This window comes from Ursus arctos, unplaced genomic scaffold, assembly GCF_023065955.2.
Source record: "Ursus arctos isolate Adak ecotype North America unplaced genomic scaffold, UrsArc2.0 scaffold_1, whole genome shotgun sequence".
NCBI lineage: Eukaryota > Metazoa > Chordata > Mammalia > Carnivora > Ursidae > Ursus > Ursus arctos.
Genome location: NW_026622763.1, coordinates 5,006,648 through 5,150,826, shown reverse-complemented (window position 1 = coordinate 5,150,826; position 144,179 = coordinate 5,006,648). Strand labels below are relative to the sequence as shown.

General features: G+C 48.8%; 1 protein-coding gene and 1 long non-coding RNA gene across 18 annotated transcripts; one reads left to right on the top strand and one right to left on the bottom strand.

Annotated features, from left to right (window-relative positions):
- Positions 1-28,425: 28,425 nt before the first annotated feature.
- BIN1 (bridging integrator 1) lies at positions 28,426-84,086 on the bottom strand. 17 transcript variants are annotated; one of them, XM_044388307.3, is made up of 17 exons: positions 83,704-83,943; positions 56,633-56,713; positions 50,564-50,618; positions 50,201-50,295; positions 49,748-49,843; positions 48,693-48,800; positions 43,957-44,042; positions 43,659-43,734; positions 42,246-42,328; positions 40,725-40,769; positions 39,000-39,147; positions 37,529-37,657; positions 32,515-32,622; positions 31,487-31,576; positions 31,123-31,233; positions 30,713-30,814; positions 28,426-29,061 (listed from the first exon to the last, which is right to left on the bottom strand). In XM_044388307.3, the coding sequence occupies exons 1-17, from the start codon at positions 83,785-83,787 to the stop codon at positions 28,954-28,956; spliced, it is 1,605 nt and encodes a 534-aa protein (XP_044244242.1). In that variant the 5' UTR covers positions 83,788-83,943; the 3' UTR covers positions 28,426-28,953. The 17 variants fall into 17 exon arrangements, with proteins under 17 accessions (XP_044244242.1, XP_044244244.1, XP_044244243.1 ...); XM_044388309.3 differs by lacking the exon at positions 37,529-37,657 and having other exon boundaries at positions 83,704-83,953; XM_044388308.3 differs by lacking the exon at positions 31,487-31,576.
- On the top strand, positions 83,505-128,658 carry LOC130544613 (uncharacterized). Its single transcript, XR_008961025.1, has 3 exons — positions 83,505-83,617; positions 94,201-94,362; positions 127,412-128,658. It is a non-coding gene; the product is annotated as an uncharacterized LOC130544613 (long non-coding RNA).
- Positions 128,659-144,179: the final 15,521 nt, after the last annotated feature.

The window sequence follows — 144,179 nt, the reverse complement described above, 5'->3', positions numbered from 1 at the left end:
CCTGAAACTAATACAACATTGTATGTCAATTATACTTCAATAATAAAAAAGAAAAGATCCAATCAAGAAGCACTCATTGTATGCAGCTGCTACAATTTCTAGGTATCTTTTACCCTAAATATTGCACTGTCCAAAACAGTGGACACTGGCCACATGTAGCTATCTAAATTAATTGAAAATAAATAAATAATAAAAATGAAGTGATACTGGGGGAAAGAGGCAAGATGGGGAAAGAGTAGGAGACCTTGTTTCATCTGGTCCCTTGAAATTAGCTCAATAACTATCAAACCATTCTGAATACCCATGAATTCAGCCTCAGAGGTAAGAAAAAAATATCTGGAACTCTACAAGTAGAAAAGCGACTGCTTTTTATAAGGTAGAAGGTGCAGAGATGTAACTCTGAGGGGAGATATCAGAAGATAGCCTCCATAATCCAGCTACCAGAAAATGATATAGCCCCAGAGGGCAAAATCAGAACCCTTAGAAATCTGCTCCAGTGAGAGACATCCCTGTCTGAAAGAGGTTCAGGGGATGAAAAGATCAGAATTCTAGGTTGGTCAGTGTGGTCTCAGGATCCCAGGAGTCACAGAACTAATGGGGTTGCCTGAGCCAGTAGAGCACCCAAGCAGTGGAGTGGGGAAACTGGTTATAATCAGCAAGCCCAGGAGGGGACTGTCAGCTCCGGTCACCATAAACAGCAAGCCCTCCAGATAGGCTGACCACTCTTCACCTGAGCACCCTGAAAAGTACTGGGACATGAGGACCATCTGCCATTCCCCAGAAAGTGTGAAATGGGTGTGTCCATGACCGGGCAACAGTTCTCAGGGTGGTAGCCCCAGAAAGGACAGTAGGACGACACTCAGAAGTCCCCCAGGAGTGGCAGAGCAGGTACATGCATGAGCCAGCGACTGCTTTTAGCCCCAGAGCACTACAAAGGACGGTAACACCAGACTCTTGGACTCCCCCCGGGAGTATTGCTGTGGACACGCACCATAGGAGTCTGTGGAGTTTAGAGCAGACAAATGTGAAGACTGTTTGTCCCAAAGGGTTTAGTGCAGAGGGGGGACCTCAATCTTTCAGTTGTGGGGCTGGAGAACAGGACATGGCTATTTTTATTCTGATCTTCTAAAGAGGCACAGAAAGCCTTCAGGGAAAAAAAGCCAGACAGAGGACCACCTTACACTGAGCCCAGCCCCCTGGCAAGGGGTGGTGCAACTCCACCCAGACAAAGACACCTGAGAAGCAGCACAGCAGGCCCCTCCTCCAGAAGACAATCTAGAAGAATAGGTGCAAACTAAGTTACAGATCCCACAAGACCGTAAAACTCCAGCCTAGAGGAAAACAGTATGTAGAACTCAAGGATTTTTCTCATGATTCATTTATCTTTCAGCTAAAATTTTCCATTTCCTTTTTTCTTTTTTCCTATTTCAACTAGTTTCTTATTTTATCAACTCTTTGTTTTTAAGTCACTTTTTAACTTTTATTTTTTACATCTACATTTTATAAATATATGCTTCATTTTTGGCCTTTCTTCACTCTATTCAATTTTATTTTTGTACATATATATAACTTTTGCATTCTTTGCAATTTTGGGACTTAGTGTCTTCTAACACAGAGACCAAAATTCACTCAGAAACAAGTGGATCACCCTGCTTTGTCCACCCTGTGAGATTATATCCCCCCCGCCCAGCTTTTGTTTTGTTTTGGTTTGGTTTGGTTTGGTTTGCTTTTCTCTTTTGGTTTCTGACTGCTTCGGATTTGTCTAGTGTGCATTTTACTTAGGTCCTGGTGGATATTTTTGATTCTGCTCACTCACTCACTCATTCTTCTCTGGGCAAAATGACAAGAAGGAGGAATTCACAACAAAAGAAAGAATCAAAGTTAATGTTTTCTGCCACAGAGCTAATCGATATGGATATAAGTAAGATGTCAGAGGTGGAATTCAGGATAACAATAAAGTTAATAGCTGGGCTTGAAAAAAAGCATAAAAGACTCTAGGGAATTTCTTAGAACAGAAATGATATGTAATCATGCCAAACTTAAAAATGCTGTCACTGAGATGCAGTCTAAATTGGATGCTCTAACAGCTAGGGTGAATGAGCCTAGAGTAAGTGATCTAGAAGACAGACTGATGGAAAGGAAAGAAATCAAGGAAAGGAGAGAAAAACTAATAGCCCATGAAGAAAGAGTTTGAGAAATTAATGATGCCATGAAATGTACCAATGTCAGAGTTATTGGGGTGTTTGAGGGTGAAGGGGGGGCACAAGGTATATTTGAGCAAATTGTAGCTGAGAATTTCCCTAATCTGGGAAAGGAAATAAGCATTCCAAGTCCAAGAGGCAAAGAGGACCCCTCCCAAGATAAATAAAAATAGATGTGAAGCTTGCAAATTTTAGAGAAAAAGAGAATTCTGAGAGCAGCTGGAGACAAAAGGCTCCTTACCTACAGAGGAAGGAACATCAGACTAACATCAGACCTATCCACAGAAACCTGGCAGGCCAGAAAGGGATGGCATGATATATTCAGGGTACTAAATGAGAAGAACATGCAGCCAAGAATACTTTATCCTGCAAGGCTGTCATTCAGAATGGAAGGAGAGATAAAGAGCTTCCAGTACAGATAGAAACTGAAAGAATATGTAAACAACAAGCCAACCCTGCAAGAAATATTATGGGGAATCCTATAAATGAAGAGAGAGCCCAAGAGTAACATAGACCACGAAGAAATAGAGACAATCTACTGAAACAGTAGTACAATACAATGGCACTAAATTGGCACTAAATACAATGGCACTAAATTCATATCTTTCAATAGTTACTCTGAATGAAAATGGACTGAATGTTCCAATCAAAAGACACAGGGTATCAGATTAGATTAAAAAAGCAAGACCCGTCCATATGCTGTCTACAAGAAACTAATTTTAGACCTAAAGACACCTCCAGATTGAAAGTGAGGAGATGGAGAACAATTTACCATGCTAATGGACCTCAAAAGAAAGCTGGGATAGCAATCCTCATATCAGACAAATTAGATTTTAAACCAAAGACTGTAGGAAGAGATGAAGGACACTATATCATACTTAAAGGGTCTATCCAACAAGAGCTAACAATTGTAAATATTTATGCCCTCAATATGGGAACAGCCAGTTATATAAACCAAATAATAACCAAAGTAAAGAAAGACATTGATAATAATTCATTAATAGTAGGGGACTTCAACATCCCACTCACAGCAATGGGCAGATCATCTAAGCAGAATATCAACAAAGAAGCAAGGGACTTTGAATGACACGTTGGACTGGATGGACTTCACAGATATATACAGAACATTCCACCCTAAAACAACAGAATACTCATTCTTCTTGAGTGTACATGGAACTTTCTCTAGAATAAATCACATACTGGGTCACAAATAAGGTCTCAACTGATACCAAAAGATTGGAATTATTCCCTGCATATTTTCAGACTACAATGCTTTGAAACTGGAACTTAATTACAAGAGGAAACTTGGAAGGAAATCAAACACTTGGAGGCTAAAGAGAATCCTACTAAAGAATGAATGCATCAAACAGGAATTAGAGAAGAATTTTAAAAATTCATGGAAACTAATGAGAATGAAAGCACAACTGTTCAAAACCTTTGGGATACAGCAAAGGTGGTCCTAAGAGAGAAGTCAATTGCAATACAAGCCTTTTTCAAAAAATTAGAAAAATCTCAAATACACAAGCTAACCTTACACCTAAAGGCAATGGAGAAAAAACAGCAAATAAAGCCTAAACCAAGCAGGAGAAGAGTGATAATAAAGATTAGAGCAGAAATCAATGAAATAGAAACCAGAAGAACAGTAGAACAGATTAAAAAAAAAAAAAACCAGAAGCTGGTTCTTTGAAAGAATAAGATCGATAAACCTCTTACCAGACTTATCCAAAAGAAAAGAGAAAGGACCCAAATTAATAAAATCATGAATGAAAGAGTAGAGACCACGACCAACACCAAGGAAATACAGACAATTTTAAGAACATATTATGAGAAACTATATGCCAACAAATTAGGTAATCTGTAAGAAATGGGATGCATTCCTAGAAACTTATAAACTGCCAAAACTGAAACAGAAAGAAATAGAAAATCTGAACAGACCAATAACCAGCAAGTATATTGAAGCAGTAATCAAAACCTCACAAAAAACAGGAGTCCAGAGCCAGATGGCCTCCTAGGGGAATTCTACCATTTAAAAAAGAAATAATACATATTCTACTTAAGCTGTTTCAAAAAATAGAAATGGAAGGAAAACTTCCAAACTCGTTCTTATGAGGCCAGCATTACCCTGATCCCAAAACCAAACAAAGACCCCATCAAAAAGGAGAATTACAGAGCAATATCCCTGATGAACATGGATGCCAAAATACTCACCAAGATACTAGCCAATAGGATCCAACAGTACATTAAAAGGATTATTCACCATGACCAAGTGGGATTTATTCCTAGGATGCAAGGGTGGTTCAACATTCACAAATCAATCAACATGATAGATCACATTAATAAAAGGAAAGACAAGAACCATATGATCCTCTCACTTGATGCAGAAAAAGCATTTGACAATATATAGCATCCTACTCTTGAAAGTGTAGGAATAGAGGGAATATACTCAATATCACAAAACCCATCTATGAAAAGTCCATAGCAAATATCCTTCTCAATGAGGAAAAACTGAGAGGCTTTCCCCTAAGGTCAGGAACACGACAGGGATGCCTGGTCTCACCACTGTTGTTCAACATAGTACTAAAAGTCCTAGCATCAGCAGTCAGAAAACAAAAAGAAATAAAAGGCATTCAAGTTGGCAAAGAAGAAGTCAAACTCTCTCTTTTCCTAGATGACATGATACTTTATGTGGAAAACCCAAAGACTCCAAAGCAAAATTTCTAGAACTCATACAGGAATTCATCAGTGTGGCAGGATACAAGAACAAAACACAGAAATCAGTTGCATTTCTGTACGCTAACAATGTGACTGAAGAAAGAGAAATTAAGGAATCAATCCCATTTACAACTGCACCAAAAACCATAAGATACCTAGGAATAAACCTAACCAAAGAGGCAAAGGATCTGTACTCTAAAACTACAGAACACTTATGAAAGAAATTGAAGACAACACAAAGAGATGGAAAAACATTCCATGCTCATGGATTAGAAGAACAAATGTTAAAATGTCTATGCTACACAGAGCAATCTACACATTCAATGCAATCCCTATCAAAATAACATCAACATTTTTCACAGAGCTGGAACAAACAATCCTAAAATTTGTATGGAACCAGAAAAGACCCTGAATAGCCAGGGGAATGTTGAAAAAGAAAACTAAAGCTGGGGGGATCACAATGCCTGACTTCAAGCTATATTACAAAGCTGTGATCAAAAAGGCAGCATGGTACTGACACAAAAACAGACACATAGATCAATGGAACAGGGTAGAGAGCCCAGAAATGGACCCTCAAGTCTATGATCAACTAATCTTCAAAAAAGCAGGAAAGACTATCCAATGGAAAAAAGACAGTCTCTTCAATAAATGGTGCTGGGAAAATTGGACAGCCACATGCAAATGAATGAAACTGGACCATTCTCTTACACCATACACAAAGTTAAATTCAAAATGGATGAAAGACCTCCATGTGAGGCAGGAATCCATTAAAATCCTAGAGGAGAACACAGGCAGCAACCTCTTTGACCTCAACCGCGACAATTACTTGCAAGACACGTCTCCAAAGGCAAGGGAAACAAAAGCAAAAATGAACTATTGGTATTTCATCAAGATAAAAAGCTTCTGCACAGCAAAGAAAAGAGTCAACAGAACTAAAAGGCAACCTATGGAATGGGAGAAAACATTTACAAATGACATATCACATAAAGGGCTAGTCTCCAAGATCTATACAGAATTTATCAAACTCAACACCCAAAAAACAAATAATCCAATCAAAAAATGGGCAGAAGACACGAACAAATGGCCAGCAAACACATGAAAAAATACTCCAAATCCCGTGCCACCAGGGAAATACAAATCAAAACCACAATGACATACCACCTTACACCAGTCAGAATGGCTAAAATAAACAAGACAGGAAACAACAAAAGTTGATGAGGATGCGGAGAAAGGAGAACTTTCTTACACTCTTGGTGGGAACGCAAGCTAGTGCAGCAACTCTGGAAAACAGTATGGACGTTCCTCAAGAAGTTAAAAATAGAGCTACCCTATGACCCAGCAATTGCACTACTAGGTATTTACCCCAAAGATACAGATGTAGTAAAAAGAAGGGGCACATGCGCTCCAGTGTTTATAGCAACAATGTCCACAATAGCCAAACTGTGGAAGGAGCCAAGATGCTGTTCAACAGATGAATGGACAGAGAAGATGTGGTTTATATATACAATGGACTATTACTCAGCCATCAGAAAGGATGAATACCTACAATTTACATTGATGTGGATGGAACTGGAGGGTATTATGCTAAGTGAAATAAGTCAATCAGAGAAAGACAATTATCATATGGTTTCACTCATATGTGGAATATAAGAAACAGCACAGAGGATCATAGGGGAAGGGACAGAAGACGGAATGGGAAGTCATCAGAGACAGAGACAACCATGAGAGACTCTTAACTGAGGGTTACTGGAGGGGAGGTAGGTGGGGGGATAGGGTAACTGAGTGATGGGCATTAAGGAGGGCATGTGATGTGATGAGCACTGGGTGTTATACACAACTGATGAATCATTGGACTCTACATCTGAAACTAATGATGTTCTATATGTTGGCTAATTGAATTTAAATTTTAAAAAATGAAGTGATATTAAAAATGCATCTCCTCAGTCTCACTAGCCACACTTCTAGTGCTTAACAATCACACCTATATGATAGAACATTTCCTTCATCACAGAAAATTCTACTTCACAGTGCTTACCTAGAACATTCCCCTTGCTCTGAGCACCCTCACTCTGTCTTCTCTTCATATTTAACATTGACCTGTTGAAGAGATCTGGCCAGTTGTTATGTAGAATGCCCCACCTTCTGGACTCATCTGACTGTTTCTTTGTGGTGTCATTTAATTCATTTCTTTATCCCCCATATTGCTTATAAACTCTAAGTTAGAGCTAAAGTCTTGATTCAATTTAATTATTAGAGCAAGAGAAAGCAGCAAGTGTTGTTTGGGGTGGAGGCATGGTTTTTCCTTTAAATGCATGCTAGCAAAATTGTGGGATAGTCAGGAGTTCTTGCCTTCACACTGAACTTGTCCAGTCCAATCATACACTATCCTGGCTTTATGGTTTTAACATTCAAGTTGTTTATTCTGTTGCACATAGTATTTTGACTGTTTCATAAAATTTTGTACCTTCTATAAGATCCTAATTTGGCTCAGCAGTATGTTTGCACTGTATCCATCCATCAGTGGAAGGCTGGGCAGTAAGAGACCCCACCGCCAGGGGACAGGGTCCCCACAGCAGTGAGAGATGCTTGCATGAGGGCTTAGGGTCACAGGTGACAAGCCCAGCAGTGAGCGTTCTCATGTGATGGCAACTTGAAGTGCCCAGGGCATCCTCAGATTTTTTTAAATACCTCATTTAAGGAACTCTGACAAACAAAAATCAAAAATTTGAAGATACTCATTTCTTTGGTTTCTTAAATTCCACATATGAGTGAAATCATATGGTATTTGTCTTTCTCTGACTTATTTCATTTAGCATTATACTCTCTAGCTCCATCTGTGTTGTTGCAAATGGCAAGATTTCATTCTTTTTTATGGCTGAGTAATATTCCACTGTATATATACCACATCTTTACCCGTTCATCAGTCAGTGGACATTTGGGCTTTTTCCATAATTTGGCTCTTTTCCATAATGCTGCTATAAACATCAGGTGCATGTATCCTTTTGCATTAGTATTTTGTATTCTTTGGGTAAATACCTAGTAAGGCAATTGCTGGATCGTAGGGTAGCAAACAAACAAAACAAATGAGTATAGAGAAAAAAGAGGGACAGGCAAACCAAAAAACAGACTCTTAACTGTAGAGAACAAACTGATGGTTACCAGAGGGGAGGTGGGAAGGGCTATGGGTGAAATGGGTGATGGGGATTAAGGACAGCACTTGTTGTGCTGAGCACCAGGTGTTTCTACACCTGAAACTAATATTACACTGTATGTTAACTAATTAGAATTTAAGTGAAAACTTTAAAACTTTTTAAGATAAACCATGGGGGAGGATTTTTTTATTTATTTGAATTCTTCATTTTAAAAATTCATTAAAATGACTTGAAAGGTAGAAATCATAAGAGAAAAGTCACAATAAGGCCTAAACCAGTGCAGGGGACTGACTGAATAAACTATGTTTCAGCCACACAAGGGAGTACTGAGGAGCTATAACTAGAAATGGGCAATATCTCTATATACTGATAGAAGAAATAAGGCAAAAGAAGTAAGCAAGCAGAGCAGTGGTTATAATACGGCACCTTTTACGTAAGAAAAGGGGGGGATTAGATAGATACATAGGTAGATCATTTACTTATAGTATCATAAGACACAATGGAAGGATAAACCAAAACCAATATTTTTAAATGGTTATTGAGGGGGAAAAAAGAGTGAAGAGGATAGCTATAAAGACAAGACTCCTGTGGATGTAATTTGTTAAATGCTTTTTATTTTGGACTGTAAATGTCTTACATAATTTTTTAAAGTTTAGTCACAAAAGAAAAACAAACAATCCCTTAAAATCTGAAAGTGCACCTAACTGAAGGACCGTAACTGCATATAAAGTATGTGGCATAATCACATAAAGAAAACAATTACTTGAAGTGGCTTTAAAACACGGCATTTTGACTATGCATCCCAAGTAGGAGATTTTCTGTGGATAACAAAAAAAGGAAAGAAATTATAAACTGCATTCAGCAGTCGTGTGATTAGTATTGATATTTGTATTAAATGACTGTGTTGCCATCACTAGGTACCATAATTTTCAGCATAAAAATGATACAGTATAAAATCAAGGAAGTTAAGTAAAAATCCTGCAATCTTAAACATCAATCAGAAATAGCATTATGAACTCATGTTGTATTTTTCTCTTTAAAAATACATGCATTCTAGCTCTGTTCATTGAAAGGCCTAGAAGCAATGACCACGAAATAACAATGAGTAACACTTATAGCCCGGCTGTGCTCTCTAGATACCCTTTACCAGGGAAATGGGCTAATTCTAGATCTAGGGTGAAAAGTGTACAAAATGAGACTGAGTCATCTTGTACCAGAAAGCCAGAGAGCTATCAAAGACTGATGAGGTCATATTGAAGTGATGCAGGACAGCACCGGCAGCCTGGAGCATCTGCTCAGTAATGGAGGGACTGATGAATCCATGGCTGCAAGCCTCATCTGAGACAAGGGTGAGGACTGCAGGGTGGAGGGGAGACAATGAGGAGTCCAGCACCACTAGGGTAGACCTGGGTGGGCACAGCAGGGAGGGTGGGATGGAAATCCAGCCCTAACGGGCGCAAGCTCTGAACAAGGAACAGAATAAGAATGAGGACACAAGAACCTTAGTATCTCAGGGGACCCCACCAACCCCAGACTGGGCAAGGAATAGCAGCGGGGACTGGAGAAAACATTTGAAAAAGAGAGCTCCCTCCACCCAGGAGGAGCTGGGGTAAGAGGTAGAGGGATCCTGGAACACTAAGAGCAGGTTTGGTTCAAGAACTGCGGGACTCAGGGCACCTGGGTGACTCAGTTGGCTAAAGGTTTGTCTTCAGCTCAGGTTCTGATCCCGGGGTCCTCAGATGGAGCCTTGCCTGTGGCTTCGGGCTCAGTGGGGAGACTGGTTCTCCCTCTCCCCTTTCCCCTCCCACCCTGTGCTCTCTCTCTCCCAAATAAATAAATAAAATCTTAAAAAAAAAAAAAAAAGAACCATAGGACCAAATGTTCTTAAAAGCAGGGGCCACCAGGGCAGCCAGGCCAGTGGAAGCCGCTCCTGCACACATATTGTCTGAGTCCCTGTCTCTGCAGACCCATATTCCCCAGGGTCCTAGGTGTCTGTAGCACCTCTCTCCTACCCCTCCTTCAACCCCAGGGCCTGTTACTCAGCAGCAGAACCCACTGCCTCCATCCCCAGCCTGGGCTCAGGACCCTTCTGCTTGGGATCCATGCCAGAGCCAGTGTCATTCCTTGACCTGGCAGGGTTCCTCCCAACCAAGACCTCTTGGGGGATCCTCCTTGTCCCCCAGGACATCTGGATATTATGGGGAAGCTGGCCTAGTGGATGGAAGGACTCCCCCAGCAGGATGTTTACTGAATTTCTGGGGGGGTCTCCTTGCATTGCCCTGCAGATGCCCCGGGAGCCCCAGTGGACCAGGTACACTCCCCCTGAGAGCTATGCCCACAAGTGCCTGAGGCTGTGGTTGGTGGTCTTCCCCATTCTTTACTCATCCACAGCGTGAAAGCCCCTGCCTTGATCCATCCAACCTGAGGGAGGTGAGCATTGCTTGTTTTTACTACGCAGCTAGAACTGGTGCTGCTAGGAGTGTCCCACCTCATCATCTGGGGTCTTTTGGATCCTGCTTGAGCATTTGTGTTGGCACCCAGGGCTAGCATGCAGCTGCTGCTCCGGGGGTGCAGATATTTAGATGGAGGAGATGCTGCAGAGCTCTCAGGAGAGCTTTACAACCTCACTCTCCTATCGGCCGGGTTTCAGAGGGTGCGTGACGCTCAGCCTCCTCACTAACACCTTTATGGGGCTTTTCACCTTTTGTTGATCTGCTGACTGTGCCTTCCTGGTGGCTTTAGCGTTCACATCCGCGAAGACAGAGAGGCTGACCAGTTCTCATGTGTTGATCCTGCATTAGAAATCCTCATGTAGTGCGTGTTCACAGTTTTCTGCCCATCTTTCTTGATTTTTTTAATTGATTCTTACAGCCTCTTGGCACCTAATATGTTGTAAAACTTTTTCCATTTATGGGGTTTTCTCATTAGTGGAATTTCTTGACTTTTGTGTTATCTATTTCAGCGCTTTCAAAACTATCTGTGATGACAGATCAGTTGCTTTTTCTTTTTTTCATTTCCAACAGTGGCAGACCAATAGTTAATACAAATTTTAAAATGACAATTAACCATCTAAGATAGATAGAGTGGGCTTCTAAGTCAATAAAATGAGACAAAATAGAATCATCAAAAATATGATGGCAGGAAAAGATTTGTAATGAGAGAAAATAGAAATAAATGTTTAATTACAGATGAAGCAGATATAAATTATACTGTCAGAACGACATTGGTGTTTCTGAAAGCTGACTTCCAATGTGTCTACTTGCCCAGTCACAAACTAGAACCAGAGTTTGCAGATGGCAGCCGTCTGAGGTTTTCCACCTACCACACTGAAAATAACACAGTTCATCTTGTGTTTCCCCTCTAGCATTAATGCTTCTTTCTTGTTTAAGAACACTTTCAGGGACGCCAGGGTGGCTCAGTTGGTTAAGGGTCTGCCTTCGGCTCAGGTCATGAACTTAGGGTTCTGGTATTGACCCCATATAGAACCCCATATTGGGCTCCTTGCTCAGCAGGGAGCCTCCTTCCCCCTCTCACTGCCCCTCTCCCCTGCTTGGGTTCTCTCTCTCTCTCTCTCAGACAAATAAATAAATAAAATCTTTTTTTAAAAAGTAATCTTTCACTATCTCAAGGTCATGAAGATATTATATTTTAGTTTCTAAAATTTTTATAGTTTTACCCTCCATATTTAGGTATTTAAGACATCTAGAAGAGATTCCATTTCATTTTTTTTTCTCATGGATTTCCACTTGTCACTTTATTGAGAAGTTTATAATTCGTATTACCATAAATCAAAGGTCTATTAATGTATGGGTCTGTATCTAAACTATATTTTGGGTCAATAGTCTATATGTCTATTCTTGCACCAATAACATGCTACCTCAATTACTATAGCTTTACAATAGGTCTTGGAATCTAACAGCTGAAGTCCTCCTACGCTGTTCTTTTTAAATAGTGTCTTTGTTTGGCCTTTCTATTTCCATATCCATATAAATTTTTAAGTGAATTTGACCAGTTCTCCCAAGAAGTTTGTCAAAATTTTAATTAAAATTGCATTAAATCTATAAATGTGTTTGGAGAAAATGACACATTTAACATTAGTCAGTCTTCCAATCCATGAACGTAGTTTATCTCTTCATTCATTTAGGTCTTTTTTTTTTTTTTTTTTTTTTTTTTAGGTAGGCTCCACACCCAGTGTGGGGTCCAACATGGGACTTGAACTCACTCACAATCCTGGGGAGATCAAGACCTGAGCTGAGATCAAGAGTCAGACACTTAAACCAATGGAGCCAAATGTTATAATTTGAAAAGAAAAAAGAGATACAGGAGTCAATTTGAAAAGGCTACACTGACTTAAGTTGGGACCATTTGAGCACCAAAAAGTAAAGCGATTGACATGGAATGAAATACAACAAATATAGAAAGGTTCATGAGTTCATAAAACATTTTTTAAAACTCTTCGGTCAGGGAGCCTGGGTGGCTTAGTCTGTTAAGCATCTGCCTTCGGCGCAGGTCATGATCCCAGAGTCCTGTGATCGAGCCCTGAATCGGGCTCCCTGCTCAGCAGGGAGTATGCTTCTCCCTCTGCCTCTCCACACCTGCCCCCCACTTGTGCACTCTCTCTCACTCACTCTCTCTCTCAAATAAATAAATAAAATCTTTATAAAACATAAAATAAAAAATAATAATAACTCTTCAGTCATTATGGGAAATTGTTAGGACATCAACTCATTTCTCTGAAAATTGATAAATTGATAAAGGGACGAAATCAAGCATTCATTCCACCTTTCCCTTATGAACTATATTTTAGAGGAACCAAAGAATCTATTAGGTGAAATTTGGTAGGAGAACTTTATAACAGAAGGAACAGGTTGACCCCACCTGAACCTATGATCAATCTTATCATCACTAAAAGGATAAGAGACAATGAGCCTCCCACCATACCACCACAGTGGGTTGCAGTAGAAAGCCACAGCACCATCTATAAGGGGTTTTTACCTTAAAAAGGAAACCTGAACTTAATCAAGTCTCTGGATCCAACCACCACTTTATAAGAAATACAGGAGACAGAGGAAGAAGTTTAAGAGGACTTCTATGTAACAATCAGTGAAATTTAGGGTGCATTCTAGAAGTCCAATGAGAGAATGGGGGACAACTGTTCCTTCCTGCAGGAAACCAGCAAGCCCATGTCATTAGCTGACGTTTTCCTCCCCTCTCGCACCCTCCTTGACCCCACCCTCACCAGCACTTCTCTTTCCCAGGAAAAAAGAAGTCAACTCAGAGAAGCCAGGGTATGAGCCAAGTCTGGACGATGCTCTGGAGTATAGCTCCTTCCTGCCTGAAAAAAACTGTGGAGCACCTGATGACTCCTAGTCACTGGACTTGACCAGCAGTTGGCATTTACCTGGCCTCTCCTCTGTGACAGGTGCACTTCTGCATCCTTCTGTCAGGAAACATACTGGAAGGGAAAAAAAGATTTCAGGGTATCCTTTCAATGGAATCCTGGCTAGCAGACCCTCCAGGAACTGTCTGATTCTATGAGGTTGTGTGCCTTTGGTTGTTTTTAGTTGGGCTGTTTGGCAAGCCTGTAGAGAAATTAACTTTCGGAGGACTGATAGTGATGAAGATTTTTTTGTCCATAGCAATGCAAATGGATTGAATCCAGTGGAGAATATAATCGCTATAAATCCGATTATCATTCGAACTGGCTCCCTTGCTCACTAGTAAAAAAATCTTCAATGTGTTTATATTTGTATGAGAGTCATAATTTCACCTCTTTGAAAATTATCCTGTAGTAGTTTCAGAGGTCCCATGAGATACCCAGTGGACTCACTGGACAGAGGTAAACTACATGCTGGAGAGGACATTTCTCGGACTGCTGAGCTCTGACATAGCCCTTCTAGACCCCCAGAGTGAGTCCCAACCAGCAACAGAGCTTTGGCTTTGCTCACCCTCTGCTTCTCTGGGTCTGTTTTAATCTTTACTGAATTTGTGTTTGTGTTTTTAGTTCTGGTTCTTGCATGACTGCTAAGTTATTCTCCATTCTTGGCAATGGTGACTGAAAATTTGGTTTTACAATTTGACAATTTGGTGATCTCTGTAGACAGATGATAGAGATCTTCCCCCTTTTGCATGAGAAACAACAGAAAATACAGTTTGTTAGTTTTTGTTTGTATATTTGGGGCTCAAGTCCATTAAGAATTTAGTGCCCCCTGGGAAGAATATCTCTTTGAGATCTAGGATTGGTCCAATTTTGTGTTTATTTTTGGTCTATGGCTGAAACTGTGGAACCGAAGTCAAAATCTCTATCCATTCCTGTGTCTATGAGCCTACTGTGAGAAAGGCCTTGACCTCTTGGTGTACAAGTGTACAATACATTAGGTTATTACGTCTCTTAAATCAAAGGAGCCCTGTTCTGATTAGTTTATAGAAAAAAAATAAGCACTTATTAAATCTAATATTCCTAACCTGTAATATTTGCAAGTGTTAGGCTTTGAAAAGATATCCATCATAAAGAAACTGCTAACTTAAAAAAATGTTTCCTAAATCCACATACAGTAAATCACATTAGCTTAATAATTTTCATTTTAAAGAAAGAGGTATGTCTTTTCTTCGGTTTGTCATTATTAAGTATAACACAAGTACACATTTCTTTTGGTTTGCTTTATCATGAAGAAAATATTTCATTTGAACTTCCCAAATAGTTTACTGATCAAAGATCAAAAAGCTATCCTTACTCTTACATGGTACAATGAAAACCGTAAATTGACGTTCTTCTAAATTGAATGGTTATTCAGAAAAACTTATCGTGTGCTTTGTAATGTATACGATTGAGAAAATTTCCAATATTTTCAGATAACTTAAAAACCTAAACTAATCTTGAATGGAGCTAACCAATGGATAATCATGGCTACCTAGGTAATTTCTAAGATATGATACTAAAATATAATTACTAAGCATAACTTTGTTTATGTTATTTTGTTCTTATTTGTATATGCCACAGAAACACTATGTAGTTAGGTCATGTTGATAAACCTGTTAACGTTTGCCACTTTAAGAGGAGGTAAAGTGCATGGCCGTGGCTGCGGAAATGTGGGCGTGCGTACTCACACACACTGCTCTTCTGCATGCAGGCTGGCCACAGATGGTTCTCAGTTTTCCACCCACCTCCCGGATTTTCTCTGTATAATAGAAATTGGTCACTTTGGATAAAAGTTATCTTTAATATGGGTAGTTGATGCTATACACGATGGAATGTAACAAAGAAATACAACTGTGTATGTGCTTTTGTTCTGTGAGGCAGTAAAGAGCAGTTTCCTTCCTGAATGTAAGAGAGAACAGTGAAGGACAAAACTGAAAAAGTACATTTTATTTGTCTTGGTTTATTAAACCTGAGTCTGAAATGAAACCATGAAATATGTTAAAGATTTGGCAAAACTCATTCATTGTTGATGGGTTTGCTGCCTTGGTTCACGGATAAGTGCCTTTGTTTACCATGAAAAAGCGTTCTTCACTTGTGCGTTATCTGCCCCCATAGCGGATAGTTTGTGTCCTACCATAAAAATTGCTGTGCTTTATGTTGACTTTATTACATCCCAAATTATTAAAAAACAAAATACACACAAAACCTCACTTGTGAAAGAGATGCCGGTCTTCAAAATTATATCACCTTCTATGCTCACTTTACAATTTTCCTTTTTCTCTTTTTATTTATTTTTTTAAGTTTTTAATTTAATTCCAGTTAGCGAACATACAGTGTTATATGAGTTTCAGGTGTGCAATATAGATTCAACATTTGCATACACCAGCCAGTGCTCATTACAGCAACTGCCCTCTTTAATCCCCATCACCTATTTCATCCATCCCCCACCCACCCACCTCCCCTCTGGTAACCATCAATGTGTTTTCTTTCTTTTTCTTAAGATTTTATTTATTTATTTGAGAGAGAGAGAGAGTACAAGTTGGGGGAAGGGCAGAGGAAGAGGGAGAAGCAGGCCCCCCCACTGATCAGGGAGCCCAACACAGGGCTCTTTCCCAGGACCCCAGGATCATGACCTGAGCCAAAGGATGACACTTAACTGACTGAGCCACCCGGGTGCCTCCATCAATGTGTTTTCTATAGTTAAGAGTCTGTATCTTGGTTTTTCTCTCTCTCTCTCTTATTTTTTCTGTCTGGTTGTTTGTTTTGTTTCTTAAATTCCACATATGAGTGAAATCATACAGTATTTGTCTTCCTCTGACTACCTTATTTTGCTTAGTGATATACTTTCTAGCTCCATTCATGTCATTGCAAATGGCAACGATTTCATTCTTTTTTTATGACTAAGTAATATTCTATTGTATGTATGTACTACATCTTCTTTATCTGTTCATCAGTTGATGGACACTTGGGCTGCTTTCATATTGTGACTATTGTAAATAATGCTGCTATAAACATAGGGGTGCATTTATCCCTTTGAATTAATGCTCTTCTATTCTTTGGGTAAATACCCAGTAGTATGCTAGATCATAAGGCAGTTCTATTTTTAACTTTTTGAGGAAACTCCATCCTGTTTTCCAGAGTGGTTGCACCAGTTTGCATTCCCACCAACACTGCACAAGTGTTGCTTTTATTCCACATCCTCGCAACAGTTATCACTTCTTGTGTTTTTTATTTTAGCCATTCCGACAGGTGTGAGGTGATATCTCATTGTAGTTTTGATTTGTATTTCCCTGATGAGAAGATGATGAGCATCATTTCATGTGTCTGTTGGCCATCTCTGTGTCTTCTTTAGATAAATGTCTGTTCATATCTTCTGTGATTTTTAAGTGCATTATTTGTTTTGGGGGTGTTGAGTTTGGTAAGTTGTTTATGTATTTTGGATGCTAACCCTTTGTCAGATATGTCATTTGCAAATACCTTCTCCCATTCCATACATTGTGCTTCAGTTCTGTTGACTGTTTTCTTTGCTGTGCAGAATCTTTTTATCTTGATGAAGTCCCAATAGTTCATTTTTGCTTTTGTTTCCCTTGCCTTTGGAGACGTGTCTTGCAAGAAGTTGCTGTGGTTGAGGTCAAAGAGGTTGCTGCCTGTGTTCTCCTCTAGGATTTTGATGGATTCTTGCCTCACATTTAGATCTTTCATCCATTTTGAATTTATCATTGTGTGTTGTGTAAGAGAATGGACTAGTTTCATTCTTTTGCATGTAGCTGTCCAATTTTCCCAGCACCATTTATTGAAGAGACTATCTTTTTTCCATTGGATATTCTTTCCTGCTTTGGCAAAGATTAGTTGATGATATAATTGTGGGTCCACTGCTGGGTTTTCTATTATGCTCCATTAATCTATGTGTCTGTTTTTGTGCCAATACCATACTGTTTTGATGACTACCGCTTTGTAATCTAACTTGAAGTCTGGAATCACGATGCCTTCAGCTTTGCTTTTCTTTTTCAAGATTGCTTTGGCTATTCAGAGTCTTTGAGGTTCCACAAAAAATTTTAAAATTGTTCTAGTTCTGTGAAAAATGCTGTTGGCATTTTTCTTTTTTTGCCAACAAAGATTGCTTTGGGTGGTATAGACATTGTAATAATACTTTTCTTCCAATCCATGAGCATGAAATGTCTTTTCACTTCTTTGTGTTGTCTTCAATTTCTTTCATCAATGTTTTATAGTTTTCAGAGTACAAGACTTTCACCTCTTTAGTTACATTTATTCCTAAGTATCTTATGTTTTTGGTGTGACTGTAAATGAGATTGTTTTCTTAATTTCTCTTTCTGCTGCTTCATTATTGGTGTATAGAAATGCAACAGATTTCTGAACATTGATTTTGTATCCTGCAACTTTACTGAATTCATATATCAGTTCTAGTAGTTTTTTGGTGGATTCTTCCAGGTTTTCTAAGATAGCATCATGTCCTTTGCAAACAATGAAAGTTTTACTTCTTCCTTGCTGAGTTGGATGCCTTCCATTTCTTCTTGTCATCTGACTGCTGTGGCTAGGACTTCCAGTATGATGTTTAATAAAAGTGGTGAGAGTGGGCATCCTCATCTTGTTCCTGATCTTAGGGGAAAAGCTCTCAGTTTTTCCCCATTGAGGATGATGTTTGCTGTGGGGTTTTCATGTATGGTCTTTGTCATGTTGAGGTATGTTCCCTCCAGACCTACTTTACTGAGGGCTTTTATCTTGAATGGGTGTTGTACTTTGTCAAATGCTTTTTCTGCATCTACTGAGAGGATCATATAGTTCTTATCCTTTCTTTTATTAATGTGATGTATCACAATGATTGATTCACAAATACCGAACCAACCCTGCAACCCTACAATTTCCTTTAGTACTAAATAGGTGAGCAAGGATTTTTTCTGGGGACCCCTGATACTTTCTTAATCAAGCACCCAAATATTCTCTGACAACTCTTTTGATTTCTCCTTAAGACCAGATCCTAAATACAGAAACAGTAAAAACAAAACTTTCAGATATCTTCAGCTAAAATGTTCTTTGAAACCTCCCAGAAAACCCCAGAAACTCACAAAGATTTGTTCCTTCACCTTATAAAACAAGGATGAGTGATGCTAAGTCATTATGTTTGTTTAATGGGTTCCATCTTCCTTCATCAGAGCTGATTGGAAGCGTTGTCACATCAGAAGAGTCCCTCAGCCTTTCCTAGGTTAAGTTAATCTCTGTAATGTCATCAGTATGACTATTACAGACACTGTATGCTTTATGGGAAGGCCCTAAAGGTTTGTCAGTGCCCTCATGGTGAAGTAGAGTATTTTACTCTCTTCTGTCTTTGTGTTACTGGCTGCTGTAAAAAATTAGCCAGAGTTTTGTTGCAGGTTGTTTTAGTTAACTCTGTGTGGAAACTCTGCTATCGGCTACAGGCCAGGCACTGTGTCCAGCACAGAAGGGCAGCCTGAGGTCCTCATGAAGAGACTGTACCAGCGGCTCCAACCACCAACACTTGAGTGAGTCAACTCTAGGGACACACTGCTTAGCTAACCTCGCCTGGACAAACTTCAGACCACAACAACAGATGGATCAGGATTTCTAGGACACAGTTCAGACCAGAAGTTTCTGAAAGCCAACAACGAATGAGAATTAACTCAGATTGAATGAGGTTATTTTACTGTGATTATTTTTTGGAACGTTGTTGATGTTGCTTTAGTTATCTTTCATTTACAGATCTATGAGGGAGTCCTTTCTCTTCCTTCTTAACCTGCAATTTAATAAACTTCACTTTTGTATATTGAAAAGAAACATTTTTTTTCACAGAAATGAAAGTCCCTGGGTGTCTTTTCTCCCATGTACCTCTCTCCACAGAGATGGCTGCTCTATCTGAATTTAATACATATTATTCCCATGCATTTTTGAACACTTTGTTGTATGTAGATATCCATTAGTAATATATGGCATAGTTTTCAAGTTTTTAATCTTCACAGAATTGGAAGCATGTTGTAACTCTCCCTCTGCAGTTTTCCCTTCTGGGAAGAAGGTGGTGAACATTGTTTCTGAGATTTGTGCATATTGATATATGTAGTTCTCACTTGTTTATTTTCCCATAACATGGCTATACTCTATCCATTTCCTGTTGGTGGACATTTAGGTCTTTGCCATTGTCTATACAACTGGGGCTGCACTAAACATTTTGTACAGGTCTGATGACCTATTTACTGAGTAGAAGAACCTCCAGTGGAAAACTGGCACTGGTTTTAGCTGTTAAACAGTTATAGCTGGACATGAAAAGAAACCTTTTCATCTGATTCCCACTGACCCACCAGAATTCGGAAACTCTTACTTAGTTCTTTCAACTTTTTGTGGAAGTGTAGCTATTGTCATAGGTTCAATGAGAAACTGTCCTCCTTTTTACTGAAATATAATTGGATTGTGCATTTGGGATGCCATACCTAGGGATAATTCTCATTTAACCAGGTATGATGAGTCACTTTATGTACAGAATCAATGCCACAAAGCCCTCCCCAGAGAGCATACCGGGTGCCAGCCTCACAGGTGGGAAATAAGGTGGCTTCCTGCAGGCCAGGAACATTCCCCCGTCTCAGGAACTTTGAAAAGAAAGGAAATCATCCAGTCACCTGGTGTTGACAGTTTCATGGGCTCCGTTTCCCAGCAAATAATAGAAACTTTTAAAAATCCCGGCTGAGGGCCCTTATGAAAACTTCCAGACAGACACTAATTCCAGGGCCTTTGCAGTCGCTCGATGCTTCATGGATCCCTAGATTTGAAATCAAATGTAAGTAGACCTATGTAAATAATTATTTGCTGCACCTATGTAAATAATCAGGCCAAGCCTGATCAGACCCATTGGCTGGGGATCAAAAATAATTTGGGGGGATTATTATGACCTTGGGGGGGTGGAGACTGTTTTTAGAAAATGTGGAAGACTTTAAATAGGCAAAAGAATTACTGTGTGGCTCTCTGCTGGAAATCTGGACATGACCTAGTGGACCTTGGGGTTGTCTGATTCTATGGGGTCCATGCCTTTGACTGTTTGGGGCTGGGCTGCTTTGTAGCTCTGTAGAGACTGAGCTAGCTAATGTAGGCTGACAGAGATGCACATAAGTATCATCCAGGAGAAACTATAAATCTCTGTAAATCCAGTTCTCATGTGTACTGCCTGTTGCAGCTCACTGGCTCCTCATTAATGAGTTAAATAAAATGTGTTGCATTTCTATTTGCATGAGACATATATGGATACGTATGAATGGTTTTACTTTTTTAAAATATTCTGTAATACTTCGGGATGCCTAGGTGGCTCAGTCAGTTAAGCCTCTGACTTCAGCTCAGGTCATGATCTCAGGGTCCTGGGATTGAGCCCTGCTCCACGCACAGCAGAAAGTCTGCTTCTCCTTCTCCCTCTTGTCCGTCTCCTCCCCCTGCTCATGCTCACTTTCTCAAATACATAATTTTTTTAATTAAATAAATAAATTAAATATTCTGTAATACCTCTTAATTCCCACAACCATTCTGTAAATTAAGTGTTGTCACTACAAACTGAGACCCAAGGCTGGGGAACAGAGACTCAAGGCTGGATCGCACCATCAAGGTGCCTCCAGGACCAGAGCCCAGGTCTCAAGCACCCCCACACCTGCTTGCAGGTGCCTGGATACAATCCAGACATCCATCTTATCAGTGCCCTGCACTCTTATTCCCTCTGGAATCACCCTTTCCTCTGCTCCCGAGTTATACAGCTCACCGTCCCTTCCCTACATATTTGAAAATTTCAGTTCCTGCCCCACTATCTCCTAGGGCTTCCTTTGGGTAGAGGGCTGGGAGGGAAGTGGCTTTTCTTCCATGCACAGCTCTATCTGTCCTCTGCTCCCAAAGCATGCTCTGTGCCTGGTGGCTCCTCTCTCGGCCCTGGGTCTGTTCTTACATGCAACTCAGCCTTGCTCTTTGGTTTCCTCAAAGCAATAGTGACACAACTAAAGGTATAGGATTAAAGGTGGGATTTTCAGCCCAGCACAGAATTAGAAACATCTTAAATTGAGTATTAGTCTTTAGTGTCTTACGAACATCACCCTTTGTCCATCCTCAGGCCTGGCTCACTGCCACCTCCTCAGGCCCCTGTCTTCTTCCAGACTCTTCCATCTCTCCCCACCCTTCCCCTGGTGGGGTCCTCACACCCACCTCCCTCACCCCCCTCCCCCCGCCCCACAGGCAGAGGCAAAATTACTTTAGCATGAAGAACAACTCACCTCTTTGGCTTCTCCTATCCAGGCCATGTGAGAGAAGAAGAATCCTGTTTCAGAAGCAAACATGATCTTAGGGTTGTTTTTTCACCCCAACAAATGACCTTTTGACTCTGTTAGAGGAATTTTTTGTTTCCTGCTGGCCCGATCCTTTCCAACTTCAAACTACAGGCAACTTTTCTAATAGAAATTGTTTTCTCCCTATTACACAAAAATCAAATTCCCCAACAGAAGGTGATAATCTGTCAGCATGGAATGCACCCAAACAACGTGGCCACCAGCCTGAAGATGCTTCCCAGAGAGGAAGACTGCAACTGCAGTCTTTTGTTTGAATAAGGTTACATACACACAGCACACTATTTTGAAAGATCTTAAATGTAAATCTTGCCTATGGTATCTCAGAAAAATTCTTGTGAACAAAATAGAAAAAGATTTGCAGCTCACAGGACAGTGGAGCAGGGGGCAGGTGTCAAACTGGGGAAACCAACATTTCAAAAGAGAATATCTGAGCAAGCATGAGTCTATGGTGGTATGCCTCAGGGCTCTGCAGGAGGTGGCTCTGTAGAGTTCAGTGACCTTATTACAAGTGATCATATCATTGTTCTACTGTCCACCACCAGTCTGCCACCCTGAGTGCTTGGCTTCAGCCAAGTTAGGACACAGGCTGAGATGGAAGTTGGCTGTGACAGACTCAGAGCCCACAGGTTACTGACAAGGCTCAGTCATCAGGTCAAATTAACCAGGTAAAATGCAACCAGGAGAAGTGCTGGTCTGCCTTTGAGTATTTAAAAACCACAGTCCCAAACAGGCAAAAATGAAACAGGTTACTGGGTTGGGGTGATAGGATTGGCATTCCTTTGTTCCAGTTTCTAGCAAACAATGGCAATTAGCTGTGGTGGCCACAGGGCAGGGTCCGAGCAGAGCATGGAACACCATACTCTGAGCACCCCTACCAGGACCCTGACCTGGGTGGAGCCAGGGCTCCTGCTGGAAGAGCAGCTAAGCTCAGCCCACTACATGCAGCATGACAAATGCCAGGACAGACAGATGGACTGATGGGGGTGAGCTCAGAGGAGGTGGCCAACTCCTGGGGCTGGGCACTCTGGTCTAAAGGGGAGTGGGTGTCAGTAGGAAAGGAGAGGGCCAGTCTCTGAGGGCACTTAGCCACAGCATGGCAGAGAAAAGTGGGACAGCAGGAAGAGGCCAGCGGCTCAGCTATGTCATCGAGACAGTAGACAGGGCCAGCTGCTGAAGGGTCTGGAGGACGGATTTGGGCTTACGTGGGAAAACACAGGAGCCATGTGGTCAGGAATGAGTCCCTGAAAAATTGCCTTGGCAGCCATGGTACACTGCAGGGATGGACTGGAGGGAGACCACAGAGTGGCAGCGAGACCCACCAGAACACCGTCACATGAGTGCAGGAGGAGGTGGTGGGACCTGAACCAGGAGGAAGGGGAGACAGGCAGGAAGAAACCGATTCAGAACTTTTTAGAAAGCCAATCAGAGGACTCGTGGTGGACATGGGAGCATGGAGCAATCAAGAACAGTTCAAGTAATGAAAAGTCCTGCAAATGTGATGGGTTTGTTTGTCTCACATGCCAAGTCAGGAGATGGCAGGCAGTTTGGAAGGAACACAGCTCTGGGATGATATCCTTCCACCTTTCCACTCTTTTTTTTTTAATGATTTTTTATTATATTATGTTATTCACCATACAGTACATCCCCGGTTTCCGATGTAAAGCTCGATGATTCATTAGTTGCGTATAACACCCAGTGCACCATGCAATACGTGCCCTCCTTACTACCCATCACCGGTCTATCGCATTCCCCCACCCCCCTCCCCTCTGAGGCCTTCAGTTTGTTTCTCAGAGTCCATAGTCTCTCATGTTTCATTCCCCCTTCTGATTACCCCCCCTTTCTTTATCCCTTTCTTCCCCTACTGATCATCCTAGTTCTTATGTTCCATAGATGAGAGAAATCATAGGATAGTTGTCTTTCTCTGCTTGACTTATTTCACTTAGCATTATCTCCTCCAGTGCCGTCCATGTTGTAGCAAATGTTGAGAACTCGTTCTTTCTGATAGCTGAGTAATATTCCATTGTATATATGGACCACAACTTCTTAATCCAGTCATCTGTTGAAGGGCATCTCGGCTCCTTCCACGATTTAGCTATTGTGGACATTACTGCTATGAACATTGGGGTGCATATGGCCCTTCTCTTCACTACGTCTGTATCTTTGGGGTAAACACCCAGTAGTGCAATGGCTGGATCATAGGGTAGCTCAATTTTTAACTTTTTAAGGGACTTCCACACTGTTTTCCAGAGTGGCTGTACCAACTTGCATTCCCACCAACAATGTAGGAGGGATCCCTTTCTCCACATCCTCTCCAACAATTGTTGTTTCTTGCCTTGTCTATTTTTGCCATTCTAACTGGCGTAAGGTGGTATCTCAGTCCACCTTTCCATTCTGCCATTCTCAGTGAGTGGTTCTTTCTTTATGCATGTGGCCTCAGGGTCACAAGATAGTTGCTGTACCTGCAGCCTTCCTTCCTTTTCTGTTGAAAAACCTTTGACTTTTTATTTGGGAGGGGATGCCCTCCTTCATCTCATTGGCCAGGACTGTGTCATAAAGCCACCTGTAGCTGTAAGGAAGGCTGAGTGACTTTCGTGGAGTTCGTCGGTACCCTGAAAAAAATCAGAGTTTGGTTAAGGAGGAGAAACAGAGGCATATAGGCTGGGTACCTAGCAGTGTCTGCCCCTGGGGGAGGTGGGAGGTGGGGGATGTCTAGGGGTTACCGCACATTTGACAAGCCCAGCTCAGAGCCATAAACAGTTTGAGGTGCCCGTTGGCCCCCAGAGAAGATGGGCAATTAGATACACCCACCTGAAGCTTCAGTGAGGACACTCACCTGAAGCCATAGATTTGGAGTGGCCAGCTCATAATGAAGGAGGACCTTCCAGAAGTTCCCAGCCCATTCCACGACTCTGCTCTATAGAAACCACGCACCCTCCAGAACTACCACAGTAAGAATGGCAGTGCTGTACCAGGCTTCCAGAGGAGGGAATCCCATCACCTCAGCTCTGGGTGGTTTCTGTGTATGAAACTTGGCCTGCCTGTGAGCTTGTCATCTCCTTGGGAAGAACTGCGCCTCCTTCCTGCTTGCGTCCAGCGGTTCACACAGAGCAGGGCCCATTGAGGACATGAGATAAACGCTGGGGGTTCACAGGCTGGGGGCCAGGACCTCTGCCACCCTGGGACCCAAACAAAGCATTTCCTTGATCAAGACTCAATGTCCCTTTTTGTCACTGTGTGTTGACCTTGGCTGGCTGGGACAGAGGATCTTCCCCCTTCTCCCACCACAGTCGGGGTCCTCATCTGTAATCAGGGCTGTCAAGAAGCCACTTCCTTGCTTGTGAATAATCATCTCTAATTATGCTGAGAAGGGCCCTTCCTCAGTGATTTGCTCTTCCTCAGCCAGCGCTGGGCCTGGGATGCCACTGTTGGCAGCCTGCCCTGTCTGCCAACAGACCCACAGGGGCTCCTCCCAGGAGCCCCAGCCTGGGAGCCAGCCAGGCGGGCTGTCTTGACTGCCTTCTCCCTCTCTGGCCTCATGGAATGGCTTCTGAAGGAGCTTTTCTTAAAGGAAGGTGTTTCTCACCTCCTCAGCAGTCCTGCCTCGAAACCTCTGACATTGGGGGTCAGGCCGCCCTGACGCCTTCCTCCTGCCTCCTCTACAAACTCTCCCAGGTACCCTCATCACTTCCCTGGCCCATCTCCACCTCAGTGCCCCTCAGCCTTGACCTCTCTCCTGAGCTCCAGGCTCCTCAGCGAGAGCCTGAACCCCCACAGGCCTCCAGGTGCTAGCTCTTTTTCGTCTCCAGAACCTTGAACGCACAACCAAGATAGCCCCTGCTGTGGTCTTTTCTTGCCCGCTTTCCCCCAGACTGTGAGTGCATTGGGGTAGGAACCACACACGAATCTTCTCTGTAATTTCAGGGACTGAGTGGGAGATGGCTGGTGAGTGAATGAATGAACAAGTGAATGAATGCTCAGGAGACTAGATCTGTATAGACTCAGGTGTGTGCTCAACCACACAGGCTAAGGAAGACATCACACTGTCTATACCATCTCCCGTGGTGGGACATGTTCTGGGGTAAGGGGGTCAGACGACTATTCCTCTTGGAACATGGAGAAACAGCCCCACATGGGTTATGTCCGGAACCCTGGTCACACAATGACCCTCTTGAGGTGAGTAAAGTAAGGGTGTCCTAAGTCTCACACACGCTCACACTCACAAACACACGCACACAAACACCTACTTGTAGCCTCCATCCAGTCACATTCCCTGGTCTCATGGGCTCTTCTGGAAGACACCACGCAGTGGCATGCTCACTGGCTTGAGGTCCTAGAACCCACCCCCCATCTCCTTGGAAGCCATGCCCAAATTTGCGTTCATGTGTCCACCCTCCCCCATTTGGCCCAGCCCTACCTCCGGCTCAAGGCCTTGTAACTTTGGGGCCAATCAGAGGCCCCACCCCCAGCTGTAGACTCAGCACTGGAGACTCAGGCCAATGAGACAAAGGAGATTTGCTGAGGGGCTTCTGGGAAGGAAAACTCATGTCCCTCTGCAGAGGTCTCTTCTGCACAGGGCAGTGCACAGACATCAAACCTGAACCCTGTCCAAAGATGAAGCCAACACCCAGGGAACAGGGGGCCCAAGAGCATCATGGAAAGCCTGAGCTGGCCTGAGTGCCCATCTACTTTAGATGCCACGAATGCCCAGCCAAGGCTTGCTGAGCAAATGAACCCAAGGTTTGTTCACAGTGTCCCAGTTCAGACCTGGTGTTTGGGAGGGGGTGACACTAGGGGTGTGAATATTTAAATTCCCAGAGGCAGAACCAAGGGTGAACGGGCCAGTGAGACCAAGAGAAGCAATGCCAGTGTGGTTTCCAAATGCATGAGGATGAGGAACAAGAAGCCAGCCAGAGCTGGCCAGTGTCTGAGTGCTGTGGAAGGTCTTGGGAGCGGGCAGGAGGGAGGCGAGACGGGGAGGAGTTCCCAGAGCTGGGCTGGGGCCTTCTGAAATAGTCTGATCACTGCTTGTGCAGAGTCTGTGGCCTTGGGCAAGGAGAGGGAGGGACCATTAGCACTGACGAGATATGTGCTGCTTGCCTCTGAATTTCAAATTTCTCTCAAATGGACACAAATCTGGTAGTGTCCCAGCTCTCAGACACTCGTCCCAGCTCAGGCTTCAGGCCAGCTGCCTATCCACTTGGGTGGGGATACTGCATTTAGGCTCCCTACCTCTGGAAGCTATCTGTGCAGGGTCAGCTCCCTCCCACAGCCTGCATGGAGCTCCCTGCAGGCCCCACTCTGTGAAATGGAGCAGGGCTTTTCCTGCCGAATATAGCCCCACTGCAAGGGGCAGGACCTCCTTGGGGGTCAGGGGGTGAAGCCCAAAGCCACCATTTGATATATCCATGAACCTCATATTGTGATAAACCTAAAGCAAATGTTTTGTCCTCCATCGTGTGTTTAAACTTTCCATCATGAAATAAAAGTGAAGATTCTCATGGCACACCTCATACCCCAGGGCACACACCCCAGGTTCTCAAGCAGTGGAGCTGACCAAGCCTGGACTTCAAGCCCAGCTCCACCAGCAAGTAGCTGTCAATGTGGGAGGAATGAATGAATGAATGAATGAATGAATGAATGAATGAATGAAAAGCTAACGCTTCCAAAGGAGAGGTAACTGGAAATGAGCCCCGTGTGCCTGTGCTCATGAAAACCATGGCTGGCAAAGCCAACATTGTCAGCCACAGATAAGGCAGGGCCGTGGTAGTGATGATTCTGCCACCTAAAGCAAAGCTCAGGGATTTTACCCAAAAATAAAGCTAAGTTTCTGACATCATCTCCTTCACCAGCTTTTTACCACTATCCAGAGTTATGTAGAGAGAAGTCCCTTCCACCTGGAAGTCCAGCTGGTCCCTAGGCCCACAAGCACACCGGACCCAGCCATCACTGTGTGTGCCACAGGCTTGCTCACAGCAGGCCGAGCTCACTGAGGAGCTGAAGATCTGGGCTGCATGCAGTGGGGACCTTCCTGCTGGAAAGGGAAGCAGGCAGCGTGAAGAGGAAAAAGCTGGGCCAGCTGAGCTTGTCCTTCCTGGCACCAGGCTCAGGCCTTCCCCATGCACCTGAGGCCAACTGTGCAGGTTCAGAACCCTGTCCCACTACTCACCAGCAAGTCACTGAGCCTCCTTGGGCCTCAGTTTCCTCCTCGGGGAGATGGAGTCCTGGCACCTGACCCCGGAGTTCTCACACATATTAAATAATGCCACTTAGGGCGGCACCTAGCTGGCTCTTCAGGCGCCTTCCCTTCCCGTCTCTCAGCCCCCATCACCTGCACCCCAACCAACCACTAGTTAAAATGCCAGGGGGCAGGGGTTGAAGCTTTCAGCGGGGCCTGGAGGAACTCAAAAGGAGGTGGTGAGCACACCGCAGCTGGTGGGGGAACTGCAAGAATGAAGCCCCTTGATCAGCAGCACTTGCCCTGGCAGAGGGTTGGGCGGGGGGGGTGGGGGGGGGACGACTGTCTCAGTAGAAAAGCCACCGATAATCACGGTTTCATCACACTGCAGACAGAAATGGAGTGAGGACAAATAAATGAACACAGGTTTTCTGAGTGTTTTTGTCAGTTTGTTTCATTTTGTCTGGAACACTAAGATTTATTTTCAAACAGCACACGGATGGTCTGCGGGGCAAGGCCAGGCCAGGCTGATGTCTGGGCCTTGAGGTCTCCGGAGAGACCTGACCCCACCCACAGCAGCTGTCAGGAAAAAGAGGACCCTTGCCCAGGCTGCTCTGCCAAAGCTTCAGGCAAGTGTGGCGGCTCAGCAGCCCCCAGCACCCCCCCTGCGGCCAGGCACACAGCAGGCGCAGGGGTGGGGGGGGCGGGGGCAAGGAACCTAACTAGGGGACACAGCAGCTTCAGGAACACTGGTGATTCCACTGGACTTGCCGAAAACAGGCTCTTTGGAAAACAACCTAATCTTTGGGAGAACACCTCTTGGCTTAGGTTTCTCCTCTCCCTTTGCTTTTCAAAAGTTTAAAAACAAAATCAAAAAAAAAAAAAAAAAAAAACCACACATTTTTCGGGAAAAGGTGTTCTTCACACGCCCAGAGAGCTGCACCGGCCGCTGCCCTCACTGAACCCGCTCGGTGAAGTTCTCGGGAAAGACGCCCCGGCATTTCTCCAGCTCCTTGTGCTGGTTCCAGTCACTCTCCTTCACACCCATGAGCCAGCCTTCATCCTGAGAGTGAAGCAGAGCACCCAGGTCACACAGGGATGGGGACAGAGGGCACTCAAATCCTGAGGGCATGGGTCTCCCTTGAGATTTGCTGGGAGGATGTCCCCTCCTTCCTCTTGACCATTTCCTCCAGCCTATCACACCCACCTGAAAGAATGCCTCCTCCAGGCAGCATTCCCCGCTACCCCCGACCCAAACCTGCCCAAGCTAGGAGCCATCTGCCCTTCAGCAGGTGATTTAACTCTGGCATTTGGGCAAGTCCTCCTCTCTCTAGAAAGGCAGTCTAACTGCTGCACTGGTCTGAATGTGTCTAAACGCCCTCAATCCCAGGCCAAGGAACTTCCCACCATCTGGTGCCTACAGAGCACATCAGCTATCCTTCCAGACTTCTACAAACAATACCAGAAATTTCTGTTTCAAGTTTCTCAAGTGACTCAAGGCCACCCCATCAAGACCTCCACCTCAAACCTGGCCTTTGCTTTCATACTGACCCCTCACAGGGCCTACCTACCCAAGCCCTGACAAGGTCCCTAGCCCCAGACCCTGACCCCTGGGCCTGCAGGGACCACACATCCCTGCCCATGGTGGAGGCCATCACTGACCTGCTAAGCCTGGCATCTCCCTAGATCTTTGTTCTGCCATTGCCTGCCTGTCACAGAGCCTATGTATGTCCTCTCTGACCTATGTCCACCCACCTACGTGACTCCCACCATGGGCCAGGGGCCAGGATTCTGCTTCTTAAAATCCCACCTGGTCCAGGGCTGGCCCAAGGAGGACATGAGTGGAGACCCGGGGGTTGAGTGGAACTGGCAGAGTTAGCACTGGGACCAGGAAATCCTTGTTACTTGAACCTCCCAGCCCTTGTGGCCTCAGTCAGTACCTGCTGCCCTCAAGTCCCAGCTCACTCAACACCCACAGTGAGGCTCCTGCTGAAAAGCCAAAGCGCCCTGAACCAAGCAGCCTGTCGGAACTTAGGAAGGCAGTCTCCGCTCTGTGCCAGCCCCCAGACTCCACTGGGAGCTTACTCTGAGATTGACTAATAAGGAGAAGCCACAGCAGAGGAAAGGTCTGGGAGGTATCTGGCCTGGGAAACAGCTGCGGACACAGCTGGGGCTGTTCGGGGGTCCTGCAGGAAGCCACACATTGTCCCTGTGGGCAGGGGGCAAGGCCAGCCTGGAGGAGGCAGCCCAACATGAGGCTGCCGAGCAGGCACCTCACCAGCTCACTGCTGGGCAGGAGGGCTCACGGAGAGGTGGCCGGGGATCCTGTCCTAGGAGGGGAAGGAGACCTTAAGGGGCAGGGAAGGGAGAACGGGAGAAAGACACTTAGATGCGAAAAACTGAGAGAAAGTCAGAGCCAAGGAAAGGAGGAAACAGGAAGAATTTGGAAAGGGGACAGTCCCAGGAAATGGACAAAGGGGACGCGGAGAAAGGGAGAGAGACCCAGGGAAATGTGATAGCACGGGAGAAGGGGCCAAAGGGAAGGGAGAGAGATGGGGGAGAGGCGAAGGGAGGGGAAAATGAGTGAGGGGAGAAGAGAAAAGGAAAGAGGAGGAGGAGGGGTAGCAGCGGCGGGCCAGGCCTGTAGGTCTGCAGTGGTGGGTGTCTGCTGCCCCCTGCTGGCCACTCCCACCACCGCCGGCCGGAGCCCTCACCTGCTCCTCGGGGTTCTGGAAGGGGATCACCAGCACCACATCACCAGCCTTAAGCTGCAGCTCATCCGTGTCAGTGGCCACGTAGTCGTGCTGGGCCTGCACCTGCAGCGGTTGGGGGAGAGCTCAACACCCCTTCCTCCGAGCCCTTTGGTCCCACCTGCAACCTAGCACAGTGCACCAGGCCTTGTGGTGGCTTCAGTGTACCCTGGAAACATGGTGACCAGGAGCACGTGAAAGCAGCAGGACCAGGGCTCAAGACGCCACCTCGCCGACTGGGTAGCAGGGGTAGTGGAGGCAGGGGGACTTTGGGCAAACCCACATAGCCTCCCAGCTCATTGTCCTCATCTGTAAAAGGGCACTGTCGGGTCAAATGGCAGCAGAGGCTGTGGGGTCAGCAAGCCAGGGCTTACCTTGAACATGAACCCTGGGGGCAGGTCCAAGCGTCCTGCCCCACTGCCACCCTCCACGGTGCCATTCACAGTTGCTGAGAAGGTCTCTACCACCACCGCAGGGAGAGAGCTCTGGGGGAGGAAGCACAGTCAGTATGGGCGGGGAGCTGGTCCCGGGAGGGCAGGGGCCACAGGGGCAAGGGAAGGGGAGGGTCTCTGTGACTGATGCCAGACTGGTCTGCCTCCGGGTTCCTCGACAGGAACTGTGACCTGGACCAGCACAGAGCAAGGAGCACAGGCAGGACACGGGACTGGGGAGCCACGAGCGGGAGGGCAGGTGGACAGCAGGAAAGAAAAGACAGGGCCTTGGTCCCTGTCGTCTTACGGAGGCCGCTTCACTTGCTGCTGTCTCCCCGGGCTCCTGGGCTCCAGCCGCAGGTTGGGTCCCACCCGCCACCTCCGAGGCCTCCGCCGGCTGCAACATAAATTCCGGCATGGGGTCAGACACAGGACAGATGCTGTAACCAGGACAGGGAAAGGGGCCATGGAGGGTAGCACCCCAAGTGGCTCACTAGTGCCTCTGTGTGGTACAGGGAGCCCCTGGAGGAAAGGCCAGGTCCCTGCCATGGGAAGCAGCTGGAGAAGCAGCTGGAGAAGGTGCTGGCAGCACAGAGATGCCAAGTGACGTGCTGCACAAGCCCCTGGATGCCACCAAGACCCTCCCTCACAGGCCCTGCCCTCTATGCCCAAGACCTGGCCAAGCCTCAGCTTCTTCCCACCTGCCTGGCCTGGTGGCTAAGCCAGTAGACCCCCACGCTCAGGGAGAGCAGCAAGCACCTGTCCCAGCCCAAACAACTCAGGGCAGGCCAAGCAGCCCTTGCCTGGCCCTGGACACCTGCTCCCCGAGGAGGGGGCAGGGCAGCACCGTGCTGGGCACCATGGCGGGGGCCTGGCCAAGGCAGAGTGGACACTGCCCAGCCTCAGTCAGGCTGACCTGGGCCAACACTCACACTCAGCCACTTCCGAGCTCTGGGAGCAATCACTCAAGCTTCCTAGCCCCCACTTCCTCATCTGTAAAAGGAGGAAATGTCTAGGTTAGGGTGAAAATTAAATGAGAAAATTCTGGAAAGTGCCTGCCATAAATCAGTAGATGCTCTGACCGGTCCTCCCTCCCTCTGCGGGATGCCTGAGCTGGGAGGCTGGAGTTGGCGAGGAGGAGAAGGACCCGTCTGGCCTGAATTACAGTAAGCAGGAATGACAAGCCCCATCCTGGGGCCTCTTGGCTCATGGCCCTGGCCTCACCCTCAGGCCCACAGCAGCCTTGTCCATCCTGTGCCCCCTCCTCCGGGCTCTTCCTCGCTGCTACACCCCCAGAGACTGGGGACAGGTGGGGGCTGGCAGGTGGACACTTACTTGGGCAGGCCCCGGCTCGGCCGTCTGGCTGGGCCAGGCCACAGCAAAGGTGCCCTCGGCAGCGCTGGGCTCCCTGGAAGGCAGGCTGCCAGCTGGACTCTCTGTGGGCTAGTGACGGGCCACCAGGGAGAACAGGGCGGGAGGGGTGGGAGACCAGGAAGGAGAGGGTGTTGGGCAAGGGCATGAGACAAGAAAAGAGAGTTGTGAGCAGCCCAGTGTTGGCAGAAGGGAGACTGGGTACCTGCAGCAGGCAGCGTGGCCCAGTGGGGGACAGACATGGAACCCGTAAAGGGAAAACCACTCCCACGTCCTTGCTCCTAGCACTGCCAAGGGGATGAGCAGGTGCAAATGAACCGCACACAGCTCAGCACCCACCAAAATCCTCTCATCACGACGGCTGCCCGCACCAGGCTTTCTTTGGCCTCCTTCAGAGTAAGGGTATCTGGAGCCTTTGAGCTCGCGGGAGAGTGTGCCAGCAGCACTTCCACACCAGCTCTCCTGCTGCTGCGGAAGCTGCACTGTGGTTGTTGATGAAGTCGCATGCCCTCCCTGAGCCTCGTGCCCGAGCCACCCAGTGACAAGGACACCTGCCCAGCAGGCCTGCTCACAGAAGGACACCTGGCCTCGCCCTGCTTCTCCTGCATCTCAAGCCACCCTCCCTCTCTCCCTGTCCCAACAGCTCCCTGATGCCACTGCCCTGTAGCACCCCCACAGACAGAAAACTCCTCAAGGACAAAGACCCTCCACCCCACGGCCCCCCTCGCAGGCCTCAGACCAGCACAAGGACAGCACATCCATCCCAGGTGACCACTCACAGACCCTGACTACGGAGCCGAACCACAGAAGACCCTCTTCTCTGGCTTAACTGAGGAGCCCCTTCCCCATAGGGCCTGGCTGAGGGGCAGTTTCTCCACGGACGGAAAGCAGTGGGACAGCTGGAGACAAGCAGTGACGGCCAGCTCCCTGTGCACATGAGCACCGGCCCATGCGTGCATGTGCACGCACCTGTGAACAGGCTAGGTGCAGGACCAGGCAGGATGGGCCAGGCACACACGGAGGAGCAGCTCCCCCCGGGGGTGGGCACAGAGCAAACACGGCTTACCTCCCAGAGGTCCCACGGAATTGACTAAGCGCAGCAGAGAGGGAGAAGGACAGAGTTAGTACAGAGGTTAGTGATGGGGGTGGGCAAGCAGTCCCCAGTGACCCCCACCCCAGGTCCCTAGAGTCCAGCAGGCACAGGGCAGCATGGAGCCAAGCTCTGAGGTCTCCAGAGGGCCAAGTCCTGGATACCTGCCAAGGGGCTGAGACCCCAAGCCACGGAGTGCCCAGACATGGGGCTGTTGCCAGGAGAGGGGCAAGATGTTGACAGGGGCCATAAGTTACCAAGTGAGTGTTTAGCTGACCCTCCTCCTGACAGTCCTCTTTCTGACCTGTGTCTGCTCTTCCCCTCCTCATGTTCAGGGCTGGAGGAGGTGACAAGAGCTGGGGCCAGGGGAAGGGCAGTGAGTGGGAGGAGAGCCTGTTGACCCCAGGACCCCAAGGGCCTGGCTCAGATGGGCACACATGGCCTGACATGAGCCCAGGACCCAGTGCCTCAGAGACCCATGGGCCCACAGGTGCTGGTGGACTCAGACCAACCTGACCAGAGGGCGTGGGTGCCTTCACAGGGCTGGCCACAGGCGGGAGGGGGTCAAAGTCCAGGTCCAGCAGACTGGCCTGCTCCGAGAAAGGCCCCGGGGCCTCAAACTTGGCAGCAGTAGCAGAGGAGGAAGGCAGTTAGTCACAGGCTCGAGCATCCCACGGCGTGCACACAGGAGGCACACACGCTCACAGACACGTCTGCCTCACACACACAGGAGACTGCCCCTGCACAACCCTGGCATAAGCTCCACGCACAGAGACAACACCCGCCACCCACCTCAGACACCAGCAACAGACCCACTTGGGGCAATGACCCACCAGCCCAACATCAGGCCCAACTCTGCCGTCTGTCCCTGTCCTGCAAGCTGAGACGGTCTACCAGTGCCTGTTTCTCCTCTCTGCTCCCCGCACCCACGGGTTCTCCCAGCCCTCCCCCCGCCCTCCCCCCAAAGAAGCTTCACAGTCCACCACCCAGGCTGGATAAGACCACACACACGCCCTCTAACTGAGAGGGCCCCTAGGACAGGCACTGGCCTCCCCTCGCTGCCCAGACGGACAGGTCACCTGTGGTGACACCCACACACCAGCCAGCCCCACAGAGTGAGGACAGGGCTGAGCCAGCACACACTGCCTAGGAGCCCAATCTTAAGTGTGGGCTCCCCAACACTGGGGGTACCTGTGCTCACACTGCCGGTCCTACCCCCAGCCACCCCCAGAGATTCCCATTCAGTGGCCCGAGTGCAGCCCCAGAATATGCTTGTAACAGGCATGGCCCCCAAAGACTGTGTTCCCTGTGAGAAGCCAGCCCCATGGCAAGCTGGGCCAGACAAGTGAGAGAGAGCTGCCTTGGGGAGGATGGGCTGGGTCAGCACCAGCGCTCAGAGGACACGCTGCCCTCTGAGGAGGTGGGGCCTGCTCAGTGGCACCTCCAGCTCCTACACAGGGTTTCCCTTTGGGGCCAGGGAACACTATGCCTGAGAGAAAAGGGCCCTGGTTTGGCCCTGGGTCCTCCTGCCCTACTTCACGAGATGCTAGGAGGGCCATAGCCCCAGCAGCCCAGGCCAGCCCAGGTTCCCATGTTTACTTGCTCTTGATGGCGCCCAGTGCTGCCAGGAGCACCCTCTCCACCTGTGTCCCCCTGAGGTCTTCCATCAGGAAGGACCCAAGGCTTGGGTCCTGGGGAGACAGTCTTCCCAGAAAGGCCTTTACAGCTGAGCTGCGGCCTATCAGGAGAGACCCAAGATTCCCATATCTGAGAATACAAGATGCCAGCTATCCCACAGCTCGGAGGACAAGGCATCCACTCTGGGCCAAGCCACAGCCCTCAGAGCCCGGGCCATGTGGTCTCACTTCTTGGACATGGGTCCCGATCCCCAAGCCGCTGCCCTAGGCTCACCCCCAGCCACTAACTTTCCTTAGGTTGGTCCCTGTCTAATGAGCCAGGGACAGGGCGGGGGGGTAGGTCACAGCTCTGTCCCCATAACCCTGCCCTGTCTAAGTGAGGAAGTGAGTGCTCAAGACACCATGAGGGCATGGCTTTTAGGTGCCCTGCCACCAGCTGGCAGCAGCATTTCCCTCCCCCAGGCAGCCCCACCACCAGCCCTTTGTCAGAAGTCCATCAAGCCCAGACTGCTGCCTTCTCATGCTCCAAGGGGACAGGGTCACCAGGCCAAAGGGCAGACCACGCCCTCCCGCCCTGCCTCCCAGCAGGCCAGCCACCCCACCATGCAGGATCAGAACTGTCCTTCGGTGCAGGGACGCAGGCTACTCACCTGAGCCCTGCAAAGCAGCCCTGTTAGCACAGCATCACGGACAGCCCACCCCAGCCCTGGGCAACAGCTCCCATGGTGTACGCTTCCCACCCTTGGGGCAGAGACCCGGCTCCCTGGAAGTGGGCAGACGGGGTAGCAAGGAAGGCATGCAGCGAGTGTGAGCACGGAGAGGCCGACACACTAGGTGCAGACAGTCTAGCTGCAGGGCAGGCCCCGCGGGTTCCTCACCTGTTAAATGGGGGCAACAACCCCATCCCGGAGCGTAGTTGAAAACCCAACAAGGTCGCGTAGATAAGTGGCTGGCACCAATCCCTACTCAGTGTTCACTAGCGCTCTGCGTCACCCTGTCTCCCTCGTGTGCGCCGCCAGCATGGAGACATACTCCAGCTGGCTAGCATTCTAGCAGCATGCCATCCCAAATGTCATGCTGCCCAGTTTCCTCACCACTCAGGTCCTCCTGGACCAGCCTTGGCCATCTTCTACAGACAGGAGCTCCCCTGCCTCCCAGGGCCCTGAGCCAGGGGGTAACCCACCTGCCCACTAGCCACCCTATATTGGAAGTTCCTAGTTCTAACTTACGGTCCTCCTGTTGGGGCTTGAGGCCCACTCGCCCCAGGCCCCTCTTAGCAGAGACCACTGTCCTCAGTTCCCAACTGCCTCTCGCTCCACATTTATACCCTCTGGCCCTGCCCCTCCCCTCCAGGCCTCTGAGATTGGGGAAGGAGCATTCAGGGAGCAGAGCCCAGAGGCCCTGGGCAGAGCAACTCTCTGGCAGTGCTCCAGAGCACGGGGGCCTGCAGCGCAAGTGAGGCCCCTACTGGGAAGCGCCCTGGAAGCAAGGCCTGGAGACGAGGATCAGAGGGGTGAGCACAGTGTGGTCTCTGCAAGCTGTAGCCCACTCCCATGCCACCACAGTGACCTTCCTGCTCAGCCCTCCTTCTGCCCATCTGTGGACAAGCATGACCTACCTTCTTGGGGCACTGACGAGCAGCAGCCCTGCTCTGTGACCCAAGCACTGTCCCACCTCCAAAGCCAGGCAGTAGCTCTGGGGGCTAAAGTCTAGATGCCTTGGCCAGACATTCCAGGGTCTTCCCAATTATGCTCCTACTGCTTCCTCTTACTGCCTCACTGCAGCACTCTGCAGAGACACTGAACTCCCAGAAATTCCTGAGCCCAGGTCTTACCCTTCCTGGTCTATACATATGCTGCTATCTCTGGCTAAAGCAATGCATCAGCTTACAGCCGCCTGGAAAATGTCACCTGCTCTAGGAAGCCTTCCCTGACTGGCCCAAGTCCTCCCCCACTTCCCACTCTCCCCTTCGGCCATTGCATCAGTGGAGGTATGAGACCACTACTGAGCTGACCCGCTCCACTAGAACCACCCACACGTGTCCCTGCATCTGGCCACAGTACATGCTTAGAGATGGATGAGGGAGAATGAATGGAGGGATGGATGAATGAGCAAGGGGGAGGCTCTGGGCCAACCTCTAGGGCCAGATTCTGGCTCTCGAGGCAGAGGCGCAGGGCATGGGATGAAGGAAGAAGGCCATGCACACCCCGAGAGAGCAAGAGAGAGCTGGGCCGCGGTGGCCGCGGCTGACCTGGGAGGGGGTGGTCACGCTGATCTCAGGGACAAACGTGTCATCAAACAGGCTGAGGATCTGCTCCTGCTTGACCTCCTTGGACGGGGTGTGTTTGGGAGGCGGAGGGACTGGTGGCCCTTTCCGGAGCTGTGGGTCGGCGGGTGAGGGGCCGCACAGGGAGGCACAGCGGAGCGTGGGGGGCGGGACAGGGCAGACAGACAGACAGAAACGAAGCCACGGTTAGTCACACCACAGGCCGTGGCCCCATCCAGGCAAAGAAGATGAAGCAAGAGGAAGCACTGCTGCCCAAGGCACAGACACCAGGACCGCAGGACCACAGGACCACCCCCAGAGGGAGACTGAGGCAGAAGGTCCAGAAACGCTGTGCAGAGAGAGAGGATGAGGGGAGGGGATGGGAAGGGGAGGAAGTGAAAAGAGAAAGACAGGGAGAGGACAGAAAAGAGGAGAAAAAAGGGAGAACATGCCGGCTGCCCAGGGGCTGCTGGAGGAGGTCTGGGCTGACCGCCAGCTGGGTGAGACACTGGAGAGAAACCATAGCTGAGAAACAGCCTCCTTCCCAGCCTGGGCTCTCCGTCCTCCCGGGACCCTGCCCGCACCTCACGCCAAAGGAACTCTGGCTCGCCTGCCACCTGTGGAGGCCAGTGCAGCGCCGGAGCCAGTGCCCTGCTGAGGGTCAGGCAGGATGGCCACACACCTGCCCACCTGGGGGCCTCAAGCAGGTCAGGAAACCCCCCAAGCCTGGGTTTCCTCAGATGTTGGGCTGGGGTGGGCCTCACAGAGTGGTTGTGAGGATCTAATGTATGAAAATGTAGAAAGTGCTGGCATGGTGTCGGGCCCAGAACAAGTGCTATTCAAGTGTGGGCTCTTGTCACACTCTTAACATCGTTACCCTAATCAGCCGCAGGACAGGCGGTGGCCCACCACCAAGAGGGCTGCTGCCAGGAATGGATAGCTGGGGAAAGCTAACAGCTCAAACAGAGCCGCAGGCCAGCTCCTGGGGACGTGGCAGAAAGCTAGAGAAACCGGTGGGGGTGGGGACCAGGCTTGGGGGGGGGGGGGCTTCTGGAAGCTCAGGGCCTGTTCCCTTGGCTACGTCACACACCCCTCACTGAGCCCTTCCTCTTGCTGACCCTGTAAAGGTCCTGCATGGCCCCATGCCAAGAGAGAAGGGGAGGGGGAAGGAAAGCAGCCACCTTCGCAGATCTGGATGCCCTGGGGCTGAGGGCCCCAGAGTCTGTACCAAAAGGAAAGGAAGAGGGAGGAAGTCAACAGCCCCAAGGGCTAGGGAGAAAGGGACGGAGAGGGTTCTGTGGAGGGTAGAGGGAGAGACACAGTCACAGGTGCCCCCAAGAGAAGGCAGGGTTGCTGAGGGGAACCCAGGCCGGTATTGGGGATGGAAGACTGGGAAGGAAGGGGACACGGGTAATGCAGGAGGAAGCAGAGGGCGGGGAGGGGACATGGTGCCTACCTGAGATGGGGACTTGGGGAGGGAGGCCCCGGCTGTGGCCGAGCTAGGCGGCTCAGGCTCGTGGTTGACTCTGATCTCTGGGGTGGCAGCAGGGGAGCCATCTGGCGGAGGCGAAGGGCTCTTGTTCCCTTTTGCAGGGGCGTTGTCACTGTGGAGGTAAGACCAGAGAGGAAGCCCGATGGAGGAACGTCGCCCCTTACAAGAGGGAATGTACGAATCCATAGGTGAACGTGGGATGGGATGTTTGCCCCAGGAATCTCTGTGTGAAAATGTGTGTCCATGTGTGTATGAGTGTGTGTCCATCAACGTGTGAAAAGGAGAGGGTGTGTGTGTCCACACAGATGTGCTGTGAAAATGTGATGGCCATGTGTGCACGAGTGTATGTCCCCGTGCTCGCATGTGAGAAATGCACGTGCACATGTCTCAGAATCGGGGAAATGACGGGGCGTGGGCACAGGGCCTGCCTTGGAGACAGCGTCAGCCCCAGGCAGAACTCCAAGCTGGAGGTCTTGGATCCCCAGGGAAGCCACCCCACAGGCTGCTGCCAGGCTCTACCAGGGAGCCCAGCTCCACCGCACAAGAAAGCCAAACATCCTAGAGGCAAATGAGTCTCATCCCACACGTCACACACCAGCCCCTGTGCCCAGGCTGGGCCCCCCTCCTCAGCCAGCCCCCAGATGCCTCGGCAAGCCTCCCTGCCTGTCCACCCGCTCACACCAGGACGCCAACCCCTGCCCCACCCCCATGGTCCACACTCCCCACCCACACCGCCGTCACCGTCTCCACACCTTTGCTCCCACAGGCCCTTTAGGGGACGACAAAAGAAGTCCACTAGAGGCCACAGGCAGAGTGGCTGCTGGGGAGGGGGAGGTCTCCCAGCCATATGGTTCCGTGCAGAATAGAGAACGAGGGCAAACGGTGTGCGTAAAGCAGCCACTTGGGTGTGAGGGGGTGGAAGATAAAAATGTGCATTTGTTCTTGCATCAGGAAACTCTAGAATGGCGTGGACGAAGACTAGCCGCTGGCCACAGGCGGCTGTTCCAATTCATATTAAAATAAGTGGAATTAAAAGTTGAGCTGTTCAGTCACACCGGCCACATTTCAAGTGCTCACGAGTGTCAGAAAGGGCAGCTCTGGAAGGCTACAAAGAAGCTAGCGACCACATCCCCCAGGGGGCGGGGGGGGGGGTTAGATGATAGGACAGGCGACAGGCCTGTGAGATCGTGGTCCCTCCACATCTCTACTGACTTTGGGTTTCAGGGGAATGTATTTGCCTCTTTAAAGCATATACAGAAATACAGTATACACACACACACAATTTTTAAAAACCACCACTGTGCTACCAGAGCCCTTCCCCCGAGCCTCGCCAGGCCTCCTTTCTGGCTACATTCTCCCTGTTAACCTCCTGGTCTGGGCCACAGCCAGGCGGACACGCTGTGGTCCAGAGAGGAACACACTCAGCTGAGCTCAGGCCATCTGTCCCCCTCCTTCCCCCCCCCCCCCACAGCCCCGAGCCCTCTGCCCCCACAACACACAGGCCACAGAGCAGCCCCGCAGCCCTGCCGGCCCCTCCCACCAGCGGCCCTGTCTGCAGCACCACACACGGGAAGACAGGTTAGGGGTTAGTGGCACCCTGAGAGCAGGGCGCTAGGTGCATGCACAGGGGCCGGCCGGCCGGGGTGCTGGCCTTAGACACCCCCACAAGGCAGCACTCGGCGCTGGTACCTGTTCTTCTTTCTGAGCAGCCGGGAGAGCAGTTTAGTTTTCTTTCTGTGGGAAGGGACGGGACGCGGAGGCCTTCATTTTGGGCATGAGTCATACCTGATTCGAGGCTGGCCTGTTCCCTTCTCTCATCAGCAGCCCCTCTGCTCAGAGGAATGCCACAGGGCAAAGCCTCCCCTAATACTCAAAGGCCATGAAGAGAGCCTGACCCTGCCCTCAGAACCCCATCGTCCAGGCCTGGGGACCCCACTGGCCTTGCTGCCAGGTGCCCTGGGATGGAGCTGAGAAAATGAGCAAAAGGAGCAGACCCGAAACAGGGCCTGATGAGCTGGGGGACACTGCCGGCCACCCACCCTGCCTGTGGTTCAGCACACAGGGGTTCTGGGGACCCACAGCGCCAGGAGGGACCGGGGTGGGGGGCCAGCTAGCCAGTGTGGGGCCTGTGAGAGGAGGCAACCGGGCAGCAAAATGGGCCACCGTGGTGCAACGGAGGTTGGCAAAGTTCCACTGCCCTCCCTGCCGGCTCAGAGCAGCCTTCTCCCACAGGAAGCGTGAATCCAGCAGCTGCACTGCCCAGGCCGGCGGCTGCTCGCCACCCTCCTCACCCATCCTGACCCTCCCACCATTACCCGGAGGCCAGGCAGGGGCAGCGCAGGGGGAGGCCTTTCCTCCCTGCAGGGACCTGGGAAATGGCCTTCTGCCCCCTACACACTCCTTGGCCTCAGGGCCCCCTGTGGGCCCCTTCCTCTCTATCACACAAATTTGGCCTTATGTTCAGGGAGAGGAGAAGCAGCAACATTCGCTGAATACCCTCTTGGTCCTAGGTGATACCCCAGGCACCCCGGGTCACAGATACATTCCACACTGTGCTGGCCCAGGTGCAAGCCAAAAAGGAAGGGAAATCCCAGACTCGCTATTGTTTCCCCTGAGCGGCAGCCAGAGGGCAAGGCACTTCTCCCCTCCCTCGCAAATCGCCTTCCCCTCAGGAAGCAGGAATCTCCTTGCAGCTGGAGGGGCCCTGAGAGGCCAGGCCAGGCCAAAGACAGGAACAAGGATGCTTTTGTGGGTATGCAGAATGCCACGCTCTGGGGATTCAGGCTTTCCCAGGAGCAGGAGCCAGAAAAGATGGCACTAGCTCCCTGCTCTCGGAGGAGGCTCAGCTCCCAGGTGGCTCAGCAGCAGTCCGGAATCATTTAGCTCCTGGGCCCCACCTCCACAGCTGCACAGGGACCCTGCCTGCTCCGACTCCACTGGTGGGGAAGGCAGGCCCAGGCCTGATCAGGCAAGGCGCAGCCTGCCCAGAAGTGCACCTTCCCTGATGGGACACACCAGAGGAACATGGGGTGCCCTACCCTATCCCCCTGAGCACAGAGAAGCCAAGCCACAAAGGCCAAACCCCCAACCCCCGGGGGCAGGGAATGCGAGCCTCGCCCTGGCCTGGCAGGAATGAGAGCCCCAGGATCCTGCCCCAGACCACACCTCTCCCCAGCCACCTAGAGCCAGAGGGCAGCGGGTGTCACACACCTGGGCTGGGCCTTGACTGTGAAGGTGTTGCTCCCGTGCTGCTTCTCCAGGCTGACCAGCACATCGTTCAGGTTCTGGTTGAGCTGCGGGAGGAACGGCAAGGAGGTGGGGAAGGCCTCGGAGGCCACCAAACAGCCCCCTTCTCCCCAGTAACATCCCTGCTTCTCCCCATACCCTAGCCCCTTCCTTGCACCCCTGCCAGGAATAAGCTTTCCTTACCACATGAGTGGGAACTGGGCACTGCACACCAAGCCCAGAAAAACCAAGGGGAAAAACGGAGGAAATGGGCTCCATTGCTAATCGTTACTGTGTCAGAGGACTTCTTTCTACTTGTAGAAACTTCCTAAAATGCCTCACACAGCTTGTACTGTTTTTAAATTTTTTTACTTGTTTTTGAAAACTAACTAGAATTCTAATTGTTAAAGTCATTTTGCCAAGATGTTTTCAGGCCACATTACAACTGCCAGAGATTTCACCAAAAGCACAGGCAAGACAAGAGGTTTATCCCATGTACCTAGGACATTACCACTACTGAGAATATTTCCCTCTTTTGCCATGGCCACCAGGAAGCTCAGAACTGAATTTTCTTCCTACTTTACATAAATGTTTCTTTCCCCCAAACACCTTTCTGTTTGTTTGTGTTTTTTTCTTTAATTTTTCATAAGTTTCTCAAATCTTTAAAGGGAGGAAGGAAAAGAAAGGGAAGACCTAAAAGGCAAGAAACCATAGTCAGGGTGATGACTAAAGAGAGGCCCCAAGCTGCTTTTCCTCCTCCCGCCCTGGGCCTAGAATCCACTACCATCACTTTGTTCCTCTGGGGCCAAGAGGCAGAGTCAGACCAACCAACGGCACAGAGGGAGAGGCTGCCAACACTGGGCTTCTCCAACTCTGCTTTGCAGTTTAACTGCCAGTTAAGTTAAAATGAAAATAACACAACATAGGAACTTAAGCTAATCAGTCCCCTTCTTACACCGGATCCTGGCAGATAAAGCAGACATTTTTCAATGTCTTAAGAAACACGAGAGAAAAATTGAGAAAATTCTGGTATTTTATTGATTATTTGCCTACGAACTAGGAAAGGTGCCACCATTCTCTGACCCAGAGCTCCCTGGGCCAACATGGACAGCTTGAGAGGGGCTGGCTCTGTCCAGGCAGGAGGATTGGACTGGGGGCAGGAAGGGGGCAGGGGCTGCGCCTATGGGTCCTGCTCACAGCCTCCCCAGCACTTCCACTGGGGCTGGACACTCTAGAATGGAGAGCTCCTGGAGGGCAAAACTAGGTAGCTCCTCCCCACAGTCCAGAGGTGGCTCTGTGGTCACTAGTGTGCACCAAACCCCAGCCGGAAAGCGGGAGCTTGGCCGGCCCCTTCCATGCCTCCAAGGCCTGAGGCCCACAGGGGTCTCCAGGCCCTACCTTACTCATCTCCTTGTGGAAGTTCTCCTCCAGGCCCGCAATGCTCTGAAACGTGTTGACATAGAAACCTACACGGCTGCGGGAGGGAAGGAGGGAAGGAAAAGGGCAAAGTGAACACACAGGTCAGTGCAGGCAGCCAGGAGAGCCACACACACACTGATACACCTCCACCCGCCCCAGAGACACAAACCGTGGGAGGGCATGGGGCCCAGCGGACAGACACAGGAGGATACCTCAGGCAGCCTCAGGAGGGAGGCCAGGGAGGGCTCAGCCCCGCGACCTCCCGACCTAGGCTCACCTGTTCCACAAGGACGGCAGCTCTTCCTGCAGATCCACGTTCATCTCCTCAAATACTTTCTGGGCTTTGATGAGCTCCTCCTCTGCCTGAGGGGCGGGACTGGTCATTCCCCTCTGCTGGGCCTCAGTCCCAGCCAGCCCAGGCCAGGTCAAGCCCACCCCCAAGACCTGCTCCTCCTAACCTCCCACCCAGTGCACTGGGACCAAGGCTCTGGGCAAGATGGGGGTGAACCAGATGAGGACACTCGGGGGGACTGCCCCATGCAGCTCCTTGGGCACCTGCAACCAGGCCTGTAGGGTCTGCTCCAGGAAGGGGAAAGCAGAGCAGCCGTAGCCAAAGGGAGAACCCCCCCATCAGGCCCAGGGGGGCCAGGAGGGAGATGAGGGGTGAGCAGGGCACAACAAGAAGGCTCTCGAGACAAGGGGCCGAGGAGCTGGGGCCTAGGAAGGAGGCAAAGGCAGACCTGAGACCCAGCCCAGCAGGGACTCTGCCCACTTATATGTGAACCCCTCTCAGGCTAAGCATCAGCCTGCTCCCCAGCTCCCTTGGCCTTGCCCTTGATGTCCCTGCCTGAAGATCTCTTTCTCAAAGCAGGTCCTACTCAGCCTCGGCCTCCTCCCTGTAGGATGTGGCATCAGAATTTCCTATCCCTACCCCTCTGTCCTCTGTGACCTGTCTCCACCAGCCGGAGGCCAGAGGCAGCAGCTCAGGCACCTCCAGAAAAGACAGGGGAAAGATGGGGGAGAGCAGGGCCAGGGGAGGAGGGAGCTAAGCTGCTGGGCAGGATGCCTGTGCTCACCTCCAAAGCCCTCACCCTACCCTACCCAGGCAGGCCCAGGGCCCTCCGGGCCTGCTCATACCCACCAGCAGGTGGCGCTAAGGCCCCATCCCACAACCAAAGACTGTAGGGAACAAGGCTCCAGGCGGAGGCCAAGGCAAGGGTAGGGGTGAGTCACAGACCCTGGGCAGAGAAGGGGATCTGCTAGCTCATTTGGAGGGCGCTGCTGGAAAGAGTGACTCAGGGGGGTGACTTGGATTCAAGGTCTGAGTCACAACCCAGGAACGTGGCAGGCCCCTCCCCGGAGAACACTTCCCGCCAGCAGCCTTACATTCTCAGGCCTTCTGGCAAAGACAGCCAACTGGCCAGAAGGCCAAACTGCCACAAAGCGCACGATTTCCCCAGCCCACCCAGCTGTCCCATCCAGCTTCAGGCACCAGGTCAGCGCCCGTCAGCCCATATCCCTGCTGTGCCAGGCCTCCCCAGCCTCGGTGATGGGGATGGGGCTGGAGGAGAGAGGGGCCACCCTGCTGCCAACTACAATTACCTTCAGGTTGTCAGAACTCGCTAGAATGAACATAAGCCCTATGCCTAATTTTTTAAATCTAATTTAAAAATTAAAGGTAGAGTAGGGGAAAAAAAGAAAGAAAGAAAAGAAATGTCTGTTTGAGCACGCATGCCTTGGGCAGCTCCTGGAGAGGGTCAGATCCAGCAGGTCTTCCCCGCCTTACCCCACTGGGCATCCCAATACCTGAGTGGAGGCCAACAACGTGAGTCTATACAACCCACAGAATGAATGACTCACAGGTCTAACCACGAGTGCTGGCACTATCACACATCCCTCTGACCTAACTGCCAAGGGCCTGGCTCAAGGTTCCCCAGGAACCTGCCTTGGTCCAGCTCCCATGCCCCCAGAGACCACCTCATCATGGCGATTCAGCCACCACCCCACGATGCTGGTCCTAACTCCTCAAATGAACATCTGTGACAATGATGGCGACAATGGCACAGCAGCTCATTGCCACAGGCCAAGCCCCAGTCACATGCCCAGCAACGCTGCAAAGAACAGGGTGGCCCTATTTTAGTGTTCCTGGAACTCAGGGTCTGTGTCTGTTATTCCCTTTGGGTCACATTCCTCATATTCTGGCTGTTTCAGAAGCACTTGGGGTGGCAGGAAGTCTGGGGAGAGCTGTCCATTGTTGGGCAGGCTTTGCAGCCCCCGTGGCTCAATTAGATGCTGATGGATACATACAGCAGGCCAAAACAGGCCCGCTTACCATGCTGCAGGGCACCAGGGTCCTGCAGGCAGGTCTTAGGGGACCATGGCCAGTGCGGAGAGCAGCTCAGAACGAGCCCACAGGATATGTGGTGCTGGTCCGCTGGAGGGAGCACAGCTTCACCAGGTCACACTCCCCCCCAAAGTCAAGTTAGCCAGCAGGGCAGTCCCAGGACCCCAGTGCCCCAGCTCACAGTCAGACAGCTGCCCATGGGAACTCAGAAGGCTCCCCTGCTTCCAGCCAGGCATGAGGCAGGGTGGGGGCAGAAAGAGGATACATTCAAATAAAAATTGGGTCCAAATGGGAAAGCCAATTTGGCCGAAAGGCCAAACATCTGCAGTCCAACATCCAAAAATGAGATCATGTGCCTTAGCCTCCCTAGTGGCTCCCCTGAGGTAGGGGTGTGTGGCCCTCCCAGCAGGGTCCCCCACCCACACCCATCTCAGGAGCCCAAAAACAGCCATGGGCACTACCCGCAAGCCCCATAGTCTCTCAGGGGGGAAAGAAATTTCTCTCAGGGGCGCCAGAAATTTTCACCTGGTCTCCTGCCAAACCCATTTCAGGGACAATTATGCAGAAACCCTGGCTCTGGGTCAGTGGCCCCATCCCCCTCCATCCAGAAGTCCCGAACTCTACAGAGAGGGCTGGTGCTCTGGCCTGTAGCCCCTCCTCCACCTCCCTCGGACAATCTCCCCCAGACTTTGGAGATCCAGCATCACCCCAGCCTCAGGGTGGGGCTGTCCCCAACTCCAAAGTCAGCCCATAACTTTGGCCTAAAAGAAATCAGGCAGTAAGTCAGGTAAGAAATTGGGCCACAAGCCCGTGCTGAGCCCAGAGCTCTCCACATCACAAGCATTCAACACATGTGGGCTGAAGATGATGAAATCAGGAGATGGCCCAGAAAAAATGGGGCAGCTGCCCAAAGAGAAACCCAACCTTGTGGGTCAGGGCTTCGTCACCTGCCCCCACCTCAGGACCATGAAGGGGCGCTGGAGTCCTGTCCGTTTCACTGGAGAGAAAATCATGAGGCCACCTCTCCCAGGGTATATCTAGTGGTCCCTGGCCACGCTGTGCTCACCCAGAACCCAGCCCATCCCAAGGGCAGAGGGCTGAGAAGAGTGAAGTATTGTCAGGGTATTAGGATTGGTCAGGAGTTTTGTACAAAGAGCCCCCTCCGAGAAGCCCTCCAGAACCACTGTGGTGTATAGTTTGCCCTTCATGAAACTCCCAAAAAGCAGACCTTTTAGGCCCCACGTCTCAGCATCCCAGCCACACTTGAAGAGCCCTGCCAGGGCTCCCCGTCCATGAGCATCATGAGGACCCACAGCAAGGGTCCCTGTGCATTGGGAATTTTGCCTCTCTGGGCAGGTCTGTCTCTTCAAATTCTAGATAGCCTCTCAGCTTTTATGAGGCTTGAAGGACAACACATGTCAGGACAGGAGCCCTCAGAGAGGACAAGTGGCTCAGAGGCTTTCCTGCGTTCCCAGAGGCTAGGATTTCATACAGTCTCAGGACTACCAGAGACTCGGGCACGAAGCAACAGACTGGGGCCCACCCCAGCTTGACCAGAGCCCCAAGCCTCTCTCAGCCCCCCACATTTGACCTCAGGTCTCATCTGAAGCAGGAGCTCTCTCAGCAGAGGCATTTGAAACCGGCCCTGCCCCCCAACCCAGGAAAGGGACTGAGCCCTCCCCCGCCCGGGCACTGCAAGACAGGCGCCCAGCGCGCCAAGGACAGGACAACAGACCAGAAGGCGCCAGCACGTGCAAGGTTAGAAGCCAGTGTCACCTGATTTCGGAGCAGGTTAGTTTGAGCTACGAGATGAGCCTGCAGTTTGCCTTGGCACCACTGGGGGGCAGCTTTCTCAAGCAGCGAGACAGGCTGGGGGTAGGGAGCGGAGGTCAAGGCAAAGGAGAGTGGAGAAACAGGAGGGAGACGGGGAGAGAGAAACAGAGACACAGATATTAAACACCAAGTCCAAACGTTCCAAATGCAGTGACAGACAAGCTGGCCAACCCTCCAGGGGGCCAGCCCCCCAGCAGGGAAAGGCCTCTTGAGACTAAGAGAATTAAAAGGAACCCTGGGCAAGGGGCAGAGAAAGGGGTGAACTCCAACTGCAAAGCAAAATGTGAGAATCGTTAGCAGGGGCAGAGGGGCTCAGCAAGCTTGGTCCGGCCCGGGGTGGGTGGGGAGGGGGGGATCCACCCTCAGCCCCTCACTTGTGGACAGTGTGACCAGCTCAAGTCCTGTGCCCTCAGGCTTGTTCCAGCGGAGACAGGGTCACATCGGATCCCATGACAGAATTCCACTCAGAGCATGCCAGGTCGGGCGGGGCCGCTCCAGTGAAACCCAAGCCAGGCCTGTTCTCATCCTGGAAAGTGGCCTCAGAGCAGGGCGGAGGGCCCAGGGCCCAGGGCAAGCACCAGAGGATGGGCAGGAAGTGGGCAATCACCCAGGCGCCCACAAGGGCCTTCCCCTCACCTGCCGTGCGCCCTGAAGCATCCCCCACCCCACTCACTCTCTGGGACTGGTCACCAGCTGTAAACCCACCCCGCCCCAGGGGAGCAGTAATAACAAACAGTGCAGAGGGGTGCAGTGAGCACAGCACAAAAAGAAGGCCCCTCCAGGTGACTTGGGACCCCCCTTTAGACTCTCCCCTAGCCCCACCCTCCAGCCCTTACCTTGGCAATTTTGGCTTCATCCTTCTTTTTGGCGGTTTGGAGGGACTCGTAATGGTGCCGGGCGCTGTCATAGTCCACCAGCTTCCGCCCTCGCTTGGCAATGCGTGACTGGAGGACAGAAGGAGGTGAGAGGATTGCTGAACAGGCCCTGGCACCCATGCTGGGATGCTGATCCAGGCTGGGCCCAGAGAAACTGGGCTGTGGGCACTGGGAACTGGATGAAGCCGAAGGGCCCAGGGCAGTGGACCCCAGGCTCAAGAAGTGCATCTAATGCATGCTCGAAACACTTGCTCCAACATTTCTGGGGGCAAAGAGCTCACCCCTTCAAGGCAGCCCATGCCCTCGGGGGTCCTTTCTTATACAGAGGTCAAACCATTGCCTTCAATATTCAGCCATTTTTGCCAGTACCCACCAGCCAGCACTGTGTGCGACACGCCTCTGCCCTCCTGGACCCCGGGCTTCTCTACTCACAGACTACCACCATCGGCCCCCCTTGCACACTCCCCATAAGGCATCTTGAGAAGTCCAAGGTATCTGCATTGGGTGGCCATGGGGGCCAGCATGGAGCCCAACCCCCAAGGGATCAGGTCAAGCACAACAGTCACCGCCTGGCCTCAACACCTCTGCTTCCATGTCTGCGGCACCTGGGGCTCACTGGCCGCAGTGGAGGGCACCTATTAGGCACACGTGCTCAGGCCTTACATCCCCTTATCATCCCTTATACAACCCTATAGTCACTCCACAGTGACATGGCCACACACACATACATGCACCATGGGGTCTCCTCCCAAAGTCCGGAGACCCAAAAGCACGGGGCCCCAAAGCTCTCAGCTCAGAAAGCCTAGGTCTGGTGGCTGGGGGGCTTGCCTCAGAGGGAGCAGCCCTGGAGGGATGAACTGCCCAGTGAGGGAGATGCCTGCCTTCAGGGCAGAGTCACCTCAGGGCCTGAGCCAGCTCTAGGCTGACCCCTTCCCCCATCCTTCTATCCCCCCTTCAACTCCCCCGCACAGGCTACCAGGCCAGAGCAGGACAGATCTACAAAGAGCGCCCCTCACCTTGATGTCAGGGAACTGGCCCAGGTACGTGTCCATGGTCAGCAGTGCCTGGTCCACCAGCTTCTGATGGTAATCCAGCCAGAGGAGGTCATTGTTCTGGAGGAAGTGAGCACTCATGAGTACACAGCCCAGTGTTGGCGGGGTGGGGGGGCCTGGGCCACACCCAGTCCCCAGCTCTCTCCTCCCAGAGACCTGGGGTTCGCAGCTCAGAGGCTTCGCGGAACCTCAGGTCCCCTGGCTGTAAAATGGGGGTAGTAACTCCTGCCCTATGGCCTCTCCCAGGGCAACTATAAGGGAACAGATAAGCCCAGGGTCAAGGAGGGAAGGTGACTTGCCCAAGGGCACACAGCATGTGAATGCCCGGAAACCAGAAGGGCTTGTCCCAGAGGGCAAGACAGGGCTGAGACCAGAGGGCCCTCTGGGAATGACCGAGGTCACCTGCCTCACACTTACCTCAGCTATCTTGTTTGCTTCATCCCTGCCAGGCCAGTCGGGCTCGTACATCTCCTGCAGACATTCATTCAGTTTCTTGGAGGCCTCGTGCATGGCTGTGGGGCAGAAGGGCCATGCTGCAGCCAGGGCCACGGGGAAACAAAGACGAAGGCAGGGGAGGGACAGGGAGGGTCACCCTTGCTCCCACCTCGAAGGCCCAGGAGGTATGTGGGTCCCCACTGCCAGTACTTACTCCTCCACCACAAACCCTGGTCCCCACCCCAGCTCTGCCCCCATTAGCTTCATGTGGCAAAGACCCCTTAATGTCCCATGAAGCCCACCTACCCAGACCAGGTCTGCCCCAGGAGCCCCCCTGCCCCTTACCCTTGACTGAGGCCAGGTAGGTCCGGAGATCCTTCTGCAGTCGTGTGCCCTCAGTCTGCAAAGAGAAAGACAAGGCCAGGGTGAGGGCCTGGGGCACACACTGTACCTGACCCTGTCCTTCCTACACTCCGTGTGGACAACCGCAGGCTGCTCCTGATGGCCGCCCCAGAGCAGCTGTCCTCCTCAGGGCAGGACTGGAGAAGACAAGACCCGTGCAACAGCTCCCGGGCACAGCCTGGCCCAGAGCACCCCTCGGAGCACAGGGCAGCTACCGCCTCTTGGGCCACAAATGCGAGCTGAGTATCCAGGGCTTCTCAGCACCGCCCCTGCCTCAGGAACCTGTGTGCCAAGCGATATTCCTCCTGGTTCGTCAGCACCTATCTCTTCTGGGCACTCTTCTCAGCCCTGTAAGGAAGGCAGGAAAGTAGAGACCCTTCCACCCTAAACAAGGCACTGGGGGCACAGACTGAATGACACACGTGACACAGCACACACGTACAATGGGACTGGAGTACACCAGGCGTGCCCTCAGACAACCACGGACCAGGGGACCAATGAGCATAGAATGCAGGAGTGAAACACCCAGCACCTTGCCCCCAAAGCTTAGGCCAGCAGCCTCCCACTGCATCGTGCCAGGGACAGAGGATGGCCCTGGAGGGGCTGGGGTGGGCAGGCTGTGGAAGGTGGAAGGGAATGGCTTAGCCAGGCTGCAGAGAAGCGGGGGCTCGTGCCCACGACTCTCAGGACACTGCCCCAGCCAAGAGGGAGGATATAGGATGTAGAAGGAAAAGACTGGCCAGGGGACTGGGCCAGACAGTGAAGGCTCTGAGCTGGGGAGGCAGCCCCAGGGACTTGCTGAGATAGTAGGACCAGCAGAGAGGATGGACCCGTCCCTCTGGATTGTTAATACCACATACGGCAGGAGCAGGAAAACTGAGCCCCGGGTGAGAGAGGGGGTGAACAGGCTGAGGCAACAGGTGGAGTACAAGAGCACCAACAGTGAGATGCTGGAGTTTCCAGAAGCCATGTGCAAAGGGAGAGAGAGCACACACAGGCTTTGGGGTTATGGAGACCCATCCAACTCTGGCCCTCACTAGACATGTAGCCCTAAGCAAGCGACCAAACCTCTCTGAGCCTCGGTCTCTTCATCTGTCAGGTGGGATGAATGACCCCTGCCTGGCAGACCACATGCTAATGTGTGCTCAGAAGACCAGCATAAGTGGCTAGGCCAGGCCCCTAGCCTTGAAGGCCAGCTGCACGAGATGGGCTTCATGCTGAGGATGGTGATGTGGGGCAGCGGGGGGACATGAGGAGAGAGGGCTTGTGGAGGGCCAAGGATGGCAGTGTCAGAAGCTGGCTTCTGTGGGGGAAGAGCACCTTCCTGGCATCTCCCTGCCTGATGCTGCTCACATCTCAGCAATACCCTTGTTCTGGATCCCCTTGTCTCTGTGGAGGGCTAGACAGACACAGACCCAGAAAGAAGCCACAGTCCCTCTCCTGGCCTGCCTGGTGCCTCTGCAGGAGATGAAAGGTGGTCTCCACTCCAGCTGAGGGCAAGCAGGGACACAACCAGCCTTCTAGGCACACCCCAGGCACCCTCAAACCTCTCCTGTCCCCCCTGGAAACAGGCTCTCCCTCCTCATAGCCAGGGCCTGCTCTCCCGGTGTCCTCAGAGCATCACACACAGGATGCCCAGTGGGGCTGGCTCTTTCCCTACACCCATCACCGTAGCATCATGGTCCCCACCTGACAAATGAGGGCGCTGAGAGGTTCGGTGACTTGCCCGGTGCTGCACAGACTGGTAGAACCAGTAAGAACCCCCACAGCCTGGGCACTCAGGCCCCATAGGCAGCTGCCTATTCAATATGATGAATGCTTCCAGAAGACAGTAGAGGTTTCGTGCAGGGAGGGTTCCAGGGCAGTGCATAAGATGTACAATTAGGGGAAAAAAAAAAACCCTCTCTAATATTCCTTCAATCCCCACAGACCACAGAGTAGCCTATAGAACCCTGGCCACACGGAATTCTGAGGAACTTCAAAGTTTGAGGCCTGCTATCAAAGATTAAAGGAAGAAACAAAGGCCAATCCACAGCATCCAAACCTCTCTGGAATTCCATCAGGGGTCAGATGTGGGCCGTGTGGGACTGGGAATGGGGAAGGGCCCGTCCCACTCTTGACGCTTTGGTGATGGAGATGAGGATTCAAACATGTGCGTGATGCGATGCTGTTGCACTCATCTGATGCCACAGAATCTTCCAGACTCGGTTTCTCTTCCTGCCAAGCCTCCATCATCTCACTCCCCTCCCCCACCATCCTGCGAGCGCCTGTCCACGCTGCACCCCGAGGAAGGGGTCTCCCGAGGGGCGGGTTGCTATGCATGCCTAGGGCCTCAGGCCGTACCAGGGCCCCTTGTGCTTCCCAAACAAGGCCACACTGTGAGCAGCCACACTGGGTACAGATGTGCAAGGGGCCGCCCAGAGCACTGCCTCGCGTGTGCCAACTGCAGCTGGGCCGCTAAGCCACACTCCCAGTCAGTCCGCGGGATCAGGCACAGCCCTCCCCATGCAGCTGCCTCCTGCAGGGCAGTGCCAGGCAGGCCAATGCAGAACCTGTGTGTCTGCTCCCACACCGGCTCCCGTGGCCCCCCAGTAGGGCACCTGAGGAACAACTCTCTGGAGGTTCCTAGGGCTTTAACATACTCCTTGCAGAGCAGCTGAGGGAAGAATAAAGTTCTGGAGCACAGTCCCTTCAGTCTGCTCTCCTGGCTCTGGACTCAGGAGTCTGGAAGGACACCAAAACCCGGTACCAACACCCAGTGTAACTCCACAGGGGTGGCTTGGCCAGCACCCCACATCCCTGCTATACCTCCCCTGACAACAGCCCCCCACCAGTGGTCTGAAGATCCAAGCCCTCATCTTCCCAGTGGGTTTGGGGGGCAGGGACATCCCTCCCATATGGACTCCCTCTGGCCCCAGCTGACTCATGCCCCGCTGCAGTCAGTTCCAGAGGGTCTTCACTCTATAGCCAGGGATGCCCTCTCTGAGCAGAGCAGGCCCTAAGAACAAGAAGGAATCCGACCTGTCCCACCTCAGCAACAGACAAGCCAACAGCAATAATGAGCCCTGGGGTGCAAGCTACAGGTGGTCCCAGGAGGAAGAGCCTGGCCCACTCACCTCCCCACCACTAACCCCCAGCTCAGGTCCAACGCAGGCCTTCCTGGGAGCCATCCTGGGTCCTCTGAGTGGGCCAAGCTCGGTTTCTCAGTGCAGGGACAGAAGGCAGCAGTGCCAAGACTGTGCCGAGTAGGCCCAGGAAGAGCCATGAAACCTGCCCCCGGTGAGAGCAGGGGACGGCAAACTGACCTATGCCCTTACCTAGGGCACCTACAGGGGTAGAAGATTTGCTTCCTTGAAGGTCATATTCCCTGCCATTCTAGTCCCTGAATAGTACTGAGCCCACTGTGCTTGGTGTTCACAGATAAAGAGCAGGAGAACACTCAGCTTCCAGACTTCCCACGTTCAACCTCCACCCCACCTTTTCCAGGATCGCCCAAGCCCAGGGCCCCAGCCACACCCACACACCCATCAATTCCAGAACGACGTGGCTGCCTTAACCCCCAAGAGGGTTACCCCAAGTCTCAAATGGGAGCTCTACCCCCTTATTTGGTCCCTGAAAAGCCAGCTACCCCACCCAAGCTGAAGGCAGACAGAGCCCCAGCTCAAGCGACCACTCCACGTCCACCTCCAGGGGCCACCAGCACTGACTACCTTCAGCGCGGGCCCCACTGCCTGGCCCTCTGCCCGGGATCACTGAGTGACTCCTTGTCCAGAGCCAGGGCCCAGGGAGGATGACTCTGAGGGACGAAAGTGGACAGTAATGCTCTGGTCCCAGCACTGGGGCCAGGCCACAGGGAACCCCCAGACGTGTACTTTGTTCGCCTTCCGCCAAACAGCCCTGCTGATGAGGCAGGCCCATCACCCCTGCTCAGCTCAGCAGCTGCCCTAATCTTTCTCCCCAGCCCAGCCAGTCATCCTCAGGACTGGGGCTCTGCCCCAGAGAGGGAACCTGAGAGTGGACAGATCTGGACGCCACACCCTGTGTGTCCTTGGAAGAGTCGCTTAACCCCACGGAGCTTCAAGTCCCTCATCTATAAAACGAAGGGAATGTCAGCTTCCGCCTCAAGAACGCAAGGTCCAAGCCTGTAAACACAAACAGTACGTAGTCTAGAGTAGGGACTCTAGAAACAGTGATTCCCTAGAAGACTTTCAGAGCATCCCACAGCCTGAGGAAGCCAGCCGAGTAGGGGACATACCCAGGGGCTTTCATCAGAAAGAGTCAGAAGCAAAGACTTTAGGCTTCTTGTCCAAGACTCCATTTTGCAAGTGAAAAAACTGAAGCCAAAGGAGCAGGGGCTCACCCAGGACCATAGGGGCAGTAGACAGCTCTGACATGGCACATACCTGGGCCTTGAAACACCTCCCATTCATGGCCAGGGGACAAGTGGCCATGAGGGCGCCCATCCCTGCCCTAAGGAGCCTCTCCACTGAGCTCCACTGGCAGGCGAGGGGGGTGGACTTGGCCCTGGAGACTTTCCCAGCTGCTCTCCGCACCCCTCTTCCATCATGCCTCTGCCCAACCCTGGCCCTCTCCCATCATGCCCCCTACCCCCTGGCCCTCTCCAGAATGCTCCCTGGGCACTCTCTTAGCATGCCCCCCACTCTCACCCAGTTTGCCCCCTACTCTCTCCCAGCATGCCCCCCAGGCCTCTCCTAGCATACCCCCCCCCCCAGTGTCACCCAGCATGCTCCTCAGCCCTCTCCCAGCATGCTCCCCAGCTCCCAGCTCCTGGCCAGCACTGCCAAAGTTCTCCAAAGAAAGCCCCCTCCCCCAGGTTCCATTCCAGCTGCAGAAGCATCCGTGGGCACCTTCAATGCTTTCAGGGGCCTCAGACATGAACAGGGAGTACAGAGAGGCCTGGGCCTTCCCAGCCCCAAGTCTGGGCCTATTTGGTCCCTTTCCTAGCACAGCTTAGACCATGACACCACCCCACAAGCCCATTCCCATTCCTTGTGGCCCCTCCTGGCCTCTATCCCCATCTGTTACTGGGGCCATGGCCCAGCTCTCCCCCACTTCCTGCCACCATGCCCTACAGAGAGGGGAGAATTACCAGGGTCATCTCATTCCCCACTTCTGTATCTTCAGATACAGTCACAGAAGTGGCTAATTCTGGGGGCACCTGAGTGGCCCAGTTGGTTAAGCATCTGACTCTTGATCTCAGCTCAGTTGTTGATCTCAGGGTCATAGGGAAAAAAAAAAGTGGCTAATTTTAGACTTAGAAGATTTATGTAAGGGAAAAGGTTTCAGGGACAACCCAGTTAAGGTATTCAGGGTCCTTCAGTCAGGAAATCCTCCCTTGTATTTAACCACTGCCCCCAGGCTGCCAACCTGATGAAGCTCCTTCTGTCACTGGTCTCTGAACTATCTAAAGGAACTTGGTAAGGGTGCCACTGCAGTCTTTGGAACCAAACAAGTATGGATCTAAATCCACCCCCAAAGCAGGATGGCCTTGGGCAAATTACCCAACTTCCTTCATCTATAAAAGGGGAACGACGATACTTGGTACCTTACAGGGCTGTTGGGAGGCATCCACAGGCCATGCTCAGCAGGTGCTCAAATCAGATCCTGTCTGCTCTGCTCTCACAGTAAACTCTGCAAATGCCACTCTCTCATAAGAAGCTTCTTTAGCTCCCACTCGCCTTGACATTTGAGGTTTTCCAGAGTCTGGCCAAAATCTATTGCCCACTCCCACCCAACCCCTACCACCCCCGCCCCACCCCAGAGCTTTCTATGCCTTATCAAAGACCTTAAGTATACCCCCCAGCCCTCTCTCCTATTTCCCTTGGTCCATGCCCAGAGCCAGTGCTCTCTCTTCCAGGAAGTTTTCCATGACCTTGCCAGCCCACCTGGCCCCTTCTCCTAGCTCTCTAACTCCACAAACTCAGCTTTTGACATTTTTGACCTGGCAGCCTCACTTCCACTTTGCACAAGCTCCCTAAGGCCCACACTCACCAGCTGCTTGTTGAAATTCTGGACACACTGTTCAAACTGCTCATCCTTTGTCTCATCCGCCTTTCCCAGTTTCTGCAGGACCTGCCAAGGCAGCGGGAGAAGGGAAGTGTTACCATGAGAAAGAGGGTAGCCAAACCAAGGGTGCCCAATCACCAATACCACAGACGGCTTCCCACCCAGCCAGCGTCCTGGAGGCCCACGGACAGTATCACGCAGCCCAGGGCACTGGGCTGGACCATCAGAAGGTCTCGTGGCTGCTGTGATCCCCAAGAGCAGCCCTGAGTCCATCAAGTCTTGAGACCTCCACATACACTATTGGCCAAGTGGAGGAGCTTAAGTCAGCCTTGCTGGAATGACTGAAACCAGGAGGAGGGGGACACCCTCAAACACAGCTTGAGGGGCCAGGCACCCCTCCTTGCTGATCTCACACTGTACCCCTGGGGGCTCCACCCCAACCCTGGAGGCTAAAAAATGAGCTGAGCACAAGAGGGGCCAGGTAAGGGCAGCGCCACATGACTCCATGTCCTGGGCCCAAGACTTATGAATACCAGAGGGAGAAGCAGAGCAGCCCTGAGCCGGGAGGTAACCACCCCAGGACACGCAGGGCAGCAAGGGGTGGCCAGGGGTCAGTCTCTTCATGTCGCTAGGAGTCTGCTTATAATCTGACTAGATTTTCAGATGTGACCTGCTCCAGCCACCCTGCTCCCTTCTCTACAGCCCAGCGGGCCATTCTGGGCCCACTCCTGGCACTCACACTCACACTAACACACATACATTCACACACACACGCGCACGCACACACACACACACACACAAGGGCTCACAGCCACCCACTCTACTCCCAACTAGACATCTCAGAGGCAGACTCTCCCCGTGATGAGTCACAGCTGTGCTTTCTCAGCTGTGTGGGGAGAGCAGGATGGGAGGGCAGAGGTGGGGAGATGGTGGGACAGAGGCAGAAAGACCCAAGGCCAGAAGAGGGGGAAAGACCTAGAAAAAGAAGGAGTTGGATCAGGAGCCTGAGAGGAAGTATTATGAGAGAAAGAGGGGGGTGGAGGGAAGGAGGGATAAGGGCAACAGGGGAAGGGAGGGCAGGGAAAGAGAAAGAGGAGAGAGATAGGGTGCAGAAAGGGGAAGCTGAAGCAGAGATGGGGCGGGTTTGCAGGAAGAGAAGGCAGCAGAGACCCCCAGTTACAGCAGCTCCATAGGAAGCAGAAGGACAACACTGAGATGTTCGGCAAATGCAGTGGCCAAAGCCCAACAAGAATGAGAAGGAAAGAGCACCCGTGTGGCTCAGTTGGTTAAACATCTGCCTTCGGCTCAGATCATGATCCCAGGGTCCTGGGATCAAGTCCCACAATGGGCTTCCTGCTCAGCAGGGAATCTGCTTCTCTCTCTCCCTCCACCCTTCCTCCGTACTCGTGCTCACGCTCTCACGCTCTCTCTCTCACTCTCAAATAAATATATAAAATCTTAAAAAAAAAAAAGAAAAGAAAAGAATGAGGAGGAAATGTGGCAGTGGGTGGGAGTGGCAGGCAGAGGGAAAAACGGCATCCCGGACTGAGGGATGTCCTGTCCCAGAACAGAGCCCAGACTCTTCCCAGGCCTGACTGGCCCTAGCGGGCTCAGGGGCCACGGCCAGGCCTGCCAGCTCTCAGACCTTCTCTCGGCGTGTACATTTAGGCACCTCACCACGTGCCTGCTCTGTGCACAGCCATGGGCACCTCTGCTGTAGGAGCAGACATCAATCTGACAGAGATCCAGCCAGACAGAAGGAAGCACATGGCAATGCGGGAGCCTGAGGCAGAGAGCCCATGCAGACTGGGCAATCAGGGAAGACTTTCTGGGGGAAGTGGCAGCTCAGAGGACAGGGAGAGCATGCAGCGAAGGCGGGGAGACCAGAGAGATGAGGTATGTTACCAGGGAATTTCGAATAGCTCCAGGTGACCGTAAGTCACAGAGGATGGTGAGGGAGGATATGGGCAGCAGGAGGAGCAGGGGTAGGCATGGGAGAGCAGCCCACCAACAACTTTGTGCTGTAACGGTCACAACACAATTTATCGGGCAAGTGCAGCTGCAGGCCAAGAGCTGACGCTGAGGTGAGAGGCAAAAAGCAAAACAAAACCACCATGAGTAAGAAAATCAACACTTTCCGCCAGCCATGGGCTCCCCCTCACCTCCCCCTTGGCAACCATACCCAGCTGGTCCCATGGAAACGGGGTGGAGCTGTGGAGGCGCCTGGCCCACTCTGCACGGAGCTTGAGTGGGTGACTCACCCCCCTATCAGATGCCGGCCCCTTGGCCCCACCACCTCCAAAGACAGAAATGGAACACCAGGTGGGAAAGAACTTCCAGAAGTCAACAGAGGCCACCGGAGTGAGCCAGAGGCTCCCCGGAAGCAGGGTCAAGGCCTGGTCGGCCCTCAAGACAGGAGGACTGGGAAGGTGGCCTGTTCACCCCTTCCTCTCTTCTCCCTGAGGAGATGTACTCAATCGGCAAAAGGCCCCTAATCCCAGTCCCGCCACCAGAGCCCCGACGGCTCCAAGCCCCCAGATATGCACACAGATACACACAACCGGCCCCAGTCCCCCAGGTGGGCTAGCGCTCCACCAGGGAAATCTTCAGGCCAGCCACAGCAAGCCAGGCCAGGCAGTGAGAAGACCATTGAGAAAAGGGACTTTATCTCTGAGCCTCAAGTGCATTGTCTGGAAAATAAAGGAAACATTAGCACCCACCTTAAAGGGTAGCTTCACGAGGGGTCATCTGAACCAAGTTTTGAAGGATGACAGGAGTTTATAAGGCACACACAATAAACTCCTATCCATCCTTCAAAACTTGGTTCAGATGACCCCTCGTGAAGCTGCCCCTGCCCTCTCTCTCCCACACACACCCTGCACCACTGAGGGCCGGGGACCTACTCTCCTCACTGCTACACAATGTGGCCAAGCATCTGCCTCTGGCTCTGCCCCAGCCATATGAACAGTCTGAGGTCAGAGACGGTGTCCAGCCTTTTGCATGTCCCCAGCTCCTGCCGAGGGCTGGGGATAGGGCAGACACAACTTGCTCTTAGTGGCTGCTGACTAATCTAAGCCATGAGCTTTGAGAACAGAGTCAAGACTTTGAACAAAACATCCCATCTCTCGGGCGAAGTATCCTCTTATGCAAAACGGAAAGGCTGTGTACAGAAAGTACTCAGCCTGACACACGGACAGAAAGCTCACCATGATAGGTCACCCTGAGAACTAGGGTTAGAGCTGGCACTCACATTAATCTGAGATCTGATCCAGGGTGACATGGGTCGGCTCCAGTGGGCCTCAGGCCTGAAGAAGCAGTATGCAGAGGAGTGACCAGTACAGGAAAGTGGGCCAGCTCCCAGCCCCACATGACCTCAGGCTACTGCTTAACCTCTCCATACCTCAAAGGGTAACCACGGTGTGGCCAAGGCTTGAGAAAATGCCCAGTGAGTGTGTGCTGGCCTTGGCCTCGTCAATTCTCACTGTACCCACCCCCATTTTACAGATGACAGAAGGAGGGCACACAGCCTGGGTCCCCGACCTCAAGGCACTCTAGAATGGCTACTAGAGGGAAAAACAAGTTGGGCATGCCTGCGTCAGAACAGGGACCAGGACACAATTTGGTCCAGTAAAATCCCACAGCCTCCTGCTACCCACTTCCTTTTTTCCACTCTCTGTAACTGGAACTCCTGCCATGGCCCAGCCACTGGGTAAGAGGCCTTTCTGACCAGCTGCTGGGGAGCCACAGACCATGACCAATCCCCCCCTCCCACCTAAAAGCTATTCAGCCATGCTGCCATCTGTCCCCATCCCCAGGAGAGGCCCCAAGTCTGTGCTCTCCAGCCCCCTCCAGCCTTCACCTAGGACACACACACACACACTCAGCCCTCCACTCGGCAAGAGGGAAGTCGTGGCCACGGCCATGGGCCTCAGCGGCACAGGTATTCCACCCATTCAATACACGGTTAGTGGGGCCTCCTTGTGCCAAGTGCACACACAGACCACTGAGAGCAGCAGGGGGACTCTGGCTGTCCAGAGGGGCTCGCAGGACAACCGAGGTGGTTTCAAAGGATGAGCAGGAGTCAGGTGAGCGGGAGGGCCTGGTGGCAAAGAGGCGGGACTCCCATTGTCTGTCCAAGGGCCCCAGACACTCTGGTGTCACACTTGCACACTGGTCCCTTTGTAATGAACCCAGGGAGCCTTTCTTTTTTTTTTTTTTTTTAAAGATTTTATTTATTTATTTGACAGATAGAGACAGCCAGCGAGAGAGGGAACACAGGCAGCGGGAGTGGGAGAGGAAGAAGCAGGCTCATAGCAGAGGAGCCTGATGTGGGGCTCGATCCCATAACGCCGGGATCACGCCCTGAGCTGAAGGCAGACGCTTAACCGCTGTGCCACCCAGGCGCCCCCCAGGGAGCCTTTCTGACAACGGGACAGAGGACAGGTGCACAGACCCTGCCACACTTTGGTATCAGCCCGGGATTGGGGAGAGGGGAATGGGAAGTGGTCAGAAGCCCAAGGGCCAGCAGTCCAGAAAGCCTCATCAATGCCCCTTCTTCTCAACATGTCCTCAGCCCAGCCCGAGAGCAGTGGAGCCCACCTGCCTCAGAAGGGACAGTCCAGGGGGGGCAGAGACAAGCAGGTCGCGGCAGAAACAAACCTCCTTCTGACAGCATCCACAGTTCAGCTCTCTGAGCCTGGGCCGTGACCCGGGACCAGCAGCCCCTCCCTGAGCAGGTAGGAGGCTCACTAGGGCTCAGGGAGGGCTTTGGAGGAGGGAGGTGCCTCTTCCCCAGCCTCTCTACTGTGACCTTTCTCACAGCCCAGAGCACCCCACTTCCACCGCCAGTTTGGAAAGTCCTGCCAAACCCTCCCCTCTTCTCCTCCCAGCCAGCAAATGGCCCCTGGGACAAGGCACATGTGCCTCTGCACAGCCATGTTTGCATGACCACCAACCCCAGAAGAACAGGAAGGCCCCTGGGGGCCAGTCTTGTTTGAAGTAGGAGCAGCTGATCACTTACTTCTCACCAAGCACTGAACAAAGCACTTTACAGTCACCAAGTGCTCCCTCCTACAGGTGAGTGTCTTCACCTCCATGTGACAGACGGCAGGTGAGTACAGACAAGTCAGGACACATAGCCCAGTCAGGAGTAAGCTCTGAGCTTCTCTGCTGCTCCCAGCCTCCAGAACTGGAGGAAGGGTACCCAGTAGGCCTCACCGGGCACAAGCCACTCCAGCAGATACTGTGTGGATAAGCATGTGTGCGGGCACTCACCCACTGGGCTGACAGTGGGTGGCCCCATTTGGAACCCTGAACTCAGGGCAATTCCCTCCTGGGGGCTCTAACCCCTCCGTCCTCCAGAGAGGGACTGGGTTCTCCTGCATTGCAGAGACGCACACGCACATCTGAACGGCGTGGCACAGGGCAGGAATAAGAACCCAAGGCTGGGGAGAAGAGCCAAGTCCAGGGGCCTAGGAGGGAAGCCCAAGGGAGGCAGGGCCCATGTTCCCAAACAGCCCTGGCCCCCAGGCTCTGGGCCAGAAAGGAAACCTGGGGGCTCCTCCAGCAGCAACAGCACCCCTTGTCACAGCTGCTGCAGAGCAATCTCACACAGCCAGCCAAGATGGGGACCCACTCACACCTCACCCCAAGCGTCCCCAGAACCCCAACCCACACACACATGAGCGGTGGGGAGGGCCCTCATCCAGCTCCCCTCCAAGGACCCACCACCCAGCTGCTGAGACCCCATCAGACCTTCACCTTTCTCATCATCTCTTCCCGGCACCTGCCCGGTCACTGCCTCTGTCAGGATTGGTGGCGAAGTGAGCTGTACCCGGGGGGCTGGGCGTTGCCACCTCACTGCTTCCTCCCAGGAGAGCTTGCGGTCCTGGGGACCACAGCAACAGGATGCACGCCCTCGCACCTCACACAGAGGCTCCCAGACAGGCAGAACAGGCAGACAGACAGACAGATGGGCGGGCAGGTGTAAGATGCTCAGCACACACAGCTGGGCCCTAATATGAGGGAGACACCCCAAGAGGGGAAAGGCCAGAGCTGTCCCCTCCCCCAGAAAGACATGCCAGTTTGGCATATTCTGCTCACTCTGCCCACAGGCCCCTGGGTTTCTGGCTCACTCCCTGTCACCCTGGGGCTTTCTCTCTATAATCAGCTCTGGCTGCCTCCTTCTCTACCATCTCTGCCACACACAGCGGGGGTGGGCCATGCTAGGGAGCTCTGTGGGCACTGCTGAGCGTGGCCCCTGTTCCTCCTGCTGCAGGGCCCTTTGACCCATGTGATGGGCTCTAACACTAGTGGCCTGAGACTATTCCCATGCTCCTCTGAGACCCTCTGGCAACCCAGGATCTGGGCAGAACCCCAGCAGCACCCACAAGAGAGCACAGGAGAGGAGAGGGGTAGACCCCCTAGCCCACCACTCACTGACACACTGCATATGCCCCTAGAATCGGCCAGTTCTCCAAGGAGCTCTGGTTGTCTCTAGGGGGAGGTGTGTTCATTGCTATTGGGTATCCCTGCTCCTGAGTATCTCATTTAATCCTGAGGCCATGTCCTGAGCTACATATTCTTACCCCCACTTCAGAGATAAGAAAAGTAAGGCTGAGACATTAAGTAATAAGGCCACATGGCAAAAAAGGAGCAAAGCCAGGACTCTGTGGCTTTGCGGTGGCCGTGAACAAGTGTGGCTCAGATCTCATCTACTGTGGCAAATAAGCTAGACCTCTGGGTCCATCACTGTGTCCCAGCTGAGGCCACACCGCCCATGGGCTGCTCTGGCCAGGGAGTGAGTGTGGGGTGGGGACAGAGGCAGGGGGCTCCAACAGGTGCATCTGCCCTGGGGATACCCCACCAGCCTCACTGTACCCTGCTGTGCTGCAGGCTGAGCCCCTTCCCAGGACCCTCCTTCCCCGGTCCCTTCCGTCTGAAGTGGCCGTCCGGCACTCTCACTTAATGAGAAAGAAGAAGGAGACAAAGAGTGCTGAGGTAGCCTGTTGCCTGGCCAAGGCTAGACTCACGGCTCCCCACTCCTGGGTCCTTCCTACTGGGTGCCCCTTCAGGGGTGTGGCTCTTGCCCCCGGGCACAAGGAAGGAGCTGCATCTTCTCATCTAGCATCCAGCCCCAGCAAAGTCTGCCCCTCCTTCTGGATAGCCTGGTGAACTCACTCACAGAGCAGTCAGGCAGCTCTGCCTTCAGAGCAAGCAGCCGTGCTTCCCCCAAAGGTTGGGGGTCTCCCAGTGACCAGCTTGCCAGGGTGAGCAGCCCCAGAGCCTTTGGGTTGTGCCGGGGGGAGGAGGGGAGAATGATGGGCCTGACCTCTCTGGGAAGGAGTTTGGCCCCACTCCAGCCCCGCTGCGGTCGGCAGTAGGGAGAAACCCCTGAGGCTCCTGCCTGGGAGCAGAGCCCAGGGTCCCAGAAAGCAAGTCCAGAACACACGGCAAAGTGGCCCTGGCCACTAAAACTCCTTAGCCCTCCAGCACTGCCAGGCTGGCCACACATCAGGCTTTCCCTTACAACTTCCCAAAGGTTCAAAGACTTTTGAAGAAAGATAAATGTTGAAACACGAGCCTTGGGCAAGAGCCAGGAACAGCATTCCATCCCCGGGAGGCAAGAATGCTCCCCAGCACCGAGGCCCCCCACGAGGCAACCGTTTGCACACTCCCAGGCTCCCATGCACAGGCAGCAGGCGCACCCAATACAATACCCTCGTGTTCACGTGCTGATGCTCTCCCACGTGTCTGTGCACACACACTCACACACACTTCCTGATGGGGTCCTGCCCACAGCCCTTCAGTCGGGAACCACAAGGAGGCCAAAGAGCCAGGCAAGAAGCAGAGCAGAGACCAGGAGACGCTGTGCAAGGAGAAGCCAGAAGGAGGAAGGGGAAATGGAGAGAAAACCAGAGAAAAGGAAACCAACAGTAGCCCAGAGCACACCCAAGCTGGGCTCCAGGCCAAGGAAGGCCCAGCAGTCCAGGCAAGTGGGTCTGAGGGAGGAGAGAGAGCCTCCAGACTCCAGCTCCCTCTCCCCACCCCCAACACATACACACACACACACAAACACACATACACACGCACACACACACACACACACACACACGCACACAAGTTTCTGCCCCCAAAAGACAAGCCTGGCCAAGGGGCCCTAGTCCCTTCTCTTGGTCTCACTACACCCTCATCCTGGGACCTCCATTTCCCCAGGCTGGCTGCAAGGTGGTGGCAGAAGAGGCTGGCTCTGAGGATTGGCGCCTGACATCCTGCCTTCCCCCAGGGGAAAAGGGCTGCCAGCTCACCTCCCACTCTGGAGGGGTCCCGTCACCATCAGATCCCAGCCCAGCTAGGCTCCTGGCAGGCTCTAGCTGAGGGCCTTGCAACTGCCCCTGGTCCTGAGCTCCACAAAGAGCACACTGTAAGGTATGACCCCAGGGAGCCGAGTCCAAGGACCCACCTGCAGGGAGGCCCACTACCTCTGACACCCCCTTTCGGGTGGGTTCACATCAGCAGGACATCCTGAGGTGGGGACTGTCATCTCATTTTCCAGATGAAGGAACTGAGGCTCAGAGAGGTCATTCAGAGGATGAGTGGCAGAGCCAGGCCCCCAAACCTGATGGACTCTGTAGTTCTCAAGGGAGGGGCACACAGAGGCCCGCAGTCACAGGAGGCATGTTTAGAGTTTACTACAGAAGATTCATCTTGCTGCTACTCCATCTTGCTGCATTCCAAAGATTTAACTGGTAAAGAAAGCATTTTGAAGGGGCGCCTGGGTGGCTCAGTCGGTTAAGCATCTGACTCCTGACTTCAGCTTAGATCCTGATCTCAGGGTTGTGAGATCAAGCTCTGCACTGCGCATGGAGCCTGCTTAGGATTCTCTTTCCCTTTCCCTCTGTCCCCAACTCTCTCTCTCCCTCTCAAAAAAAAAAAAAAAAAAAGGCACTTTTGTGACATAACCAACACAGATTGTGTAGCAGAATGCAAAGTTTGCGAAGACTTTTTTGCCATGAAATACAAAACTAGAAAAACATTAAAACATTTCCAGGTTCCTGCTGGCCAACTCCTCCCCCTCCCCCAACCCAGGAAGCTCCTCCCCTCACCCCACTTGGTAATCTGTTTCTTTAACAAGTCCTCCTGTTCTGGAAGTCACTGTTCCCTGACACCAGTCCACAAAGACTCATCATCATTCTCTGTGGGCCCTTGGTAGGGACGGCTGACTGGCTGAGGAAACCAACTGGCCTTGCTTGGGAGCCGGTCACTCTAAAATTACCTCCTTCCTCTTTTAGCGATTTTCCCTTTCCTTTACGAAACACTGGTGAGAGTGAAGAGTGATGTTTGGTTTTCTTTCTTACATCCTTAACTGGATATATAAAAACTTGGCCGCCACCAATATCAGCCACACCACAATGCCTTGAAATGTTGCTGGTTTGTCAAAAGCCAGTCAGTCTGTCAGTCCCCTAGTCCTTCAGTCCCAGAGCTGGAAGCCTAACCCTGGGACAGGTGGGGAGCCAGGGTCTGCTCCTCCTCCATACTCATCTCTCCAGGTGGCAGAGAAGGCTCCCTCCCCAGGTGACTGCAGGCTAAAAGCCCTTCCCTTTTTCCCTTCTCCCCCCCCTCCCAGGGGGCCTGAAATTCAAGCCTGCCTGTTCCTCAGACAAGCCCGTGGCCAGCAGCCAGGGTAGGGCCACCTAGAGCCCAGGGGAAGCTAGGGTCGACTGGGGTAGGGAGGCAAGAGCAGCCTGGAACAGAGTACAGGGGAGCAGAGGCAGCTGGGGCCAATGTCAGGATGGGGAAGGGGTTAGGGAGAGCCCAGAAGGGCCCAGCTGAGCGGGGTGGGTGAAGTAGAAGCCACCAAACAGCAGCAGCCACTCATCCAAAGGCATCCAAAAGGCTTGCAAGTGTTCTCCGAATCTGTGAGTAGAGGGAGGTGTTCCACAGATGAGGAGACTGAGGCCCAAAGCCTGTGATCTCAGGGCAAAGTCAGCCAAAAAGAGGTTTCGGCTAAAAGAAGCACTGGAGCCCCAAGGGACCGCTGGAGAGGCCCAGGCTGGGGGCAGGCTCCCTCCCCTCAGGGACCACCCACCAGGCTGAGCCCATCCCTAGTCAATAGCAGAACTAGGCTTCCACGTGAGTAGGAGGTCTTCTGGAAGGGCCAGAACCACCCAGACGGAGGCAGGCCACCCCTTTCCACAATCAGAAACGACCCAACTGTCCAGACCTCCTCAAAGAGCCCTCTACTCCTCCCATCTACACTCCAGGGGGAGAAAGGAACTTTTTACCAAATTTCCAGGAGGACCCAAGCTGCTCCCTCCTCGGGAGCTCCCACTTGATTTTGCCCCTGACATACTGTCCACGGTGAGGAGTCCTACCCCTGGACTCCGGGATGTGGCCCCCTGGGCTGGGAGAGCTGTGGCAGAGGTTCGTCTTGGACACCCTCCCCCAGCCTGCCTGGCTCTGTTCTTCAGGGAACAAAGCAAGATTTCTGAGCCAACACTCCAAAGAGGAGGCAAGACTGGTGGTAATACAAGTCTCTAAACAAAAATACAGCAGTACACAGAAAGAGTGAGACAAGGGAGGTGCTGTCCTTAGGAAGTAGCTCAGGGAAGTGACAGCTGAGACCTGATGAAGGAGAGAGAGCTTGCCAAATGGAGGACAAGCAAGTGCAAAGGCCCCGAGGCGGGAAGAGCAAGGTCAGTGCAAAGGGAAAGCAAGAGGGTGGGTGAAGGAGGAAGAAGTCCTAAAACACCAGGTGCTGAGTACTTCACATGATTCATCTATCAATCTCCCCAAATCCTCAAGAAGGAATACTAGTATTATCCCCACTTTGCAGATGAAGAAACTGAGGCACTGCTTTAAAATCTCCCCAGGGTCACACAGCCAGCCAGGAGGGTGGCTGGAATCCAAACCCCAAGCCTGGTTCCAGAGGCCATGTGCTCTCACCATTGCACAAACTGCCCTAGCGGCCAGGGCCAGACCACAGGGCCTTAGCTGGAGGCCCCTGGAAGCCTCTAGCTTTGAAGCTCTGCACAGAATAGGAAGCCCTGAGGAACTCTGATCTGACTCACAGTGTTAGAACACCCAGGCTGCTGTGTGGGGACAGACTCAAGAACAGCGTAAAGCAGGGAGCCCATTTAAAAGGTGTCTGCAATGACCCAGGTGAAGCCAAGGTGGTTTGGCAAAGGCAGGAAATGGTGAGAAGTGACTGAATATGGGGTGACAGAGAGAAGCAAAGGAGATTCCAGGGTTTGAGCGACAAGAGGGAAGGAGCAGTCATCACCCAAGATAGGGACAGCTGAGGGTCATGGTAAGTCTGAGGTGCCCAGAGATGTCGGGGAGGGAGATGGGGACACAACAGCCAGGACCCCAGCGCGGCCAGGGCAGACCCCACCATTGGGCTCCTGAACTCCCCATTTCCTGTCCACTTCCCCTCTCAGTCACTCCTGTTCTGGGACGTCCAGCTCAGAGTGTCTATTCCGCTAAGGGAAGGGGAGAGAGGGAAGAGCATCTCCCGCCCAAGACTTCTTCTGGTGTGAGAGGCCCCACAGCAGAAGATTCAGGGAGCAGGCCCAGGCTGCACAACCCTGGGCACAGAGCACCCCTTTCTGAGCCTTGAGCCTCATCAGTAAAATGGAGCCAAGACCTCTCCCTCAAGGGAGGATTAAGGATGAAGAATGGTTGAGTAGGTAAGAGGGCCCAGCACAAAGTGGTGGCTGATTTCCTATCTATTCCTTTACCCCTATCTTGACCTGGGATTCCTTATACCCAAGCCAGAAAGCTCAGGCAAGCCTCTCCCCACTATTCCCCACCCTGCCCCACCCTCCCATCCCCAGCCCACACATGCCTTCCCTGGTGCCTGCCACCGAGCGCACCTGCTCCCTGTGACTCACTCAGGCTTACGCACAACACTCCTGGTGGACAGCAAACACCAGTCGACCCCACCTCCCCTCAGCAGCCTCCTCTACCCCACAGCTCTGCAGGGACCCTGCAAGCCACCCCCTTACCCTGGCCCCCTTTGGTAGTAAGAGGGTAAAATGGTAGATCCCGTGGAAACCAAATAGCAACTGTGACCAGCAGCAGCCACCATTAGTAGCCCTGATGCGCCTTGACATTCCTGGCGTGGAGACTGGGATACAGCCCACTCGACGAAGAGGTCCAGAGAAGGCTCACAACCACAGCATAGGAGTGACACAGAGCTTCCTGTCATGCTGGATGGGGCCTGCAGAGGGCAGGAATGACCCCACCCTTGGCCCAACACCCCACACCACCTGTTCAGAGATGTCAGCACAATTACCCCCAGAGCCACCACCCACCCCATTTGTCCCCTCCATGCAAGTGTGGGTGCTATTCTCAGCCCCAGGCTCCAGGACTTGGGCCATCCACAGAGGGGTGGAATGTGCCCCTCCAGTGCACCGCCTCCCACAGACCCCTCATCAGCTGCTTCCTTAGCTCAGTGGGGGAGCAGCCTGGGTGGCAACAAAGCATGGACCCAGCCCACAGCTCAGCAGAGTACAAAGCCAGGGCTGGGTGAAGTGAGGGTGAAGCGCCCACCTGCATGGGGACCAAGAAACTTCAGCCCTGGGCACCCAAAGCTCCACAGGGAGACCCTGCTTCCTTAATGATGCCAGCCCATACTGGCCTTTCATATCACCTCTTCCAGGCAGCCTTCCCTGACTCCACCCCAGCGACAGGGACTCACTTGCCACTCCGGATGCCCTTAGCCCTTTGCATACATCTGTTTCTATCAGAGAAGTTCGACCTAAATATGCAAGCAGGTCATTCATTTATTTCACCGATTGGAATCCTCCATGTCCACATCTGTGAAATTGTAGCTATTAAAGAGTACTTAAAGGAGAGAAGATATGTGGTATTTTTTCCAAACGCATTATTGCTACTATTTTGGTTATTGTTGTTATTTTTGTTATTCAAAGGAGCAATGCCCACAATCACCATTAAATAGCTCCCACCCAGTCCGGCCCACTAAAGTGCAGACAACCCACACATGGCCCAGTAGTCAGGGTGAGGGGGGCCTCATCCCGGCCCCTGTCCTCACTCCCAGGCCCTTATCTGCCCAAGAGCTGTACTCGAGACTTCCCTGCCTCAGGCCTGGCCTGCGCACAAGTTCCCAGGACCTGTGAGGGCACCACAGGGACCCCCAACTTCACAGATGGGGAATCAATGGGTAAGGACTGGCTAGTTCAGTGCTCCCCAGCAGACAAGGACTAGTTCCACTGCATTTAACTAGTGGAGGCAGGGGGAGATTTGGGAAGGGACTAGAGGGGAAGGGGTGTTTGACCACCTGGTAATCTGTAATCTGGTCAAGAGTGAAGACTGGGGTGGGGGAAGAAAGTGGGACTACCAACAGACTGGGGACATCACATGGCTGCCCCTGCCCCTGGGAGATGGAATGAATATTCAGGGGCCAGGACAGGGTTTTTCAGGCTTCCTTCTACTAATCCTGCATCCTGTTTTTCTGTGCTTCTGGGGGGAGGTCAGAGAAATGGGGTGGCCAAGGGGCAGGCTGAAGGGGAAGGCCTGGCAGACACCGGAGATCAGTGCACAGGAGCAGAGGCCTGGAGGCGTCACTGGTGCCAGGGGACAGCTCAGGGGGATGCTGTGGGGCCCACCAGAGGCCTGGGCACATCATCACTTTTCAGGACTCAGAGTCCTATCTTTATAATCAAAGGAGGGAAGTGAGGACCAGGTGAGCATGAAAGGCCTGAAAGGCATCTCGGCTTCCCAGGGCTCATGCAGACCATCAGCCCTGGAGCCCCTGTCTCACCAACTAAGGAGGGACCCCAGGGATCTTGCCCACATCCCTCCACTCAACACATCCAGGCTCCCACCAAGGCTCCAGAAGGGCTGAGACAGTGAGGACAGGGAGGGGTGGCAGAGACCCCCCCCCCCAAAAAAAAATCATAGCAAACTCCAAAACACCCTCTAAGCCTGCTGGGGCGGGGTTCATGCCCACCTGCCCCTTCCTCCCCTGGGGCCCTCCTTACCAGGAGAACGCAATTCAACACAAAGGGGAAGTTGAACAGCCAGACAGTTACCAATCTTTTAAAAAAAAAAAATTTTTTTTTTAATCATGGGAATGTGCCAAAGGAGGCACACAGGAAAGATCAGAGTGGGGCAAGGCCTGGGGATGGACACCCGATCCCAGATTCTGAAGGTCGGCACCCAGACATCATCCCGGGCTACAGCTCTGGACACTTCTGGGTCATCTGAAAGCTGGAAGGGATTCTGTTGCCTACAGGGAGAGGAAATCAGAGTGGGAGAGCTGAAAGAGTGGGAAGAAAAGGGGGGGGGGTCCATGTTGTCACCCGGTGCCCCACCCCCGCTCCCACGAGGCCCTCTCCAGGCAATGCCTCCTTCCATCCTCCTCGGAGGCCTCAGGCCCACCATCTAGAGTCCAAGCTGGGCCTGGACTCCTGCACCACTGGTGGGCCAAGGTTGGCCTAGACTTGGCCAGGTTGGCCCAACAGGACACACACAGGACCCCACGCCCACCTAAAGCACCTCAGCCACCCCCACCCCAGAGTAGAGCTGTTTCCGTGAGCTGGCACCCCAACTTTCTGTCCTTGGTGTGAAAAGGAGACACCATTCTCCCATTTAATCCTCACAAATAGGAAAACTGAAACTCAGAGGGGATAAGTAACTTGCCCAAGGTCAAGGGCTTGAGAGGAGCAGAGCTAGGATTTGAACCTGGGCCTTCCACCATTGCTTCTGCGCTGGAGCCCCACACTCCCACTCACTTAGCTTTAAGTGTCTACTCTGTGAAGGGGCCAGGGGCACAGACTCACTGTGGGACCAGCCTCCGCCCTCAAAGACTCTGGGTCTAGCAGGGAGGATGTCTACCCCATTCTACAGAGGAGCAAACCAAAGCAGGAAGGGTTAAGCAGCTGGCCCAAGTCCCAGATAAACGAGAAGGAGAGCAGGAACTGGAATCCCGGGCCTCAGGGTATGCTGAGAGCATTTGACGGCCTGGAGGCTTCCCTCTCTACCGCATTGCTCAGGAGTGGCACCCACACTGGCTGCAGAATGTGGTGGCGGCCTCCCCAGCTCTCTTGGAGTGCACAACGGGCAGGGTGACCTGTGAGTGCAGTGGCACAGAGCAAGGATGCAGGCACCGGGTTCTGGCCGGCTGCTGACTCAGCTCTCCCTCAAGGTAGTTTCTGCAGTGCCCTGGGCCAGCAGTGCCAGGTTCAGACATGAGGATGCGGCCCCCACCGGTCCACCAGATCCAGGGCAGGGCCTCCCCCAGTGTCCTCAGGAAGGGCCCGGGGCCCCCTTGGTCATGGCCTCCTCCCACAGTCCACTCAACCAAGAGGGCTAGATGGTCAACTTAGGGAAGGTGGTGACATTCCAGCTCAGCCAAGTCCATTACCAGAACAGACTGCTAGACTGTCCTTGTGGGGTGGGGAGGGGATGCAAATAAATCACCCCGTGGCTTAGTTTATATTTCAGAAAAACAACAGTATTTGGGTCCTGTCCCAGGTTCAGCAAATGCATCCAATTAATTGTGGATTTTGTTTCTCATTTTAGATTAAGACTCAGCTCACACCGCCAGCCATTAGCTCATCCTTAAGTGTCCCCTCCCCCAGGAACCTCCAACTCTTTTTTCATGGGAGCTGGGAGCTATAGTGCCTGCATCTCCTTCTCTACTTTCTGGTTCCCCAAGGAGTGCAGATCAGGCCAGCTCTGCCCAAATCTGATCCTCTAGGGTCCCTTAATTCCTGGGGGCAGTCAGGTGCCCACCCCCCTCGTGCAGTTGGTTGGTGGACGCCAGGCTATGAGGAGACCCCCAGCTCAGTGAAGGGCCAGTTCTATAGCTTCATCTTCTCCTCTGCTGTGCCAGCCTCCCGGGGCAACCAAGGGTCAGCTTCCCCACCACACACACACACACACACACACACACACACACACACACAGAGGCATGCACGTTTGCACTGCAGCAGTCTCTCCCTAGGGGAGCCTGGCTGGCCAGGCTGGCTCAGTCCATACAGCAAGGGACTCTTGACCTCAGGGTCATGAGTCCGAGCCCCAGGAGCCCCACATTGGGTGTGGAGATTACTTAAAAAAAAAAAAAAAAAGTCTCTCCCCAGTCCTGGATTCAGATATGGGGGTGGCAGCACCTGGGAAAGGTCAACCTAGAGCCAAGTCTGATGGCTGGAAGGGAGGAAATTCCAGGTTTCCCTGAGCCTCAGTGCTCTCGTCTGCCAAATGGAACCATAATCCAGTCCTGCCTACCTCACAGGTCAGCGAGACAATGAATCAAATGAAAAAAGGTAGTTGTGAGAGTTCTTCATAAATTACACAATACTGCAGATATAAGAAGACTGTGCTCCCCCCCGAACCCTCTAGAGCCAGCTGGACCCAGCAGGGACACAGCTCTGCCACGAGCCGAGTTCACCTTATCTCACTGAGAAGAGGATCTCGTGCTTCTCGAGTTCCCAGATGGGCACGCTGAGGTTTGGAGGCCAAGCCAGGGTTCAAGCCAGGTCTCTCAAGCCTGTGCTCTTCTGCTGCACATGAGGCTCCCCCAATGAATGAATGATGGGCGACCCCTCACCTCTGACCCTTGCTCCATGCCCCTCATCTGGTCCCTGAAAGCACAGCCCACTTGGAACCATGTGTCCTTCCCCGACCTCATTCAATTGGGCTCTGGCTCAGGGGGCTCTGACTTCCCTCCTGGAGGAGATGATACCACCCCCCTCTCAATTTAGCTTTTTCAGCCAGTACAGGAATAAAGAGGGATAAAATGTACACCACAGTTCAATTTTAAGAATCCTGTCATAAGCAAAACGAACAGCTCAAAACACAAAAGCCAGAATGGCCCATACCTGTGGGTTCTCGGGGGCTACCCCAAGATGCTCCCTGGGAAAAAACCCACGTGTCAGTGCCCACCAGGGACCAGGCACTGATCACGTCACTTCCTCCTGCGCCCTCTCCACAAGCCCGTGGGGGCAGGTACTCTTGTTCCCATGTACGGAGGAGGAAATGGGGACACAGTTTGCCCCAGACCACAGAGTAGGCAAGTGGTCACTGGGACCACACTCCATCCTCTCAGTTAGGGTCTGTCTTCCTCCCACACACACCTCTTAACACCGGTTCAATTTATCCTCTGCCCTTGCCCAGCTGCCAGTGTTCTGTGGCCCCAGGTCAGCACCTGCAACCACCCACCACCTATATCTGACCCCGAGATAGTTATCATGTCCTGGCAGAGTGGTTGGCATCCCAGAGCAGAGAAATAGGGGCGCCATGGTGGATGGGGGTAGGGAGCGGGGGCCCCCTTGAGGGGCCTCTCCCGGCCCGGGTCTCCTGTGCCAGGTCTGTCCCTGGTGCCCAATGGCGGGCCCAGGCTCGCCGAAGGCTCAGGCATGTTGGCGACGGTCCTGGGGAGAGGCTGAGCTGACCAAAGGGTCCAAAGAAAGTAGCAGCAGCTGTTGGAAAAAGGGCCAGTCTGACAAAGGCTCTACCGTCACCCGATCCCCCTTCCGGCCCCATGGCCTCTGATGGCTCCTCCAGCCACAGGCCTGAGTGGAAACCCCAACAAGCCTCACCAGCCAGCGCTGCCCTCTGAGACTCCATCTGTACATTACCGACATTACTGTTCCTAGTGTCCACTCCTCTCCCAGCAGTCTGCCCTTACAGCCAGAGGCCCCCACCCGCTGACATGACCCCTCCTCCCCTGAGGACCCTCCTCTCCTGAGGACCCTCCCCTGCTCTGACCCAGGAGCTTGGGGACTCCCCCATGGCCATCTGACCAGTGGCCCGGCCACGAAGGGCAGAGCACACAGGGGTGCCTGGAAGAGGGGTGAACTGATGCACTGACGGCCCCCCTCCAGCTGTTAGGCTCTCCATGCCTAGCAGTGTCATCCCCCCCCAAGTGTCACCTTGGGGCCCCAAAACAAAGAAGCAGGTACACATGTGAGGTGGGAAGTATAGGATGTTGTGCCTTTCTAGCAAGCCTGGGGAACAGACATCACCCAGCCAGCCCTTGTGATCCTGGCCCTGACAGGGTAGACTCCAGGATGGCAGCCCAACCCCAGACCCCCTTGTGCCTTCCTGGATGCTAACCTGGTCAAGCTTGAGGTCATTTCCTCAGGGAAAAGGGGACTCAGAGGACTCAGGACTCACCCCCTCACCCCAGGTCTCCTCCTTTTCCTCAGAAAGCCAGGGGCTCCCTCAGCCCAGGACAGTGAGACACCAGGCTCTTGGCTAAGCCCAGACTGGAAGACAGACAAACAGACAAATGGCTCAGGCAACATGTGAGGAAGAAAGGTGAGTAAGAAATGTCAGTGGGCTGAGGCACATAGGGGTCTGGGGTCCCTTCCAATCCTCCAGGTCCCAGTCCTTTCAGTCTTGGGCCTCACCCTGACCACCCTCACTCACACGCATCCCAGCCACCCTGGACAGGCTGCCAGAAACATGCCTGCCCATCCCACAACCCACCTCCTCTGCCTTTCAAACTCAGCTCAGGTGCCTCCTCCGAGGAGACTTCCTTGATTGCCCAGGCTGGATGAGAAGCTCTTCACGCACCGGCACCCTTGCCTCAATTTCTGCCCAGTGCCATCATGGGCACTGGGAGCTCCTTGAGGGCAGGGGCAGGTTCTCTCTCAGTACCCTCAGCACCTCAGCATCCCGGCCCACAGTGTGCAAGCCACAAACAAGGGAATGACAGCCAGAAGAAATAAGGTCATCACAACCTGAGGGAACTAACTCAATGTAAGTTGAGGCATCTAAAACAAGACGCCAGCAGGGACGTCCCTGTGAAGGTGCCCTGGGAGCTCCAGGACAGGTTGGCCTGCCGAGGCCTAGAAGACCTCGGAGCCCCGCACCAGCCGGTAGGAGTCCCTCCCTGCAGGCCTGTGGTGACTGTCGCTAGCAAACGCCCACTCACTCCCCAGCTGTTGCGGCCCCCGCACTGCAGAGGCGGACATGTCTGCAGCTCACCACCCTTCTGCAGAGGCTGGCCCATGGCCCCAGGCTTGGGCACAGCATGGGAGGCAGGAATGCCCACCCCCAGGGCACCATGGCTCTCTGTGCCCTGACGCGACTGTCTGCAGCCAGGCTCCGACTCCCATTGGTGGCCCACACTGGGGCCCCAATCCCACCCCATCTGCTGGGCAGTGGGGTTGAAGGTGAGGTCCAGGAAGCAGAGAGAAGAAGCCCTGCAGGGCAGCTCACTGGCCCTAACAGTGAAGTCATGGGTCCAGCAAACCACACAGCCCCCCAGATCATCGATCCCTGGCATTTCTGTCACCTAAAAGCTGTTTCAGGTTGGAAGAAGACTCTGGAAGACGGCTCAGGCCAAGCCCTCTCTGGCATCTGGCCTAAAGCCAGGCCGGGCTCCCCAGCAGGGCCCCAGCCCACTCCTGAGAACCTCAGTTTCTGGGCCCAAGCACTGCAGCCCCTGGCTCAAGTAAGCTCCACCACAGTCCTGGGCCATTTTACTGTGGGAGATGGTACTCTGCAGTGATGCCTGAGTCCCTCAGAGTGGCCTGTGGCCGGGGGGAAGTGCCCCCTCCATCCGACTCCAAGCACTGAGCTCTAACTGTGGCTTCCTCTGCTCCCTGAAAGCCTGAAATCCTACAGCCCCAGCTGCCCTACCCTACCCACCCTGCACCCTGAAAACCCAGGGGATCTCCCGGGCCTCTGCCGGCCCTGCCTGAAAAATTCATGCATCCCTGTGAGCACATACTGTGCACTGCACTGGGAGAAGCCATGCCACTGCAGGAGGCAGGACCCACCCTCAGGGAGCAGATCTTCTAGGGGGCTGGCCCCATGCTACCGTAGGCCAGACTCAAGCCTGGACCCAGGAAAGCTGCCTTCCCACTGCACACAGCCAGTCCACAGGGGTGGGCAGCAAGCTCCCCTGAGGCAGTGAGTCCCAGACTTTTAGATTCCACTCCAGGAAAAGACTTCTGTGTGCGTGAGTGCGTGCGTGCGAATCTGTATGTGTGGTCAGCTGCATGACTATTTCCTCCCCAAGAACATTAAAAAATAACTAGTATTAACATCATTTCATAAAAGAAACACTGTTGCAACAACATAAACAAAAGTAGACAGACTCTCAGAATAAAGAGGGTTTCTTTATACTGAATGAACTTGCAGTTTTTATATTTAGGAAAACACATACACACATATACACACCACATTGCCTCCTTTGTCCACATTTTCTTGCAGAAACTCTTGCGTTAGACTGTATCAAGAAACCTCAGGCCGTCCTCTCACCCCAGAGCCCACCACACATCCTAAAAGGGTAAAGGTCACACTCAGGTGAGAATCCAGTGGGGGATAAGGGCCCTCAAATCTCCTTTAATGGGGGAGGAAGAAGGTTTTGGGGACCCAAATCTGTCAAATGATCCCCCTAATAGACAAGGCCTTCTTGCTCAGGAGGGGTCAGGAAGGGTCCTCTCTAGAGAATCTCATCTCATTTGCATGGCTCCACCAGAGGGTGGTAAGCCAGACAGTTGACCGGGAGAGCCCATGGGCAAGTCACACCACTGCTCAGCCTCAGTTTCTTCAACTGCTCAGCGGGAATCATCATGACCTCACCTGGTTGCGGTGGGGATGATAAGTTTTACCGAGTACCTGGCACTCAGCAGGTACACAATAAAGCACGGCTGTTATGATTGAGTTAATATTTGACAAAGGCTTCCCGTGGAACACGATGGGCCTGCCTTTCCCTTTTCAACTGCCCAGCCCTGACCCCTGTCAGCCCTCAGCACGGAGCCTGCTTTGCTGCCCAGTCCACAAGTGGGTGGCCTCTTTGGAAGGTGGCAGCCTCTTTGGGGAGGCCCCAGGAGCCCCAGGGCCAGCCAGTTCCCATGAGAGGGCCCCTTCCACAGCACAAGAGCAGCTCCTCTGGGGAAGGACGAGCCCTGCCCTTCGCTTGTGTCCAGTTAATCTGCACAGCACGCTGTGTGGCACACGGTACCTCTATCAGGTGAGGAAATAGGCTCAGAGAGGTGAACGAGACTTGCCGAAGGCAGTAATGCCCGGGGAGCCATGCAAACTCAGCTTTCTAAAGTCTTACAAGTGCCTGCCCCCAAGTCTGGGCCATCTTCGGTGCTTCCCTCTTCCTCTTTCAGGGCCCAGTCTGCCCCCACCCTGTCCTCCCATCCTACATCCAGAGACCCAGCCCAGCCTCCAAAGCTGCCCAGGCCTGTCCTGTCAGTGCCCTGCTGAGTGGTTTTAGCATTGGCATCCTTTCCTTTGTACCTTTAATCCCAAAAGAAACCTTGCCAAAGAGGCTTTAGAAAAACACAACATACCCAGGTGACATCCCACAGAAAGCCTTCCTCCCCCAGGTGCCCTCTTACCTGCAGACCAGAAGCTTCCACTCAGCCTCTCCCCAGCCAATCCCACGAACTGTGTGAGCACCCACGTTCACATCCACACCTGAGTCCTCAGCAGGGGTACTAGGGATGCTCAGGAAAGGTGGAGCCCATTAATCAGATTCCACTGAGGAAAGTGAAAGGCCCCCTCCTGCTTCACTATCTGCCAGCGCCGGTTGTTTCCCTCTCTACCATCTCCCCCCACTAGAATGTCAGCTCCCTGAGGGCAGGGCTTGGTTTTGTGCAGCCCTGTACTCCCTGTCCCTAGAGGAGTGCCCAGCACCTAGTGGATGCCCGATGTTCATTTCATGAGTAGAAGAATGAATAAGCAAACCCGCATCACTTTACTGATGGCCAAAGTAAAGCAGCCCGGAGAGAGGGGAGAAACTTACCCAGAGCCACTAAGTTTCTGTGTAAGGTGAGTTAAGATTCACTCCAGAACTGTCTGATTCCCTCCCCTGCTGTAGGCTGGCCGTCTACACACACACACACACACACACACACACACATACACACTACCAGCACCACCACCACCCCAGCACTGGGGCATCATAAGCCCTGACCAGCTAAGGGCTCAGCAGGGATTAGCTATCTATAGAGGCCTGAAATGGACACTCGCAGGGAGAGGGTTGGGAAGCAGGCCTAGGCAGGGACAGTGGGCTCCTGGGTATCTTCATGTACTGCCCTGCCCCACAGAGCTGGCACTGAGCACTTGCCATGTGCTGGGCCCTGTCCAAGGCTTTATTCTCCCAAATGAATATGTGCAGAGGAACCATTATTGCCCCATTTTATACACGAAGGTCCTACAAATTGCCCAAGGTCCTAGATAGACAGGGAAACTGAGGACTGCCTCCCTGCCGAGCCCACACATGTTGTCTCTCTGACGTATCCTTGTAGGCTCTTTTCCTGCGGTGAGAAAGAGGCCTACTGCTGAGGGTAGGACCCAGGGATTCTAGAACCTGATCGAAACAGAACCACCAAGGCCTGGCCTTGAGTTAAATCAGGAGGGAAGGACAGAAGCATCTCTTCACGTTGTCCAAGTCACACAGTCGTAAGGGATAAGCTGGATAAGCTGGATAAGGGATAAGATTGCCTAGTCCAGGGGCAGGGACTGGCTGCCAAAACAAGGGGGCCCCTGACAGGGTCATCTGTGAAGAAGGGAGGAGAAGAGTTCAAACCTTGGCTTCTCTGAGAATCCAAGAGATACACAGATTTCCCTGCAAGACTTGATCAAATCTGTCCCAAATCTACCACCCAGCCACCCCTTACCACTCCCAACACACCGTGCCCCTTTTCTTCAAGTGAACTAGTGGCCTCCTGTGCTCACTCTCACCCCGTACCTCGACCCACATGGACCCTCCTGGAACACCTTCTCCATGCCCCATGCAGCCCAGGAAGCACACCCTTCTCCACACACCCCTGGGCAAAACAGCCTTTGCCTCACTCTGAGTCCCGCGTGAGCCAGCAGACTCTCCTGAGTGGGGACTCAGCTCCCCCTGGGGCCTAGCCCAGCAAGGACACACTGGAGCTCGGGGAAGTCTGGAGGCCATGTTTCCAACCTCTCCATGCCCACATTCCCTAGCCAAATGTCCTCCGAGTCCCCACAGACACCCTACCAGAGATGATGGCTGGCTCAGAAGACTTCCTTCCAGCAGGCAAGGTGAACCACCTACACCAATAATTCGGGCTCAGGGAGAAGCTGCTCTAAGGGTAGAAAGGTGCAAGAGCCATGTGCCAGCTCAGCGGAAAGAGACACAGAGCAGGGAGATAGAGAGAGGCTAAGGAAAAGGTGCCATTGGGTGGGGTGTGGGCACAGACAAGAGAGAGGGGCAGGAAGAGTCCTCAGATACCCAGGAACAGAGAGAGGGACATCAAGATGAGGACAGAGAAATGCAGAATATGGGGGGAGAGGAGCAACTTCTGGCTGGGGCCTGGGGAAGCGGGAAGGCGAGAGGCGCCCATTGTCTCACAGGCCCTCCCGCAGCCCCCCTCCCAGGGCTCCTGCTCTTCTGTGCAGCATGGCTCCTCTTAAGGCTGTCGTGAGGACAAGGATTGGTTGTACAGGCCGGGCTCCAGCTGAGGCCCTACAGCTACTTTGTTAGGAGACCTTGACCACCAGACAAGCATGGTGCCACCATGGCCATGTGTCAGGGTCCTATAAATAACTGCCATTGCACCTTCCCTCTGGTGAGCACCTACTCCGACTTGCCAGCCCTGGGCCCTGCCCCCTCCCAGCTGGGCCTCCCCACTCCCAGCAGGCTCAGGCCCTGCCACAGGGGACAGGAAGAGTACACACCCCCACCCCCCGCCAGAGCCTTCTTCCTTGTGCTCGTCATCAGCCCAGCTCTGGCCTCCCTCCATGAGGACTCCTAAGCATTGGGCCTCAGAGGCAGGGGCCAGAGGGCCAGATTCCACCCCCACCCCAGCTGTCTCTTCTCCCCCACCTGCCCCTCCCCCAAGGGGCCCAGCCGGCCAACCTCTAATCCTCTGTCATCTGACCCAGGCTCCACCCTATGTGGGCTCTGCCCAGCCACCCTACTGAGGCCCAAAAATGGACAAAGTCATTCACAGAGGGTCCAACAAGCCAAATGCAATAAGAAGATGACCTCATGACGCCCCCAAGCACGAGCTCCAGGCACACACTCTGCACCGCAGCACTCTGGGGGCAGCCAGGGGCTAGGAGGAGAGCAGTGCAGTGCCATGCTCAGGCCTTGGTGACCCTTCCAATCCACTCTTATGCCTCCTCATGGCCAGAGGCCGCGGGACCTTACAACAACAGTAAGCGCCACAGCAGTCAGAGCCATGCACACCCCGCTCCCCACTGCACCCCGGGCCCGGCCCAGGACCAGGCACGCAGCACATGTCCAAGGCAGAATTTGCTGAACGAGGGAAAGCAGAGGAGCACACAGCCCAAATCAGCCCACCCACAGGCCTGCATCAGGGCTCCCAAGCCAAGTCCCCAAATGCCCTTGTTTGTCCATAAACAGTCACTCTGCACCTGCTGGGGCCAGGTAAATGCCTGGGTACACACACAGATCTGCCCTCCCTTCATGGGGAGCACCCATACCAGTGATGCAGGGGTCAGGGGAAGATGAGATGGGTAATGCCAAGCCAAGACCCATAGAGAGATGCACTAAGCTGGGGGCACAGGAGAGCTGGCTCCACAGGCACCAGAGGGCAAGCTTCCCTGACCACACTGTCACCCTCTGAGTCCTGGTGGATATTTGGGCTGAGAGGGGATGTAGGGAAACTGGGAAAGAAGGAAAGGAGAGATGAGGCCCTTCTACCTATGGGGATAGTATCCTGGCCCTGCACCAAAGCTACCACTTGTCCCTGGTCAGGAAATGCCCTCCTATGGCAACACAACTGGGACTGCCCCCATTACTCATTGATTTGGCCCAGGCGAGGCAGGGGCAGGGGTGCCTGTGAGACCACTGGCAATGTGAATTAGACGGGGTCCTGAACACCACCAGAAGATGCTGGGGAGGCAGCAGTTGACCCATGCGGCAACAGACTCTGAACCACAAGAGGGCAAAGGGGAGAGGCTGGTGTGGGTTGAAGCATTGGGCTTCCCCAGAAGGGGGTACTGCAGCAGGGCCAACAAGGGAGGGGACTGAAGGAAGGCTGCTCTCTGACTTCCCATGGGGGAGGGTCTCCTAACCAGTGCCAGTGCCGGAGGGGAAGAGAGCAGCAGTACCACTAGACAACGCCAGCCCCCTTCAGCCCAGGCTTGGGAAGAGCCAGCCCTTGGCCAAGGCCAGCATCCATGGCCGACCAGCTGTCAGCCAACTGCCCATGCCATAGAACAGGAGCTGAAGAGGGAGGGGTGGCAACTCATCGGGGTCAGTGATGACATACTGCCACTTACAAGAAGGGGACACAGATCATGCCTACTGCCCCTGAAATTAGTGAGGGATGCTGCGGCAGAGACAAGGCAACGGGGCAAAGGGGACACCGAAAGAGCAAAGGGGAGCCAGAGAAGAGTAGGTCATCAGTGGAGTGGGGGCAGGGAACTTGTTTCAGCTAACCTTCTGCTTCCCATTCATCTCCTCAGCCCCTGAGGAGCAGGAAGTCGGCTTAGCCCGGAGCTGCCGGCTCCAGGCACCTAGATGGATTACCCAGTCCTGGGAGGGAGGAGGTTGGGGGGAGGAAGCAAGGGCAGCAGCATCTGCCCCTCTCCACCACCGCCAACGCTTTCAGAAGTCTTCCCAGCCCCCAGCCAGCTATCCGTGGTGCTCTAATCCCTCCTCCCGCCAGGGGCAGGAAGGGGGTGGGGGCGGTGGGAAGGGTGTACAGCTGCTGGGGCAGGCCAGATCTGGAGCTTGGCTAAGGGCCCTAGAACTCCAAGCACACCCACCCATCTCCTTAGCCTGGGACTACAAGGATGAGCAGCCGGACTTTCGGGGAGGCGCTGAGGAAGCGCTAGCCCCTGCCCCCCCCCCAATCACGTGGCTACATCCTTAGGGAGCCCGCAGGTCTCAGCTGCAAAAGTCATTGTTTATAAACAGCCACAGACTGGCTGGAGGAGGCCGGCCTGTCGCCGGGTTCCCACTCTTGGCTGAGCGTCGGGTGGGAGAGACGGCAGACTCCGCTGGGGGGCACTGGGGGACCACCCTGGCTGGAGCACAGATTCTGCAATCCTAGATTTCAGAGTCCGAGTCGGCAGGGGAAGTGGCGTCAGCAGCTGGCGTGATCCAATTCAATGAACCAGAGGTGGCTCGGAATAGAAAGCTGAACGGGTGCGGACCCCTGCCCCCCAATACTGCATTTCCTGCACTGTCAGGGTGCCACGGGAGGCCCTGGCTCCATCCCCTTCGCCTGCTGCCAGTTGCTCTGGGCACTGAAGGGTCGGGTTTCCTGCGGCACCCTCCACGCCCCCGGTGTGGCCCCAGCTCTTTCGGGCCAGCTCCCCACCCAGGTGGTGGGCTCCCAAAGCCGGAGCCACCACCCACTCCCCAGCCGCCGGAAACGCGAAGCCGGGGCTCGGACGAGGGCACCTCCCCGAGGGGCGCGCAGTGCTGTGCTCCCCGGGGGGCGGGCCGGAGCGTCCAGGCCTTGGGCACCTCTCAGGAAAGGAAACCCGATCCCTCCTTCGGCCGGCGGTGACAGAAGGTGGAGAAGCGGGTGGGGAGGAGGGAACGGCGGACGCAGGAAGCGCCCAGAGGCCTGGAGCTAGCGCGCTGGCACCCGAGGGCTGAGGGGCAGCCTCGGGATTCCCGGAGCAGAGCGGCCCTGGGACACAAGGGGCAGGACCCTCTTCCCCCCCCCCCACTGCCGGCCCCGCCCGCGTGGCCCGCGTGGGGCTGGGGGACTAGAGGCGCCACCTCGCCTCCCAGCCTCCCGGCCCTCGGCCTCCAGGGCGGGATTTACTGGACCTCGCGCCCGGAGAAGAGCGTGGGCCGCCTCTTCTCTGCAGACAGGCGGAGAAGATACAAAGCTGGGGGTGGGGGGAGCGGGGGGAGCGGGGGGGGTTGAGGGGACAGCTGCGCCCTCTTCTGCCCCCGCTGGGGGTGGGGAGAGAGAAGACGCGGACCCGAGAGGCTCCCAAAACGCTGGGGGCCGCAGCCTATGGAACCCCGAAGGCCCTCGGCAGCGGTCGTTCGGAGGTGACAGCGCCCGATCCCCGGTGAGGACCAACCCCTGGGTGGAGGGGGGGGCCAAGGGGGACAGGTGGCCCGGACCGCGCGGAGGCCGGGGATCGGGCTCGCTCACCTTCTCCTGCGCGCGCGTGAGCTTCTTCTGCACGTTGCTGGCGATCTTCCCTGCCGTCACCCCCTTGCTGCCCATCTCGGCCATCGCGGCTCAGGCCTCGCCCAGTGGCGGGCGCCGATCTCCCAGCCCCCAGCCCCTAGCCGCGCGTCCGGCCCCGGCTCCGGCTCCACGCCGCGCACTAGACAGCCGAGCCGACTGACGGAGGCGGAGCGTGCGCCCGGCGAACGAGCGAGCCGGCGAGCGACGCGGGGACCCAGGGAGGGACGGACCGAGGGAGGGGCAGGGAGGAGGGGCCGGGCTTTGGGCGGCGGTCAGCGCCCCCCGCCCGCCCCCTCTGGACTAGACTCTGCCTTTTAAAGGGCCATTGCGGGCGCGGGAACACTTGGCTAAGAAGGAGGGAGCGGTGCGCGCGGGTGCCGGGAGCTGCGGCCCACTGGGACTCCTGGGACGCTCCTATGATACCGCCCCGGGGCGGAGACTAAGATGCCAGTCCTCCCGGGAGAGGAGGCTGGTTTGAGACGGGTGCGTTCAAACACGGGGTTTAAGTGCTGATAGTGGTGCGTGCCCCTGGAATCGGAGAGCCCCGGCTGCGAGCCTGCGGCAAGAGGCCACTTTCCTGCCTGGGGCTGGGCTCTGGCCTCACCCTAGACGTTCCGCCTCCTCCTGGCCTATAGACTCACCGGTTTCCACCTGGGTTCTCTGGGGGCCTCTGGGACAACTTCACATCTCTGTCCCTGGCACCTAGTTCCATGACAACCAGGCGCTCCATCTTCCCATTTGCTGATTATTATTATTATTATTATTATTATTATTATTACAACAATTTAACATTACTGAGCTCTTACTGTGTGCCTGGCACTCTGCTAAATCCCTCCATGACAGTCCTAGGAGGTGGGTGCTATTATCATTCCCATTTTACAAAGGAGGCACAGACCTGAAACCAAATCTCTTGATTCTGCATTCCAGGGTCTCAACCACTACACTGTGGGCTGTCTTCTCTTCTGTGCTGAGAAAAAAAAAAAAAAAAAGACTGACAAATCAATGACACTTATTAGAAATTTATAAATATGTATTGAATCTACTGATCCCACTCACACCCCTCCCCCAAATCACGTCAGAGGCTATGAAGGATGCCACAGCCCTTTGCTGTCCTGGAGGCCAGGAACAGCCCTGGAAGATTTCTCAGGGACTGTTGGTGGAGCTGAGTAGAGAAAGGAGTCCTGGAGGCTCTGTTGAGGAGAGTGGACAGAAGCCAGGGCAGGGGTCCCTGGGAGGAGCAGGAAAGGTTTTGCAGACCATACACCAAGCCCCCCCCCCAATACAAATAGAGAAACCGAGGCCCGGGAATAAAAGGTACTGGCTTCCCTCTGCCTCGGAGGCCCCCTGAACTCTGGCTACTCCTCCTGGTTCTTCCCATTACTGCTCTGTGCCCAGAGGGGATGCTCTTAACCAGTCCTCCCTCCTGGCCTATTATTACTCCAATTTTGCAGAAAGATAGATGGAGGTTTGCTGAAGGTCACAAGAGATAAGCAGATATGCAAACACAGGTCTTCCTGCCCTAAAGCCCTCAGCTGAGACACTGAACTGCTTCCCAGAAAAAACACCAAGCATTGCACGAGGAAAGCATTTTGTCAAAATTACTATTATATTGTAAACTCATGACCGATTCTTGAGTTACAAAAACAAAACCTAAACAGCACAGCCTGAGTTGCTAAAGCAACTTTCTTCTAAAAGCTCACGTGCTTTCACTTCATGGTCTCTTTTCCTAATTTTATGATTGTCGTTTTCCTAACCATTCCCTAAAAGCAATTTCTCCCAACACTCCTCTGAAGAAAGGAGGAAATGAGCAGAAGTCAAACTGTATTCTGGTTGGCCCCCAGGGAGCAGTGGGAGATTCTGCTTTGCGGGACTTTGGTGTTTCAAAATATTACTGGACAAAAAAATTAGAAGCAACTTAGATGGTTATCAGCAGGATAGAGTCAGCTGGCTTGCACAGCGACCGAAGGGGCCATGGGTAGATCATTCTAAACAACCATTGCAGGGGCGCCTGGGTGGTGCAGTCGTTAAGCGTCTGCCTTCGGCTCAGGGCGTGATCCCGGCGTTCTGGGATCGAGTCCCACATCAGGCTCCTCCGCTATGAACCTGCTTCTTCCTCTCCCACTCCCCCTGCTTGTGTTCCCTCTCCCGCTGGCTGTCTCTATCTCTGTCAAATTAATAAATAAAATCTTTAAAAAAATAAAAAATAAATATAAGTAAATAAACAACGATTGCAGAGATGTAGCAACATGAAAATAATGCTTACAGTATAATCGTGAGTGAAAGGGAGAAGACCAAAAACTGTGTGTGCACTATCCTTGCAACCACTAAAAATAAATACAAGTGCTCATGATCCAAGACTCAAAAGGACCATGCACAAAAGAAATAGACATGTTTAAGTTTAAAGCATTATGGTTGATTTTTTCCTCTTAATTTCCTAAATATTCCATAATATGCTGTATGGCCTTCATAACTAAACACACACATGAAGCTATATCTTTAAACATGGTAATTCTTAATATGATCTCTAGAGTAGAAAGGTTTTTTTAAACACAAAAGCACTGGAAGATATTTTGAAATAAACAATGCTAGCTTGAGGGTACATAAAAATTTAAATTTTTTAAACTTCAGAAAATACCGTTAACACATAATGTTAAGTTTGGAAGGACATGGTCCAAAAATGTTAGTTACAATCCAAGGGGTAGGAATGTAGGAGATTTTTACTTTCTTCTTTATGATTTCCTATAACGTCTGATTTTTTTTACCATGATAGCTTATTGTTTTCACTATCACACATACACACAAAAATAAAGGTATTTCCATTTTGAAAAGAAATTTGACATAAAAAAAGTAAAGTGTTAGAAACGAGGGAATTATTTTTGAAAATAAAATAGAGCTCTCATAGTTCACAAGAAAAACACTAAGATCCCAATATAACTGGGCAAATGGCACAAATGGACCATTCACAAAATTGGAGATTCATATGATCAATAAGCAGGTTTTAAAAGTTCAGTCTTGGGACACCTGGGTGGTTCAGGGCTTGATAATGGGGTCCTGGGATGGAGCCCCTGCATCAGCCTCCCTGCTTCTCCCTCTCCCTCTACTGCTCCCCCTGCTTGTGCTCAGGCTCCCTCCCTCTCTCTCATAAATAGATAAAATCTTTTAAAAAATTTTGTTTTTTTCAGTCTTGGGGGTGCCTGGCTGGATCAGTGAGAGGAGCATGTGACGCTTGAGCTCAGGGTCATGAGTTCGAGCCCCACACTGGGTATAGAGATTACTTTAAAAAAAAAAAAACTTCAAAAGTCCAGTCTTACCAGAAAATTTAAAAAGCATTCATTAAATCAATGAAATATATCATTCTTGCCTCTACTTTCATCAAATCAGTGCACAGATTTTAAATTACATTACTTACAACCAGAGAGACAGACACTCACATTCACTGCTTCTGAGAGTATAACAGAAAATGGAATTGCTGAAAAGTGGTCTTGCAATATGTGTTAAGACTCATCGAAATGCCTACTTTCTTCAATCCTAGAATTTCAAGTCTAGGAAATAATTTAAAATTTTAGTAAGGCTTTAATCACACAGATTTCTGTCACCTTAATTATAATAATGCAAAACTGAGAACAGGAGTGTTAGCTATTTATTGCCTTTGTTTGCTGTTATTGTTCCTGTTTGCTCAGTCCCTCAGGCTCCAAACATTTCTGAACACCTGCTAAGTACTGGTCCTGAGCTAGGCTCTGCAGAAACAGCAGTGGGTTCTGTGGGGGGCCCCTTTCCCAGGAGCACACCACATCTGGGACAGGATGGGGCCTGAGAAGGGTCAGGGAGGCTCTTTGAGGGAGGGATGTTGAAGACCTGACGTGGGCATTGGCAGAAGAACAGGAAGGGAACCTGGTGCCTAGTGGAGCCTCAAATAGCAAGACAAGAATAAATGAACAGACAAGCAAATATGTAACGTGTTCTGGGCCTGCCTTTCCTTCTGCCCCTTCAGGCCCCAGGTCTCCAGCTCCTGTGTCCCTTCAGCTCTGCACAGAAGACCCTGAGGGCCCAGCTGTCCAGCCCACTCCCAGACCTCTGCACAAAGGCCTATTGCCCTGTGCAATTAACTATAGTATAGCAATGCATGAAATGTTTGCCAAAACAATGCTTACGAAGTCTTTTGTGATGGGGAAAGGCCACTAATGTGTTGTTAACAGAATAATGCAGGATATTAACTTGTATATTATTATAGCGTCAGCTGCTATCCAAATGTGGTTTATATCTCTGGATGGAGCAATTCGGGGTGAGTTTCTTTCCCCTCACTTTTTTATTTTCCAAACTTTGTGCAAATACTATTTTTGTGATCAGAAAGAAATGCTATTAAAAGTACGAATTGAAATGAGGAAGCTCTCCCCTGGGGTGCTGGCTGGGAAACCACAGTATGGCAGGAGTGCAGAAACCATAAGCACAAAGGCAGCTTGGGCGTGCTGTTCCTGCCGACCTGCATGGCTGAACTGTGAGGTCTGAGAAAATGATTTTCCAAATCACGAAGAACTCATACAAGCAAAGGGCAGTCATCCTTTCTCTTGGAGAGAAAATAACACTGCCTCCCTGTTTCCCTTCTGTCCTTCAAGAATTGAATAAGAAGTTCTCACGGTCATGATCACCACCACCATTCCATCCTATGAAGCAAGATTTTTTATTTATACCCTTGTGACTGTCAGAAGAATCCTGTGTTCAATAGCAGTCAGATTTTTGCCATAATTATATAACAGTGGAGACTCAGAGAAGACCGGTGGGTTTACGCAAAGGTACAGGGCACAGTGTAGGTCCTAGGCTGAGATCAGTCAGCACCTGGCCATCTCCAATGACTGGAATAGCCCAGCTATTCCTCCTGGGACAGCAGGCTTCATCTCTTAGAAAGATGGAAAATCCAGGAGAATCTGCAGGCAGAACCAGAAGGGGATTTGTCTTTCCAGAAGCATTATTTCAGGGCAGCCTATGTGTGATGTATGTCCAAGAAGGGCCCCCTGACAGATTATCCTCACTCCCTCTCACTTGTAGAAGGCCACCAGGATATTGTAGGAGGAGCAGACAGATCTTGAGTCAGAAGTCAGGTCCTCCATTGACCACTTTTCCATCCTTGGCTATATTATTTAAACAGTTCAAGCCTCATCTGTAATATGGGGGTGAATCTCTTTACATAATTGTGAAAATGATGAACTTTACACATAAAGCCCCTGGAATATCAGAAGGGACCATGTAAATGATGGCTGTATACAGAGGATAGTCGATGCAGCCGATGTGGTCTGCTCAGCTAATGGACCTACTTTCTTTATGGACTCGTTCCTCGTTTGGTGTGGTTTGGTGCAGCCATGTCCCTGTGCCATTATGTGTAGGTACCCCAGGCAAGCCATTCACCCAAGCTGTAACAACTGGCTCAGGGATGAGCACATGACCCAAGCAGAGCCAATCCCTCTGCATGAAGGGATATATGCCTATAAGAAAGGAAAGTTCCTTTTTTCAGGAGAGTTGCTAAGATGGGAGGATGTGAGTCTAGAGTCCCCGGGGGCCAGCTTGCCCACCATGTGGACGATCGTGCCTGGAAGATGAAATCAACAAGAGTTGGAGAGATAGGGACAGAGAGAGAAACAGAGACAAAGGGACAGATATAACAATATTGTTTGAGAACTTGGCTCCAGTCAGGCTCGAGTCCTGCCCACCCCTCACCAACAGTCTAGCTATGACAACCAATACATCTTTTTCTTGCTGAGGCCAATTGGAAGTCACTTACAATCAAAAGAGTCATGGCCGATGTATGTTCTCATCACAATGCCCTTCTGAGAGGCAACCCTAATGACTCCCTGATGTATCGTCAAGTGAGAGTTTCTCTCCTTGATCCATCTGAATTAAGATAAAACAAACGGGCTTGGGGGAGTGGATTACAACTAATAGTAGACATAAACCAGGAGTGTTCTGGGCAAATCAGGACCTATGAGCACCTAGTGCCAGGATAGGAGTCAAGACTAAAGGTGGAAAAGAAGGCTGAAGACATGCAGTTCACAATCCCTGCTCAAGCCAGTGCTGAGCACTGACATCTATGCACTTGCCCAGGCCTGTGCAGCCAGAATTTAGGATATCCTTGCAGAAATGGGAGGGCAACCGTCCGGAGGACCTTCTGACGGGAGACTTGTCCCAGGCTTTGCCTCCTGGTTTTCAAAACTACCACCCCAGATTTTTAGTTCCAGCCATGATCCAATTTAACCAGGTGCTGCAGGAAGAGTCTGGGGAGTAGGCTGGTCACTGGGCCACCAGCTGGCCCCGGGATATTTCCAAGGCCTCTGGGAAACAAGGTTTCCAGCAGGAACCAGTCACTCCCTTTTGCCACCAGCAAATGAAGTCTCCAAGATCAAAGCAAAATTTTTAAGATAATCAACTGGCTTGTGTTTCTCCTCCGTATCTTTAAACTTTTGCTGTCATGTGTGGTCTACCTTGCATCTGAAATGCAGTAGAGCAAGAAAATGACAGCATCATAAGCTTCAGAGCCACAGGGCCCAGGCTCTGTTCCTGTTAGTCCTGGGACCTTGGGCCAGTCCCCGCCTGTAGCTTCTAAGTGAAGCAATAATACACACCAGGCGAGGGTGCTGTTGAGAATTAGAGGCGACATAGGCCCCCTGGCCCTGGGAGTCGTGGCCTCGATAAATGGTAGCTACTGTTCTGACACACTGTCCTAAAGGTCAAGAGCAGCGTCTCTCAGTTAATCTGTCCTGTGGCCCTCTTTGTGGTGAAACACAGCAGGCTGACCTTTGCCAGCTTTACCGACGGGCAAATAGAGACGCAAAAAAGCAAACAGCCCTTTGCCCAGCACACCTTCAATAAATCACTGCTGACTTCCTTTGGAAATAAGATTCCAGCCTTTGGAAAGGCTCTCTGGAAATTTACCAGCATTCCCTTTGTATCATCTATGAAAAAAATGGTTTCCCAAACAGAGAGCAGGGACGAAATGGCACGTGTGTTTTTCAGGCATTCCTAGAGTTTCATTTAATTATGAACAAACTAACAAGCTATGGAACTCTTAAGATGACTAGATGATCCCTTGAAACTGAGCTTCACGTACAAGTTACCAGGAGCCCTCTAGGAAAGCCATTTCAAGGTGTGTAACAAAAGCCTTGCAGGCATTGGCATCCTGAGAACACAGAGCCCGGGTTTAAGTACGGTAACGTTCCTCACAACAAGTAAAACCGTAAAAAGTGGGAAGCTGTCTAAATGTCTAGGCATGGGCTGGTTAAGTAAGTAAATTTTGGCATATCTGTATTTTGAATATTAAACTCCCACTTAAAATGATAAATGGGACTTCTTCAGCATTTAAAAAGTCTGCTCTTCCAAAGAGACCATTATGAGGTCATCCAGTTGAGTGAAAACTACTCACGGTGCATACAAGCAAAGGATTTGTATTGAGAATATATTAACAACGGTCGTAGTTCAGGAACAAGAAGGTGAACAACCTGTTTTAACCAACAACAACAAAAAGGCAGGCAAATGATTTGAAGAGACCCTTCATCAAAGATGGCAAAACGCACATAAGAAGACGCTAAACATCATTAGTCTTTAGGGAAATGCAGATTAAAACCACAGTGAGCTAACACTACACACACACACACAAATGGCTAAAATTTAAGATTGACAACATCAAATGTTGGTGAGGATGTGGGGCACCTAAAACTCCATCCAGAACCACTTCTCCCCTTATGCCAGATTCCTCCTTCTTTCTTGTGATGAATTTTTCTCTTCCCGTCTTTGTCTCCTCCCTATTCTGCTCAAGTTCATGACATATACCTGAAACATAACTGTGGTCCAGCTGAGTGTTTTGCTCTCTGAGCACCCTTGCGGCTGCAAGTAAACTCCTGGGTGGAGTGGGGCTGCCTGATTCATGTCACCCTAGTCCAGACAGCCCCCAGGTGTGCTGGGGCTTTGAGTGTACCCTTCCTGAAGACTTGTATGCACCTGCTGCCATGCTCAGACCTGACCCGTGTGTCTTCGCCTGGCTACCTAGCCACCCCTCCTCACCCTTCACACCCAGCTCACATCTCGTCTTGCGAGCCTTCCTTTACCAATCTAACTCGGGCAGGGCTGAGTGACCCTCCTGCAGTTCTCTGTGCCTGCCTTTCTCACACACCTGGCAGCTCCCAAAAGTCAATCTGTGATTGTGGGGGGAAAACACTTTAGGACACAATTCTTAATTCTGACAGTGAGTGGAGATGCATCCATTGTGTTCCTTCCGGCATGGTAGTGAACAGAGTAGAGGTGGAGGTCATGCTTCTTTGTGAGGAAGAATCATTTCTTTCTCAGGCAATGAGTTGAGAAATGACAGCCTCCTACACAGAACTGTGATTGCCTTTGAGTGGAGGTCATGCTTCATTTGAGAACACGGCCCCCAACTAACACTCTTGGCAGGGCAGGGACTGGGTCTGGTTAGCTCTGACTCCCAATGCTCTCCATGAAGCCCAGATCAGACACTCAGTAAATCCGTGCCAGAATGTTCCCACTGCACCTGGTTGTGGGCATGGTCCACCCAAGGTCAGCAAAGGCGCTCAGTACCAAAGGAGGGAGACTACCTGGAGCTGGTGTCTCCTAAGTGGGCAAGCTGCACTCAATCAAAGTCGCCTGCCTTTTTGTCTTCACACATGTCCCACCCTTGTCACTTCCTCTCTCTCTTTAACTGACTCTTGCTGCATTCAGCATGTTGCATTTGCTTACAGTTTTATAAGGCACTGGCCATGCTTCATTCACTTACTTCCTGCTGATCCGCATTCGAAAGCCAGGTTCTACCAGCCCAGCCTAGTTGCTGGCTCCCAGGAACTGGTGGAAGCAGCGAGGGTGTGGCTGAGCTCAGACTGCTGGGCCTGCTGGTGTCGCTGTGGCAGGCGGACAGCAATGCATTCACAGAGAGCAGGTGGCCAGCATCGCTCTTGCCATGAAGTCATGTTTCTCGCATTTTATATTTTACCGAGTGGGACACAGAACATAATAATAGTTTTTGTTCATTCTAAGTAAACATCTGACAATGTCCAATTCAATGGCTTCTGCCTCCAAAACACAATGCTTCCTTAAATAAAAACAGCTGAATCTATGCACATTCATAGGTAGTAGGGACAGAGCCCAATCCGCAGTCCAGGCTGTGCAAGAACTCACTGACTTCCTTTACTCTTCTCTCTCAGAGCCTTATTTCACCAGGTCATTCCTGCCTCCGTTCTCATTTCTGCAGACTTAGGAAGCTCTGGTCCTCCCATTTGTCTTCTGGTCACTTCGACACCATAGTGTGCCTTTCCCTTCTCTCTCCAGACTGGGTCCACTGTGTCACTGACATGGCTTCATCCCAGGTCTGGTCCGGGGCTGGAGGGAAACACCCTACATCCCTCATGACTGAGGTTTTAGGATACGTAACACTGGGGGGCCTATCAGCAGGGGGCAGACGTAGGGATCTTTTTGCTTGTCACTCCACGTTGGGGCCATAGGTAGCCTTGTGGGGCTTCCTTAGCCCTCTGCCCAGACAGGACAGCAGAGTTTCCCCTGCCCTGTGCATGACTGCAGGGGGCGACTCTGGGCAAAGTGTACTCTGCTCTCAGATTCTTCCAGACCTGGCTGGGATTTCTGTCACCCTCCCTGCCCCCGGGGATTGGTTTGGGCAGCAGGGCAGGGTCTCTCTCAGAACCTAGCGCATCTAATTTGTGTTCACTTTCCCTCTGACTCTCCACAATCCCACCTACAAATAGCTTTCTGATCAGAGAGGAGGAAGACTTGCTCTAGGCTAACTCATAAGGCTCTGCCCCCAGGACACTGGTTTATGAATAGGTCCCGGCTTTCAAATATCAGAAGCCAAAAATTTGACCCATCCCTTGAAGTGAGGAAAGCAGAGAACTCAACTGTCTGAACCAGGAAAGGTTGGGGGCAACAGAAATGCCAAGGGGCAAAGCAGTGGTTAACATTCCCAATACTATCCTGTGTATATCACACATAGTTCATGTATATATATAGTTTATGCAAACTGTGTGTGTGTGTGTGTGTGTGTGTGTGTGTGTGTGTGTATAAAGTTTATGTAAACCCCACCATAAACATGAAGCAGGGAGGTGTTTTTCACAGCCTAATTAGACCCCAACACAGCCTGCCTTAAGTACAGAAATGAAGGCTGTTGGCAGAGATGTCTGCCCCCAGGCAGTGAAATCCCCAGACCAGTGATCAGTAAAGCACGGTGCTGGCTGGCCCCAGACACTGGGGACACACACAGGAGAGAATAAAACAGGTCCCTGCCTGCAAGGAGTCCTTAGTCTGGAAGGGTACAGGCAATACTCTACGAACTACCCATAGTAGATGACAATCTATAGCATAATAAAGTATTGCCTGTTGCCCAAAATTCTACAAGTGGGGAGAGAAAAAAAAGCGTGAACACAGTAGACATTTTTAATTGATTGACTTTTACAGACACACAAATATAGACACCTTTGGAGGAAAGCAACTGCCTTGTGTGGGACCTACCTATGCCTGAGGTCTTCACCTGCGCCTGGAGAGGGGGAGCTCCCTGCAGTGAACGCCTTCACATACCCGTTCTAAAATTCTGACGCTGGTGCAAGTCATCTACAGAAAGTAAGACATTCCCAAGCCGTGACCAGGCTCGTGGCTCAGCATCTCTGAGAATGCTATGAGGTAGCCCGGGGCTGGACCCACCCTGCCCCAGGGTCCAGGCGGGGACAATTTGGCAGCCAGGAGGAAGCTGTGTTCCAGAGATTCTTGGAGGGGGCCTGGCTTGGGCTCTGAAACCATTATAGCCACATTGTGTCTACACAGCCCTGGGTAACTCTGCCCCTCCAGACTGCCTCCCTCTGAATCCTCTTCCCTGTGCCCATAGCCTGTCCTCCTTCAGGCCTCCCACCGCTCACCTGCCTTGCCCTCCTGACTGGACCCTGGCCTTTCCCCTCCCATCCACCCTCTCCACTGCCTGGGGAGATTTTTCTAAAATATTATTCTGACAATGCCACTCTCCTGCCCTTCACTGCCTCCTGAGATTCTAGAATAAATTCCAGATACTTTATATTAATGCTCAGGCTCTTGGTGGCCCAGCTCCCATCTCCCTCTGCACCTTCCTCTCCTTGCACTCCTAGGCTCAAAGCCAGCCCCAACCCTTACCTGCCAACCCTGCCCTACAGGCCTCACAGGCACAAGCTGTTCCCTGTGTCTGACCTCCATCCTCCCCTTTGCCTCACTGTTTCCAGCTCAATGCTAGACTCGGCTCAAGAATCCCACCATCCAAGAAGCCTCTGGTGGGCCAGGTAGCCCAGCGCCTTTGCTCTGAGATCCCACAGCACTTATTCTGTCTTATCGTCTGTCTCCCCAAGGAGAGGTCAGTGCCTACAGCATCTGATGCAGAATGCACGCAAATGCATGGGAGAAGCTGAGAAAGAGAATGAGAGAGAGAGCAAGGGCTGTTTTATTCCTCGTACCTTTTCGACTAGATGGAGACCTCCTCTGGGATAACCTCGGCCAACCATCAGGGTCCCCTCAGGGCAAGCAGGCAGCATCTGCACACAGGAGAACTCAAACCCAGCCCCTCCACCTCTGTGATTCTCAAACTGGGGTTGTGGGCTCTGGAGGGGAGCAAAGCATACTGAGGTGCACAAGGCAGTCCATATCCTTTATCATAATTTTTTTCTGGAGAAGTCTTTATTTTGCTTCCATTTTTTCTTTACTTTTAACCTTGAAATAATGGCAAATTCATAGGAAGTTGCAAGATAGTAGAGAGAGAGCCCTTGTACCCTTCACCCAGTTTCCCCCAGCGCTAGCATCTCACATAACTATAATACAATATAAAGCCAGACCCTGACATTGGTACAACGTATGTGTGTAACTCTTTGTCACTTTATCACATGTGTAGATTAATGTAAACCACTGCCATGGCCACACTTGTGGGTCTAGTTCTGGGTTCTTTATTTTGTTCCATTGATCTGTGTGTCTATCTCTTCACCAATACCACATAGTCTTAGTAACAGCAGCTATAAAAGAAGTCTTGAAAACACATAAAGTGGTTCCTCCGCCTTCATTCTTCTTTTTCAAAATTGTTTTAGCCATTACTATAGAATATATATAAATAAATTTACACTATAATATATCACATAATATACTATAATACATAGTATAATATTAGCTATTATCATATAATAACATATATAAATAAATTTATAATATCATATGCCATACTATACGCTATATAATATACTATAATATAGCGTATAATATACTAAAGAATTTGGCATCTGTCCCTTGTTTCTAGAAGACAGTAAATCCTTGGAATTTCCAACGTAATAGGACTGTCTGTTATTGAGCCCCTTGGATCTCATCTGAGTTTACACTAAGAGATAAAATGACTCTGGATAAAGGCTGGTCACCAAAAAGACTAATCATGTGATCATTGGCCTGGGGCTTTGGGCCAAATGATATCAGCCCAAACTCTGCCCTCAGGGGAAGCAGGGGGAACCAGAGATTGAGTTCATTCACGAGGCCAGTCATTCAATAGATCATGACACCCAAAAAAAACTGTGGGTACTGAAGCTCAATGGAGCTTCCGGAATGGTGAGCACATGTTTGTGCCAAGAGAGTGAAGTGCCTGATTCCACCGGGAGACAGCACGGAGGCTCTGCATTCCCTCCCAGACACTGTCCTACATGTCTGTTCATTTGCCTGTCCCTAATATGTATAATAAAACTATAATCGTAAGTATAGTTCTATGAGTCGTTCCAGTGCATCAGTGAACCCGAGGAGGCAATGGGAACCCCCCTAATTTGTAGCCAGTTGATCAGAAGTACAAGTGTCCTAGGACCCCACTTGTGGCCAGCATCTGAAGTGGGAGCATCTTGTTGAGGACCCTGACCTTTAATTTGTGGGGTCCAACTCTGCATAGCTAGTGTCAGAATTGTATTGTAGTACATTCACTGGTGTGGAGTAGATGGAAAGAAATGGAATAGCAATTCTAGTTCCTTTGTCTTTCCTCATAAATTTTAGGATAATCTTGTTTATATCTACAACATTTCTTGCTGTGATTTTGATAGGAATTGTACAGTATGTCAGCTTGTACAGTATGACATCTTTTCAATGTTGAGTCTCCCAACCCATGACCACTGCAATGTCTCTCCATTTATTTAGATTTCTTTGACTTCTTTCATCAGGATTGTCTCTGTAGAAAATCATGTCAGTTGTAAATAGGACTCGTTTCATTTCTACCTTTCTCATCTGTATGCCTTTAACTTCCTTTTCTTGATTTTATTTCCCTGGTTAGATCTTCCGGTACTGTGTTGAACAGCAGTAGTGAGAGTGGAGATCCTTGCCTTGTTCCCAGGGTTAGGGGAAAAACATTCAGTCTTTCACTATTAGGTATGATGTTGCTTGTAAGTTTTTTTAAGATGTTCTTTATCAAATTGAGAAAGCTCCCTCTATTCCTAGTTATCTGAATTTTTATCATAACAAGTATTAAATTTTGTGAAATGATTTTTCTGCATCAATTGATATTATATAATTTTTCTTCTTTAGACTGTTAATGTGATAGATTACATTGACTGATTTTTTAATATTGAGCCAGACTTGCATCCCTGGAATAAATCCCACTTGGTCATGGTGTATAATTCTTTTTATATATTGCTAAATTCTATTTGGTAATATTTTTGTTAGGAATTTTTACACCTACATTCATGCCACATATGATAATCTAAGCATCTAACATTAGTATATGCAGAATGAATTATTCAGGGGTGTATTTATTTGCAAGTTAAGACAATAAACACTGGCTGAAACACATGAGAGTATATTTCCTATGTAATAAGAAGTCTAGAGAAAGGCAGTCTAGAGCAAATGCAACTGTTCAAGGATGTTGTCAAGGACATAAGTTCCCTCCATCTTCTTTTCTTTTTTTTTTTTTCCTTCCATCTTCTGACTAAGGTACTCTAGTTAGTTTATGGGACATGTATGCTCACAGCAGCAAGATGGCTACTGCTTTTCCAGTTTTAGTCAGGGAGAAATGAAGGAGCAAAGAGTAAACGACTGAAGCCACATGCCTCCAAGTGTGTCCCTCGTACAGAGGTTATCCGGGAGCCTCACCCCATGAATGACTTACTTCACCCCATTGGCCAGAACTGGGTCACCTGCCGTGCTTTGCAACAAGAGAATTTGGGAATGTGAGCATTAAAGTTGGCACTGTGGGGCACCTGGGTGGCTCAGTTGGTTAAGCATCTGCCTTCAGCTCAGGTCATGATCCCGAAGTCCCGGGATTGAGTCCCACGTCAGGCTCTCTGCTCAGCAGGAGCCTGCTTCTCCCTCTGCCTGCGGTTCTCCCTGCTTGTACTCTCTCTCTCTCTGTGTCACATAAATAAGTAAGATCTTAAAAAAAGAAAAAAAAAGCTGGCACTGTGCTAGCAGCACCTGGGTGGCTCAGTTGGTTAAGCATCCGACTCTTAATTTCAGCTTAGGTCATGATCTCAGGGTCACAAAATCAAGCCCCACCTCAGGCTCCACGCGCCACATGAGGTCTGCTGGAGATTCTCTCTCTCCCTCTCCCTCTGCCCCTAACCTCACTTATGCCAAATAAATAAAATTTTTTTTAAAAGCTGGCACTGTGCTGTAATCAGTGTGCCGACAGAAGGGAGGCAGAACAGGCAAACACCAGTGTTGGCACCTGGATTATCTGCATGACCATCTGATAACTGAGTGCTGTCAGCCACAGCAGGCTATAATCTCTGGACTCTGTTTCCATTTAGAATCATACTGGCACCAAGTAAATGACTGTGTCTTACAAAAAATAGAAGGAAAAAAACCCCAGCGTATTTCATATGTCAATGTTGGTATCAAGTTAAGAGAAGGCCAAACAATGTCATACTGCCCCATGACAAGTTTGACAATGGTTTGAGGGGAGAAAGTGGTTGGAGAACTGAGTCTTCTCACAGCACTACATTCTATGGGCGTGCTGCACACGAAAACTGAAACAGCAGCAAGAACTGGCATCCAACTGGTCACTCTGGAAAGCATGACTTATTTTTCATAAGGCAAGACCCTTTATTATGTTAAATTTATTCCGTTATTTTGATTTTTTTTTGGTTTTACAGGGTTTTTTTTTCCCCAACTTTCCTTAATGGAAAATTTCAAACATAAAGAAATATAGAAAGAATAACATGACAATCCCAGATTTCAAGCTATAGTACAAAACTACAGTTATCAAAAGAGTATGGTACTTGCCCAAAAATAGACAGATCAATAGAATGAGATTGAGAGCCTAAAAATAAATCCTTGCTTCTGTGGAGGCAAGAATATACAAAGGGGAAAAGACAGTCTCTTCAACAAATGGTACTGGGAAAACTGGTCAGCTATGTGTAAAAGAATGGAATTGGACCATTTTCTTACACCACACACAAAAGTAAACTAAAAATGGATTAAAGACCTAAATGTGAGGTAGGAAACCGTAGAACTAAAAGAAAACATAAGCAATAATCTCTTAGACAACCACCTTAGCAACTTTTTTCTGGATGTGTCTCCTCAGGCAAGGGAAACAAAAGCAAAAATAAGCTATTAGAACTACATTAAACTAAAAAGCCTTTGCACACTGGGGTGCCTGGGTGGTTCAGTTGGTTAAGTGTCTGCCTTTCTCTCAGGTCATGATCCCAGGGTCCCACATGGGGCTTCTTGCTCAGTGGGGAGTCTGCTTCTCCCTCTGCCTGCTGCTCCCCCTGCTTGTACGCTCTCTCTCTGTCTCTAACAAATAAATAAAATCTTAAAAACAAAACACAAACAAAAAACAAAAAACCCCACAAATAATTCTATTTAAAACGGGAGAGGACCTGAGTAGACATTTTTCCAAAGAAGACATCAGGATAGTTGATGGACACATGAAAAGGTGTGCGACATCATTTACCATCAGAGAAATGCAAATCACAACCACACTGAGATATAAATTCACACTTCTCACAATGGCTAGCATCAAAAAGACAAGAAATAACAAGTGCTGATGAGGATGGGGAGAAAGAACCCAGTGTAGCATTGGTGGAAATGTAAATTGGTGCAGCCACTGTGGAAAACAGTATAAGGTTCCTCAAAAAACTAAAAATAGTTAATTCCACTGCTGGATGCTTACCCAAAGGAAATGAAAACACTAATTTGAAAAGATTAAAAAGATGTACTCCTATGTTTATTGTAGCTGTATTTATAAAAATCAAGATATGGAAGGAACCTAAGTGTCCATGATAGATGAATGGATACAGACTTGGAATACATATGCAATGGAATATTACTCAAGTATAACAAATAATAGACTCTTGTCATTCAAGACAACATGGACGGACCCTGAGAGTATTATGCTAAGTGTAGTAAGTCAGACAGAGAAAGACAGACACCATATGGTTTACTTACAAGTGGAGTCTAAAATATAAATCAAGCACACACACACATAGTATGATAAATACCGAGAACAAACTGGTGGTTGCCAGAGGATGGGAATAGAGGGATGGGCAAAATAGGTAAAGGAGATTAAGAGGTACAAACGTCCAGCTGTAAAATAAAGAAGTCACAGGGATAAAAAATACAGCATAGGGAATTAGTCAATAATATTGTAATAACTTTGTATGGTGCCAGATGGTAACTACTCTTATTGCAGTGAGCACTGCATAATGTATACAGTTGCCTAATCACTATGTTGTACACATGAAATTAATATAATGTATCTTAACTATACTTTGATTTTTTTTAGTGTGTTTCATTAGCGTTAATCTTATATTTATCAATAAATACTAGAATTTCTTTTGAAAAAAATAACACAATACTCATATACCCATCACCTCAATGCAACAGTTGTGAACACTTGGCCACATATTATATATGTAGTAAAATATTACATATACAGGGTATACATACAGCATATATATAATATATATATATAACTTACATATAATATATGTATAGTATACATAATTTCTATATTATATATAATGTATATACAATTTATATATTATATATAATTTAAATAAATATATAATATATATATGACCCATTTAAAGTATAGCTGCAGGTATCATGACACTTCACTTGTTGAGGCTTCGGTGTGCTTCTCATAAATTATGCAACCATTATCATACCTAAGAAATTTAATAATAATATGTCTATAGCATCTTATATCCAATCCATATTAAATTTAATTTAATTCTACCAGTTTTACCAATTTAATTTTACACTTACTGGGGTTTTTTTTCTTTTCTTCCTTTCTTTTGAAACAGAAGTCAGTTAATGTTCACATGTTGCATTTTTCCTGGGACATTTTAGTCCATCTCAAACAGTCCTCCCTTTTGGCCGCGGTGGGGGAGTATGATATTACGTGTTTGAAGAAACCAGGTCAGCTGTCCCATAGACTTTCCCATGTTCTGAACTGTGTTTCCTCGAGGTCTGTTTGACTTGCTCCCCTGGACTTACTATCGACCGGAAGTTCGGTCTAACCACTCGTCAGCAAGCTCACTTGAGCCCTGAGGCTGTGTACCTCACACCACATGAGCACAGGAAGTGCCTGATGTCGGCTCATGCCATTGTTAATGGTACTTCATTCACTCACTTGGCCAAGGTGGTGACAGCCTACGCTTTCCACTGTGGAGCTACACTTTTGCTTTGCCATCATATGAGCTGAGAAATGTCAGTGTGGCACCGTACAAGTATCCTGATAACACACTTTCAACTAAATTGTTTTCACATCTATTGATGAGCCATCCCAAAGTCAGTTATTTCACTGGGGATAGCAAAATAATTGTTCATTCTAGCATTCCTTCTACACTTTCTACTAAAAGGATAGTCTGAATGTTTAATTCTTTCTCTTTATTTTCAGGTTAGGAATTGGTATAATAGCCATCTAGGGTAGCAAGTGAGGTGGGGTTTTCCTCTTCTCCTCTCTTGCTCTTTCTTTTAAAACATTACTATGGACTCACAGGTTTTTACTTATTGAGTGTTTTCAATCACTTCAGTCCTTTTTTTTTTTTTTTGATACTCAAATGTCCCAAATTTGGCCAGTGGGAGGCCCATCTAACTGGCCCCTGGTTCTTTTGCTATGTCCCTATTAGTCTTTTTTTTTAAGATTTTATTTATTTATTTGAGAGAGAGAGAGCACGAGCAGAGGGGAAGAGGCAGAGGGAGAGGGAGAAGCAGACTCCCTGCTGAGCAGGGAGCTTAATGTGATGTGGGGCTCCATCCCAGGACCCTGGGATCATGACCTGGGTGAAAGCAGATACTTAACCGACTGAGCCACCCAGGTGCCCCTTTCCCTGTTAGTCTTTAAAGGGGTGCCAGTCAGGGTTCTCCAGGGAAAAGGAACCAATGATTTATAATATTACTATAATTATTTATATATTTATATTTATTTAAATATATGAACATATTTAATGTGTTGATTTATATTATTATGCATTAATTTAATATGTAATTGTATATTTGTATATAAATATATAAATATATTTTAAGTATTATATATTTGTTATATAATTATGATATAATTCACACAATTGGACAAACGAGTTTGAAATCTGTAGGGTAGGCCCACAGGCTGGAAACTCAGGCAGGATTTTTATGTTACAGTCAGGCAGAATGTCTTCTGCCCCAGGAAACCTCCATTTTTGCTCATAAGGCTTTCAACTGGTGGGACGAGCCTCACTCACATTATCAAGGGTGCACGCCTCACTTAAAGTCAGCCGATGGTACATGTTAACCACATCCACAAAACACCTTCACAACAACAGCCAGATTCACGTTGGACCAAACAATTGGACACCACACCCTGCCTAAGCTGACACATAAAATTTACCATTCTGACATAAGTGTTGAAAGTTTACCTTGTATTTTCTCTCTTCATTGCTAGAATCAGCCATTTCTCCAAAAGTTCTAATTTCTTTCAGTGGAAAATGGCAGCAAAAACCAAAATCTGGGTGCTAAGTTTGCCCATTGCTCCTGAGATATGATTGCTCATCGGACGTTTTCATGGATGGAGCTAGAAATTTCACATTTTAAAAAATCATACATTCATACTGATATTTCAAATTCAAATTTAATATTGCAAATATTACATATCCCCCTCAACTTCTTTGATTTTATATTTATATCTCTTTTCTCTTAAGTTGAACATCTTCGTTTTAATTAGTACAGTCACAGGAGAGGTAGAAGTTAGAGTGACACCACAGGAATCAAGAAGAGCTCCGGGGTGCTCAGCCCCAGAGCAGAGCTGCTGGAGACCCACAGTGAACCCCTCCTTAGTCTATAAGACTGTGGGTGAGTCACTGCTCCCTGGAAGCAAAACCACTCCTCCTGAGATTCAAATAACAGAAACTAACAGAGGTTAACTCAAGCAACCAGGGAGATGTTTGACATGGACAGAGATGGAAATCAAGATCCTTGCTGTCGCTGTGCTATGAAGTGGATGACCGCCCCTGCCTCCCTGTTGCAGCCCCCCTTCCCCACAACACTCACTGAGCAGATACTTGGAGGAGGAAAGGCTTCTGAGAATCGGGGTTCTCAGTACCCTAGGCTCTGACCCCCCATAAAGACAAGCTCTTTTATTTCCTGCATTTACCCCATGATCTATGCTGACTTCTCTGGAAACCGGGATTTTAAATAAGCTTAAAAAGCAAACAAGAAATAAAACCAAAACCTCTGTTCTGCTTTTTAAAAGTTCCTTTTTCCCCTTTTCATTTTCAGCAGAAGGAACCAAAAAAGACTAGGGGCGGATGCCAAGGGAAGGTGGAAGGAGAGAAGGGGAAGTCTAGGTACTGATTGGGAGGCCCCTCATCCTTGTCCTCATCCTTGAAGCTTGCTGGGGCCAGCCCCACTGAAGTCAGCACCGCCACGCCTGTGAGGCTCCTTGCCTGCCACTGTGCCAGGCCCAGAGCTAATAGTAACTACCAAAACAGTAACAACGGCCATCCATTTGAGCATGTGTTCTAAGTAGGCACTGTGTGCAGAGCTTTTCATGCATTATCCACGCCAGCCCTCACATGAACCCTGTAGGTCTTACCCATTTTACAGATGAGGAAACTGAGGTTCAAAGTGGCTGAATGACTTGCCCCAAATCTCTCAGATAGCCAGTGCTAGAGCAGGCTCTAAATCTAACTCCAAAGCCTGTGTTTTGGATCCCAAGCCAGAGGGGGTCCCAAGGCTGATTCCAGCCCATACATGTTTTGCTTGACTTGCACAATTGGAGCCTGCCCAGTGTTTTTTTAATTTGATTAGTTGTTGACATTTAACAATTGGGAGAGTTTACATAAAAGCTCACATTTCTGGATTCTCTAGAAAAATCAGGATATCAGGTCCCATTGGGCCCACATTTCCTCTTGACAATAATCGGCTAAGTTGACCCCTTTATATCAGAATCTGCTCCCTACTTTTCCCCAGGCCTCACTGCTCCCTATTGCACCTCTAGCACGAAAGGCAAGTGTCAAAGGCTAGCTATCATCCTCTTCCTGGTCTGCTCCACTCAATCATGGTACCCACATGGTCCTGTACACAACAGAGTTTGGAAGCCTGCACTAAGTTACACTGTTTTATGGATGGATGGATGGATGGATGGATGGATGGATGGATGGATGGATGGACGGACAGATGGGAGGATAAGAAGGGCTCAGACGATCTCAGCTGTCTGTCCAGGAAGTATCTATGGACAATGGCCCAGCATCCTGTCAGCCAACTTACCAACTCCAGGATATCTGTCCTAACAAGTCAGCCTGGCTACTTATCCTCTTTCCCCTGAAGCCCAAGCACTGAGTCCCTAGTACAATGAGATGATTCAGCCCTACTCTCAGAGCATCACTCTATCAAAGCCCTGGACAGGCAGGCCCTGGAGAAGCCCTCACCTATAAGAAGGACAGGCATTCACATGTTCATTCTCACTGTGCAGGCCCACAAATGGTGCCTCAACATGGGTCTGTTGTGAGAATGCAGTGAGGTGAGGTGGGCAAGGCCTGGCCCCTACCCGTGCCCAGTATAATCTGGCCATAATAAGAAGTGGGGAGTCAGGGAATGGTGAGGCTGGTTAGACAGGCCATGGAGCAGATGCCCCATTAGCCCTGATGCTGGCAGGTGTTGAAATAGGAGAAGCAGAGCTTCAATGAACAGAGAGGGCTCAGGGTTGGGGAACAGGGAAAGATGAAGAGAGGATGGAATGTGCAGTGGAGAAATAGATATGTGAGGAATAAGTGAGGAAGGAAAAGCGAAGGCCTGAAAATGGCCACGAGAGAAGCTGACCGTTTGCTGGCGCTGTCTCCCTCCCAAGATGGAATGGGACAAAGGAAAGAAAGAGTGACCAAGTGAATCATATGATCTAGTGACCGTTCCCATCCATTATGAGAAGGGAAGGATGGACATTTACACAAAGGTTTATGATATAGGCATGTCTTGGTTATGGAGCAGGAACTGCAGGTGGCGGGAGAGAGAAGGAATGGGGTAGGGAGGATGGGCAGAGAGGTGCCTTGCAGGGTTAGACATTGCTCAGGCAGTATGGATGGGGAATGGGAGGCAGAGGGTTGAGAGGAGAACTCTCCTGCAAGGGGGTGGGCATAACTAACTCCAAGGATGAGCCTGAAAGCACTTCTTGTCCAACAGCCATGACACTGTTGGCGGTGTCACAGCCTCAAGCCTGCATCTCCCAAATGCCAAGTCACCCATGAGGTCTAATTTAGAGTGGAAGTTTGTCATGAGGCTCATGGCAATTTTCCCTTCAGTCTTTGAAGTCAGTGACACACTAATAATCTCTTCCTGGAGAATCCAACTGAAGCTGCTCCCCATCTAGAAAGACAGGAGGCAGTTTGGGGAGGGACTTGCCCCTCCAATCAACGGCCAAAGCATGATATTCTCTCAGAGCTCCTGCAGAACTGAGGTCTGGCGCCCACAGTGTCACTGCCCAGGAGAGCTAGAAGAGACAGAGTGGCCTCGGGGAGCTGGTGGACATTCCGTGCAGAGGTGGCCTCAGTCAGCAGGCTCAGAGGCCACCTGATGTCACCCAGTGTCAAGGACTAGAGGAGGAAATCTAAAACATTTTATATCAAACCCTGACCCAAACAGCCTGAAACCGTAAGGGCATTTATCATCAACTATAACAAGATGCCTGGAAGTACCGCAGACCCCAGGGTGTGCTGATTCAGCAGCCCAACCCTGTCATATGTGACCAGGTTTGCCCCATTTTTCTGCTCTGCGTTTCTTACTATTGGCTTCTTCCTTAGGCTGCTCTTCTCACTGTGACACAAAGGAGAGGTGCCATCTTCTTTGGTAAAACACAGGTAATGAAATTTACCATTAGCAGCATTAATATACTCACAGTGTTGTGCAACTACCACCCCTGTCTAGTTCTAGAACATTTTCATCACCCAGGATGGAGCGCTCTTAACCAGTGAGCAGTAACTCACCATGCTGTGCATTCATGCTGTAGCATGCATCAGTAGTTCATTCCTTTTCATGACTGAATAATCTTCCAGAACTGCTAGATTTTCAGAAGCCTCACCCCCAAGACCTCTCAAGTCTCATTGGGCAGAATCGAGTCACATGCCCATTTCTGAGCCCATTACTGGCAAGGGCAATAGAGTCAGCCTTAAATAATGGCTGTCTTCGCTACGCATTGGATCACCTGGGGACCTTCAAAAAACCACAAGCTTGGGGAACTACCCCAAGAGACTTGTATTGAATTGGTCTGGGGCACTGGCATGGGCATCAGAATTTTTTTTAATTGGTTGTTGCCATCAGTAATGGTGGAGATGAAGAGGAGATGATGAAAAAATGACTAAGTCAGGAGACAGGTGAAGAGAGCAGATGATGGGGCCCCAGGAGTGAGGAGATGTCAAAGACAGGACAAACCACACGCTTCCTAGTTTCCAACTCAAGCAGCTGGACCTGCTCTGGGCCGCTGTGACAGGAGAGCTCCCCACCCCTGCTTATGCCTGAGTTTGGGGGCTGGGTTTCCCTGCTTTGCTGCATACCAGACCCCTCAGGACTGCTCAAGGAGGACTCCTGAGGGTGGGGTGCCCTGGCATCTGCGTTCTGCTGCACCTCCTCACTCAGTGGTTCTGGGGTTACAGAAGGTTGAGACGCACTGGCTTAGGCATTAACCCTTCTGCTGGAACACAGCCTCTATTTCTTGGACTTTGCCCCGCACTCGGAGGCTCCTGATGAGTTCCAGCCAGGGAAGACAGAGGCCTGGAGGAGGGCCCGTTCCCACTGGAGAGCCCGTCCAGTGAGACCCTGGCTGCAGTCCCATTGGAGATTACTTAACCTCCTCTCTCTCCCTGCGTGGCCTCCCCGCCTCTCGCCGCTGGCAGAATCCTCCTCCATGCCACCAGCTTCCATCCTGCCTAAACCAGCAACTCTTCCAGGGTAAGCAAGATTTGAGGGAGGACCACAGTCATCCCCTTGCTGCCTGCACCCTGGGGCCCCACATGTCCTCCCTGTGTCCACCTGGGCGGGCCTCTTCCCAGCTGCTCCGCCCACTCTGGAGAAGAGCCATCCAACCTGGGATGTTACGGGATTAAAGATGGCTATTCTGGAGCTGAACTTTAGAGGGCAGTCTGGAAGAAAACGAACCACCAATGGTGGATTGTTGTTGCAGCATTTTCAACCTGATTGTCGCTGGGACCAAAGGAAGGGCTGCATTCGCCTCATACTATAACCTGACCAGCTTGCTGAGTTCTCTTCTTCACTTTAACCATTGCCAAAATAACACTCCTGGTTAGCCAGGTAGTGTTCTCTGTTCTGCCAACAAGAACAGTTTTGTCTCTTCCTTTCCAGTACTTTTGCATTTGATTTCCTCTTTGGGTCACAGGAACATGTATTACAAGAGGTGCAAAAGTGGAAGAGTAGTGTCTCTCCTTCCCGTCTCCTTATCACCAGGTCCCCTCCCTGGGAAGTAGCCAGTGTGGCCAGTTTCTTGTGGACCCTTCAGAGATAGTTCATGCGTGCAATACACCTACGTGTGTTCTTCCCCTCCTCCCCACAAAAGGAGACTTCCAGGTATTTATAGCCAGGTAACAAAATGCTCCAAACTTAGCGGCATAAAATAACAGCCATTGTATAAAGCCACAGAGTCTGGGTGAGGAGTTTTGCGGGGTTCTGGGGGAATGGTTTTCCTCTGCTCCAACGGTGTCTAGGATCTCAACTGGAAAGCCCCAATGGCTGCGAGCTGGAATTGCTTAGAAGTTTTTTCCCTCACACATACGGTGACTGTGCGCAGTCGGACTGTTGACCATGTGTCCCATACGTGGTCTCTCTGGGTGACTTGGGCTTCCTCACGACATAAAGGCCCCAGTCTCCAAAAGCCAATGCTAGATTGAGGAAGGCAGAAGTTGCACAACCCTTTATATGATAGAAATCACACAGAATCACTATGGTCAAAATGGTCACAAAGCTCTGTTGTATTTCACAAAGTGGAGCATAGACTTTACCTTTTTATGGGAGGAATGTCAAAGAATCTGTGGCTATGTGTTTAAACCACCAGAGGTATAATACTATCACATTATTATTCATGTCATTTTGTGTTTGTTTTGGTTTTTGTTTTTGTTTGCTTAATATATCTTGGTGAGCTTTATATACACATTTATCAGAAGCTCACATAAGGCTTCCTTATTCTTTTTTATAGCTACACAGTAGTCCATTATAAGAATGTAACGTACTTTGTTCTAACCAATATGGTAGGTGAGAAAGTTCTTCATTCTGGTTTATTTTTTTTATTTTTAGTTGTAAGAAGATACACATGACATAAAATTTACCATCTTAAGCATCTTTAATTGTACAGTTCCGTAAATGTTAAGTACATTCACACTGTTGTACAACAGATCCCCAGAACTCTTTTTGTTTTGCAAAACCAAAACTCCGTACCCATAAAGAACTACTCCCCATTCCCTCCTCCCCCAGCCCCTGGCAACCACTCTTCTACTTTCTGTCTCTGTGAATTTGTCTAGTCTAGGTACTTCATAGAAGTGAAATTGTATGCTATTTGTCTTTTTGTAACTGGCTATTTCACTTAGTATAATGTACTCGGTGTACAGCATCCATGTTGCAGATTGTATCAGAATTTCTGTTCTTTTTAATGCTGAAGAATGTTCTACTGTGTGTATATACCACATTTTGTTTATCCATTCATCCATGGACAACCGAATTGCTGCCAACTTTTGGCTATTGTGAATAATACTACTATAAAGATGGGTGTACAAATATCTCTTTGAGACTTGCTTTCAGTTCTTTTGGATATATATCCAAACATGGAAATGCTGGATGAAACGGTAAGTCTACTTTTCAAAGTTTTGGGGAAACCACCCTACCATGGTTTCAGCTGCTGTATCGTCTTACAGTCCCACCAACAGTGCACAAGGGCTCCAATTTCACATCCTCACCAACACTTGCTATTCACTGTTGGCTTTTTTATACAGTAGCCACCTAATAGGTATGAGATGGTATCTCACCGTGGTTTTGATCTGCGTTTCTCTCATGATTTAGTGATGTTGAACATTTTTTGTGTGCTTATTAGCCATTTGTATATCTTCTTTGGAGAAGTGTCTATGCAAGTCATTTACCCAATTTTTTAAAAGATTTATTTATTTTAGAGAAAGAGAGAGAGAAAGCACAGGAGGGGCAGAAAGACAGGGAAGGAAAGTCTCAAGCAGACTCCACGTTGAGCACAGGGCTTGACTCAAGGCTTGATCTCATTACCCTGAGATCACTATCTGAGCCGAAACCCAGAGTCAGATTCTTAACTGACCGCGCCACCCAGGCACCCCAAACATGACTGATTTTTTTTTAAGATTTATTTATTTATTTGAGGGGGGCAGGGCAGAGCAAGAGAGAGAATCTCAAGCAGACTCCCTGCTGAGTGCAGTCTGACTGCGGTGGGGGGACTCAATCTCAAGGCCACGAGATCATAACTTGAGCTGAAATCAAAGGTAGGACACAACTGACTGAGGCACCCAGGACCTCCCCCCACCTTGCCCATTTTTTAAATCAGGTTGTTTTGTTTTTGTTGAGTTGTAGGAGTTAAATATATATATTCTGGGTGTTTTATATGTATATATATATTCTGGATGTTAACCCTTTATCAGATATATGATTTGCAAATATTTCCCCTGTTCTGTAGGTCACCTTTTCACTCTGTTGATTGTGTCCTTTGATTCACAAAAGTTTTTAAGGTTGATGTAATCCAATTCATCTGTTTTTACTTTTGTTGACTGTGTTCTTGGTGTCACACTAAGATATCATTGCCAAATCCATTGTCAAGAGGCTTTTTCCCCTATGCTTTCTTCTAAATTTTAGCTCTTACATTTAGGTTTTTATTGATTTTGAGTTAATTTTGGTGTGTAGTATAAGATAAGAGTGCAGCATCATTCTTTTGCATGTGGATATCCAGTTTTCTCAACACCTTTATTTAAAAGATTATTTTTCCCCTATTCAATAATCTTGGCACCATATATGCAAGAGTTTATTTCTAGGCTTTCTATTCTATTCTGTTGTTCCGTATGTCTGTCTTTGTGCCAGTACCACACTGTTTTGATTACTGTATTTTTATAGTAAGTTTTGAAATCAAGACATGTGAGTCTTCTAACTTAGTTCTTTTTCAAGATTGTTTTGGCTACTCAGGGTCCCTTGAGATTCCATGTGAATTTTAGTATGGATTTTTCTATTTCTGCAAAAACCATTGTTAGGATGTTGATAGGGACTGCATTAAATCTATAGATCGCTTTGGGTAATAGTGATATCTTAATAATATTAAGCTTTCCCATCCATGACCAAGGGATTTTAATTTATGTGTTTGTTTATCTGTGTCTTCTTTATTCTTTCAGCAATTTTTTGTAGCTTTCAGGGTACAAGTATATTTTTTTGATGCTATTGTAAGTGAAATTGTTTTCTTAATTTCCTTTTTAGATTATTCATTAATGTATAGAAATGCAAGTGGGTTTTGTGGGTTGATTTTTGTATCCTGCAACTTTGCTGAATTTATTAGTTCCAACTAGGGCTTTTAATGGAATATTTTAAGGTTTTCTACCTTAAAAACAAAACAAAACAAAACAAAAAAAAACTTTATTTCTCCTGTGTGTCTCTTCTACTCTCAATTTGCTACTACCACACTACCTCACTTCTGACACCAGATATGTGTTTTCCACACACCAAACAATCTTGCAACACCAGCTGTGTGTCTCTCCACAATTTAACTCAATTCTCACACCATCTACCTTAGCATTTCATCTCTTTTATTGCTATTGTAAGTCAAGTCATTTCTTCCGTTGTAACTTTTGATTGTTGTTTATATACATGTAGTTTATTGTGTGTCTGCATATTAATTTTGTACATACCAAATTTATTGAATTCTCTATCATGTATTATAATTTTCCAATAAATTATCTTGAGTTTCCCCAGTAATCAACAATAATGTTTACAAGTAAAAATAATATTACTTTTTTCCCATTTTTAGAGCTCTTATTTCATTCTCCAGTTCAATTATGTTAGCTGATATATCCAGAACAATGTTAAATAATATTACTGATAAGGAGCAGCCTCTCTTCTTCCTAACCATTGCAGAAACATTTCTAGTGCTTCCCCTTCTTAGTGGCAGTATATACATATTTTATCATGTTAAGTAGGAGTCCATCTACTCTTAGTTCATTAAATTATTCTATTAATAACATTGAATTTTATCAAATACCCTTCCAGCATCTACAGGAAATATCTTATAGTCTTCTGAACTTTGGACTTATTAATACACATTAAATTTATTATATTTATTAAACAAACCCCATTTGGTTATGGCTTCCATTTTTTTAAGTATGCTTTCTTTTCTATGTATTCATGTTAGGTAGTTAGGTGAATAAAAGTTCATAATTGTTATATCATTATAAACTTTTCTATTCCTTGTAACATTTGTTTTGCCTTATCTTCCATTTTTTTTCTGATGTTAATATCATTAGACATTCTTCCATTTTTGTCAGCATATATTCACCATATCTTCTACCCCTTCATTTTCAATGTCTCTGTCATTTTGTTTCAGCTATCTCCCTTAGAAACAGTAGGAAGCTACATTTGGGAGACTTCTTTTCCTCCTGATTTGCTGGGTTTTTTTCATAAGTCAGTTTAACTTATTGGGTTAATTTAACTGGACTGGGTCTTCTTGATTTAATTTCTGATGTTCAAGTGCTTACCTTTAAATTTTAGCTCCAATATATGATCATTATTGTCTTTCCTTTCTTGGCCCATATATGTATAGTGCCTCTCATGAGCACCCACTACACACCTCGGGGACCTTGCTCCATTCATACTTCCTTCCTCCCCCTCTCTCCCCACCTACAATGATACATTTTAGGATTTCAATTCCAGATGGCAAAGCTGTTGTTGTTTTTTTTTTCAGTTAACACTTATTTAGACATCAACAATTTCTACTGATTTCTTTACTCATCACTGTTACTTGAATCCTATACCTTCCTCTTGGATTTATTTTCATTGTGTTGGAGTACATCCTCTTGCAGAAAAAACTGAAGGTAATTTATTTAATTATCCTTGGATGCCTGAAATTGTCTTTATATATTTTACCCTCACACTTGAATGATAGCTAGGCTGGTTCAAATCATTTTTTTCTTGGATCTTTGAAGATATTCCAGCACGCAGTGTTGTAGTTGAATCTGACATTTATCTGCTTTCCTTCATGAGTAATCTGTTTTCCTTTTCTCTATCCTTCATGTTCCAAATTTCACCATGGCATATCTATTCGTCATATTAAGATTTCTGGTCTGCTTATCATGTGGTGGACCCTTTCAGGATGAAGACTTTTGTTTTTCATCAACTTGAGAAACTTCCTTCTGTACTTATTTCAGTCTTCCTCACTTCTCTTCTCTATTTTTCTTTCTGGAACCTCTATTTGATGGATAGTAAAACTTCTGAATCTACTTTTCATATATCCTAACTTGTATTTCATGCTTTCTCTTTTTTTGCAGTATATTTTAAAGAATTTCTCTATTTGATCTTCCAGCTCATTTACATGCTATTGTTCACCTATGCCCAACCTGTTCATAGCCCATTTATTGAGGATGCCTTTGAGAATTTTATTATTTTTTTATTTCTGAGATCTCAGACTTTCTCTAATAATTCTCTGAGAATATTTATGCTCATTCTAAATGTTTAATCTGTCTGCGCTTCTAGTTCTGTTTCTTTGGGAGCCTGTATTTCTGTTTATTGTACTCTGTGCCTATGTCATTATAGTGGTTTGTCTCAGTGTCCAGTGGCTCTTGGTTGTACACTCATCTTGGATTTGAGATTCTTTGTTATCCGTTATAGGATGATGTCTCCAGTCATTGTATGGGAGAGATGATAGAGGGTAAGAAACAAACTGATAAACAAACTGATGTCTGTTCTTCCTAGGTGTTGCCTTGCCTCTCCAGCTTAAGTACCCACATTTGCATGATGGAGGCAGATATCTCTGATGCTGCTGTTTGGCTAAAGGGAGAAGATGGGGTGGGAGGAGTAAGTAACTGGTTGACTTGATTGTTCCTACTGCAACCTCTCAGCCCATTACCCTGTCAGTTACCACCACCCCCACATTCACTGTCTTCAAGCTTGAAGCACCTTCAAAGCCCCTCCCACCTTTCATGGTGGTCTCTCCCTCACATGTTTCAGACACTGCTTTCATTCTTCCAACTTCACCATCTTTTTTGCTTTCATCAATTCCTCACAATTTCAGTTCCACTGAGGTTGCCCCTTCTTGTTTGTCAGAACATTTATGGATTATATAAATTTCTTTTTTCTGGTGTTTCTTAAGATTTGGGATAGGAAAAAGTGGCCGGAGTTTTTAGTCTACCATTTTGAACTAATTTCTAAACAGAGTGTTTAAATACTCAGAGCAACCCTGAGCTAAGAGTTAATTATTACTCTCATTTTACAGATGAGAAAACAAGCTCAGAAAAAGATATATAATTTCCTCAAGATTTCACAGCTGGCAAAGAGCAGTATAGGGACTGGAACTCAAGTCCATTCTACATTAGGCCCAGAGCTGAACCAACTTCCCAAGCTGATGAATTGAATGTAACAGAGACCAGTCTCGTGATTTTTTCATGGTGTGGACAAAAAGTCCCACAACCTCTAGGTATTCTGCCTCTGGATCGCATTTGAAGACCACTGCTGTATGCCATGTCTCTGTAACTCTCCTACCCACCACACATTATTTATTCATTAATTGACTATTTACTGAGTACAGCATCTGTTACAAACACTTCTAGGACAAAATAGACATGGTCTTTACTCTCGTGGCTTTCCTGTCTACTAAGCAATCACTCATGTTACAGATGAAGATGCCAAAACCCATAAGGAAAAGGACTTGCTCAAAATAAGTCAGAGGCAGAACTGGCATTAGAATACAGAATTTCCTTAATTCCAGACTGATATTCCCTTTTCCACTGTCTTTTTTTTTTATGTTCAATTAGCCAGAATATAGTATATCACTAGTTTTTGATGTAGTGTTCAACGATTCGTTAGTTGCATATAACACCCAGTGCTCATCACCTCTGTCTTTTTATAATAAGTAACACAAGGATACTTAGGAAAACCAGAAAACAGAAGCGAATAATGAAGGAGGAAGTAAAAGTCACCCACAATCCCCCTTTGCAAAGGTCTTCTAAGACTAACATTTTGGCATTTATACTTCTAGACATCTTTCTTTGCATACATGACTTTTTTTTTTTTGCCTAGCAATATTTGTAAGGTCTTAGAACATTTGTTTTATCTTTCAAAAATAGAATCATACTATATATTTCTCTTTGAAAATATACTGTGAAAATATCCCCATGCCAATAAATACCACACTGTCAATCTTACTCACTGTACAATACTCCATTGTATGGATGTTATTACACATTATGTAATCAATACCCTATTGTTGGAAATTAAGTCTGTTTTCCAATTTTTTGTGATTATACATCAACCCTTCAAATAATATTCTCAGATCTCATAATACTAATCTTCAAGACAGACAAACTGTGATCAATAATAGTTTTGCCATCTGTGTGAACTTGGGACAAATTTTAACCTCTTTGATTCTCAGTTTCCTCACCTGCAAAATGAGATAAATGACATATATTGCACATGGTATTTATTATTATTAAATGAGATAAGTTATGTAAAAGATATCACTCTTGGTTCATTGTAGGTGCTAAATTAACAGCTGTTGTATCATGGTGATGATTAGATTTGCCACTTTATCTCCTGAGAGTCCTGCCTAGTGTAAATGGGAACGCAAGGTCCACCTCAAGCATTCCCCCGGAGGAATTAGCTTATTTGAGCCTCATGCCCAAGGGATGTTACAAATTGAGCCAGCTTAAGGCTAAGGAGAGTCCACTGTCACTAGCTTTCCTCTGCCACCATCCCCTGGCTGGTCCCACCTCCAAGGAGCAGCTGGACTGGTGGATTTCCAGGAGTGGGCAGTATGGGCACTGCAGGAAGTGGGCAGTCAGACCCTTCCATTACAGAATGAGTCAGTCACGCCAGGACCAGGATCTTACAAGAGCTAGTTCAAGCCTTAAGCATACTCTCCAGGGAATTCTACACAGAACACATAGGAAGCCCTGTTGGCTGCCCTCGAAGAGCCCATATCCAAGATCAGCCCACTCAATCAGGAGACATCCTTATCCTACAAGAAAAGGTCCTTTTCCTTTTTGTTTTTCATTACCCTCACTTCCTATTCCTCTTTGGTGTGAAAAGCAGAATGGTGGGAGAGAATGTAAAGAGGGAGACGGGGAGGAGAAGAAGAGGAACCAAGGGAACGGTGAGGAGTCTGCCCACCTGGGGGCGAGACAGGGGTGGGAGGCTCCTGAGACAGCCCCGAGCTCAGAATGTACCCACGGGCGCCCTCTCTCATTCCTCCTGTGAACTACATGTTCGAAACATGGTTCTAAGTGATTAGCCACTAATATTAATTGCTAATATTTATGGAGTGCTAATCAAATGCCAGGATGCTGTCAAACTCATTTAATTCTCACTAGAGAATAAATATCATCATTATTCCTGTTTGGCTGATGATTTAACTGAACCAGTGAGAGAGAATCTGAAATTGTGTTGACTTCTAAGTTGTTAGGACATAAATACTTAAGTTGTTTGGACATAACTACTTAATAAATGGAACTATTACATACTTCTTTTGGCCTAGGAAGAGCTGTGAAAAAATTTCTGAGACACTGAAGGCACCAAGAACCAAGAAAGTTTGGGAAGCTCTGCTCTAGCTTAAATTCCTAAAATGCATTTGCTGCCTCAAGGGGTAAGCATGACTGTTTTTTTCAATACATAACTCCAAACTGCCTTCCAGAAGGTTCTCACTTATAATTTAGCCAACAGACTATGAAAGTGAAAGACAGTTTAAGAGTAACATTGATGTACAGACTCTAAATATCTGATTTCTTCCCTCCAGGAGAATGTCTTGGACAAAGAATCCAAAGACTTTCTTGGGCTTACCATTTATGCAAATTATGCATTTTTATTTTTTTAATTGGTCAAATTTAAGGATTTGTTTAAAAAAAAAAACATTAGGAGGACATGCACAAACACGCCAGCAATTATTTATCTCTGGATGATAAATTTCCAATAATTACTATTTTCTTCTTTAGAACTTTCTGTATAATCTTGATTTTTTTACAATGATTATATACAACTATTTTAATTTTTAAAAAAAAACTTAAAAAAACTCTGAATATTTTGGATTAAGTTTGTACCTTAATTCCATTAATAAGAACTAAGGACATGGTACTAAAATATCTACTGCCTGTCATCCTCCTTTTGAGAAATGAAACCCCTGGCCATAAAAATAGCCTTTGCTTGCAATTGGAAGGGAAAGAATTTTAAAAGAAAAAGAAAAGAAAAAGCAGAAGGAAAACTGTCTGCTAGCAAATCTAAATTCAGACAAATGTCTGAGGGGCTGAAAGATGGAGATGGTCCAGTCCCTGCTCCCCCAGGTTCCCAAACCCTCCATGGGGCAAGGAGGGAGCTGGTGACTTTGTGCAAGGTGCTGATTTTAGATGTGGTTGCAGATTAATTTTAGAAGGTCCTGACATTCAAACTGAGTCATCCTGGCCTGATTGGAACTAACCCGGCAAGCCCATTTCAAGCTGACTGTCTTCTCAAGTGTCCCAGACCTCTGGGGCTCTGCCAGCTCCTGGAATTGGGAGGCCTTGTTCACATCAGCAAGTGTCATGTCTCCAAAAAGGAGGACCTGGATCACCAACTGAAAGTAGCAGGACCACCTCAAAACACACAAAGGGAGTCCTGGCAGTTCTATTCCCATGAGCAACTCAAAGACAGCTAGCATGATCACACCTGGAAAACTGACCCAAGCTTTCCAGTATACCAGCAGCCACAAAGCACCTACTGTGTGCAAACATGGTGAAGCAATGACACCCAAACCCAATCATCCCTATTCACAAGGGAGCTTATGAAAAATATAAATGCCCAGAAAAAAAGATGATAGATGATAGATAGATAGATAGATAGATAGATAGATAGATAGATAATAGACAGATAGATGACAGATAGATAGATAGACAGATAAATGATAGATAACTGCCAACGACCAGCCCCACATTTACAGATCCAGTACGTCTGAGGAGGGGCCCCAAGGTGTTTGCGAGGTCATCCAGGTCTGGGAAGCACTGCTGTGGGAGACCCAGAACTGAGTGACACACAGCTTCAGCCCTCAAGGCACTCATAGGAACCATAAGGGTGGCCACAGGGTATGGTCTGTGCTAACTGACCAGTCTGGGTCATGTGTCCCACTCCTCACTGGGCTGGGGTCTCATATCAACACATGGGCTGGGAATAGGAGTAGAGTACTTCCCCAGAGGAAACTGGGGTGGTTGTTATGGAAAAGGTGAATGAGCATTGTGTAGGCAAAAAATAGTAAATATCACTCTTGGTCTGCTATACCAGGAGTTTATCAACCCGACCAGCTTCAGCGTCAAAGAATCCAGGCAGCATCATGTAACAGACGTCAGTTGTTTTTCCGCTTCTACCGCTCCCATTCCTCTAAAAACGGCCCCTCTTTCCTTGGAGGACTTTCCCCTCCCCGTATCAGTGTAGTCTGACCCACCTCCCAGCCACAGTAATGAGTTCACAGGTGAGCAGTGGGCCCAGGCTGGGCTAATCAGAGCCCTTCCCAGGGATTTTCTGTACTGGGAGTCAGAAGGAAAGCCCACTCCTCTCAGGTAGCAAATACATGAGGAGGCAATCCTGGAAGTTTCTAGGACCATGCTCTAGAAGAAAGCCAGTATGCCAGAGAAGAGAATGAAGGCAATGTTAAAAGAGATCAGAAGCCACAAAAGAGAGGATGTTATTTAGCACCACATCCCTAGATCCATCAGCCCAGGTACTACTCAAGTTTGTGTTGGGTTTTTGTCACTTACAAGCAAAGAGTTATAACTAATATTCATGTCATATGTTATTTTATCCAAAAAGGGGATAATAACTAGGCTAAGAAATGTTGGGGCCAGAGTCCTCCCACATATAGCCCAGCAGACGTACTTTTCAAGCAGCACTGACCTACTCATAAGCCAAAGTCAGGTTTCATCATTCCAGAAATTCAATTTGAGGGCTGTGGTGAAATCATGATATGCTTCCTGGAGGAGAGGAATTTAAGGCTGGATTTTGAAGAGAGAGACCACAGGGCATTCTCAAAGAACTACTGCAGGCTGAGGATCTCTTTATTCCAGGAAAGGTTGTAAATACTCATGACTCCATGGGAAGATGTTCAGAGGCACATATACTGTACTCTCACTATTCTTAGCAGCATGCCATGGCTCAGGAAGGGATCAGGATCTCTGTGGCTGCACGTCCTGGGGGAAAGATGAACTGGCCCCTCAGCTGTGCTACCCTGCTTAGCTCATGAGCTTAGCAGAATGAATTTGACTCACATTGCTGCTGGGAATTAAAGCTGAGGGGCTCCAGGAGGCCTCTCTCGAGCATGCTTGAGTTGGAAGTGTGCCCAATTGACATGCCTCTTAAAGCCTGAAGGATGGAGCTGATGCGTCCTGACAACTTAGAAGGAAACATGCCCCCATGGTCTATACAACACTAACAAGTTAATCTTCATCACAGTAACTTTGCCTGGGATCCTGGACTCACCTCACTTCCAACGTGGGTTATAGGATTCTTCGCCCATTTATAATTGGGTTATTTGTCTTTTTATTACTGAGTTGTAAGAGTTCTTTTTATATTCTAGATACAAGTTTCTTGTTAAATATACGACTTACAAATATTTCTTCTCATTCTGTGGGTTGGCTTTTTTTTTTTTTTAAAGCATTCTCTACACTTAACATGGGTCTCAAACTCACAACCTTGAGATCAAGAGTTGCATGCTCTACCAACTGAGCCAGACAGGTGCCCCAGCTTTTACTTTCTCGATGGTGCTCTTTGAAGCACAGAAGTGTTTAATTTTGATGAAGTTTAATTTATTTACTTTTTATTTTGTTTTGTGTGCTTTTGATGTCATATTTAAGAAACCATTACCAAATCCAAAGTTATAAATGTTACCTTATGCTTTCTTCTAAAATTTTCATAGCTTTCACTTTTACATTAGGTCTTTAAACAATTTTGAGTTAACTTTTACATGTGGTATGAGGTTGGGGTCCAATTTCTTTCATTTGTGTGTGGATATCCAGTTGTCTTAGCATATTTGTGGAAAGGACTCGTTTTTGCCCATTGAATTAGTTTGATACCTTTGTCAATAATCAACAACTGTAAATGTGAGAGTTAATTTCCAGACTCTCATCTATTCCATTGATCTATATGTTTTTCCTTATGCCCATACCACACTGTCTTGATCACTGTAGCTTTGTCATAAGTTTTGAAATTATTGGGAGATGTGAGTTGTCTGACATTGTTCCCCTTTAAAGATTATTTTGGCTATTCTAGGTACCTTGGGCTTCGCACATGAGTTTTAGGATCAGCTTGGTAATTACTGTGAAAAATCCAGCTCAAACTCTGATAAGGACTGTGTTGAATCTGTAGATCTATTTGGAGGGTATTGCTTTCTGATCCGTGAATGTGGGTTGTGTTTCCATTTAAGTTTTATGTAATTTCTTTCAATGGTATTTTGTGGTTTTCCATGTGCAAGGCTTACACTCCTTTTGTTAAATTTATTCCAGAGTATTTTATTCCTCTTAATGCTGCTATAAGTAGAATTGTTTTCTTACTTTGTGTTGTATTTTTCTTTCCTAATGTATGGAAATATACCTGGTTTGGTTTTTTTATATTATGCTGGTATCCTGCAACCTTGATGAACTCATATATTAGCTCTAACAATTTTTTGTGGATTCCTTAGAATTCGTTTTTTATAAGGTTATGTTATCTGTGAACTGAGAAACTTTTATTTCTTCCTTTCCAATCTGGATTCCATTTATTTCCTTTTCTTGCCTGACTTCCCTGGCTAGAATCTCCATTACAATATTGAATAGAAATAGTGAAAGCAGACATCCTTGTCTTGTTCCTGATCCTAGGGAAAATACATCCAATCTTTCACTATTGAGGATGATGTTAGCTGTAGATTTGGGTTTGTTCGTTTTTTTGTTTGTTGGGTTTTGTTTCGTAGCTGTCTTTACTAAGTTGAGGAAGTTCCCTTCTACTCCTAGTTTGTTAAATGCCTTATAATGAAAAGGGGTTGAATTTTGTTAAATGGTTTTTCTGCTGTCTGATCTATTGACAGCTGATAAATAAACATGTAGTGGTTGTTTTCCATCTATTGATATGTTGTATTACATTAATTATTCTTTGGATCTTAAATGAAGCTTGCGTTCTGGGGACAAATCTCACTTGGTCAAAGTATATAAATATTTTTAGGAATTGCTCGATTTGGATTGTTAGTATTTTGTTGAGGAATTTTGCATTTATAATCATAAAAGATAATGTCTGTAGTTTTCTTTTTTCGTGACGTCCTTGTCATGTTTTAATATCAGAATAATACTGACTTTATAGGGGCACCTGGGTGGCTCAGTTGGTTAAGCATCTGACTTTTGATTTCAGCTCAGGTCATGATCTCAGGGTTGTGAGATCAAGCCCTGCATAGGGCTCCGCACTGGGTGTGGAGCTTGCTTAAGATTCTGTCTCTCCCTCTCCCTCTGCACCCTCCCCCACCCTCTTTCCTTCTCTAAAAAATATATGTATTGATTTATAGAATGCTTTGTTCCTTTCTATTCCATCTTTTTGAAGGGTTTGTAAAGAATTGATATTAATTCTTCTTTAAATGTTTGGTGGGATTTACCAATAAAGCAATCTGGGCCTGGGTTTTTCTGTGTGAATAGTTTGGGTTTTTTTATTACGAATTCAGTCTCTTTTCTTGTTTTAAGTCTATTTAGATTTTCTATTTCCTTTTGAGTCAGTTTTGGTTGTTTGTATCTTTCTAAAAATTTATCCATTTCATCTGTTATCTAATTTATTAACATACAATTATTCATAATATTCCTCTATAGTCCTTTTTATGTCTGTCAGTAATAATATCCCCTATTTCATTTATGATTTTAGTTATTTGAATTTTCTCTCTTTTTTCTTGATCAAGGTAGGTAGATTTGTCCATTTTGATGATCTTTCTAACTTTTGATTGTATTGATTTTTCTCTATTATTTTTCTGTTCCCTGCATCATTTTTATTCACTCTGTTCTTTATTAATCACCTTCCTTTGCTTGCTTTAGGTTTAGTTTGTTCTTTTTCTAGTGTCTTAAAGTGGAAGATTAGGTTATTTGATTTTAGATCTTTTTTTTTTAACATAGGTGTTTACAGCTGTAAATTCCCCCCTGAGCTGTTTTAGCTGCATCTTATAAGTTTGGTATGTTGTATCTTCATTTATCTCAAAGTATTTTCTAATTTCACTTGTGATTTCTTCTTAGATCCATTGGGTATTTAGAAATATATTGTTAATTTCTACATATTTATGAGTTTCTCAAATTTCTTCCAGTTATTGATTTGCAACTGTATACCATACCATTGTGGTGAGAGGATATACTTGGTATTATTTCAACCTTTAAAAATTTATTTTGGTTTGTTTTATGGCCTAGCATTTGGTCTATTCAGAATGTTGTATGCGCTCTTGAAAAGAATGCATATTCTACTGTTGCTGGGTGGGAAGTTCTATAGATGTCTGTTAGTTCTACTTGGTTTATAATGATACTCAGGTCTTTTATTTGATGATTTTTTGCATCATCCTTTCCATTATTGAGTTTTGTATATGAAGTCTCCCAATTATTACTGTTGAATTGTCTATTTCTTCCCTCAATTATGTCTTGCTTCATGTATTTTATGGCTTTGCTGTTAGTTGCATATATGTTTAAAATTGATACATCTTACTGATGAGTTGACCCTTTTATCATTATAAAATGACCCTCCTTGTCTCTAGTAATATTTTTTTTAAGATTTTATTTATTTATTTGACAGACAGAGAGACAGCCAGTGAGAAAGGGAACACAAGCAGGGGGAGTGGGAGAGGAAGAAGCAGGCTCATAGCAGAGGAGCCCGATGTGGGGCTCGATCCCAGAACGCCGGAATCACGCCCTGAGCCGAAGGCAGATGCTTAACCACTGAGCCACCCAGGTGTTCCTCTAGTAATATTTTTTAAAGTATGTTTTGCCCAGTGAATATAGCCACTCCATCTTTCTTATCTTTGATGTTTTCATCACGTATCTTTTTTCTATTCCTTTACTCTTTTTAAAAAGATTTATTTATTTATTTGAGAGATAGAGAGCATGAGTGAGGGGAGGGGCAGAGGGAGAGTGAGAGAGAGAGAATCTCAAGCAGACTCCACACTGAGCACAGAGCCCTACACCGGGCTTGATCTCACAACCCTGAAATCATGACCTGAGCCAAAAGCAAGAGTTGGACACTTAACCAACTGGGTCACCCAGGCACCCCATCCATTCTTTTACTTTTAATCAATTTGTATCTTTGGATCTAAAACATGTCTCCTATAGACAGCATATAGTTGAATATTGTGTTTTGTTTTGTTTTGTTTGATCCAGCCCCAAAATCTCTGCCTTTTGATTGGATTGCTTAATTCATTTACATTTAATGTGATCACTAATATGGTTGGAATTATGTCTACCCTTTTATTTTTTGTTTTCTGTATTTCTTATATGTTTTTGTTGCTCTATTCCTCTGCCACTACCTTCTTTTGTATTAAATAGATATTTCCTAATGTATCATTTCTATTTTTGTAGTGTTTCTTTTACTATATACTTTCCAAGTTCTTTCTCAGTGGTTACTCAGGGGGTTACGATTAACATGTTGATTTATATCAATCTGGTTCAGATTAATACCAAGTTAGCTTCATAGTATATAAAACATTGCTCCTATAAAGCTCCATTCCCTTCCTTCTGCTTTGTGGCTTTATTTTCATACAAATTTCATCTTTATACATTTTGTGGCCATTGACACAGATTTCTAATTAGTGCTTTATGCAGTTGTTTTTTAGGTCAGATTAAAAAAAGACATTTATAATCTCTTTTATATGCATCTATTAGTTACTTTACCTGTGATTTTTGTTTCTTCATACAGATTCAAGTTGCTGCCTGGTGTTTCCTTTATTTCAGCTTAAAGGACCCCCATTAATATATCCTGTGAGGCAGATCTCCTAATGATGAATTCTCTTGGTATTTGTTTATATGGAAATATCTTAATTTCTTCATCTTTGAAGAACAAATTTGCTGAATATAGAAACTTGGTTTGACAGGGTTTTTTTTTTCTTTCACAACTTCAAATAGATCATGCCACAGTTTCCTGACCCCCATTGTTTCTACTGAGAAATCAGCTTTGAATCTTATTGAGGATCACTTATAGATGATGAGTCACTTCTCTCTTACTGCTTTCAAGATTTTCTTCCTGGTTTGACAGTTTGATTATGATGTTTATAGGTGTGGGTCTCTTTGAATTCAGCATACTTGAAGTTTGTTGACCACTTGGAAATTTGTTGAGCACTCATAAATCTAGATCTATATTATTTATATATATTTGATGTAAAATATGAAATGATTTTTTTTACCAGATTTTGAAGTTTTCTTCCAATATATCTTCAAGTATTTTTTCTGCCCCTTTTCCTCTCTCCTCTCCTGCTGAGATTCCCATTATGCATATGTTGGTATGTTTGATGGTGCCCACAGGACTCTGAGAATCTGTTAATGTTTCCTCATTCTTTTTTTTCCTGTTTCTCAGGCTGGATAATCTCAGTTGAGTTATCTTCAAATTCATTGGCTTTTTTCTTCTGTCTGCTCAAAAATGGTGTTGAGCATTTCTGGTGAAGTTTTCATTTCAGTTATTGCAATTTTCAACTGCAGAATTTATATATATACATGGCCATGTCATATTAAAAGAAAATAAGAGAATGATGATGGCACAACAAATATAGAACACCAAAAAAGAGGTGGAAATTATACATATGTTTTCTTTTAGTATGACATGTTTTCTAATTATTTGAACATATTTAGAATAGTTGAAGTCTTTGACTAGTAAGTCCAACATCTGGACTTCCTCAGGGATAGTTTTTGGTTCCTTTTCTTTTTCCTGTGACTAGGTCATGCTTTCTTATTTCTTTCCATGTCTCACAATTTTTTGTTGGAAACTGAATATTTCAAATAATATGTTATGGCAATTCTGAAAATCAGATTCTCCCTCTCCCCAGGGTTTTTTGTTTTTGCTGTTTGTTGTAGTTGGTTTTTGTTTTGTTTTAGTGCCTTTTTTGAACTAATCCTGCATAGTAGGTATTCTTTGTCATATATGGACACTGAAGTTTCTGTTCAGTTAGTCTGGTGGTCCATTAATGGTTGGAGAGAAATTTCCTTAAAGATCTGGAACCAGTAAGTTCCCAGCCTTTGCTGAGGGGCTTTGTATGTGTTGGACATGCCTTCAATACCTAGCCAGGCAGTTTACAACTCAGCCAGGCAGTTGTACAACTCAACTCTTAAAGCTTTTACTTCCTGCTTGCAGAGACTCAAGATCAGCAAGAAGTGAGAGCTTAGAGCCTTTTCAAGTCTTTCCTGAGTGTGCATACAGCCCTTAATATGCTCACAACCCTACACATGGCCTTCTAGATTTCCAGGAATATTTTAGAGATTTTCAATATCTCATGGACATTATATTCCCCAGGTTTTCCTCTTAAACTTCTTAATTAATCTATTATTTGACCCAATAGTAATCAATTGCCTGTAATTGTTTTTTTTAAATATTTATTTATTTATTTGAGAGAGCACAGGCACAAATGGGGAGAAGGGTAGAGGGCAAGGGAGAGAGAGAATCCCAAGCAGACTCCCCACTGATGCAGGGTTCAATCCTACAACCCATGAGATCATGACCTGAGCCAAAATAACAAGTCTGGTGCTTAGCCCACTGAGCCACCCAGATACCTTGCCTGTAACTGTTTTTAAAAATACTCCCCCGGAAAGGATTTTCACACTGTGTGTGCTCAGAGTCAGGTCAAATACAGACAGCCTAATATATGAGGTCTTCCAAGGAACTACCAGCATGTCAAATTATGACAGTTTTCTGGTAATGTGTCTTTGGAAGTGCTCCAGGTCAGTTCTGCTCCACTAGGTGGCTGCCAGGCTGCTGATTTTCACGGCAAATGTGGGTTGTTATTTTTCAAGGCTATCCTGGGGGTGGGATTAGGGCACAATAAAATGCCACAAGCTTACCATTCTTACCAAGATTCAGACATTTGTCTTAAACGCTCCCCAAATTTCTGCAAGCTTGTAGTTAATTTCCAGAATTCTAAAAAAGCTGATTCTGACCAATTTGCCAATTTTCTCACTGCTTTTATAGAGAGAAATGTCAGAGGTCTTTATTTCACCATTTTTACCAACATCCACTTCATACTTTACATTCAACTCCATGATATAGCCAAATGTTTTTTTTTTCCAAGTGTCTTAATATAACATTATCTGATTTTAAATTATTTAACATGGAATGAAATCAACTCTCTGGAAAGACACACTGAGTAGTCTATTCTGGGACTTCACACCCACCAGCATACTGCTAAGAAGTATAGTGCATTATAATGTTCTAATTATGTGTTGTCTGCTGTACCAGACTGTAACCTCCCTGGGTGCAGAACCAAGTAGCTTTCATTTCTGTCAACCATGCTTGGCACAATAACTTGAAATAAGGTGATTATAAATGTGGACACAAGGGGCACCTGCTTGGCACAGTAGGTTAAGTGTCCAACTCTTGATTTTGGCTCAGGTCTTAATCTCAGGGTTGTGAAATCGAACCCCGCATAGGGTTCCATGGTCAGCATGGAGTCTGCTTGGGATTCTTTCTCTCCCTTTTCTTCTGCCCCTCCTCCCACTCACTCATGCACTCTCACTCTCTCTCAAATAAATAAACAAAATCTTATTTAAAAAATAAATGAAAATGAAAATAAATGTGGAGCCAAAATTAATAGCCCATGTTCTTATTTATCTGAAGATCCCAACATTGGGCAATATAGCCCAATAACCCCCGGGGAAATGCCCTGTTAACCCCAATAGACTGAGCTCAGTATTTACTTCAAGCTCTGATATAAACCTTGGTCATTCCCAAACTGTATGTTCTCTGCTATGGGCTCTAAAAGGTTTCCTGGTGGGAATTACCAACTTTAAATCCTCAGTTAGAAGTCTCTGATACCGGGGCACCTGGGTAGCGCAGTCGTTAAGCGTCTGCCTTCGGCTCAGGGCGTGATCCTGCCGTTCTGGGATCGAGTCCCACATCAGGCTCCTCCGCTGGGAGCCTGCTTCTTCCTCTCCCACTCCCCTGCTGTGTTCCCTCTCTCGCTGGCTGTCTCTCTGTCACATAAATAAATAAAATCTTAAAAAGAAAAAAAAAGTCTCTGATACCACCAAAAGGGAGATATTTCTTTCAAAATGAATAAAATCAAGTAGGATATAAGATGTTCTATATTGCTATATATAATTATAATATATAATATTATATATACATATAATATTCAGCAACATATATACATATATATACAGAATTCTTTCACCAGTCATTTCAAAGGCATGACTAAATAATCACACTCTCTTGGCCTCTGTACTGAACATTTGATATTTAGGGATACTCAGCCAGGGGAGCAGTCTTCTTATCTGTCTGGTGGAAGCCAGGCTCTGCCTCCCACTGTGTGGCTGGAGGAGGCCAAGCGCTCTCCCACCTCACTCCCCAGTAGCCAGGAAAGGTTACACGACTCGGGCTCAGCTGACTGAGTGCTTCTGCTGGGGTCACTGAGCCAGCGAGATCATCTATTCCAGCAGAGGCGCTGAGGACCCAGGGAGCAAGGCACCATCTCCAGATGGCTTCTGGGACAAAGCCTGGGCAGTGATTAGGCTTCCCTTTGTTCCTGCCCACTCTGCCACTACCTCCCCGGTCTGCCTCTGCAATCCACAGTGCTCTCCAAACACACCCCTGCTCTGCATCAGCAGCCAGAATCAAGTGCACTACGTTCCCCTCTTGGACCTTTGGCCATTCCCCATTTTTATTATTAACAGTCTTGTACATTTCCTTAACAATTAAGAACTCAGAATCCACCGGCATAGGATTTATGATCCTGAGTCCAAGCGGTAGCATTTCGAAGCTTCCAGAAGGTCAGCTCATGACTAGTTTCTTTTTTTTTTTTAATATTATTTATTTATTTATTTGACAGAGACAGCCAGCGAGAGAGGAAACACAAGCAGGGGGAGTGGGAGAGGAAGAAGCAGACTCCCAGTGGAGGAGCCCGACGTGGGGCTCGATCCCAGAACGCCGGGATCACACCCTGAGCCGAAGGCAGACGCCCAACGACTGCGCCACCCAGGCGCCCCTCATGACTGGTTTCTGTTTATGAACTCCAATGCACACATGTATCCTCTGGATCCCAAAAGCTTTTTCAGGACCCCCAGATGCTGAACTAACCAGTCCCTGCATGTATGGAATCCTCCCGCTCCTCCTCCACAGCTCAGGTCTCCTGGAGGCCTCACAGACACGACCACACTTGTGCACACCTGATACTCCTTGTGCTGCCAAGGTGGTAGGACCCTGAGGGACCCTCAGGGGACCCACACTGCTTTCTCAGATACATTAAGAAGCGTCTCCCTCTGGGCTGGCCAGGGGATCCTCTAAAGAGGGAAAGGAGCTGATGATGGGGAAAATGAGCTCTTTCATGGTCCTGTCCCCACTGCCCACTGGGGTCTAGGTCAGGGGCAGGTCAGCCCAGCGAGGACTGGGAAGGGAGGCCCAGGAGCCGAGTCCCTCGAGGCCTTGCTGGGAACTTGGAGGAGTTCCCAGGGGCTTCTCCTGTGGGTAGAGGTCAGAGGTCTTGGTTGCTGGAGAGGGAGGTAAGGAGCAGAGGCTGGGAGAGCTCCTGTCACCAATATTCCAGGTAAAAGGCACTGCTTTTGCATGGCTAGCTTTTATGTTTCCTAATGGAGCTTTTCTGTTTCATTCTCAGCTTTTGCCTTAACAGTCACAGAGACACGTTCTAGAAATCGTATACAAAACTCCAAAGTAGAAGAACAGGAAAGAACCACAAGGCACTCAAACATATTTCATGAATTAATACAATTTTCTTTACAAGTTCAATATTGAAATACTTACCTATTGTGCTGCTAAGGTCATGGGGATCTGGGGCCCCTCGGTGGGAGGCCTGGAATGGGGCTGCAAGGGGACCCAGCTCCGCTGGGCCCAGACTCCTGACCACAGGCACTGGGGGATAATCCAGATGTGTTGTTTTCAGCTGTTAAATTTGACTTAATTCGTAATGCAGCAATGCATAACTAAGACAGAGATCCTCTCTATTATGACCCTCATGCAAAAAACATACTTTCTTTTTTAATTCTTTCCATTGTCAAATTAGTATACACTCTTTAAGACAATTTTAGGAGAAAAGACAAATTAAAATCACCATGTTTGTCACCACGCAACTGCCATCATATTAATCGTCTGGTTCTATTTATTTTTTTCTACTTAGAAGGTATTTTGCCTGGTTACCAACATTCAGTAAATATTACTTAACACTTTGGGGTTTGTTATTAACATGCATCTTTATTAATTTTATTCTAAATGCATATATGAGGTGTTCTGAATCTGAAACAGATTTCTTGTTAATGATCTTACAGTAAATAACAAGCCTGTGGCCCCTCTTTGCTCCAGCCAGGTGACATGACGAGAGCCGGATGGAAGGCCTCCAGGGAGCAGAGGAGGCCACTTGGCTGACAGATGGAGAATGATGGATCTATAGGCCCTCTTCTCCTGCGAGGAGGGAAAATACCCTTGCCCCTCAGAGACTGTGTGGCAGGCAGCTTGGATCCTTACTCTTACTTTCTGGAAATATGTACTATATACTATATTCTTACAGTATATGGTAAATATACAGTAAATACCCCATATACAGCATACTGTAAACAAAGTAAGCTAGAGAATAGAAAATGTACTAACAAAATCATAAGGAGGAGAAAATACATTTATAGAACTGTACTAAGTTTCTCAGAAGAAAATCCACATGTTAGTGGACCCACATAGTCCACACCCATGTTTTTCAAGAGCCAACTGTTTACCCCTCCAGGGCAGATAACCTAGAGTCAGCTGTCTCCAAGCCCAGGCCTCACTCCTGGCTGAAATGTCAACACATACACCCAGCTTAGAGAGGTAAGCCTCTCTAGAGTTGTCTCACTATCTTCACGATTGTAAATTAGCATCTAATGCTTGTTTTTAGCCCAGTATTATAGACAGACTTCTTGCCCACCCTCTAAATTCCTGTGTTAAAGTTCTAACTCATAACGTGATGATATTTGGTGATGGGGTCTTGGGAAGGTGGTTAGGGCCAGATGAGCTTGCTGGGGTGGGGCCCCATGATGGCATTAGTGTCTGTATAAGAAGAGACACCAGCAAGCTTGCTCACTCCCTCTGTCCTCCCAGGAGGCAGCCGTCTGCAAGGAAGAAGGGAGCCCTGGCCAGAGAGTGAATCAGCCAGCACCTGGATCTCTAACTCCCAGCTACCAGAACTGTGAGAAATACATTTCTGTTGTTTAAACCACCCAGCCTGTGGTGTTCTGTTACAGCAGCCCGAGCCCGCTAAGACAACCAAATTCCAAGTTTCAGCAGAATTTGTTCAGAAAGCCTGCAGAAACCCTAAAGTGTTTTCTCTACACTCCACAACATTATAAAATAATGCTACTTTTCTTACAAGCCCACACAGCTATTGAGAAACTTGGTCTTCAAGATTTAATATATTCTTTGGTATTGATCACAGAAAGACAAACATAATCAATGAAAGTGTTAGCCAAATTTCAACTACAGTTCTGGCTTACTAATCTATATAAGTAACTACATAGAAACATACTGCTTTTTTTTTTAATTGCATAACCACATATGAAGTACATATCTCTGGTTTCCACCTGGATCTCAAAATATCTTCCCTGGTTTTCCTACTGAATAATCAATAATGAAGAATAAACAAACAAACAAACAAACCAAACCAGGTTCTCGCCCTGGCCATGCATTAGAACCACCAGGGATGGTTTTTAGACATGCAGCCCCGAGTTGCTCTCTGGAGGGCACAAGACACTTGCAAAAAAAGAAATTACAAGCACCACCAGGAACAAAAATCGCCTTGCTCTCATTGGCCCCTTCTGCCCCTTCACAGCCACAGAAATGTGCTCAGGAGGGAGACTCAGAGATGGGTGGAGGAGCCTGCAGGGCTCAAGGCCTCGAGCCCTGTGCTTGGACAGAGAGTGCCCAGGGCTAGAGAGCAGGGAGGCTGCCCTGAGGTGGGGAATGGAATTAGAATCACTCCCACTTGCATGACTTGCCAAGATTCCCTTGGGAAGAAGCAGGGCCAAAGAGAAGAAGGTTCTTGGACTTTTTGGGAGACCTCTCTCAGAGTGAGAAGAACAGGCAGACCCCCAGCGGAGGGCTGAAGGGCAGAACTGCATGAACAGCACCTTGCCCAGAGTGGCTCCAAAATTCTGTAGCAGAACCAAGGCATCTGCCCTCGGGCCCCATCTGTTCCTGGTCCAAGATCCCATCCCCCTTTGATTCCAATACCCCCCGGGAGGAGCCAGCACCCCAGTCCCTCCAGGGCCTCTGAGAGCCCACCTCCCTCCCCTTTCCTCCTCCAACCATTCTGGAAGCCACCTGACAATGTCCAAGACTTCATGGTCCAAGGTCAAGGTGCTCTGTCTTGATTGTTTTAAGCAGAAGCCAGGGAAGGGAAGAGATACCCATGGGTTTCCACCCTTTATAGTTAGGTTGCCCTTCTGCTCTTGGCCTAACAGCCCTGTAGTTAGTTCTCTTGTTGCAGGATTTGTAAATACTTTAGATATTTAAAAAATACCAATGCCTGGGCACTGCCCCACCTCCAGGGAGTATCTCTCAGGCTCTGGGCATTAATGACATGTACCCCCATGACAAGTACCTTTGTCCAGACTCTTTTCCCTAACCTTGTGTCACAGAGATGCCAAGCACTCAGTCAACAAGCACTAATGGAACTTCTGCTGGGTGCCCAGCCCACGGGGACTTGGAGCCGTGCTAAGAGAGAAGGAGATAACATACCCACCACTGGCTTGAAGATGCTTCCATCTACAGGTGTTCAAAGTATAGTCCAGGCAGGCTGGAAATCCCACGAGACCTTTATGGGAGTTCAAGAGGTCAAAATTATCTTATCAGCATTTGCCCTGACAGTCACAAGCATTGGTGGGTAAAGCTACGGGGCCTTTGCACGACACACGCAATGGTTCCAAACTGTAGTCATTTGCTTCTCCATCACACACACTCGCAAATTCTTAAAAGTACCCATTCTCCTTAAGATTGTCCTTGAAGAAGCAGTAAAATGTACTAACTGTATTAAATGCAAGCTGGCATAGAACACTTGTAGTGCACACACGAGGGGCACGGTTGTCCCAAGGAAAGCACCTGTGGAATTGTGTGCCTTGCAAGTCGATCTGCCCACTTTTTTTTTTTTTTTTTTTTTTTTTTTGCAGAGAGTACCATTTTTACTTGAGGGAATGAAATCTCATTTTACTTGAAAGAATGACAAACAAACAATGGTTATTCAGACTTGGGTATTTGACAGACATTTCTTGGAAAATGAACAAAGTGAGCCTGTCATTTCAAGGGAAACAATGACAGTATTTGTTGCCAATGATAAAATTTGAGCATTCAAGCAAAAATCAGAATTCTGCAAAACTGTAACAGCCATCCTAAGCTTGAAGACTTTTCTGATGAGATCCGTGGCCGTGTTATCAAATTTGATTTTTTGATATTGTATGATGGTGAAAAGGGCCAACAATGGGGAAACACTGTGAAGCTCTGTGAATCTTCCCAAGGACCCATGCATGACAGTGCATGCCTGGGTAAGAGATCCGTTCACAAAGCAAGTTAGACCAGTAGTTTAAGGGCAAACAGAGGATAAATGGTTTCAGATTCCACGTGGAAATTCACCTTTAAGATACCACTACGTGTCACGTTTTGGCGCAGTAACAAAGAAGCAGATCTACAACTACCTGAAAAGACTATGAAAGAAAATCCACCCCCTTACTCCAGTGGCACATTTTTCCTGACACTTCAACCAGAAGCACCTTCCGCACCGTATTGCCTGCAGAGGCAGCTGGGAGAATCCAGCTGTTTCCCATTAAGTCAGATATTAAAGAGACTTGCAGAAACTGTAAAAAAAAAAATGCCACTAAATTTATTTTTGAGACATGTAGTTACTTTTCACCAAAAAATGTGTTTATGTTTATATGCAATGGCTTTATTTTTTTAATGAATTAATAAGTAAATACTTAAAATTTTCTCAAGTTCAAACAGGAAAAATATGGATAGATATAGTCCACACGAACAAAAGTTCTTTGGGTTCCTGAGCCATTTTGAAGATTGAAAAAGAACCTGAGACCAAAAAGTTTGAGACCTGCAGCTTTGATGCAAACTGAAGTCCATGAGGCTAGAGGTGAAGCCGGGCTGTGCCCTCACAGGCGTCCTGACGCGAGACAGGCACTTCGTTCATTCACTCCCGGGCTTAGGTGTTGGCATGGTGCCCACGGCTGCACATCCATTCATGACTAGACACACTGGGAGCTCGAGGCCCAAGTGGGGAAAATCATTTTAAAGGGCGTACAGTGGAAGAGTAGAAGCAGCTCTGAAGAGCAGAAAGGGTCTAGGAAATTGGGAGCCTAAAGACTCCCACAGAGGTCGGTACGATGTTCATTCCATCGTCATGTTGCTGGAAAAGCCAAAGAGGGAGAAAATTATTTGTATTAACCTGACCCTTTTTCTGATCAGGTTTTTCTTAGAAGGTCTGGGGCTAGCAGTCATGTACACTTTAGTAAAACATTCTGAGGAAAACTATAGCTTTTCTTCCCTGACACCAGCTGCACTGGCCGAGTGAGACTTTTGCTACACGGGCACACGCGGAGAAGGGGTAGATTGTCTTGCAGTCTGCAGCCTCTGAGAGGAGAGCAGAGGTGGCAGGCAGGAGAGGACACACTTCAAAGCAGCTGAGGATACTGAGGGCCAGAGAATAAAAGCACTCAATGAAGGGATTAATATTTCCAAACTTTCTCTTTTAATTTCTAATATGCTAAATACTATAAATAGAATCAATAGGAGCTAAAGCTCTTCCGGGTCTTTTATTACTTTTAAGAGTTGAATGAGCTCCTGAGACCAAACAGGTGGAGGACCACTCTTCTACGGTGGTGGCCGGGCACCTCTAGGTCTCACTCCGGTGCCTAGAGTACTCATCAGCTTCCTAGCAAGCATCCAAAGGGAGAGGATGCTATTCCCATCAGTCAGTGCTCCATATGCCCTGAAATTCTATCACGGCCAGGCCCGCCAACACATGGATGCAGGGAAGCAAGTTTGCGAGCTCCCTGCTGGCCGTCCCATCCCACATGGAGAACAAAAGGGAACTGCGGCATGTTTCCAGAGAAGTTAGGGCTGGGCTGCAAAGAAAACGGGAGACACTGGCTGTTCTGTGTCCCCAGGGCTACTTCTTAGATAAAGGACCCCGAAAACAACCCTGCTTCCAGAGCACAGGTGACTTTGCTCCAACAGCACATACCAAGAGACTTCAGGCCTGCATCCTTACAGGGCATCTTCCAGAAGAACACCGGGGTGGAGAGGAGACAAGCAAAGGCAGGCAGGGGCATCGAAGCATGAGGACCAGGAGCCCCAGGGCACTAAGAGCCCAGGGAGGCCCATGAGCTGGGCACACAGGCCCCTCCGGGCTGTGGGTTCTGGGGACCAGGCACCACCTAGGCCCCTCGCCACCTCTGAGGTGTGGGATCTATGCCAAATATCAATGCCTGATTAGTCTGGATTAATTCCTGGCAGTATTATAATACCAGGGTGCTGAAATTAGTGTATCCATGTGTTCTTTTCTTTATTTTGAGAACAATTTGTGTGTGTGTATCTCTCTTCCCTGTGTGGCAGGGCAAGACACGGCCTGGTGTGCATTCAAATGTCAAGAGGGCTGAAAATCAAGCTTGGCCCCATGACGTGCAGTCAAGAGGGACTGCCCAAGACAGCTTGAAGGGTGTGGACGGAAACTCAGAGATCCTTCCAGAGGCCACTGAACATGCGAGCAGCAACCTAGAGAGGGTTCCTGACCTCCCAAGGATCTGCCTGTCCTCCAACAAGGACCAGCCTTCTGTAACAGACAGCCTTCTTGGCGGTGCTTAGGGGAGTGGCCCCTAGAAGCTTCCACTCAAGCTGGGACTATGTGTTCTAAATGGAAGTTTTCCTTCCCAACAAACAAACAGCAGCTCTTCCCTGCCCCTCATGTGCAGGCCGGCGGGAGCTGGGTCTGGAACAGTGGGCCCTCAGCCCAGCTCTACTCCCTGCCTTCTCCCCCATCCTCTCCACAGAGAAATGTGGTGACAAGTCCCCTTCTACTCCCTGTTTCCTTTAAGCAGGAACAGTACTTAGCATGCCGTGTTGACCACTAGCCCCCTATCCCAGTTCACTGCTTTGGAAAAAGACATTACCTCAGTGCTCTGCCCCAGCCACCATTTCTCTGAGAATCACCCTTCCAGGCCCTTTTCTGAATTCTGGGACAGCTGAGCTGCTTCCTGCTCCTGGAACTCTCAGTGGGCTGTGCCTCTGCATTCAGACCTCCTGAGCGCTGGCCTCTGGGCCCACTGGCCTGATGGTAGGCCAAGGCCGGGCTGCCGCCATACCTGTGCTATCCACCATGCACAGAGCTCCTGCCTGCAAGGCCCCAGGGGCTGTGTCTTCTGTAAATCCACCTTTTGGTTGGGGTGGGGGGTGGTCAGGCACAGGCCTGTTCTTGAGAGCGCGCAGCCTAATCCACGGCCAAGCCTCAAATTTCTCTCAAAGCACGGGAGGGAGGGCTGAATCTTTAAACTGGCTTCCTAATGTATTCATTCTTGGCAACCAGATCTCACTGGGGATTATTCAAGCTCTCAAGCCAAGTACATTTTCCCTTCTTAAAAAGTAATACCACCAAGAACAGCATCAGAGTTATGTCGGAGAATGTCTTTGTCTTTAGGGGAGGCATGTTGAAATGTTCAGAGTAGAAGTCCCATGTTGGCAACTGACTGTTGTGTGGTACACACACACACACACACACACACACACAGAGTGTGAGAAAGAGACCAGGCAGGAGTGGCCACATGTTAACAAGCAGTGAATCTTGGTGAAACAGAAATGTGTGTTCACTGTACTATTCTTTCAACTTTTCTACAGGCTTGAAATTTTTCGAAATTAAGTTTGCAGGAAAAAAAAGAAACCTAAAAAGCAATCCCGAAGTTCCAGGGTCATCTCTATTAACCTCCTGCCAGTAGAAGTGTGGCTTAGGGTCTATCTTCCAGCGTCTTCTTGGGCTCACTCGCCTTCCGGAGTTTTCTGGAGCCTTCTAGAGCTGCAACTTGTGAGAAATCAAGATGCACGTCTTCAGACAGAGGACTCCAAGTCCCCCTCAGCCTCCAGCTTTCCACGATGCAGTAAGTCTCTTGGTGGTTTCCTGGTTGCTTGAAGTACTCTCCTGGCGTGACTGGAGCATCCCTGCTTCCAGGAACAACGAGGGCCTGGAGAGGGGCTGAGCATGGACAGCGTTTATCCATCCTTAGCCTCCACCTGTCGGGCCAGCAGCTCCACCTAGTGGTGAGACCAGGCCAGAGCCTCGTTGAGGGTCTGGCACCCACCCCAGGCCTCCCTTCCGGGAGGGTCCTGCTCAGCAGTTTGAGATGCAGCACACTGCAGACAAAGAACATGGGCTTCGGAAGCAGACAGCTTGCGTAGGTGCCCAATAAATATCTGTTGGTTGCATGGACAACTTGGATTCAAGCCTAGACCCCCGACTTAGTTATTATAATTTTTGAGAAAGCGATCTATGAGCCTGTTTTCTTATCTGAAAAGTAAGCATAATGAACACATTCCAGGTGGCAGTGGTAAAGACTAAGAGAAAGATTGAAGCCCTGGAAAAGGCAGTCATTCTTCAGTCATGACTGTCCAAACTAAGTGCAGCCAATGAAGCCCCAGACAGTTAAGAAGAAAGCTTTGTTCTGGGTCCCTGGGGACAGAGGAAAACATGAACCTGGTGTCTGTGCCCCACCTGAAAAGGCCCAGGGTCAGGGGCCAAAACAGGCTCAGAGTAAGGGAGAGGAGCCTTCTCCTCATGTCCACACTGATCCTGGCAGAGCTCTGCATGAAGGGACAGCAGCAATGTAGGGTGGGGGCTTAAAGCTCAGGCAGCCAAGAGAGGTGGCGTCTGAGATAGAGATGGGGCTTGAGGTGCAGGCCAGCAGCTACCTGGGTCTGGCAGCATCCAGAGGGCAAGGGACCTAAACTCAGGTTGGAGAGAGCAGTAACCCCAGAGAACTGGAGACAGAGGAGAGAGGCAGATGCCCTTAGTCATAAGGTCCCCAAGCGGTGAAGTGTGAGGCCATGCAGTAGACCCAATTCCCACCCAGAGGCCGAGGAGGTCTACAGCAATCAGTTCCGTGTGTTTTTGCCAGTGACTTGTGTGAATGTAGGGACTGCGGTTGCCAAGATTGTGACCCACACAATGCCAGCCGAGCCATTCAACATTTCAGTTAACAAAAGCAGGATATAGAAATGATCCAATCAACTAAACAAACTAAAACCAACAAAGATCAAATCTGGCAGGGACAGAATTCTGGGGAGGACTCCTGGTGAAGGGTGGTTCCTGTGGGAGTGCAGGCTGGTCTCCCAGAGGGCTGACAGGGATGGGATACTGAGAAGGCTAACCACATCCTGGCTGGATCAGTGGGTGTACAACACTCTAAACAAGGGAGGTATTGGCCAACTTGACCTCAGGGTTGGCCACATCCCAGGCTTCCCCTAGGTCCTGGGCCCAGCTCTGAAGACCAGGTTTTAAGAAGGGCCTAGATATATCAGATGGAACACATCCAAAGGAAGAAGGAAGGGGGCATGGTGGCAAAGGGCCTGTAAGCCACAACACATGTCATGGCCAAGAAAAGACCTGGGGAAGAAGAGACTTTGTGGAGACACAAGTGACAACATCACACGTGTTGACTAAGGGGCTGCCATGTAGAAAGGAAAGGATCCACTCCAGGACACACACCTGGCCTGGGTAAGGAAGGGTTTTCTGCCAAGTGTTGGTCTACAGTGAAGGAGTTGGTTTCCCTGCACAGCCACGGGTCATGGGAAGGCAGCAGTCAAGCCATGTGCCTACACTCAGGAGACCAGAGAGGGAGAGGGGAGACCAGGCATCCGTACGGGTCTTCCCACTCTACTATGGCATAATTCCATGAATCTTGGATGCTTAGTCTAACCTATCTTAAGGCTCATATTCCTAGGCAATCTTTCCATTTGAGCATAAATTGCTCTTAACTTGTTAAACCTAAGCCAGGGTGATCAAGGAAATAATGAGAAGCCAAGGCATGCTCCATATGATTCTTCAAGAATTAATATAAACAGTGGCAGACTACATCAAAATAAAAAGTTTCTGCACAGCAAAGGAAACAATCAACAAAACTAAAAGACAGCCTACTGAATGGTAGGAGATGTTTGCAAATGACATATCCGATAAAGGGTTAGTATCCAAAATCTATAAAGAACTTATCAAATTCAACAACAAAAAATAAATAAATAAATAATCCAATTAAGAAATGGGCAGAAGTAGGGGCGCCTGGGTGGCACAGCGGTTGAGCGTCTGCCTTCGGCTCAGGGCGTGATCCCGGCGTTCTGGGATCGAGCCCCACATCAGGCTCCTCCGCTATGAGCCTGCTTCTTCCTCTCCCACTCCCCCACTTGTGTTCCCTCTCTCGCTGGCTGTCTCTATCTCTGTCAAATAAATAAAATCTTTAAAAAAAAAATGGGCAGAAGACATGAACAGACATTTCTCTGAAGAAAACATATGGATGACCAACAGACACATGAAAAGATGCTCAGCATCACTCATTATCAGGGAAATGCAAATCAAAACCACAATGAGATATCACCTCACACTTGTCAAAATGGCTAAAATCAAAAGCTCAAGAAACAACCAGTGTTGGCGAGGATGTGGAGAAAAAGGAAACTTCTTGCACTGTTGGTGGGAATGCAAACTAGTGCAGCCACTGCAGAAAATAGTATGGAGCTTCCTCAAAAAATTAAAAATAGAAATACCAGTAATTGCAACTACTGGGTATTTACCCCCAAAAATAGAAATACCAGTAATTGCAACTACTGGGTACTTACCCCCAAAATATAAAAACACTAATTCAAAGGGATACATGCACCCCTATGTTTATTGCAGCATTATCTACAATAACAAAACTATTGAAATAACCCAAGTGTCCATCAACTGAGTGGATAAAGAAGATGTGGGATAGATACACAATGGAATACTACTCAGCCATAAAAACAAATGAAATCTTGCCATTTTCAACAACATGGATGGAGCTAGAGAGTATTATACTAAGCAAAATAAGTCAGTCAGAGAAAGACAAATACCATATGATTTCACTCATATGTGGAATTTAAGAAACCAAACAAATGATCAAACAAAAAAATGAGAGAGAGAGACAAACCAAGAAACAGACTTTTTTTTTTCAGGGAGAGCTGGGCAGACAGAGAGAAAGAGTCTTAACCAGGCTTCACACCCAGCATGGAGCCCCACACAGGGTTCGATCTCACAACCCTGAGATCATGACCTGAGCAGAAATCATAAGTCAGATGCTTAACCAACCGAGCCGCCCTGGTGCCCCAAAGCAGACTCTTAACTATAGAGAACACACTGATGGTTACCAGAGGGAAGGGCCGGGGAGGGGGGGTGGAATAGGTGATGGGGATTAAGGAGGGCACTTGTCATGATGAAAAAAAAAAAACAAGTTCCCAGAAATTCTGGTGCTGCTGGTCTGTGAAATCCCACCTTGAGTAAAAACGGCTCCACTGTGGAGTGCTAAATAAATATTTAATGAATAAAGTAAGAAATAAGAAATAAAGTTAAAAAAAAAAGAAAAATGTGGAGAAACAGGAACTCTCATACATTACTGATGAGATTGCAAAATGGTACAGCCACTCTGGAAAAGAGTACGGTAGTTTCTTATAAAGTTAAAATTACAATTACCATATGGTCCAGGAATTCCACTTTTAAGCATTCACCTAAGAGAAATTAAACTTCTGTTAACACACACACACACAATATATATATGCAGAAATCCTAGAAAGGTGTTTCCCATCTCTCCTTGAGCTGTTCTGTAAAAAAGATTACATGGTCCAATATATCTGGACATATCCCACTTTTAGAGATTCAGGAAGCCTACTAATATGCTAAGATATTAAGTCCCTGAGAAGTCCTGCAGTAAAGAAACCTGATTGTTCTCCAAAAGTATTTGATCATTAATAACTCTGATACATTAACAAGGTTATACAGACAGTCTGTGAAATGAGCATTCTAGCTGCTAACACACTGAGCAGCCTCAGCCCATACAACAGACACTGGTTTTTGCTGGCTGGATGTGACCTTATGATTTCCTTACGAGAATTCTGGGCAAGGTGGGTCAGGAGCCAACTTACCATCTTCCACCTGTGTCACTGCTTCAAGTCTCTGAGAACAGAGAATAAGCTAGTTATTAATCACCTGCCCCATGCCATGTAGAATCTCATTTACCCCCCAACCATTCTGTGTAGGTATTATTGTCCCTGTGCCACACAGGAAGAAACAGTGGCTCGGGAAGACTGATAACTTGCCAGGAAGCAGTAGAGGGTATATACACACATACAATATATAAAACATAACATAAATATATTAAATATACTAAAATATGTAATATATATAAAATAAGTATGTAGCTGTGTTCATTACAGCAGCCACTGACCACAGGAGGCTGTTGAGCACTTGAATTGGGACTAGTCCACATTGATATAAACATTACTAAGGTGATATTTTATAATTTTTTTCAACAAAAAAATTTTTTCACAAAAAATTGTAAAATATGGGCGCCTGGGTGGCTTAGTTGGTTAAGCCTCTCCCTTTGGCTCAAGTAATGATCCCAGGGTCCTGGGATCAAGCCCCACATCAGGGTCCCTGCTCAGCAGGGAGTCTGCTTCTCCCTCTGCTCCTCCCCCACCACTGTTCATGCCCACGCACGTGCACTCACTCGCTTGCTCTCTCTCTCTAGAAAAATAAATAAATAAATAAATAAATAAATAAATAAATAAATAAAATCTTAAAAGTAATTGTAAAATATCAGATTAGTAATGTTTATATCAATGACATGTTGAAAAGATAATATTTTGTGTATATTGGGTTAAATAAAACACATTATTAAAATTAATTTTGCCTGTCTCTTTGTACTTTTTTAGTGTGGTTGTGGGAAATTTAAAATTGCTCCATAAGTTGTACCAAAAACTTCTTTCATTTGTACCATTCCTTCAAATAAAGTAAATGGTACCAAACCAAAAATTTTAAATTGCATACATGGCTCACATTTTCTTTCTATCGGACAGCACCGTTCTGGGGTTTTATACACTTCTTCCTCCTTGTGACCTGCTGCATAGTAGGTGCTTTATAATATTTGCCATTTTTGAGACAAATGTTGATTGATGTCTTGATTTCCGAAAATACGCTTGATCCAGTCTCCTCGGCCTCAGCCTCGGAACAGTGAACTGCAAGTGAGAAGGAGACCCCACAGACGAGGTTGTGTGCAGTGTGCCACAAGACTGAGAACACTGGTGAAGAAGTTTTTAAAAGAAAGACATTACACACAAACACACACACACACACACACACACATACACACACACACAAAAGATCAGCCTCCCCTGGAAGAAGAGTGTGATGTCAAAGCCCTTTAAGAAGCCAAAATGAAAACCACCCCCACCTGATCCCTTATCTGACATTTCTTCCCTAATGCAGCAAATACACCCATCAGGGAGCCCTAGTGATGAGGAAATGACCACTTCATAGCTGGAGCTGAAGACAAGGACTAGGTGGTCATGGTTTATACCCTCTGACACTCTTCCCCTCTCCCTCACCTCATCCCCTGATTGAACCAGGGACACCTGACCAGAGGCTTGCTGACAACTTGAGACATTGCCTGGCGGGGAAAGGTGAGTCTGGTCTGTCCAGTGCTTGCTCTTAGAAATAGGGGTGGGGAACCACAGAAAGAAGCAATGGTTGGAGGGGCAGGGGGCACTAGTTTGGAGAGTATTATATATAATAGACAAATTGTCTGGTAGTTCCTGGGAGGCAGCCCCTAAACCCTTGGAATTTCCCAAACGTTATTCATGGCGGATCCCTTGGACCACGTCTGATGGTTTATGCTAACAAGGTGACTCAGAAAGGAAGCTGGTCACCTTGGAAAGACTGAGCATGTGGTTACGGGGTTAGGACTCTGAGCAATGCGATATCAGCCTGACCTTGGGGGGAAAAGGGGTAGGAGATGGAGTCACATGGGCCCCAGTTCAATCAATCATGACTATATAATAAAATCCCAATACAAACTCTGACCCCAGAGCTCAGGTAAGCTTCCTCAGTTGGCAGTGCTCTGCATATGGTCACACTTCAATGTGCTAGGAAGATAATGTGTCCCTGGGGGCTAACCCCCTAATGCTTCTCTCACTTCCACAGGTTCTGATTAGCATCCCCGTGTCCTAATAAAACTGTAATCGAAAGTACAGCACTTTCTTGAGTTTTGTGAGTCTTCTAGTAAATTATTGAACATGAGGGGGTAGTGAGTGCCCCCAAATTTAGCCAGCTGATCAGAAGTGAGGGTGGCCTGGAGACCCTTGAACTTGTGGCTGGTGTCTGAGGTGAGGGCAGTCTTGTGAAGGACAGTGTCCTTACCCCTTGAAGTTTGGCCCAACTCCGGGTAGCGGGCTGAGACACAGAACAGAAGCCACGAGGAGCATCAGGGCCACGCAGGAAAGCCAAGGTGCTGTGTCGTCAGGAGGCTCTGGTAGAGGCGGGATGTGCAGGAAGGGGAAGGGAGGAGAGAAGCAGACTCAGAGTCATGATAATATGAACCTTCTTCCCCTGGCCAGGCAGCTGCAGAGGAAGCTCCGAGAGGTCAACACTGCCACCAGAGGGGAGCCGACAGGGAACTGGGGTGAGGAGTGGTGGAGGGGAGTGGGGTTGCTTCACAAGTCCTGCAGTGTGTCAGCAGGGAGCTGGGGACTCAAGCCCAGGCAGCCCACACACCATACTGTGCGCTTCCCCTTGGCCGGTGGCTTTCAGGCCACCTGGACTTCATCTCAGTGACTTGTGCCCTTTTCCCATCTGAGCCATGACTTTGTAATGGCTCAGTCCCCAAGGACCAACCATAATGGGACACATGGGACACGTGGTTCCTGTCCTCAGAGCCAGCATGCTAACCTGTGGCTCAGGACTCAGACTGTCCCCCACTCCCCGTGGCAGGCAGTGCTGAGGGGTTGCCCTGTGTAGCCCACTTCAGCAAGCCACGTGGGAGAAGCCACGCTGTCACCCTTTCCTGAGTCCCAGCTATGTGCCAGGTACCTCGTGTACATGACCTAACGAATCCTCACCCAGCAAAATAGCCGGGCCATCCCTCGTGTCTATGTGAGGTCTTCAAGGTCCCTGAGTGCTTGCCAAGGTCAAATTCCAGACAGAACTGAGGTCTAGACAGACCCAAACCCCTGTGTGTCTGCATCGAAGCTCAGAGGTGTCTCCAGGGTCCTACTCCTCATCTCAGGAACTTCAGGGCAGGGTGAGGATGGCAAGCATTTGGGAAACCTCACGTGGCAGGGGTGCTTGGGACAAGAGTGAGGAGACAGAACTCTGGGACGAAGCAGATCCCACCTGCTGCCAGGATGGATCACATTCACGGCAGCCGGTCCCCTGGCCTCCTTTGAAGCAGGGCTAGCTGGGAGTCATTTGCTCAGGGAGCCCCATTATGCTCTTCCAGAATAATCTATTTATGGAAATTGTTTCCACACCCTGGAGGAGGGTGTTACTTATCTCTGTCTACCAAAAGCAAAAACGCTTTGCTTGTTTTCTTTTTAAAAAACTTAGTTTTAAGAGAAATATGTTCTGGCCATATTTTCTGTCATACAGAAGGCAGTTTCAAACCCCCTTAGGGGTCCCTGGGGCTGTCTTAACATCCTGTTGCAGGAGCAGCCCACTCACTCTTGCCTCTCCTATCCCCCTTGGGGGGATCCTCTGGGGGATCCAGGAGGGCCTCTGCAAGAAACACTGCAAACCTAAGTTTTCACTGAGGCTGTAATTTAAAATCCATATGGGTGGTAATATTAACACAACCACCTACCACACGTCTGACATTTAAAAACCCACGCTGGGTACCCAGGGAGTACTCGTGGTTTTACCACACCCGCAAACACAGACCTACCCTGGCAGCCAGCATTTTGCGCCTGACGACAGGCTCGCTCTCTACGGGGCCTGCCGCTCCCTCTGCCCTGCCCACCCGACAGCCGAAGCAGGACCAGCTCCTCGGCAGACAGCCTAAGGATGAAACAAGCTAACGAAGTTCTAGAGAAGGTTTTTTATTATCCAAAAGCTAAATTAGACCCTTTAGAGAAAACAAAGCATTTGTCAGTGACTAAACTCTTCTGCCTCTTCTATATGTCACCCCGAGAGATGCACACGATGGGATTTTTGGCCATTGCCACTGACCTTGGGACCCATCAAGATCATTCTTATTCAAGGCCTCCCTCCCTGCACTCATATTTGTTCCAAAACGTGCCCCTTATGGAGAACTGGAGCTGTCCTGCTTGCTCTTCTGTTCCAGGAGCATATACAAGACGTTCTGGATTGAGAAGGAGGAATACAAGGAAGGGAGCCCTCCAGCTGTGAAGGCAGGAGCCGTGTTCTGAGCAGAGTTAGAACTGAGCTCCCTACAAAGCCAGGGGCCCTGAAGGGCTACGTTTTCACAGATAAATAAAAATCCTCCCAGTGGCAAAATAACAAAGAAGATTGTCCAGACTGTCTCCTAATGTTCCCATGAGAATAACAGAGCCCCAGGGGGGCCCTCATG

Excerpts from the sequence above, each read along its gene's own strand:
- BIN1 (XM_044388306.3), bottom strand. The coding sequence starts at position 83,787 with ATGGCCGAGATGGGCAGCAAGGGGGTGACGGCAGGGAAGATCGCCAGC. Across the intron at positions 43,735-43,956 it reads CTGCCGTCCTTGTGGAACAG|CCGTGTAGGTTTCTATGTCA; the intron begins GTGAGCCTAGGT and ends TCCCTCCCGCAG. Across the intron at positions 39,148-40,724 it reads CTGCTCAGAAAGAAGAACAG|TGACAACGCCCCTGCAAAAG; the intron begins GTACCAGCGCCG and ends TTACCTCCACAG.